Source organism: Ranitomeya variabilis, chromosome 4 (assembly GCF_051348905.1).
Source record: "Ranitomeya variabilis isolate aRanVar5 chromosome 4, aRanVar5.hap1, whole genome shotgun sequence".
Lineage (NCBI taxonomy): Eukaryota > Metazoa > Chordata > Amphibia > Anura > Dendrobatidae > Ranitomeya > Ranitomeya variabilis.
Genome location: NC_135235.1, coordinates 200,489,365 through 200,633,543, shown reverse-complemented (window position 1 = coordinate 200,633,543; position 144,179 = coordinate 200,489,365). Strand labels below are relative to the sequence as shown.

Here is a 144,179-nt window from a genome sequence, read left to right as displayed (position 1 = left end):
CTAATCAAAAAAACCATCCTAAGATTACAAGAACCCATGTGCCAACTCATGGCACATGGGGAGAACCTCAGTCCACTAAAGCTACCAGCTAGCATAGAGACATAATAAGCAAGCTGGACAAAAAAACCAACAACTGAAAATCAGCACTTAGCTTATCCTGAAAGATCTGGGAGCAGGTAGGCAGGAACCAAACAGAGCACATCTGAATACATTGATAGCCGGCAAGGGAATGACAGAAAGGCCAGGTAAAATAGGAAACACCCAGCCTCTGATGGACAGGTGGAAACCAAAGGCCGCAACCCACCAAAGTCACCCAGTACCAGCAGTAACCACCAGAGGGAGCCCACAAACAGAATCCACAACAGTACCCCCCCCTTGAGGAGGGGTCACCGAACCCTCACGAGAACCCCCAGGGCGATCAGGGTGAGCTCTATGGAAGGCGCGGACCAAATCAGTCGCATGAACATCGGAGGCGACCACCCAGGAATTATCCTCCTGACCATAACCCTTCCACTTAACCAAATACTGGAGTTTGCGTCTGGAAACACGAGAATCCAAGATCTTCTCAACAACATACTCCAATTCTCCCTCCACCAGCACCGGAGCAGGAGGCTCAACCGAAGGAACAACGGGCACCTCATACCTCCGCAACAACGACCGATGGAACACATTATGAATAGCAAACGATGCTGGGAGATCCAAACGAAAAGATACAGGGTTAAGAATCTCCGAGATCCTATAAGGACCGATGAACCGAGGCTTGAACTTAGGAGAAGAGACCTTCATAGGGACAAAACGAGAAGACAACCACACCAAATCCCCAACAAGAAGTCGGGGACCCACGCGGCGACGGCGATTAGCAAACTGCTGAGTCTTCTCCTGAGATAACTTCAAATTGTCCACCACCTGGTTCCAAATCTGATGCAGCCTGTCCACCACCACGTCCACTCCAGGACAATCCGAAGACTCCACCTGACCAGAGGAAAAACGAGGATGAAACCCCGAATTACAAAAAAAAGGAGAGACCAACGTGGCAGAACTAGCCCGATTATTAAGAGCAAATTCGGCCAGTGGCAAAAAAGCAACCCAGTCATCTTGATCAGCAGAAACAAAACACCTCAAATAAGTTTCCAAGGTCTGATTAGTTCGCTCCGTCTGGCCATTCGTCTGAGGATGGAATGCAGACGAGAAAGACAAATCAATGCCCATCTTGGCACAAAACGTCCGCCAAAATCTAGACACAAACTGGGATCCCCTGTCAGAAACGATATTCTCCGGAATCCCATGCAAACGAACCACGTTCTGAAAAAATAAAGGGACCAACTCAGAGGAGGAAGGCAACTTAGGCAAGGGCACCAAATGAACCATCTTAGAAAAGCGGTCACACACAACCCAGATAACGGACATTTTCTGTGAAACCGGGAGATCAGAAATAAAATCCATGGAAATGTGCGTCCAAGGCCTCTTCGGGATGGGCAAGGATAACAACAACCCACTGGCCCGAGAACAGCAAGGCTTAGCTCGAGCACACACTTCACAAGACTGCACAAAGGTACGCACATCCCTAGACAAGGAAGGCCACCAAAAAGACCTGGCCACCAAGTCTCTAGTACCAAATATTCCAGGATGACCAGCCAACACAGAAGAATGGACCTCGGAGATGACTCTACTGGTCCAATCATCCGGAACAAACAGTCTTTCTGGTGGACAACGATCCGGTTTATCCACCTGAAACTCCTGCAATGCACGTCGCAAGTCTGGGGATACGGCGGACAATATTACCCCATCCCTAAGGATACCAGTAGGCCCAGAGTCTCCAGGAGAGTCAGGCACAAAACTCCTGGAAAGAGCATCTGCCTTCACATTCTTTGAACCTGGCAGGTATGAAACCACGAAATTGAAACGAGAAAAAAACAACGACCAACGAGCCTGTCTAGGATTCAAACGCCTGGCAGACTCAAGGTAAATGAGATTCTTGTGATCAGTCAAGACCACCACACGATGTTTAGCACCCTCAAGCCAATGACGCCACTCCTCAAATGCCCACTTCATGGCCAAAAGCTCCCGATTACCCACATCATAATTGCGCTCGGCGGGCGAGAATTTTCTAGAGAAGAATGCACATGGCTTCATCACCGAGCCATTAGAACTTCTCTGTGACAAAACCGCCCCCACTCCAATCTCGGAAGCATCAACCTCAACCTGAAAAGGAAGTGAAACATCTGGTTGACACAACACAGGAGCAGAAGAAAACCGGCGCTTAAGTTCCTGAAAGGCCTCCACGGCCGCAGGAGACCAATCAGCAACATCAGCACCCTTTTTAGTCAAATCAGTCAAAGGTTTAACAATACTGGAAAAATTAGCAATGAACCGACGATAAAAATTAGCAAACCCCAAGAACTTCTGAAGGCTCTTAACAGATGTAGGTTGTGTCCAGTCACAAATCGCCTGAACCTTGACGGGATCCATCTCAATAGTAGAAGGAGAAAAAATGTACCCCAAAAAAGAAATCTTCTGGACTCCGAAGAGACACTTTGAGCCCTTCACAAACAGAGAATTGGCCCGCAGAACCTGAAACACCTTCCTGACCTGTAGAACATGAGACTCCCAGTCATCAGAAAACACCAAAATATCATCCAAATACACAATCATAAACTTATCCAGATATTCACGGAAAATATTGTGCATAAAGGACTGAAAGACTGACGGAGCATTGGAGAGTCCAAAAGGCATTACCAAATACTCAAAATGGCCCTCAGGCGTATTAAATGCGGTTTTCCACTCATCACCCTGTTTTATCCGCACCAGATTATACGCACCGCGAAGATCTATCTTAGTGAACCACCTAGCCCCCTTAATGCGAGCAAACAAATCAGTCAATAATGGCAATGGATACTGATACTTGACTGTAATCTTATTCAGAAGGCGATAATCTATACAAGGCCTCAGGGAACCATCTTTTTTTGCCACGAAAAAAAAACCTGCTCCCAGAGGGGACGAAGATGGACGAATGTGTCCCTTTTCCAAGGACTCCTTAATATAATTCCGCATAGCAGTATGCTCTGGCAGTGACAGATTAAATAAACGACCCTTAGGGAACTTACTGCCAGGAATCAATTCTATAGCACAGTCACAATCTCTATGCGGAGGGAGCGAATTGAGCTTAGGCTCCTCAAAAACATCCCTATAGTCAGACAAAAACGCAGGGATCTCAGAAGGAGTAGATGAAGCGATTGAAATCGGAGGTGCATAATCATGAACCCCCTGACATCCCCAGCTTAACACAGACATTGTTTTCCAGTCCAGGACAGGATTATGAGTTTGTAACCATGGCAGACCAAGCACTAGTACATCATGTAAATTATACAGTACAAGGAAGCGAATCACCTCCTGATGAACGGGAGTCATGCGCATGGTCACTTGTGTCCAATACTGCGGTTTATTCATAGCCAATGGTGTAGAGTCAATTCCCTTCAGAGGAATAGGAACTTCCAGAGGTTCCAGACTAAAACCGCAGCGTTTAGCAAATGACCAATCCATAAGACTCAGGGCAGCGCCCGAATCCACATAGGCATCGACGGAAATGGAAGACAGTGAAAAAATCAGAGTCACAGACAAAATGAACTTAGGCTGCAGAGTACCAATGGCAAAAGATTTATCAACCCTTTTTGTGCGTTTAGAGCATGCTGATATAACATGAGCTGAATCACCACAATAAAAACACAATCCATTTTTCCGCCTATAATTTTGCCGTTCACTTCTGGACTGAATTCTATCACATTGCATAGTCTCAGGTGCCTGTTCAAAAGACACCGCCAACTGGTGCACGGGTTTGCGCTCCCGTAAACGCCGATCAATCTGAATGGCCATAGCCATCGACTCATTCAGACCTGTAGGCGTAGGGAACCCCACCATAATATCCTTAATGGCCTCGGAAAGACCATTTCTGAAGTTTGCAGCCAGGGCGCACTCATTCCACTGAGTAAGCACCGACCATTTCCGAAATTTTTGACAATATATTTCCGCTTCATCATACCCCTGAGAGAGGGCTAATAAAGCCTTTTCAGCCTGAATCTCCAGGTTGGGTTCTTCATAGAGCAATCCCAATGCCAGAAAAAACGCATCCACATTGAGCAATGCAGGATCCCCTGGTGCCAATGCAAATGCCCAATTCTGAGGGTCGCCTCGCAGGAAAGATATTACAATCTTGACCTGTTGAGCAGGGTCTCCAGAGGAGCGAGATTTTAAAGAAAGAAACAATTTACAATTGTTCCTGAAATTCAGGAAGGTAGATCTATCTCCAGAAAAGAACTCTGGAATAGGAATTCTAGGTTCAGACATGGGAGTGTGAACAACAAAATCCTGTATGTTTTGAACTTTTGCCGCGAGATTACTCAGGCTGGAAGCCAAACTCTGGACATCCATGTTAAACAGCTAATATCAGAGCCATTCAAGGGTTAAGAGGAGGTAAGAAGCAGCTGGACAGCAATTAAGGGCTAGGCAGCAAAACTCTGAAGGGAAAAAAAATAAAAAATAAATAAATAAATTTCCCTTAAACACTTCTTTTTCTCCTGCTTCAGCCCAAACAATTAACACTTTGTGGGCCGGCTATACTGTCATGAATCCCAATGGCTAGGGATAGCAAGGGACAAGCAAAGTAATACAAAATATCGGACGAGCTCTAGGGTGATGGAACCTGGGCTGACCGCTGCCCTACGCCTGACAAACGCAACTAGAGATAGCCAGGGAGCGTGCCTACGTTGGTTCTAGACGCCACGCACCAGCCTAAGAGCTAACTAGTACTGCAGAGAAAATAAAGACCTCACTTGCCTCCAGAGGAATGAACCCCAAAAGGTATAGTTGCCCCCCACATGTATTGACGGTGAAATGAGAGGAAGGCACACACATAGAGATGATATATATAGGTTCAGCAAATTGAGGCCCGCTGTAAACTAGAAAGCAGAACGATACAAAAGGGGTCTGAGCGGTCAGCAAAAAACCCTAATCAAAAAAACCATCCTGAGATTACAAGAACCCATGTGCCAACTCATGGCACATGGGGAGAACCTCAGTCCACTAGAGCTACCAGCTAGCATAGAGACATAATAAGCAAGCTGGACAAAAAAACCAACAACTGAAAATCAGCACTTAGCTTATCCTGAAAGATCTGGGAGCAGGTAGGCAGGAACCAAACAGAGCACATCTGAATACATTGATAGCCGGCAAGGGAATGACAGAAAGGCCAGGTAAAATAGGAAACACCCAGCCTCTGATGGACAGGTGGAAACCAAAGGCCGCAACCCACCAAAGTCACCCAGTACCAGCAGTAACCACCAGAGGGAGCCCACAAACAGAATCCACAACACCGCTGTCTCTAACATAGTGTCCTCCCTCTATCTGAAACTGAACCTGTCAGAAACTGAACTCCTCGTGTTCTCTCCCTCTACTAACCTACCTTTGCCTGACATTGCCATCTCTGTGTGTGGTTCCACCATTACTCCCAAGCAACATGCCTGCTGCCTTGGGGTCATCCTTGATTCTGAGCTTTCCTTCACTCCTCACATCCGATCATTGGCTCGCTCTTCTTATCTGCATCTCAAAAACATTTCTAGAATTCGCCCTTTTCTTACTTTCGACTTTGCAAAAAGTCTTACTGTTTCACTAATTCATTCTCGTCTGGACTATTGTAACTCTCTCTCAATTGTCCTCCCTCTTACCAAACTCTCCCTGCTCCAATCTGTCCTGAATGCTGCTGCCAGGATTATATTCCTGGCCATCCGTTACACTGATGCCTCTACCCTGTGCCAGTCATTACACTGGTTACCCATCCACTCAAGAATCCAGTACAAAACTATTACCCCCATCCACAAAGCGCTCCATGGCTCAGCACCACCCTACATCTCCTCCCTGGTCTCAGTCTACCACCCTACCTGTGCTCTCTGTTCTGCTAATGACCTGAGGTTAACATCTTTAATAATCAGAACCTCCCACTCCTGTCTCCAAGATTTTTAACGTGCTTTGCCACTTCTTTGGAATGCACCACCCAGGTTAATAAGATTAATCCCCAATCCCCACAGTTTTAAGCGTGCCCTAAAAACGCATTTGTTCAGACTGGTCTACCGCCTCAACGCATTAACCCAACTATCCCTGTGTGGCCCATTAAAAAAAAAACAAAGAACCTTAAACCTTAATCAGGTTCCTCACATCATGTTCTCATATATTTCATGCAGTTAATAGCCTCTGTGTCTGTATGGTTACATACTTAGGCTTTTAACTGGTTCATACAGCTTTACATGAACACCCGATCCTTACACTCTGGCTGGTCCGAACAACGAAAGCAATTGTTACCATCCAGCTCTCGTGTCTCCCCTTTTCCTCATAGTTTGTAAGCTTGCGAGCAGGGCCCTCATTCCTCTTGGTATCTATTTTGAACTGCGATTTTTGTTATGCTGTAATGTCTATTGTCTGTACATTGCTGATTTAATAATTCTCAACCAAAACTTTTAATGGTGGCCATGTTGGATAATTTTTAAGCAATGGGTTTGGACAGTTTAAGATGAGAGATCACATGAGTAGTATGGTTGTTCAGTTGATAGCACTGTCAGTGCTGGGGTCCTACATTGAAAGTCCATCTGCAAGGAGTTTGTATGTTCTTCCTGTGTTTGCTTGGGTTTCCTCCAGGTTCTCCGGTTTCCTCCCACGCTCCAAAAACATACTGATAGGGAATCTAGTGATCCCCAATGGGACAGTGATGATAATGTCTGTAAAGTGCTGTGGAATTAATGGTGCTATGTAAGCAAATAAATTAAATCTCATCCTATGGGAGAAGACTGTTGATTATTTGCTATTTAAGGGCAACATTTCTGGAGTTCTGAATATTGAGCAAAAATCCTAAAGCAAAGTATTTGTCAATTTATTCAAAAATATTTAGAATTGAGAGTCCTGAGTGGTTGATACCTTTTAATGGCTAACTGAAAAGATGGTAACAAATTGCAAGCTGTCGAGACTACATACGTCTCTTCATCAGGCAAAGACTAAAACAAATTCTGAAGAGTTCTCTCACCGCCATACAATAAGAGAAAAAAGAATGGATATACCTGTGGCAATACATTTCTGTCTCCCAAATCATAACATTATGGACATGAAATTACTTGTACTAAAAGGTAACTTCAAATCGCAGAAAGACAGGAAAGTCTGGGAATATAAACTGATGACGACCTTTGATACTCTCACTGCAGGAATGAATGTGTCACATGGATTTATGTCTTTTTACATCAATTAAGGAACTTGCCCATCAGACCATGTGGGGTCATCACAACAGAGACCCTAATCACAGGACAATAAAACAGTCCTTATCTAAGAATTGGCCCAATATTTATGGACGTAACTGTTTATCATCCATGGTAATTCTGCTTCATGTCACCTGGCTTATCCATGGTTTTTCCCCCCTTTTTTTTTTTTCTCTATACTATGTTGTGCATAAATATGTGATTCTTCAGAATTTGTTTTAGTCTTTGCCTGATGAAGAGACGTATGTAGTCTCGAAAGCTTGCAATTTGTTACCATCTTTTCAGTTAGCCATTAAAAGGTATCAACCACTGAGGACTCTCAATTCTAAATATTTTTCTATCTACTGGCTAACACGGTACCAAGATATATTTCTTTCCTGTATCAATTTATTCACTGTTTTATGCAGATCTGTAAATGTTAAAAGTAAAGTTACACTTTATGTAAAATTAGATTAGCAAAGGAGCTGATAAAGCGCTGTATCGGTGGTATCTGGCAGAGAGGGTGTTGAGGAGACAATCCAGATCTGTGTGTTTGGTGGTTTGGGAGTTAGTAGATACTCTGATTACACAAATGATTACTACCTCATAATACAATCATAAGTTACAAAGGGTTTAAAAGATTGATAGCAACAAGAGTAGGTGAAGTGAAGGACTTATTATGGAGAGTCAAGATGGAAAGCTTGAACATGAGACTGCTACTCAACAAAAATACCTCCAACAACCAGGACGCATTTGAGATTGACGGTAACGAACTGGTAGTTGTGAAGGACTTCAATCTACTCAGATCGATGATCACAAAAGATGCAGTGATGACACTGGAAGTCAATAGGAGAATAGCTATGGAAAAATCAACAAGGATGTCACTGGATAAAGTCTTCAAATTGAGGAACATTTCACTGTTGATAACGACGCGGCTCCTACATAGTCAGTGTTTTTTCTGTGGTAACATACGGATGCGAAACCTGGATGATAAAGAAACAATATAGAAGAAGAATCGACATCTTTGAAATGTGGTGCTGGAGAAGGATGTTATCAATACCATGATGGATGGTAAGAAGAACAAACAAAACAATTTTGGAACAAATCAAGCCAGACATGTCACCTGAAGCAAGGATCACCAAGCTACGACTTGCCTTCTTTGGACACATCATACGAAGAGAGCAATCACTGGAGAAGGACATCATGATTGGGAGATTAGAAGAAACAAGGTAAAGAGGAAGACCAGCAACCTGATGGCTTGATTATATCAAGAGAACAGCAGAGAAGATCCTTGTAGACCTATCTAGGCTTGCACAAGATCAATCTTCCACCAGATCGTTCATCCATCAAGTCACCATGGCTCGAGATCTAAACGAAGGCCATTAAAAAAATACGACATATATAAAGAACTAGATGGTAGCCCGATTCTAATGCATCGGGTATTCTAGAATATGTATGTAGTTTATTTATGAAGATTTTAGAATAATACATTGAATACACTGGATTCGGCCGGCCGTGACAAATTAGCAAAGCGTGGTTCAAATCACGCGCCAATTCGCGGCCGGACTGCGCCTGTCGCTGATTGTTCTCGGCCAGCCACGTAGTATATAGCACAGTCACGTAGTATATAACAACCCATGTAGTAAATAGCACAGCCACGTAGTATATTGCACAGCCACATAGTATATAGCACAGCCCACGGAGTATATAATAAAGACAAGGAATACAAAACAAGCAAAATACAGTAAAACCTCTCCTCATGATGACTGGTAATAATATATCTATATATATGAGAGGCAACTGGTGCTTATAGGATGTCAGAGGACACACCAAAAAATTGCTAAACCAAAAACTAACGAAAAAGGAGGTGCAAATATGTCCAAATTTAAATGACAATCTTTATTGAATAAATAGATATTATAACAAGGCAAAAAGAAACAGTGGGTTAGGAACCAGATAGTATGCACAGTACGCATGTAGTCAGACCACAACACCCCGCACCGGCAGACAGGTAAGACACAGTAAAGAGATGTTCACAGCTCACTGGCAGCTCCATCATAGAGATCATTACCCATGTATCATATGTACTACAGGAGCACGCAACAGTGAATGCCCACAAAGGCACAATCTAGGATCATTGTGAAAAGATCTTACCAGCTGTCAGTGCAGGGAGAGCGTCCGCTACAGACCCACCCCGACACGTGTTACGGCGGTATCCTTCCTCAGGGGGCGTGTCAAGTCAGCTAACACAGTGGGTTTAAATAATCCCGGTAATGAATAGCCAATGCACAGGAGGACACCATAATGCGGGCGCCAGACCGGCATCGGAAGGCACGGGCCCATGCGATCAGATCCCGGGCCGCGACCCGGAAGTACAGCGGTAACCTCCTGCGCATGACCGGAAGTATAGTCGCGGCCATGATGAAACAAAGAACGCCGAGATGTAGGTAATGTATTACCTTGGAAGACCGGAAATAGAAGCGCGGCCATATTACAAAGGGGAAACAATGCCCAATTGATGAAACAAATAACAGAATACATGACAACATATATGTGCACCTAAAAAAAGATTGTAAATAGACAGCCCCAAATGTTAACTTAAGTAATAATAATAATAATGAAGAATAGTAACAATAATAATAAATACTTATGTAACAAATGACGCTGCATATAGCATGTATGTATGCATAATTAAAATTACAGCAAATAACTCCCATAGTATATGTCATATCCCACAGTACCACCATAAACACAGTAGAAATAACTATATTTCCCATATAATACAGCATATATAACTCACCCATAATGAATAGATAAAACACATATATGCATATACTTATGTAGATACATACACCTGCATCCCAAAACAAAAAATAACACCATGTATAAATTAATTAATTAATTGGGATACTACAGAAAAGGGGGCAAAGTGGGAAGACTGACATACATCAATAATAAAGAGGTAACAGGGATTAATGCCTATAACAACACATATAATAAATACATCCCTTATAGATATAGGTGCGCATAGAAGATGGTAAACATAAAGGTGTCATAATTCATGAAGGCCGCTACTGCTAGTTGATCCAACGATCTTCAAACACCACACCAAAACTGGATAGCAAATAGATGACAAGACAACAAGCGTAATGATGCTATAAAGAATAAAAAAGAGATAAAAGGTCAATCACAGATATAAAAAGATTAATATACGTAGTATATAGCACAGCCCACGGAGTGTATAACAGCCCACATAGCATATAACACAGCCACGTAGTTTATAACAGCCCACATAGCATATAACACAGCTCATGTAGTATATAGCAGCCCATGCACGCAGTATATAACACAGCCCACGTAGTGTATATCACAGCCCACATAGTGTATAACACAGCCCACGTAGTGTATAACACAGGCCACGTAGTATATTGCACAGCCCACGCAGTATATTGCATAGCCCACATAGTATATTGCACAGCCCACGTAGTATACTGCACAGCCCCCGTAGTATATTGCACAGCCCACGCAGTATATTACACAGCCCACGCAGTATATTGCACATATATCTCACCTAAACCAATTTCTCTACCAGATAAGACCCTATTGCCCTTGGTGTCTCCCCACTTTTTCCTGTGAAGGGGCAGGATTTAATAAATGATCGTTTTAGTACAGGATTGTGGCAGTCCTGAGATTGACCAGGGGAGGGACTTAAGTGTCTCTAAATTGCCGACACCACTGTTGGCAACTGTGACAAAGAGCTGGTTACACACATTCGATAACTAACGATCAAATGCTCGTTTGCCCATCAGCTACCTCTTTCCAAGCCTTCGTGTGTGGGGAGCAGAAGAACTCTCAATTCTTATCTTCCTTGACATCATCAAAAAATTCAGAAACTTCTAAATACATTAGAGTTGGCTGATTCCATCAATATCGACAGGTTCGGCCATCTTTGGTCTAATGTGTATGGAGACTTAAAAGCCTTACTGCGGCTTTTCATTACAGGGACTATTAGTTCTCTATTGGATAGAAAAAAATAGTAAATGGCTCAATAATATAGAACTGATGAGGCTGTAATTTCCCAGAAGCAATGAAATAAAGCTATATGACTGCTGCCTTGTATTCTTCCTCTCCAGAAATAATTTTTATGCCTAATGGTATACTCACACATGGCGTCTTTGCAGCATTTTTTCTGCATATTTGGTGTGTAAAATACGCAACTTTTTACTGTACCAACATATTCAATGAGATTTCTAAAATCTCATGCGCACGCTTGCACTTTTTTATTTCAACATGTATTTTGAACCCTACTGTATTTTTGCCAAAATGCATCAATTTTTTCAGTGTTTCTGTAGCTCTCTTCACCCATTAAAATGAACAGGTGAAAAATAAAAGTAAAAAAAATACATAGAAGTGAGACAAAAATGCACGTATTGAACGCAGTCACCTCTCTGGTTTTTGGTGCAGAAAAAAAACCCACTGTAAAATACATTCACACATCTGTGTCGTAGGCGTATGTGAAGACATTGTTAGGGCCAGGAGACTAGCGGCCGGTCCGAGTATCCAGTACGAACCACAAAATATGGATGTGTCAATCCGGTCAGATGCGGGAAACCTGATCTTGGATAATACATGTTACCCTAATGTCAACACTAGGCTACGGTAAAGTGAATTTGTCATCAGGATTTTGCTATATAATCAGAAAGCAACATAATGTAGGGGCAGAGACCCTGATACCAGCGAAGTGTCACTTACTGGGCTGCATGTTGTCATTTTGATGCTTGAATGCTGAGCTGTATATAACTCCGCCCACGTCACTGATCAACTGCCAATTACTGCTGGGGGCGTGGTTGGACTAGGAGGCATGAGACACCTAGTCCTATAGTGATAATTTCCTGCTGATAAAACACTGATTTTTATTAAAACAACAACACAGCCTTGTAAGCAAGACATCACAGGAATCAGGGTCTCTGCCCCTACATCATGCTTCTCTCAGATTACATGGCAAAAACCTGTTGCCAGAGTCCCTTCAATTCTTTAACACATCCATTTCTGTTTTTACATCAGAACGGTTTTCAATCCGTTAATTTCACTTCCGTCTTTAACGAATGAAGGTGGTGGAACAAACTTTTTTTTTTTCTTCCGACACTCCACTTGGATGAAAAACTGATAGACGTCTTGCATTTTTCATTCATTTTAGACAGATCCGCAAAAAAAAAATGGCTTTCACTGAGTTTGATAGAAGGGACACATGGATCCATTAAAAAAAAAAAAAAGCAATGTGTGGCCAGTTCAGCATAAAAAAAAAAAAGAAAAGGCTCAAGTTCAATGCTGAGGGTCCAGGCCGGGCAGATGTCTGACTGACCGTTGGTGTGGGCGACACATCTGCCTGTTCCAGCTGCCGGTGCCAGCTGTGTCCCTGTGTGATTCTGCATTGTGAACGCTCGGGCCATCTACATAATCACTATATTCACATTAACCTACGGAAAGCTGAGCAGGAGCGGAGGAAAAGGTGGTAAAACCATGTAAATGGGCAACGTGGTGGATTTACACCCGCACAATACTCAGTCTAGGACGTCCAGGATCAGGCTGAGCCGGTCAGACTGGAAGCACCGGTGAGGTCACAGCATGAGGCGAGATGATAACATCTATGGGCGGGGGCACGTATATAATTATCATTTTAGTATCATCACTACTCCTGACGTATCACAATTATGCTTGCTCACATACCTGGGTTTCTACTAAAGTTTCAGGCTTACAGGATCATTTGTCATTAAGTCCATTAACATCGATTTCATATTTTCGTAAACTAAAAATTAAAAAAAAAATCATTAGTAGAAAAATAAATTTCATTGGGTGCCGCATTGTAAAAGGTTTCCAAACTATAAACATCAATAATAAAAAAAGTGGAAAAAAGTTTGTGCAACTTTTTTTTTTTTTTTTACTTTGATACTGGGAGAACTAGGTGTCACCCAACTTTCCCAGTGTCCTCAATTTAAGACTTGGGATATTGGGAGGAGGATGAACATATTTTGTCAGCTATGTAGCAACAGAAACTGAAAGGGAGAAGATACAGATTAGATATTCGAAAAAATGTTTTTGACAGTGAGGGTGATCAATGAGTGAAGCAGGCTGCCACGAGAGGTGGTGAGTTCTCCTTCAATGGAAGTCTCCAAACAGGAAGCCATGGAATGAAACTGAAAGGGAGAAGATACAGATTAGATAGTAGGAATAACTTTTTGACAGTGACTGTGATCAATGAGTGGAACAGGTTGCCATGAGAGGTGGTGAGTTCTCCTTAAATGGAAGTCTTCAAACTGTCTGGGATGGTTTAGTGACTCCTGAATTGAGCAAGGGGTTGGACACGATGACCCTGGAGGTCCCTTCCAACTCTACCATTCTAGGATTCTATGAACATGAACGTGGTATTGGCGTCTAGTATTATATCATAAATTACTGAATTGCCTCATGGGATTTCTTGTAATCCAGAAATAAGGTGCTCCCACCTGGGGAAGGTCACGTTACTCCCACACGCGGTGCAACCTGAGCAGCTGCAAAGGGGTAAGAGGGCCGGTACCACCTCCAGAGCAGGTGGAATTGTGCATTATGATGAGCTCTTGCACAGAGGGTCTTCTGTCTGTGTCATCCCCTGCCCACAGAGCAGAGGTAGCAAATGCATATATTTTCAATGGTGCGAATGTATTAAATCCATGTCCAATACTTCAGGCAGTGAGTCGGGATCTCTCAAGAAGATAAAGGGTATGTGCACACGCTGCGGATTTTGCTGCGAATCCGCAGTGGTTTCCCATGCATTTACAGTACCATGTAAAGCTATGGGAAATGAAATCCACAGTGCACATGCTGCGGAAAAAAACGCGCGGAAACGCAGTTTATTTTCCGCAGCATGTCAATTCTTTGTACGGATTCCGCTGTGGGTTTGCACCTGCTCCAATAGAAATCTGCAGGTGAAAACCCGCAGAGGAAACCGCAAAAGAAACCGCGATAAATCCGCAGTAAAAATCGCAGTGGTTTTTCACTGCGGATTTTGCTAATCCGCTGTGGAAAATTCCACAATGGAATCCGCAGCGTGTGCACATGGCCAAAAGGTTTGGATGTTGTAGTTCGGCATGCCCAATCTTTCTTTCAATTTCTGACATCATCTGTCAGGGTAAAATCAAACAAACACATTATATGACAAAACTGTCCTTGTAAATTTGGGGGAATAGACCACCTTTATTCTCATGTATAGGACGGCTTCAGCTCCCACTTTATTGACCTTAACCCATTGCAATCTCACCCAGGCCCCGGAGCATAAGAGACCCCAAAAGTCCCTTTGGTCTATATCAGTATTCCCCAAGTCCGGTCCTCAAGAGCCACCAACAGGTCATGTTTTCAGGATTTCCTTAGTATTGCACAGGTGATAATTGCATCACCTGGACAGGCAAGCATTCAATGACCTGTGCAATACTAAGGAAATCCTCAAAACATGACCTGTTGGTGGCTCTTGAGGACTGGACTTGGGGAACACTGGTCTATATGATGTCCCATTATGCAGATCTGGGACATCAACAGGAGCTGCCAGCAGCGGATCTTGATGATTTTCCCAAGTGCAGAACATTCCTCAACGACAATAACTTGTTTCCAATTTTTCCTTCTTGGTGTTACAATCTCATTGCTGAGGACTGTATATAAACTTGAACTGCTTCCTCTTTCTCTTTATGGCCCCTGTAACGTCCACACGTTCTGTCAGCGGAGTAACTTAAGGTTCCTTGGCCCCAAAGCAAAAGTTATAAGAGGGGCCCCCTATCTACTATGTGCCACATAACCGTGTCATCTAATGTAATGTGACAGAGAGGTCTCCTCAGATACCAGGGCTTGGATGTGTCCTCCTATAACTATGCCCTAGAACTTAGATTAGAATATTTGTTTTATTATGTCCCTTATCATATAGTAGTAACCTATTCTCTCATTGAGAGGTGTAAATCCTACATCTAGGTGTCATTGATCTGTTGTTGTTGTGTTTTGGCAGCAGACTCTTCTTTCAGTAAAGTTCCTGCCATTTCAGAATGAGAAGGTCATCCATAACAAACTCTATTGCCGGTTATGACATAACCATTGTGTTTACCAATCCAGGCTGTCGTTCCTTTCGTCACACTTTTTATAACCTTGTAACACAAATCCTCTTTTATTGCTCTGTCTCTAAAGATAAAAAAATATATTATTTTCAGACATTAAGCGTCACTTGTCTTGAAGTTTCAGTTGGACATAAAAGTTAGGTAACTTCCAATATTTTTGCTTTTATGTTTGTCTGTTTAAGATCAAGTTTTAAATGTTCCATATCTCCTCCCAATCCGTCACAATCTGCATGGGACTTAAAGAGAATCTGTCAGTAGTTTTTTTCTATGTAATCTGAGAACAACATGATGTAGGGGCTGAGATCCTGATTCCAGCAATGTCTTACTTACTGGCCTGCTTGCTTCGGTATTGATAAAATCCCTGTGTTATCTGCTGCAGACTTACCAGTGCACAGAATGCTGAGCTGTGATAACTCCACTCACACCACTGATTGGCTGCTTTCTGTGCACACTGTGCATAAGCTGCCAATCAGTGGTGGGGGTGCGGTTATACAGGGCACATGAATATGGAGGACTATATGGCAGCAGGTTTACTAGTTCTCTAGTGATAAAATGACTGTTTTATTAGCAGGAAATTATCAAAATTACAGCAAGCAGCCCAGTAAGTAACACATCAATGGAATCGGGGTCTCTGCCCCTACATTATGCTGCTTTCAGATTAGGTAGTAAAAACCTGGTGACAGATTCCCTTTAATTCCCCTTACCCATTAAATAAAAGTTGTCCTTTACTCTTCCACCTACTGGAACAGTTTTACTATTCTCAGTCCATTATAGTTTGGAGGAAACGGGGACAAATTTTGGTGTAAATGGGCGCATCCATATTTAGACACCGTTGCTGCTCACTCGACAATGGGTTCTGGCGATGGCTTAGCTGGAAGGAGCATGGCTAAAAAAGAAACGTGACAAATTGTGCCAAAATTCAGGCAAAAAACAAGTAAACCAAATATTAGCAGGTGCAAATTTACACCAAGGCCTCGAGTCATCAGTTATGGTAAAAAAAAATTTAAGTCAGTTTTTTTTTTTTTTTCTTTCCATTGGATTCATCGAAATGTTGAGTAATATGTGATGAATGCAAAAATGCTTTTTTTTCACTACTAAAGTTTTACTAAGTTTTAAGATGTTGTTGGTTAGTGTTCAAATGTGCAAAAAAAAAAAAAAATTAGATGTGGTACACCAGTTGGGTAAAGGGGTACAGCTGATGGATTAGCTGAAACATCTGGATCATGAAAACCCACATTGTTAAGCACAGGGCTGTAGAGTCGGAGTCATGGAGTCAAGGCCCCGTCTCACATAGCGAGATCGCTAGCGAGATCGCTGCTGAGTCACAAGTTTTGTGACGCAACAGCGACCTCAGTAGCGATCTCGCTATGTGTGACACGTACCAGCGACCAGGCCCCTGCTGCGAGATCGCTGGTCGTGTCAGAATGGCCTGGACCTTTTTTTGGTCGTTGAGGTCCCGCTGACATCGCTGAATCGGTGTGTGTGACACCGATCCAGCGATGTCTTCACTGGTAACCAGGGTAAACATCGGGTTACTAAGCACAGGGCCGCGCTTAGTAACCCGATGTTTACCCTGGTTACCAGCGTAAATGTAAAAAAAAACAAACAGTACATACTCACCATCTGTTGCCCGTCAGGTCCCTTGGCGTCTGCTTCCTGCTCTGACTGAGCCGCCGTAAAGTGAGAGCACAGCAGTGACGTCACCGCTGCGCTCTGCTCTCACTGTACGGCGGCTCAGTCAGAGCGGGAAGCGGACGCCAAGGGACCTGACGGGCAACAGATGGTGAGTATGTACTGTTTGGTTTTTTTTTACATTTACGCTGGTAACCAGGGTAAACATCGGGTTACTAAGCGCGGCCCTGCGCTTAGTAACCCGATGTTTACCCTGGTTACCCGGGTGCTGCAGGGGGACTTCGGCATCATTGAAGACAGTTTCAACGATGCCGAAGTCGTTCCCCTGATCGTTGGTCGCTTGAGAGAGCTGTCTGTGTGACAGCTCCCCAGCGACCACACAGCGACCACACAGCGACGCTGCAGCGATCAGCATCGTTGTCTGTATCGCTGCAGCGTCGCTGTGTGAGACGGGGCCTTCAGAGCCGATTTTGGTGGAGTCAGAGTCAGTGTCCGACTCCACAGCCCTGGTTAAGCAGACCTAAAAGATTAGCAGGACCGAATACTTGACCGTAACTATTGCGCTAAAACCATAATGCCTAAGCAAGAATCAAACTCACACTACAAAAAAAATTGGGTTAACTGTGCAAAAAGATGGATGAATGGATGGACTAAAGTGTCCAAATATGCAAAAATGTGTCATCCAGCCTGAGATGGTTTTACTACTCTACTAGTAGAGTTTGGGCAAATCGATTCACGACAGTGGTCTATGGTTGAAGGATGAGAGCCGTGAGCACCGCCTCTTCCCGATGGCTTCTCTTCTGAGAGTGGAATGATGTCCCATGTGCGTCACACTGCAACGATAACGTTGCACCACCCCAGATAATCAAAGAGAAGAAGCTGTTCTCAGGGCTCCCGACTGGTGGCTACAGATTACTGAAGGGGCCAATAGTCTGGTGGAACGAATTGATTCACACCAACTGGACTCAATAGTCTAGATTGGCACTAATGGACAAGGTTTAGGAAACATACCCGAAAAGGTGCACTGATAGCAAACACAGCACAAATATTCGTTGCTGCCATCTCTATATACTGTATATGTTCATTTCCACTGAGATATCTAATATTGAAAAAACTTCGGAATCTTCTTGACTACAACAAAGGTTAAAGTGGATTTTATGGAAATAAAGATAAATCCAACTTTTGCAATATATATCAATTCTGCTTGCTGAATGGGAACTTATTTTTTCTTAACATTTCCATCCAGAAGCTGAAACCATTCATGACACAGTGCCCCTGTGTGTGTAGATCTGTAAAGTCCCCCATAATCAGCGGCCATGTTAACTTTTGAGGTGCAGACCACAATACATTTTCCACTGAATGTGCATCTGACAACGTGGGTCTTGATAGGGGGCCCACCGAGGACCCAGGCCCACTGAAAAATCGTCCAGTGTCTTGGTGCTCCAGTCTGACCCTTCAGCCATGCCACTGGTTTGAACTGTTATCAGAAATGAATCACCCCCGGAAAAGCAGGAAGCCAGTAGGCAAGGAAGCAGTGTGATACTGAAGACTGAAAATGAGAAATCCATTTTAAGCCCTTCTCCAGTCTGATTACTCTGCGGCTAGGGTGACGCAACCATTTTTCTCTCATCCGAGAAAATTGGTCCGATTATGCTAATCACACTCTGATCAAACTCCATTTTCTCAGAGTTGAAGAAAAAAAAGGTTTTTCCACCTTCTCTATATTGTCAGTCCATGAAAATCGCATGCCACTCGGATATCATCCAAGTGCGGTCTGGTTTTATATTTTCCAAGGACCCATAAAATTAAATGTATGAGTGTGATCCAATTCTCGGAGGCAAATTTTGCATGCAAAAATCGGACATGTCCACAGAGTAATCTAGTGATGAATGCTATCTATCAAATTGACATCTGATTTATTTATTTTTTTACAGATGTCTGGGCCAACCCTAAAAGCATTGTCACCAACCTGCAGCTTTGTGAGTGGAACTAGATCAGGAAGATGTCACAGCATGAATGTAATGAAGACTGTTTCCATTACCTGACGGCAAACTGAGATCTTTCGAATGACAAAGAATTGTAACTCATAGTACAGGTCCTTCTCAAAAAATTAGCATATAGTGTTAAATTTCATTATTTACCATAATGTAATGATTACAATTAAACTTTCATATATTATAGATTCATTATCCACCAACTGAAATTTGTCAGGTCTTTTATTGTTTTAATACTGATGATTTTGGCATACAACTCCTGATAACCAAAAAAACCTGTCTCAATAAATTAGCATATCAAGAAAAGGTTCTCTAAATGACCTATTACCCTAATCTTCTGAATCAACTAATTAACTCTAAACACATGCAAAAGATACCTGAGGCTTTTAAAAACTCCCTGCCTGGTTCATTACTCAAAACCCCCATCATGGGTAAGGCCATGTGCACACGTTGCGGATTTCTTGCAGAAATTTCCTGAAGAAAACCGGAAATTTTCTGCAAGAAATCCGCATTTTTTTTTTTGCGTTTTTTTTCCGTTTTTTTCGCGTTTTTTTAGCATTCTGCAAGCGTAATTAGCTTGCAGAATGCTAAAGTTTTCCAAGCGATCTGTAGCATCGCTTGGAAAACTGACTGACAAGTTGGTCACACTTGTCAAACATACTGTTTGACAAGTGTGACCAACTTTTTACTATAGATGCAGCTTATGCAGCATCTATAGTAAAAGATAGAATGTTTAAAAATAATAAAAAAAATAAAAAAATGCTTATACTCACCCAGACATCTCATAAGCGGCGTCCGTTCGTCTTCCAATAGCTGGTCTGTGCGCACAGGGCCTTCCGTGACGTCACGGTCACGTGAGCGGTCACATGACCGCTCACGACCAATCACAGGACAGTGACGTCATCGGCAAGGTCCTTCGCCGCACATCAGCTACAGGAACCGAACGGCAGCGTGCAGCGGTGAGGTGGGAACACTGCGCGGGACATCGAGGGTGAGTATAGGACTATTTTTTATTTTATTTCTTATTTTTTGACCAGTTATATGGTGCCCAGTCCGTGGAGGAGAGTCTCCTCTCCTCCACCCTGGGTACCAACCGCACATAATCTGCTTACTTCCCGCATGGTGTGCACAGCCCCGTGCGGGAAGTAAGCAGATCAATGGACTCCTAGGTGTGCGGAATCCCTGCAATTCCGCATTTTTAATGAACATGTTGCTTTTTTTTCCGCTATGCGATTTTTTCGCGGAAAAAATCGCAACATTTGCACAAAAAATGCGGAATACCTTGTAAATAATAGGAGGCATATGTTAGCGTTTTTTTTCGCGTTTTTATCACGTTTTTATAGTGAAAAAACGCGAAAAAAACGCTAAAAATCCTGAACGTGTGCACATGGCCTAAGACTAGCGACCTGACAGATGTCAAGAAGGCCATCATTGACACCCTCAAGCAAGAGGGTAAGACCCAGAAAGAAATTTCTCAACAAATAGGCTGTTCCCAGAGTGCTGTATCAAGGCACCTCAATGGTAAGTCTGTTGGAAGGAAACAATGTGGCAGAAAACGCTGTACAACGAGAAGAGGTGACCAGACCCTGAGGAAGATTGTGGAGAAGGACCGATTCCAGACCTTGGGGAACCTGAGGAAGCAGTGGACTGAGTCTGGTGTGGAAACATCCAGAGCCACCGTGCACAGGCGTGTGCAGGAAATGGGCTACAGGTGCCGCATTCCCCAGGTAAAGCCACTTTTGAACCATAAACAGCGGCAGAAGCGCCTGACCTGGGCTGCAGAGAAGCAGCACTGGACTGTTGCTAAGTGGTCCCAAGTACTTTTTTCTGATGAAAGCAAATTTTGCATGTCATTCGGAAATCAAGGTGCCAGAGTCTGGAGGAAGACTGGGGAGAAGGAAATGCCAAAATGCCTGAAGTCCAGTGTCAAGTACCCACAGTCAGTGATGGTGTGGGGTGCCATGTCAGCTGCTGGTGTTGGTCCACTGTGTTTCATCAAGGGCAGGGTCAATGCAGCTAGCTATCAGGAGATTTTGGAGCACTTCATGCTTCCATCGGCTGAAATGCTTTATGGAGATGAAGATTTCATTTTTCAGCACGAGCTGGCACCTGCTCACAGTGCCAAAACCACTGGTAAATGGTTTACTGACCATGGTATTACTGTGCTCAATTGGCCTGCCAACTCTCCTGACCTGAACCCCATGGAGAATCTGTGGGATATTGTGAAGAGAAAGTTGAGAGACGCAAGACCCAACACTCTGGATGAGCTTAAGGCCGCTATTGAAGCATCCTGGGCCTCCATAACATCTCAGCAGTGTCACAGGCTGATTGCCTCCATGCCACGCCGCATTGAAGCAGTCATTTCTGCCAAAGGATTCCCGACCAAGTATTGAGTGCATAACTGAACATTATTATTTGATGTTTTTTTTGTTTGTTAGTAAAAAACACTTTTATTTGATTGGCCGGGTGAAATATGCTAATTTATTGAGACAGGTTTTTTGGGTTATCAGGAGTTGTATGCCAAAATCATCAGTATTAAAACAATAAAAGACCTGACAAATTTCAGTTGGTGGATAATGAATCTATAATATATGAAAGTTTAATTGTAATCATTACATTATGGTAAATAATGAAATTTAACACTATATGCTAATTTTTTGAGAAGGACCTGTATATTCGAAAATAGTACCACTTTTCTCCTATGATTTTGTTTTAGTTTCCCCTACAAATAGGTTTTTTGGTGAAAACAAGTTCACTCCTACCCTTTATGTTGTGATTTTCCTATTTATTTGTGTTGATATTTTGCATTTATTGTGTAACTAGCAAGGGTGCCCATGGGTGATACCCATTACCATACTGGTTGGTAAGGTTACCTCTGTTGTTGAAAAATTGAGAACAACGTAAACTAATGCAACTAAACATGGCTGAAACTCAAAGACAAAAGCTATATTTAATTATGTTTGTTTAATGTGTCCTTAAAAAAATCCACCCACATAGTTGTGTCATCGTCATCTGGATGTAGAAGCAAACAGGTCAGGCCGGCCCATTAATTCCATGGGGAGATGTCCTATTTATGATATGGAGAACCTCTGCCAAGTATGACTTCACATGTCCTACTCACATGTGTTACTAGACGGTATCTGCTCGTTTCAGACACCTCCCGGTACAAGATCAATGAAGGAACTGGAAAGCATGGGGTAATGAGTACAGACAACCAATAATGCAGTGGGGCTCTATATACTACTCTAAAACAAGTGCTCAGACAGATGGTCGTATAAGTCGGACCGAGATCAGAACACAGTGGACGGACTGGCCAGTGGCTCTAGCCACCAAAGCGGGAAAGTTGCATTGAAATACAAGTTGTCATGCTCAGGTCAGGAGAACCACCAGCCAGTCTGTGCATTGGGTTCCGATCTCGGTCCGATGTATAAAGCCGTCTGACTGCGCCCTAACACTGAGTTGTTATAAATATTTAAAAGGGTTGTCCAGAATTAAGAAAACATGACTGCCTTCTTCCAAAAAAATGTACACAGGTGGTACTTTTTTTGGGGAAGTTGGCACCCATGTCCTTGCAGCCGCTTTAAAAAATTACTTGCCCTCTAAAAAAGCATCCAATTTTCGGGACTTGAGGGCTCATTCAGTTTTTCACTATCAATTTTTTCACAAATAGAACTTGCATCCATTATAGTCTACGAGCTCGTTCACATGTTCGTGTCTTTTCAGACTGAGTGGCCTGCACCCCAAAATGCGGCATCATATACCCTTTTGATCCGAATCAATACAAGTCTAAATTGGATGTGTTTGTTGAGTAGGAGAAACTTGAGAATGAGCAAAATAATCTAGAAATGTTCCAAATTTTGGTAAAATTATTTGATGTAGACTTATACCAACCATGAGTTGATATGATATGCCTAATGCATGGTTAATACTTTATGCCACATGGGTCACTTTAATAAATGTGGATCAATTGTAAAGTTTTTCCATCTATGGATCAACCCAAATGGGATGTCATACAGTGATGTCATACAGTCACCCTGAATACTACAAACTGAATATAATTTAGGAATCAGAATGATTGAACACTGGCTGAACCTGGTTGGAACGACCAACCATCCAATGTGTTTGGTGGCCTCTTGCCTTTCCTCTCCACCAGCAGATAATGGAAGAGATAAGGATCAGACCAGTGGATTGTTCTCGGGGAGATAAGAGGTATCTGGCAGCAGTTTACCCCCTTTTTTTACTGAGAACACATGGTGCTTGAGTGATTGAAGATAGACATTAGCTGAACATGCGTTGAGGTTCAGTCCACAGCAATCTAATATGTATAGTCCAACCCTACAGCCTCTTTCAGACCACCATTTTTACGTACCTGTGTTTTTCAAGAATAGAACATAAACCCATTGTAGTCTATGGGGTATGTTCATGTGTCCTTGTTTTGAGAACCAATGGTCTAAAAAAAAAATACCCCAAATGGAAACATCTTCATCTTTGATCCAATTTGTAGATCAAACCAGCCCAAGTGAAAGGATCCATCGAAAAAGTGGACATCACTTGGACACCATCCTCCCAAGTCTCATCCAAGTTCTGTTCACCTTGTACTATTAATACATTGGATATTTTTTACTGTTTTTTTTCATGGTAAAAATGGACATGTGGACCTAAAAAGGATGAAAACAAGAACTGGCACACTGATATAAAATTGTCCATTTTTTTCCTTGTGTATAAAAAAAATCCAGACATCTGAATTGATTGCTCTCCAAAAACTTGAAAATGTGTCAAACCACTTAATAGATTCCATATGTTCTGTACTTCTTGTCTTGGTATTTTACTTTTTTAGACTTTTGGTGTATATATGTAGTAAAAGCTTATTTTATTGGTGTACATGCTCACCCACCATCCCCCATCTCCAAATTTACAAGTAAATGTTGGATCCTGAATCCTAGGGAGATAACTGGGATTGCCTTAGGTCATCAGAAGCTGACATGTGAATAGAGCCAGACGTATTTAACATAACAACATATGGGTTACATTAGTGTCATGAAGCTCTGTGTACGTGGACTGTTATGTAAGTTAGTTACCTTTATAGAAAAAAAGTGTGAAGATATTGCTATAGAGGAGGACTAATGTCCACCAGGGACAAATGTGAATGGCACAATTTGCTGTGACCTAAGTTGGGTATGAACCATTGCTCTGTGAGCATTGTTCCCATATGGATGTTGGTGCTCTATTGCTAGGGGGGCAGCTGCAGCTGCAGTGGGTGCAGTGATGACAGTCGCAACCCCCAAGGGTCAGGTTCACTGACACGGAAGCAGACTCAGGTTCTGTTCAGACTACTTGATTCTGAATCCTCTGGCAGAACTACTACTGACACAGACATGAACTCGGGCTCCGTTCAGACTACTATGTCCAGGATCCTCTGCAGAACGCTAACTGACACAATGGCTCAGACAAGGCTGATTTAGAGATTGGTCTTAGCAGTCTGGATATACGTAGTACACAGATAGGCAAACGTTCAGACACAAGGGTCTTGGATATAGATTTAGGTACCGCCGGAGCAGAGTCAGGGTTCAGGCCTGGCCACAAAAGGGCCAGTGACTACAGGTTCAGGAATGGCCACACAAACATCAGGGACTTAAAGTTCAGGACACTGATGACACAAGGAGCAGAGGACCTCAAAACTCACAAATTCCACTACACACTGACACCGATTCTTCCCTGCTTGCAGCAACAACTTTTCAGCAGAACTGAACCCTTCACTTGCCACAGATACAGTCCACAGTCTTGGCTACAGAGGGAATAATCTCGCCGAGGGTAGCCTTTCCTACTTGCCCAAAGTTTCAGAGTTTTCCAGACTTCCCAGGACAAAGACCTTCGGAATGTTCTACCCAACAACAGCGATACCGCAATCCCTTCTCACGACTGAGTTCTGGCTTCTGCTCAGCCTGCAAAACACGATCGACCTTCATGGATTTTGTAATGGCAGCTCCCTCAACTGGCTGGGGAACCAGTGGTCTTTGGAAGGACAGTACCAGACGTGATGGACTCCTTACAATGCATCACCTGTCTGGGCTACTCCTGCAAGCTGGAAAGGAAAGATGTCACAGAAGATACCAGACTCGGCTCATCAAAGACCTCTTGGAAGGCTACCAGTAGGCCTGCAGGTTCGAGGTGACCGGATTCCCTTTCTCCCATAGGAGGTTGAGCCATGCAAAGGTATTGCCTGCTAGTTAGGACATTACAAATCCCATCTTGACTGATCAGAAGAAATCTGATGACTCAAAACGTCATAGTGCTGTATGCACTGCTCTCAGAACTCAGGGCACTTTTTTGGATCCCCATAGTACCGTAGCTGATCAGACAGGATGGGTTCCACGTCAGAAGCATAAGTTTCAGGTCGAATAGGCACAGCCGTAGGTACTGGGACTTGGACTGCCACAGCTGACGTCAGGGCTTCCAGGTATCTAGTGACTGCAAAAAAAACAAAATTATTTCCTGGCTCTCTCACTGGTAGCTCACCTCCAAGCTCATAGAGGCCTGGGGATCAGCGGAGCCCATGGCTGAAGCAATCTGTCATGCCTGCAGATGACGCATGTGGTTCGTGGACCCACTGTGTCACAGGGCCGGGCTTACCTAGGAAGGTGAGTAGATAAGTGGCTACCTTATGGCTCCTGATGACTGAGACAAGCTTGAACTGCAGGTAGTCGCCAGGTACCTCTCCTAGGCAGTCCCAGGTACTGCAGCTGCTGACCCAAAGGGTCAGGTTCGCTGTCATAGAAATGGACTTGGCCTCTGTCCATACTTCTAGGTTCTGGATCCTCTGGCAGAACAGTTACAGACACGGACTCGAACTCCATTTAGACTACTACGTTCAGGATCCTGTGCAGAATGGTTACTGACACAGTGTCTCAGACAGGGCTGAGTCGGAGACTGGTTTCAGCAGTCCAGATATATGGAGTACCCATATAGGCACACATTCAGATACATGGTTTCGGATATAGATTCAGGTACCACAGGGGCAGCTTCAGGGTTCAGGACTGGCCATATAAGGACCAGGCACTACGAGTTCAGGACTGGCCACACAAGGACCAGGGACTACCAGTTCAGGACCACACAAGGACCAAGGGCTATGGGTTCTCAACTGGCTACTCAAGGACCAGTAACTTCAGGTTCAGGACACGGACCTCACAAGGACCAGGAGACCTCACAGGTCACTAGTTCCACTACACATTAAAGATACAACATTGCTTCGGCACCTCCCTATTAGGGAGGGTTCCTTTTATAGAAGATGCCTCCAAGCTATTGGCTATGGGCATTTTAGTGTGTGTGCATGTTGGCCCTTTTTTTAACATGGCAGTGCATGCACTAGGTGCGCCGCCGGGAACTCAGAGAACCAGGAAACAGGGGGAATGCTGAGGGACACTCTGCGAGGCTGGGGTGGCGAGTATGTCGCCGTCCCTGCATGGATGGATAAGGGTGACGATGCAGGGGCGACGGCAATAACGGTACAGGCAGTCACTCAATGTGCAAGGGAATGATTACACCCTCTCACTGTATATAATGAAGAATAACTGTAACCTTTCCTTTCATCGTCCCGATGGAGAATATAACTTCCTTTTTTCCCTGTAGCCGCTCTTCCAGTAAAGGCAGACAGTAAGGATTTTACTGTCATTTACATGCAAATTAACCCCATATCTAGAGGTAAATAATATTTTTGGACATAACAGGTTGCCTTTTAAAGTTTGCATTGGTGCCCAGGAGCTTCAAGTTACAAATTGGACATGACTGGACTGAGATAAAATTCTGCGTGGGCGCTTGTGTGGGGGCATCAGTTCCAACAATGCAACAACTGCTATGCTCCGGGATTTGGACACAGTTGTGTGAGGTTAAATAGCTATGCGATTCATCATGTCTGGGCATCATTACCCTCTCGTCCCTACTATACGCACATTGTTTGTATCAGTCCTAATCTACATGCACCAATCTCAACAGCAACAATGTGCAAATGTTCCCTTTAAGGCTGAAATCACACATGCAGTTTTTAATGCAGTTATTTGAACCAATGGCGAGACTAAATTCAGAAGCAATAAGAATATTTAGGAAGGACTTAGTCTTCTCTTTCCTGCTTTACCTCTGACTATGACTCAAAAAACTGCACCAGAACCTGCATCTACGATTCCAGTTGAGTTCTGTTGCCCCGACCCCAGAATAAAAAGGTCAGCTTACTGCTCCAATAAGTGATACCTTGCTTATTGACATGGATTCCCTGTCAATTCCCTCACAAAACCAAAGTGAGCAGCAGCAACAAACTCATTTGCCCCTGTCCAAACTACAAGACTACATCAGTCATGAGATTTTCACAGATGGCACTCGTACCTATGATATTCTGTTGGGCTGCGCACATGTCCGATTTTTTTTCTTTGAACCAAGTGGTCCATGGAAAAGAACGGAGACCTGCCCCATTTTGATTTGAGGGTCAGATTAAAATCGTGAATGCAAGTCAATGGGTCAGAGAAAAATCGGACTGCACTCTGATGACATCTGAATGCAGTTTGATTTTCAAGGACTGACCGAATGGAGAAGGCGGAGAAACTTTTTTTAATATCTCCTCATCGGTGCCCAAATACTGTACTGCTACAGATGCCCTCTTCTATCTGTGTTTGCCCTTGCTGAGATAGGTTTCCATGTGAAATAATGTATCAAGAAAAGTAAATATCAGTGGCAGATTAATGTTGGAAAATAAAGTTGTAGTTGTGCAGGTCAACATTATAACAGATAGGGGCACAGGGTGGGACATATTACAGAAAGTGGTACAGGGTGGGGGACATTATAAAAGGAAGGGGCTAGGATGAGGAACATTATTACAGGAAGGGGCTAAGATGGGGACATTATTACAGAAAGGGGCATAGGGTGGGGGACATTATTACAGAAAGGAGTATAGGGTGAGGGACATTATTACAGAAAGGGGTACAGGATGGGGGGCATTATAACAGGAAGGGACTAGGATAAGACACCATTATTACAGGAATGGGCTAAGATGGGGACATTATTACAGGGAAAGGGACACAGAGTGGGGGGACATTATTACAGAAAGGGGCGTAGGGTGGGGGACATTATTACAGAAAGGGGTACAGGATGGGGGCATTATAACAGGAAGGGGCTAGGATAAGACACCATTATTACAGGAATGGGCTAAGATGGGGACATTATTACAGAAAGGGTCACAGGGTGGGGACATTATTACAGAAAGGGGCATAGGGTGGGGGACATTATTACAGTAAGGGGCACAGGGGGGACATATTACAGAAAGGGGGATAGGATGGGGGACATTATTACAGAACGGGGCACAGGGTGGGGGACATTATTACAGAAAGGGGTACAGGGTGGGGGGCATTATAACAGGAAGTGGCTAAGATGAGGAACATTACTACAGGAAGGGCTAAGATGGCGACATTAATACAGAAAGGGGTGTAGAGTGGGGAACATTATTACAGAAAATAATTTCTGTAGTTTGTAGTCCAATAGTCGTGCGGCTCCGTGTGACCAGAACGTTGATTTTAGCTTAAGCTCTCAAACAGAGGATGGAAATGCGTTTCCCTTTGCTTTGTTTACTTTTTTCTATCTCGCCTTAATACTCCCAATATAAAGGTTTCCGAACTGCTGGCCGGATGGTTGAAAAATAAGTAACTTGTGCCTTGTAAAGTTGTAGCACTAGTTCTCAGGGCAGCTGCCGGCAGTGTTACATGAGTCTCGGAGCGGAGGAGGAGGCCTGGGTGACCACCGCCCATCCCTGTGCCAACCCCTCCTCTGAACTGCAACTGACTCATTGAGCTAATTTCATTCCTCTCTTTCATTCCAGAGATTCCTCTGAAAAGCTGTCACCTTTCCAAAATACCAAGCCTGATTCCAACCACCAGCACCAGCACCACCAACAACAACAGCAAGCGGCCAGGCTGGCCAGAGAGCCCTCCTCATCCTCACCTGACCTTCATCAGACACAGAGGAGGGGGCAGAGACAATCCCTCTCAGTGCTGCCCAAAAGGAAAAAAAAAATACAAGTCTTTCCCCTACAAAGTGCTGACCAGGATTGCCTTTCTCTGCCCCCCATTCAGTTCTTTCTCTTGGCTTCCAGATACCCCACAATAGCTGCCTAGTTGCCACCAAGTTCTTCTGTAAAAGCCCCGCACCGTCCCACTGCTGGCAAGGTAAGCAGAAAAAGTTTCCAGATCTGTGTATTTTTCCCTCTCCCTCTTTCCCGGTCTGTCTATCACAGGACTGGGAGCTTGAAATCCTTGTCGTTTTTCGCATGTTTGGCATTTTTTGGGTTCCTTTCTCTCTTCCTGATCACTTTGAGCCTGGATCAAGCTGGAGAGGAGGATAACTGAGAGGCTTTTCTCCTTTTTTTTTTTTTTAGTTTTGTCCTTTCCAAGAACATGGGCGAGTTGGGGGGGTCCATTTGCCTTTTTTTCCTCTACTTTTTAGCTGCTGCTGTGATTTGGATATTGAAGTTGGACAATGGATCTGATGTTACTTAGGTTGTTCTCGGGGCTGTCGCCTGGGATCGGACGAATTGTCAACCCAGGGATATCTATACGACTTACTGGAATATTTGCAAAGTTTAAAAGTAAAGACCCCCCCACCCAATACAAAACTCTTTTCTCATTTTTTCCCTACTTCTATTATACCAAGAGTTCTCTGATCTGTAAGTACAACTTATTGTCAATTGTAGGATACTCTTTAGAACTTCTTTGTTTTAGCGACTGGTCTCTGTAGCCTCCTCCCCACCACCACCAGACTGTAATCTGCTCCGGTTCCCTAGCCATTTATGTCCTGATCCTTTGTTTTTCCATTTTTCTGCTGAGGTAGGCACAAATCCCCAGCACAGTGTAAAGCGTGAAGTTCAATCTTCCTCTACTGCTTTATGTTTAGTTTTCATAATTCCAAAGATTGAAAAAAAGACTCAAGTTCAACCTTTCGCCTCTTTTTTTCGACACTATACATGACTTGACTCTCGACAACCCCTCATTTAACTCCTGAGACCCTATCTTAAATGATACTTTGAATCTAATCTTTTAATGAACCCCTTTTCCATATTTCAAAAACTATAAATACCAAGACCCAAACTTAAATGACACTATGAATCTAATCTCTTTAATGAACCCCTTTTCCATATTTCAAAAACTATTCAAACTTTTTTTTAGAAACGTAATGATTGAAAAATGTGAAAGGGTCCAAAAGTTTAAAGGAATCCTCTTAACTCCCAAAAAATTAATTCTTTATACTCCCGGTTTACAGTTCTTCTGACACAAAGCCTGGCAGTCAATAAGTCACTTATGGATTGACCCTTTGAGTTCCAAGACGTTAAAGGCTCTTTGTCTTGGAGAAAAACTAAGGAAAAGGGGGGGAGGCGTTAAGGTTCGGAGTGGATTTGGATCTTGTATTTGCCATATTGCTGGATTGACGATTGCCCAACTGTTGCTGAGCAGCTTGTAGGAAATGGGAGCCGACATGGAAAACGCTGGAGGAAGAAGGGGGGGAGGTTGGAAAAAAAAAGAGGGAGAAGGACAGATAAGGAGGGAACAGAGCTGCCTTTCAAAGTTTGCTCTCTTTGTTCAGCTGCTTGGGCACTGCAGATCTGCCATGCTGGCTGGATTCCCTTGTTCTGTATTTGTTTTGTAGTATCCAGCCTGTAAATAAAAGCAGGAAACACTTTTACCCTCTTTTTTTACTCTGTGGACAGCAGCAAACAAGTCTTTTATGGTGTAACTGTAGAAGGGGGGTGGGGAGGCGATGAAATCACTGCACAAAGAATAGTGATCACAATCACTGCTACTAGTTTATATCGTTGCTGTCGACAGGCACAAGCTTTACACCATTTCGATTCTCGAAATACATATATATATTTTTTAAATATTTACTTATCGAGGAAACGTTCCATATTTTTAAACATCATTCTGTGAAATTTAGTTCTTGTTCGATTAAATTCTTGATCACGGATTTCCTGTGACCTAAAGGACATTTTCCTCTTCGAAATAACGAAGAAGAAAAGTCCTTTATCTACGTAAGTTAAAATGGGAATAGTTTGGTAACATTTGCACATATTACTGAACAAGGACAAGAACTTGTAGAAAGCTTCCTCAGGTCATAAAAAGTCAGGAAAGTTAAAGAGCAGCAATTTTTTTCGAAATGTTGACGTTTTTAAAAAAACAGCAAAAAACATCAGTTGATTTGATTTGGCTCTTTCTTAGTTTTGTCTGCCAACTAAGTACACACCAGGGGCATTTGTATTACTTTCCCAGGCTCCTGCATGGCAAGTCTAGTCTAACATGTTACCAAAGCCCTTGTTTTCTTTTAAATCTAGCCTAGTAATGCTATGATACGTTTTCAGATCACACTTTAAATACTCTATATCAAATGTTACAGCTCCCAAAACCAGACTATACTAAGAAAATGGATGTAGAGAATTAACAAAAAAGGGAAAATTTAAGAATTTTTATTTACTGATTTTTTTTTACATTTACATTTTTTTTTATTTTACATCATTTTTGGGTCGACAGCCATGAACTTTACGTGTTTGGAAGCTGTCAACAGTTTACGGTTTATACCGCGCGATTCTTGGCTGCACAACGCAAACCGCTACGTGTACGGAAGCCCTAAGGTGTATTTTAAGGATTCGAATGAGTCCTTTAAAGTTTATTATTCTGACTATATGGAAGTGTTACCAATCATTTTTGTCTGCACACATTGTCCAAGAAAAATGGCCAAAATGTTGGCCATCGAGTCAACATGAACACAGGAAAGTCACCGGCTCAAAAAAATGTCTGCTACTTGCGTTGCACGACTTTTTACGAGTTGCTATCTCGCATGTGTATCCTCACATCTGAAGGTCAGCTTCGTATTTATGTTACAGATTCTGCCACAACTACATGTTGGATGTTGCAACATGAAAAATCCTTGCACTGGGATTTTGCTCATCCTTTTTTTAATGAATTGATTTTTTGTGTTACATTATTCACAAGACTTGACAAATTGTAAGTAGGCTAAACATTTTTAGAAAGCTGCTGCCCAACCAAATGCAACCCTCGAAGGCATGTATGTGACCTTTAACTTTTTCTCCGCATATTTTTAAATATCATTTTCAGATGGGTGTCGGACCTGTCAACATGTTATTTGTATCAAGGCAGGATAAAACTATACATATTGGATTTAATTTAGGAAAATATGCCAAGAACCTAATGTCTGTAGGCTGCAAGAAAGCTCACTATTTCTGTTGGGGCAAACATAGCTTGGAATTTTACAAGACCCTAATGTCTGTAGGCTGCAAGAAATCCTACTATTTTTGTTGTGGCAAACATAGCTTGGAATTTGTATACTCAAATGTATTATTTTCCCACATGATTTGGCTGATACTTATCCTGATACTTATTGGTCGCGGACCCAGATCATTTTATATACTTCGTGTGTTTTTGTTTTTTGTATCTTTACTCTGGGAGAAGTGTTACATTCTTTGAAGAACATGTTATGTCACGTTACACAACTCAGAGATCCTATTTAGTGAGCCATGTAAAGGACCGTTGTGCATTTTGGAAAGGTCCAAAAGTTTTTTCCTAGGTCATGATGATATTTAGTCATCCTTGCCCACATCCATGAGGAAAAGCAATTCACTGGTGGTTAAAACTTTCCATGTAATGACTACTATAGTAACTTGTAGCTGGAGTGGGGGATGGTGAGTGAAGGGAACTTTGCATTGTTTATGCGTCAATGGACTGTCAGTGAGCTGTCAACAAATAATCCTCCACATACATTATCCTACCATGGGAAGGTGGGGGGAGATATCCTTGTTTGGTCGGAAGTTTACCAAATGAGATGTATAAATGTGTAAAGTAATGGGGTTCCAACCTTATTTTGTCAGACATTTTTATTACTTGATGCCTCTATCTAATGTCAAAGTGAAAATTGGTTACCGTAGAATTAGAGATGACCACATCTCAAACTCAATTCAAGCCCATCTTTTTTTATAAAACATTTAATATGTAATAAAAAGGTTTAGAAGATTTGATTGGTGGAGGTCTAATGTGATTAGTCCCACACCAATTGCTAAAAAAAAAGCAGGACAGAAAGTGCTCCAGGGAAAAATAAGAGAAGAACCCACCAGACATTAGGCTAAACTCAGCTGAGTCCACCAAAAATAGGTGTGCTCAACCGAGAACATCCAACGGTCTTAATGTTTATGGGGGTCTCCTGACTCTCCCCGACAGATGATGTTGGAAGAGAGAAAGATACAACACCTTGGATTTCCAAAGGCTCATTCCTTTATTTTCCGGGAGATAAACCACCAACAGAGAGGTATTGCCAGCAACTCTCTCATAGAGAACAAAAGTGAGTTTGGCCAAGCCAAGGAGGCCTCGTTACTCATAAGATCCAATAAGGCTGAATTCTGACTTCTTTTCTACTCTGGAAGATAAGCCACTGCAAGAGGAATCTGGCAGTGGTAGAGAACACATAGAGTGCTCATAGAGAACACAGGAGCTCTTGGCAGCGTGAGCTTTATTGGGTATGTGAGAGTCCAGGGAGATAGCTGTTGGCCAAACAATTATTTTGATAATATATAATGTTTATGGTGGCTAAAAGATTGAGCTAATCTTCAGCTATTTCCATCTACCCATTTCAGTGATTGATTACCTGACTCCTCAGATAGCGGCTTATCTCTGGTGGTAACAAAAAGATCATCCATTGGAAATCAGTGCTGATACTTCTCTCCCCCAATGTCATATGTCTGGTAAATGTCAGGAGGTCCCCATATACATTAGACTGTCGTTCAATCCTGCCAATATTGACAGGTGTTTGACGATTTTAGCCTAATCTGTATAGGGGCCTTTACAGTCAGCCATATCTACCCCTTTTCTGATTTTTTATGAGATCCTCTCCAATAATTTGTTGGCCAAGGGCTGTTGTTAGTGTAAACAAAGATCCAAAAGAATGGATGCTTTTCAGAAAAGAAGAATTATACGGATTTATATGACAGCTACCGGTACTTATCTTCTTATATTATGGATGATGACGGGTGTCTGATCAGGTGGCCAAGAACAACCAGAACAAGAAGCTTCCGCAGGAGAGTGACTTACATTATCTTAGCCTAAAGATCACATATTACCATTCAGGATATGACCTCTGCCTGAGAACATCTACAGATTTACTATGATTCTAAATCTTTCTAGGGCCACTAACTACTTTTAAATCCAAGACATTGGTTGCTCTTGATCTGCTTTAGTCACCACCTTCATTGGTCGCCTTCTTCTGTTTGTTTTTGCATTGAACTTGTAGAACTGGTTCCTGTTTTGAAACCTTTAAGCAATTTCTAATGGAAGGAGGGAAATGATCCTTAGGGTCAAATTTTAGACCTTATTCAGATGTAGATGTATCAGTATTTTAAAGCTAAAAGTAGAATTTGATCCTTACCAAGAAATAATGGACATGTGTAGAATTATTTATTTTATTCTGTGTATTCACTTCTAATTTTGTCTCCAAAATCTTATTAGTGCAAAATACTTACCAAATTTTCTAAAGTGATTTTTTGTTGTTGTAGACATATAGGGGTAAAGTGTGGATCATATACTGTATGCTTTTAGAATATATAGTAAATGACTAAATGCCCTTGCTCTGATCCTGTTATTTCTGGATAAGTTATGGTTGTAGTAACTGAAAAAAAAAGTCCTCAAATCTCCCAGGGATCATGGCTCAACCCTACGTAATGTATATTTGTTTTTAAAGGCCTTCGACTCAATCTCGAGCCATGGCATCTTGCTGGATAAACTATCTGTAGGAAGATCGATCTTGTGCAAGACTAGATAGGTCCACCCGAGTCTTCTCTACGGTTATCTTGATAATATTAAGCCATTGGGTTGCTGGTCTTCTTCTTCGCCTTGTTCCTTCTGTTTTTCTAACCATGATGTCCTTCTCCAGTGATTGCTCTCTTGGTATAATGTGCCCAAAGTAGGGAAGTCGTAGCTTTGTGATCCTTGCTTTGAATGACATGTCAGGCTTGATTTTTCCAAGATTGATTTGTTTGTTCTTCTTACCATCCTTGGTATTGATAACATCCTTCTCCTGTGCCACATTTCAAAGGCGTTGATTCTTCTATCTTATTTCTTTATCGTCCAGATTTCGAATCTGTATGTTACCACAGAAAAGAACAAATTATATACAAACTATATCTTTGTTGCCAGTAAAATGTTTCTCGATTTGAAGACCTTGTTCATTTACTTCTTTTTTTTTACTTGACCATAGCTATTTTCTTATTGACTTTCTGTGTCATCGCTGCATCTTGATTGATCAACAATCAGAGTAGATTGAAGCCCTTTACAACTTCCAGTTTGTCGCCATCCATTTGAAATGTGTCTCGGTCATACCTGGCAATAGTCAATATCTTTGTCTACTTTTTGTTGAGTGGCAGTACCATGTTCGAGCTTTCCATCTTGACTCTTGGAAATAAGTCCTTCATTCCATCAATGCTTGCTGCTATCAATGTTTGTATCATCTGTACATTTAAGATTCGTCCACCAATTCTGATTCTTTCTTCTTTTTCGGCAAGTCTAGCCTTCCTGAAAGTAGCTTCTGTATATAACCTGAAGATGTTACAAGGAAACCCAAAATCCACAATTAAATCTAGAATTTTCTTGTTTTTTCTCATTTTGATTGTTGGTGCATTACTTAGGTTTTTTTGTGCTTTCCATACAATGGTATACTAACCCAGCCGATGTAATGATCTGGTTGTAGTTCCACAACTTCTGGATAGTCCCAGGTTGGATAGTCCCAGGTTGGGCACCATTATTCTAAGCTCTTACTCTTAATACATTTCTGACCTTGGCAATAATGGCAGCAGTATGTTCATTGGGGTTGGGGTGTGGGGGCAGTTGTATATTTGTATGTACACTTACGTACGCTGTGCTATGTCCACTCATGTCTACAGAAATCTACATAGTGGCATCCATTCGTGGGTCAGTCTTCATGTACTGGGTGAAAATAAAAGCCCATTATATGGAATGGATATATGTATACAGAAGTGTTCTCGTCGTGATTTTGTTGCATACCCAACTCCAAAATCTGCCCAACTCCCATTAGCATCAATGAGAATTCTGCAACATCTGAAATCATCATCATGAGAAAAAAATGATGTGAATTATTAAAACAGATTCCTGGCCACAAACGGATTAGGCCCATTAAATAGAACTAATCTACTAGCGAATCCTTGACATGTCAACATGTAAGTTCACAGCAAAATAAAGAGGGTCAGCCTAAAGCCCCTCATATACCTTTGATACCATTCAACCTAATAATGGTTGGGCCAAAGGTTTGGCTAGCAGCCATTTCCCCCAGCTCACACATGCACTCTGCCGAGCGCTCTTGAGTTCTCGATTATCGAGAATCTATACAAATATATCAGGAAAGGCATCCAGGTCCTCAATAAACTCTTTTTAAAAAAAAAAAAAAAAAGAAAGAAATTGACCATTACAAAATGCTGTGAAAAAGCATTTCATAATTTCACTGCTTTTACAGAAAAGAATCCATAGTCTCACTGCTCTCACAGTAAAGAATCACAGTGATGATGTCCTTTTCTCTAAACGTAGAGGATTCCTTACATTGTGCATTGTGGTTCTTATAAATGTTCAAGGTTGCACTTTGCAATAAAAGTTATTCTTTATTATAAACCATTGGAAATCCATTAAAAAAAGCTTAGCTATGACAATGACAGGTCTGACTCCTGGTGAGCCTTGCCACGCTGTGAAGTGTGCTCTATTCTATGCAGATGGTGCAAATATGACCCTCTAGAGGGAATAAAAGCCTATTCTTTGAGGGCACTAACCCTATTACACTGTGTTGCCTAAACCTGTGTCCAACACAATGAGGAGGGATTAGCCAGCGTAACCCTTTCAGTGCCAAGGAGAGCAACCTGCGCATTCACCGATTCTGGAGAGATTTCCCGTGTAGCTGACGGATTTACAGCTTCTCAATGTCTCGCCTATTGATACAAAAGTATACGCTCCCTTACATTATTGGCTAATTCTCATGTTTCTTATGCATTAGCGATAGTGATTCATTGGTCTATTACTGGACAGTCTTGGTGTCTCGGAAATGGCCGTGTCTTACCATGGACCACTGAGTTCTGCCCAATTAGGTCCACCAACCCCAACATATACACTCCCATGGTGCACATTGAATTTCCATAGTTCTCCATTCACCCGACAGAAGATAAGAGTGTACCTTTGACCTCTTGGTCCCTTTGGTCCCATATGTCTGTCCATTATGTGATGAACTGAACAGTCTTACTCTTGCCTATGAGGCTGTTGAGTTTGGATCAGTTGACGAGCTGCCAATCTAGACATCATTGTCTATACTTTGACCGTGTTTTACAGAATTCGACCTTACTCCACTCTTTCCATTGAAAGAACATGATCGTTCAGATGTGGAGTTCTAGTAGAACCTGAACCGGTCCCATTATTGTGGCCTTAGTCTAGAATTATTCACCATATTTGTGCAAGGGCCCAATTTTTTTTTGTCTGTGATTTCATTGTTCAAACAACTTCTTAGGTACACATCAGTACAAATGATTTGCATTCTTCACTATCATGGTTACTTTGCACGTAGAAAGAATCCAACAATATAAAACCTTTGAGCGGTTTACTTAGCAGCGCCCTAGGCCTGAGCTTGGCGGCTGGAAACACAGCACAGCCTGGAGCTTCAATCAGCGAGGTACTGGCACTAAGTGCAGTATTAGCATAACACCTTTTTTGGCAGAAGGGCTGCCAACATTTCCCTTTACTATGTAACGCATGTCTTTTAAAGCAACAGACCAGCATTTTATCGGAAACATTTTAGAAATTGAACTCTGATGGTTTGTGTGATGTACTGACTCAGCATCGGTGAAATGAATGGCGATGGGCTGTAATAATGCTCACAAGCTGTGAACACAAGTGGTACACTTTTTGGAAGATAGTCACCAGGCTTGGGGTAACTCTATTCAGACTTCTGAATCCTTACAGTGTGTGCACTGCACCCTGGTTTATGGTGCTGGAAGTTGGCGGAATGCAGGCACGCAGTCACATGCCGACTAGACATGCACTTCCTCATTCAATACAAGTGACTTGAGTGAAGTCGGATACGTCTAGTCGGAATGTGGTCGAATGTATGCAAATCACATTCTTGCAGTCACATGACCGCTCGCTCCCTGCGCCAGCACCGGAGAATCCTGACAGTGTGCACTCTTTAAGATTCACAAGTCTGCAGTTTTTACCCACAAGTCTGGAAATCCATTTTAAAGATATAATGTTTTTTGGTAGCCCGTATGTTTGGTTGGCTATGCGAAACCCAATATCAGTCTCATAGTCTAAAGGTGCATTTAGACCAGTGTTTCTCAACTCTAGTCCTCAAGACCCCACAACAAGTCATGTTTTCAGGATTTCCTTAGTATTGCACAGGTGATAATTTCATCACCTGCTCAAGTATTAGTTCCATCGCCTATGCAATACTAAGGAAATCCTGAAAACATGACCTGTTGTGGGGTCTTGAGGACTGGAGTTGAGAAACACTGATTTAGACTAAAAGACAATCGGCAAACGAGTGTTCATAAGAATACATGTCCCCAAATATTGGTCCATGGAAACTTGATGCTACTTCAGTAGTTTATTCTACATAAAAATCATTATCGGCAGCTTCTAAACCGGTGGATATGCAGCCAATATCACACTACTATATGAGGACAGTTGATCTATTAACGTTTCTTCTGTTCATTGGATTGTGTAAACTGGCCAGTAAACAGACGCCATATGTAGTCGATCGGCTCCGATTTATAGGCAGAAACTGTTCTACCTAACAGCACCATAAAGCCTCTACACACTTTAGATGCCTGTCGGCTAAAAGATGGTTTCGGCGATCGTTTGGCCGGCAGCTATCTCCTCTGTCTCACCTGTAGATCTCTGCCGAGCGCTCCTGTATTCGCCACTGCCAAACATCTCTGGCCTATCTCCAGGAGAGCAAAAGGATCGGCAGTCTGAAATCGAACATGTCGAATCCTGAACTCCCCCGACAATCATCTCTCCGGGCCCTCAAACACATTAAACTATTGTCAAACCCTTCGATAATGGCATGTTTAGCCAACGTGTGTATTGGGGGGGGGTTGAGATAGAAACTTTTTTTTCGACAATCTTGATTTACATAAAAGGTGGACTTTGAGACAATGCCTTTTGTGTAACCTAACATTTTACATTGATACCTTGACTTTTTTTAAATGTTTTTTTTTGTATTACTTCTTAAATAGTTTCACCATCTATAACAATATTAGGTATAACATGACATTTTTACTCAATTTTGATGAGTTTTATGGGGCTGGTGGCTTCGAACAAAAAAAAACAGCATGGTTTTGGTGTGCTCTCTTTATCATGCATTTTCCCATAGACTTAAAAACAAAAACCCACATAAAATGCATGCAAAAATATGTACAAAAGCTAATTAAAAATACATGAAAGCGTTTTTTGCAAGCCGAATAACAAATACTGTGAAGGAGGTCTTCTAATAATACATATCGAGCTACGTGAACTGCACAGCAGCGCCCATTTTTCAGGGATAAGGTCAGGGGTCTTTTCTCTTTTTTTCCCATGCCTGTCGGTGTCTAATTAAAAATGTCATATTCTGCTGTTTCAGCAAATGTCCCGGTGATCTGTTTAATTAAACAAAAACCTTTCTCCCTGGTGACATGTTGTCTGCAACCTGTGTGGGTGGAGAGGGGGTGAGAGCCTAATCTACAGGGTTGTGATAGGCAGGCACTGTAGAGTTGCCTGAGGGAAGACACCATGTCTTCAGGGTAAGACCAAAAACTGGTGATGAAAGTCATGAGATCAAAGGAGTCTCTAGAAGGTAAGCTGTGTTTATAATATTTACTGCACATATTCTTCGTATTTTTTTCCTAAAAAAAATGGAAACAAAACATGATTTTGTGTGCACAATGTCAAGATGGCTCCGGCTTTCTTAGAAATTACAAAATGTGCAATGAGAGGCCAAATGCAAATCGGAGGGTAATTTTCATGATTGATCCTTTAGAAGATATTGAAGCGGGGCTTATACATCCAAAAAGTCCATAGTGGAAGGTATGCGCTTATCAAAATGAGCTTTCTGATTCCTGTAGAGGTAATAATGTTGCTTCTTAGATGGTGGTACTTGTTTACCACAAGGTAAAAAATTGCCCAAATGGGCCAAAGAAAATGGGGCACCATTTTGGAAGTAATTATGGTCTTTGTGTGCTATAACACACTTTTTGAGTAGTCTACAGTTGTGAGAAACTAATTTAAAGGGGATTGGTGTTAATGGGGTTATCCAGCACTATTTTACTACAAGTCTAAGAGCTAACTGTTAGGTAGTCGCTAACTAACTGCCTGTTTTGAGTGGTGAAAATTTCTGCCGCCACAGAGTGGCATAAACCACTCCTGCCGGCAATTCGGCTGCTTCCGTTGCAGTCTGCTCTGTTGATGGGGCGGGACTGCCAACATCATGCTGATTGACTGTGGGAATTCGGCTATCAATCAGCATGACGATAGCAGTCATGCCCCAGAAGGAGACAAGCTTCTCCATTGAGGTGGAGTACTTGAATCACAAGCAGGAATGACAATGTGGAGCAGCTGAATCTCCGGCAGGAGCAGTCGATGACCGATCTGAATGGGCACGAGAGAGAACCGGCAGATGGTTAGCTCTGTTAGTTTTTAGGCCCATAGTAAAAAAAAATAAAAAGGTCCTGGAGAACCCCTCTAAATTAATGCTAAGATGGTCCGCCACAGGTGAATAGCATTGGGTATGCATGGTAAGCAAATTGCATGTGTTTTATTATTTTATATTTTTTATTTACCGTAGATCTCTCTTGCACAACCTTTCTGCCAGCTTTTATAAAAGCTTTTGAAAAAACCTAGAGAATTTCAAGTTTTTTTACATCCCATAGAAAAGCCTATGGTTAAATCACCCCCCCCCCCCCTCAAAAGAAAATGTGTAAAAAAAATAATAACTATACCTACACCCAGATATTGCGTATTTTAAACTTTATAAACAAAGACTCTTAATGTGAACTCCATAGAATGTTTCACTATGTGTGCCTAGAACCAGCCTCTGTATCACTTCCAAACTGAACATGACTTCTGTCTATAAAATGGCCGACTCCGCTGTTATTGTTTTGTTTTGGTCACAGAGCGAAGATTTCAATTTTTTCTTTTTTTTTCAGTTCTACTCTACAATTCCGGCTTTTTTCATGGCTACATTCTTTAAGTGACCTTTTTTTTTTCCGTCTGCAGAGTATATGACATAATGCTGGCTTTCCGTGGCAGAGGATCCTTTCTTGTTTAGGAAATTGGTTACATTCCAAATGTTTAGCATTCCAGAAAAAAAGGCGGAAAATTCAGATGCTGGAACTGAGCTGTTCTTGTACACGCACGGTTTTCATATCCACATTCAGCAACTTTTTCAAGCCATTCATTTTGCTGAGATCATAATGAAGCTAAAACCTTTAAATTTTTTGGCATTCTTTCAAATTTAACAATAATTTTTATATATACATATTTATATCTTCACTATCATACCAGTGATTGCACCAATAATTGGCCATGTAGCAGCTTACCAAAAAGGTTCCATTTTTATTTTACTTTTTTATTTGATCCAAAATTTGTTAAAAATGTATATTTGAATGATTTTCCATTTCCTTGTAGGATTTTATATTCTAGGGGGTCCAATCACCGGGACTGACCAGCTACTGCCAGAATTGGCATCTCGAGTATCCATTCAAATTTATTCAAATCTGTAATTGTCTCTCTGAAAAATCTTTTGTAAGGTTTTTTAATTTGAGCTTTTTCTACAATTTTGGATGTTTTTATTTTGAGCATTTTTAGGTTACCTGTTTTTCCTTACTTTTGTCCAAACTTGTTTTTTTTTTTAGCTCCATTCAACAATGAAGAACCCACTAAGGGTTTCTGAAGCCCAAATGCTGGCAAAACACTCAAAGTTACGACTTGCATCTCAATGTATAGAGTGTTTTCGATAAGCTCGGAGGATGGACGGGTCACTTCTTTTTAGCCACTTGAGGTTGTTGGAAACCTGGAGCAGTTAAAAGATGCCAGAACTTATGAGTGGCTTTTACAAAGAAATGCGTCTCTTTATTTACGGTAGTTGTTACTGCTTTTTCTGGCAGGTTACAGAGTGGATCTGCCCAAAACAAACCTTATGTGCACATACCATTAGTGTGTTTTCAATGGGGAGAGAGGAAATGGCCTTGGCCGGACTTTGAGAGTAGACTATCTTCAACAAGAGCAAAGTATTGGGCATGCATTCTTTTTCTTTTCCCCTGACATCTGTTGTTAGGGTAGAGTCAGTACATCACAATAAAATAGACTCGTACTTGGACTGGCCCGTAGGAGAACAGGTAAATCCCCCGGTGGGCCCCTCACCAACCTATATAAACTTTAGTTGGCACAATTTGATTCTCTATGTACAGAAAATGGTAGCATCTCATCATTCATTTAACAAACTACCAGATGTAAATCTGTGAATGAATGTAAAGTAATATCTACATGTAGCTGTGGGCTCCGAGAGTGAATTTTGGTGCGTCTTTTTAGGACCCAAGTCCGACACTGAGCAGGTTTACATCTAATGTGTATTGGAATCTTTTCCATCTCATGGCATGTCTAGTAATGTTTTTATTGGACTCCTTTCGGCACCGGGTTGTGACTGTCGAGACAACCTCCATCATTCCTTTTTCGTTCCACAATTTTGCCCTCTTGGTTATCGATACAATATTTAGTCGTTCCGCTCCTGATCTCTGTACGAGTCATGTTTGGTCACTTATACAAGAAGACCTCTGGCTCGGAGTTTGCATGCACAGGTAACTTATTTCAGGAAGTGTCGGAGTTGCCTGGCTACTTTTGTACCAACACACGGTCGGTAACATTGTAACTCGACCTATCTCCAGTGCAATGTGACATTGAATTTTTTATTATTTTTTGACCTTTTAATAAACTTTTTATTTTGTTTTCTGGTAAACATCAAAGTTTCCAGACCAACCTTGTAAAACTTCTGGCTTTCTTATCATCCTTCTTCTGTCCCAAGGGGATCCTTCACAAGTCTGATAACATCTCTTTCCATCCCCCATCTATTCACTTACCCCCAGGGGGGTTGAGAAAACTGGGCAAGTCCAGATGTGCAGCAGGGCCTCTCCCAGAAGGTATGGGGTGTTTAAGTTTCTGTCATTCTGTAAGATAACAATCACAGTCTGCCTGGCTGTAGGATGAGTGAGTCTTTGGGTATGTGCACACGTCAGGATTTCTTGCAGAAATTTCCTGAAGAAAACCGGAAATTTTCTGCAAGAAATACGCATTTTTTTTTTTGCATTTTTTCCCGTTTTTTTGCGGTTTTTTTAGCGTTTTGCAAGCGAAATTAGCTTGCAGAATGCTAAAGTTTTCCAAGCGATCTGTAGCATCGCTTGGAAAACTGACTGATAGGTTGGTCACACTTGTCGAACATAGTGTTTGACAAACATAGTGTTTGACAAGTGTAACCAACGTTTTACTATAGATGCTGCCTATGCAGCATCAATAGTAAAAGATAGAATGTTTAAAAAAAATAAAAAAAATAAAAAAAATGGTTATACTCACCTGCAGACAGCCGATCTCCTCAGCGGCGTCCGTTCCTATATATGGTGTGTGTGCAGGATCTTCGATGACGTCGCGGTCACGTGAGCGGTCACGCGACCAATCACAAGACTGCAACGTCATCGCAGGTCCTTCACACACACCATCTATAGGAACGGAAGTGGCAGCATGCACCGCTGAGAGGCGGGAAGACTCCGGGGGCCATCGAAGGTGAGTATATCACTATTTTTTATTTTAATTCTTTTTTTTTACCAATTATATGGTGCCCAGTCCGTGGAGGAGAGTCTCCTCTCCTCCACCCTGGGTACCAACCGCACATGATCTGCTTACTTCCCGCATGGTGGGCATAGCCACATGCGGAAAGTAAGCAGATCAATGCACTCCTAGGTGTGCGGAATCCCCGCAATTCCGCAAATTTAATGAACATGTTGCTTTTTTTTCCGCGATGCGATTTTTTCGCGGAAAAAAATGCAACATTTGCACAAGAAATGCGGAATGCACTGTAAATAATAGGAGGCATATGTAAGCGTTTTTTTCGCATTTTTATCACATTTTTATAGCGAAAAAACGCGAAAAAAAATGCAAAAAATACTGAACGTGTGCACATGGCCTGAAGGTACTGGGTTGCAATGCAATTTTTTTTTTTTTAACACCAATATGTAGGTTTTATCTCTTTATATCGGAATATACAATTCGAAAACATTCATAGATTCATAGAATTGGAAGGGACCTCCTTGGTCATCAGGTCCAACCCCCTGTCCAAAGCAGCATTCATGGCTTGTCGTTAAGCTTTTCCACACTCTTAAGAAGCAATGATTATTATTATAATTTATTTATATAGCACCATTAATTCCATGGTGCTGTACATGAGAACGGGGTTACGTACAGAGTTATAGATATCGTTTACAGTAAACAAATTTACAATGACAGACTGGGATAGAGGGGAGAGGACCCTGTCCTTGCCGACTTACATTCTACGGGATAATGGGGAGGAGACAGGAGGTCTGGGGTGCAGCAGCTCGGGTGGGGTGAGGCGGCAGCTCGGGTGGTTGGTGAGGCGGCAGAATGGTTATTGCAGGCTGTAGGCTCTCCTGAAGAGTTGAGTTTTCAGGTTCCATCTGAAGGATCCGAGGGGTGGTGGATAATCGGATGTGTTGAAGTGTTGAATTCCAGAAGATGGAGAATATTCGGGAGAAATCTTGCAGGCGGTTGTGTAAGGAACAAATAAGTGTAGAGGAGAGTAGGAGTTCTTGGGAGGATCGAAGATTACGTGAGGGAAGATATTGGGAGATAAGTTCATAGATTAGTTCAATGATGCCCATACATTCGGTAATATGCTACCATGTCTTTACATATTTGGGTGAATCAACAGAAAGGTGAATGGTAAACTTTGTGGAAATTTTAAAATTGATAATTTAGGCTGTACCGCAACTTTTCCTTTCGACAGGTGTATATGTGTCTAGGCTGAATGAAGTTAAAGAGGTTGTCCACTACTTTTACATCAATGACCTATCCTCAGGATAGGTCATCAATGTCTGATCGGCCAGGGTCCGACAATCCGTGCCCCTGCCAATCAGCTGTTATCAGTGGCGGTGGCTGCCGGCCGGAAGTACTCACTTACCAAGCTGCTTCGCCTACTTGCAGTGGCCACCGCAGATTGCTACACATCCGCCTCCTATTCATTTGAATACTAGGCGGATGTGCAGGACCAAGTCCCGGCCACTACAAGTAGACGGAGCAGCTCGGTAAGTGAGTACTTTACACAGCTGCCTCCAATAACAGCTGATCATTGGTGTTGCCGGGTGTCGGATCTCTACTGATCAGACATTGATGACCTATCCTAAGGATAGGTCATCAATGTAAACGTAGTGGACAATCTCTTTAAACACTATAATATTATGGCAGGTTTATACGGACAGATTTCTAGCCATAACGGTAGGGACAGATTTAGAGTCTCTTTTCCAAGAGAATTGCAAGAAACACTTTGATCAGTTTCAGCATAGCATGCTCCAATTCTCTGGGATGAGGAGGAGATGGAGAAAATAAGTTCTCCCATCTTTTTGCATTCCATGAAGCTGCGGAAATTGAACCGCATTCAGATGTCATCCGAGTGCAGTCCAATGTTTTTCACGGACTCATTGACTTTGCATGGTTAAGTGCGATCTGAATATTGGATCAAACTCAGGCATGCAGCGATCTTTATTTATTTTTTTCCTTCGAGAGTTTCTGTGCATGGTCCCATAGACGAACATTGGTCCAAATGTGATCCAATCTTTTGTCGGATTGCACACAAACAGCAAATACGCCATCAATTGGCACTCATTTACAGGTCCTTTTACGTGGGACAATGCAATTTGTACGGGGACAAGAGACTATGAATATGATCGTTGGTCCCGTATCGTTTGGATACTGCAGACAGGATATTCCTTGTTTGTCCAGAAGGACATACGTGCTACTTGAGCTGCATTTGTTACGAGCCGGAGGTCACATCCCAATGTAAGTCTATGAGAGTGAGAACGAGGTGTGCCATAGTCTTATACCGAGAACTTGTGACCGTTACATCTGACCTCACAAGAAGGTGGAACGGGACCAGAGCGGCTCCGGGAACAGTAGAAGATGGTAAGTATTTTACTACAGGCAGGGATCAGACATTAGTAATACCACTCTAGGGGGTGACATACAAAAAAAAAATACTAGCGTGGTGCTTTAAAGTTTCAAAAAAGCACTATATTGCCATTGAGACAAGGATTTTCATAGTAACTACACCAGCCTCATAAGGTCTGTGTCCTAAGTGTTTGAAAACAGATCGGGGAAATTAGCATTTCTTGGGCCAAAAAGTGCAGGATTCCCAAATGGGCATTTTTGAGTGGGGATGGGTCGGGTCTGGGCCTGGGGGCAAAACGTAAATGTCCGTAAAGTGGCAAAACTAACATTGGTAACAATGGAATGAACTTTACACCATTATTGCCTCTTTTAGTGTTCAAAGCACTTCTTTTATCAGATTGTTGTGTTCCCATAATGGCCTAGAAGGACAACTACAGTAAATTATGGACTATCAGCAGACTGCAGGACATGTTTATAGCACCCTGCCTTCTGTCCTTACTACAAACTGTCATGGATCTGCAGGAATCTGAACTTTCTCACAACTCTGATTGTATGTTATTGCAACACTTTGAAAGAATGATGTTCTGATGGAAACACTACTCAGATTCGAAAATTGCTGCGGAATATGTTATTGCTAGGGTAGATTCTAGCTTTCCAGCTTCCCGAGGCAAAAATTGAATGTGGCACCCTCCCTTCAGTGCAGTATAAACCTGCGGCGAATAAATCCAATTCCGCCATTTGCTTTTAAAGTATTCATTGTGCAGTAAAAAATACTTGTCACCATGAATTTCCAGGCCAAACTGACTTAATTTTTTTTTATTTTAGGGGTGAAAAAAATTCAAAAGTTAATGGGTCCATATACTTTGTTAATTTTGATAGGCCAAACATTTACAGATGTGGCCTTTCTTTATTTTTAATGGAAGGCAAGGGTGTACTTCAAATAATAAGAGGTGGCATTTGTTCGAACCTATGTTGAAGACAGTCGGGGCCTTCTTTTTTCTTGTTTTGCTATGAAGTAGGGTTGAGCGAAACGGGTCGTTCATTTTCATAAGTCGCCGACTTTTGGCAAAGTCGGCGTCTCATGAAACCCGACCCGATCCCTGTGCGGGGTCGGCCATGCGGTACGCGATCATGGCGCGAAAGTCGCGTTTCGTATGACGCGATTAGCGCCATTTTTTCAGCCAATGAATGAGCGTGGGCAGAGTGATGACATAGGTGTTAGGGGAGTGAACGCCTACCGTCATGTTATCGCTTGTGCGCAGTAGGGATTTGGAATGTGCAATACGAAATTTTCTGTGCTGGGACGGAGGAGGAGGAGGAGGAGGAAAAAAAAAATTCCTTCATTGGGTTTCGTGTTTCGGCCGAAACCCGACTTTTAACGGTGGTCGGCCGATTTCACTCGACTCGACTTTTAAGACAGTCGGGTTTCACAAAACCCGACTCGACCCTAAAAAACTAAAGGTCGCTCAACCCTACTATGAAGTATTGTAGATAACAGTTTCTTCTGTAAATGGACCCAGGATTTATTCTAAGAATTCCAGAATTCCAGATCATGTGCACTGAACACATCTCCTCACATCCTCTCATTGTTCTCCCGCTATGACTGAGTCACTTAGGAAGTGACACGATATCTTTCCAGGCAACACTTCATCCTTTTGGTAACTTGTTGTGTTCTTTACCTCGGTCTGATATATTCTGCTCTATGACAACCTCACTAATGAGAAGAATTTCCTAGACGTAGATGCACATTTCTCTGGGACACCACACCATAGACTTCAGATGCCTTGTTATAGAAAATTGGGCAACTCATGGTCCATAACTTTAGTCCTCAATGGTCTGCTCCCCTAGGCACTAAAGGTCCCTTTGCTTAATCTCTCTAGCCATGATACAATTTTTTTTTTGCAGATTCTTAACTTAAACCCCTTCTCAATCACTATGTCTCCCACTTTCAAAATGATAACACCTATACACACCGCCAGCGCCGATGCCATTCCAGTTATTTTAAGTTAAGGCACCCATATACATTAAAATGATCATTCAGCTGAAAGCTACAGTATCTCTGTGGACTCTTCTATACACTACAATGCTTGGCTCTACTGAGCTTTCCTGTGTTTTCTATGAGAGATACAATGTTTGATTAGTGGCCTATCTTTGCGAAGAACCAAAGGATTGGATATTGGAAATCCACTGTACCGCTTCTTCTCTACCCTGACACCATATGTTGAGAAAGAACCAGGAGACCCCCATACACATTAGATTGTCTTCCAATTCCCCAGACCAATGACTTTAAGCCAACCATACACATTAGATGGCTGTCTGCTAAAAGATCATTCGGCTGACAGCCATCTCGGCCTCTCCCATACACAGGAGCTCTCGTTCGGCAGAGCGCTCCTGTGTTCTCTATGAGAAAGTCACAGACTGACAGATTGTCTGGTGGATTTTCTCAAAGACAACAATATGATCAGTAGCCCAAAATCGGACATGACTTCCGGCTATCATTTTGCCCCCATACACATTAGACTGTTGGCCAAACCCGTCGATATTGGCAGCTTCGGCTGACACAAGTCTAATGTGTATAGCCAGTTAAAAGGTGATTTCTGCTACTGGACAACCCCTTCTTAGCTGCTAGATGCCACAAATAAAATTTAAAAAAAACATACTCCTCTCCCAGACTGGTTTCTACGATGCCAACTCTCTTTACGAACACTCATGGTACTCTGGCCGTAGCGGTCACGTGACATAAGTCAGTGGGCATGGATTAGATGAAACCTGTCAGGAATCATTCAGGACCACTTCATGGGACCACCTGGAAACACAGCGCTGACATTGCTAAAACAATGCCAGTTCAGACGATGTAGGACAACCCCTTCAATGTACTTTTGGACCTTTAAATAGGTATTGATTGGCATGGACACTTAAGCCGACCATACACAATTAGATGGCTGTCTGCCGGACAAAGCTTCAGCTGCCAGCCATCTCTCCCATACACAGCAGTTCTCTTTGGCTGAGCACTCCTGTGGTGTCTATGAGAAAGCCAGAGGAGGAGACATCTCCTCCTCAGTTGTCTGGGGCTCCCATACGCATTACAGAGGGTTCAACCAACATTAGCTTAATGTGTGTGAGGGCCTTAACTGATAGTAACGAGAACATGTCTTCAAGAAATAAAGAAGTCAAACAATAGTGCTGACCAATGATTTGGGGCATATTTCGAGGGTAAGTTCCTTCATTTCAAAAACAAAATGGATCCTCAGCCCAAACCCCGGTAGTATCCATAAATAAGGCAGTAAATTTATGGTGTGAGAATATCCAAAATTTACTTTAGCTGTGAATCTGTATGTCTTTTCAGAACAGGAAACGTCATTGTTTTCCAAAACCAACTCCTGGTGAATAAAATTCAAGCCATGATTCTGTCTCGGCTGGGAGAGAAGCTGAGATTTCTATCTGTAACCACTTCCTGCCTCTGAGAGAGCAAGCGGGGGAAAAAAAAGTTATAGTGGGAAGGTCTGGTGCTGAGCTTCTAGATCTTTCCACAGTCCCACTACCCTTCCTGGTCTGTGATTTGTTCTCCGCTGCCTCTTTGTGTACAAGTTACTATGCTGCCAGAAAATCTGCTTGTCTCACTAGTTAAACATTGTAGTTTACACCACTGAGCCGAGCAATCTGCACCGAGGATAATGCTCGTGTTTATATACCAAAAGATCTGTTATGTAAAGAATTGTGCACTTTTTTTTTTTAATAAAATGATTACCGGTATTTGACTGTTTAACACTTTATATAATTTTTTTAGAACTCTTTTTTAGATTTCGATGATAATCAGTCATCTTTGTATTCATTATATTGTCACTCTTAGAATATAATGAAAATGATCTTTGTGCTCAATCATGGTCTGTCATTCTTTGCTCCTTACATTTTATGTTCTTCCATGAAAAAAAAGAATGTTTGCCCTTCACACCTTTCCAACAGAATTCATGCATAAATTCTCATGTTTCATATTTATAGCGTGAAAGATAAGTGTGTGTGTGTGTATATATATATATACTTCACAAAAGCAGCACTCCATAGTCTTTTGAGACAATGTGTAGGTGTTTATTGGACCCACATCTCCATGTGCAACGTTTCGGCTCAACTGAGCCTTTCTCAAGCCTTGATATTCATACGATCTCGCTGTGTCTGACACGCAGCAGCGATCAGGGACCCTGCTGAGAATCGTACGTCGTAGCAGATCGTTTGGAACTTTATTTCGTCGCTGGATCTCCCGCTGTCATCGCTGGATCGGTGTGTGTGTGACACCAATCCAGCGATGTGTTCGCTTGTAACCAGGGTAAACATCGGGTTACTAAGCGCAGGGCCGCGCTTAGTAACCCGATGTTTACCCTGGTTACCATTGTAAATGTAAAAAAAAAAAAACAGTACATACTCACATTCCGGTGTCACGTCCCTCGCCGTCTGCTTCCCGCACTGACTGTGAGTGCCGGCCGTAAAGTAAAAGCAGATCACAGCGGTGACAGCTCTCCAGCGACCACACAACGACTTACCTTACGGCCAGGTCGTATCGCTGGTCGTGATCGTTGGTAAATCGTTTAGTATAACGGTACCCTTAGGGTACCGTCACAAAGTGCAATTTTGATCGCTACGACGGCACGATTCGTGACGTTCCAGCGATGCATTTACGATATCGCTGTGTCTGACACGCTACTGCGATCCGGATCCCCGCTGAGAATCGTACGTCGTAGCAGATCGTTTGAAACTTTCTTTCGTCGTCTAGTGTCCCGCTGTGGCGGCATGATTGCATTGTGTGACACAGGTTGTATACGATGTGCGCACAGTAACCAACGGCTTCTACATCGCAAATACGTCATGAAATTATCGCTCCAGCGCCGTGTATTGCAACGTGTGACCGCAGTATACGACGCTGGAGTGATACTTATACGACGCTGCAACGTCACGAATCGTGCCGTCGTAGCGATGAAAATGGCACTGTGTGACGGTACCCTAAGGCTAGAAAGGTTCTGCTCAAACACATGAAAGGTCACAATATCTGGTCATGCACCGTGACCTTGTTTGCGCATGTGCTGAAGCACCCAGGACCTGATCAGAGCCGCAAGTCTCTTGTCACTGTGAGAGACCCCGGGAATATCAGTGCTAGTGCCATTGAACAGAAGATGAGGAGCAGAGGGGCCAAAAGGTAAAAGGGTCAAAAGGTAAAAGAGGGATCAAAAGGCAAACAAAAAAATCCTAATTCTCGCCTTATGGCTCACCTCTCCGGCCCCTCTGCTCCTCACCATTGCCCATTCAGTCCTTGTTGATCTTCTGATCCCTGCTACTAGCGCAGAATTCCCCAGGCTTCTAACAGTGACCTGGGACTTCCCTCTCTGGTTAGGCCTGGCCTGTTTCTGCATATGCGCACACAAGGTTCTGGTGTCATGACCTTTCACGAGCTTGCTCAGAACCCAGAAATACCCGCTCAATGTGAGAAGTCCGGGGGATATCAGGGTGAGAAGCGGGCATCAAATTTGTGATGAGGACCATATGAGTGATGGTGACTGGTGAGAACCAGAGGGGTCAGAGAGGTGAGCTGTGATTTGATTATAAGGATTTTTTGTTATTTTTTTACATATTATATTGATTATTCTTTGGGGTCTATAAAGACACAAGAAAATAACAAAGGACATTACATTTGCAGAGAATAACTTTTCCGCAGATCGAATATTTTTTCTTGTTTTACTTATTTTTACATTTTGCTTTGTTCTTCTTTGTCCAAATTTTCCCAATTGGATCACCTACTTCAGTACAATACTATTTTCAACTTTTTAGTACTTAAAGGAGACACCGCTCCAGTATTCTTCTACTACCGGTCTTCTATTTCCAATAAGAATCTTCTTTCTACAAGACAGCACATTGTAATTGAACCATGTGTGTTTGGTGAAGAGAATGGAAGCACAGTGGGGGGGCTATAAATTACCATAAATGTCACATCTTAGCCCCTGATGCTCCCAAGTCCCATGACTGGGGAGAACAATGTTGAGACCATCTTAACTTTGTATATATTTGGCATGGAAACTTTATTGTTTAGAATGTTTGACAGTTCTTTGCACAAAGGAGAGTAGAGACCAGAATGTTTAAATGGGAGAATAAAACAAAGATTTGGCAGGAAAGAGCAGATGAGAAACCAGAGAGCCGGAAACATGAGACAAATAGACATTGAGCCCCTTCCTGCTTTTGGTTTTGTTCATGTTAAATTTGTAAATGTAAATCAAGTATTATGGATCAATATAATAAAAAATATATAGAGAAGAAATATTCATCATTTGTTTCTTGTAGTGTTTTTTTATTATTTTTTTTCTTTCTTTAGTATTATCATATTGGTTATAGATTTTCACTGTATCTCACCGGCAGTCATACCTATACTACGGCTTCTTAGCTGAAGTTGCACAGAGGGCCCAATTTTTTTCATTGGGGCCATAAGGAACCTCCTTATATTTTCTTTCATTTATCAGTTTGCATTAATGTATTTCATAAGATCCTATTTCTTTAAGCAAAATATGCCTCCTTCATGGGTATTCCGACAGGAAAGAAGTTATTACCGATCCACAGGATAGGCAATAACTTCTAGATCAACCGGGGCTTCCAATGATTGCCAGAAAGTGGCACTTTTATTCCTGTTAGAATGCGGCAGCAGTACTCATGCTCAACCGCAGCACCATTCTTCCTCTATACAACTGCCGGAGTGCTGTACAAAGGGAATGAGCATGCGCACTGATGCTTCATTCTAGTAGACATAACGTGCCCCATTTTGGCCATCGTTAACATTCTTAACGGTCAACTCTCACCATCGATCTAGAAGTTGTATCAACATATACATCACTCCGTGTCGATGGGTGCTCGGATAGGATTCCACTCCTTGAAAATAATGTTCCCTCATTATTGACTTGTCTCCATGGGCCTCAAGGACTCTACCTTTGCCATGTGCACAATGCCTAAATGTGTTAAGTCTTTTTGACTGAACATTTTTACAAGTGTTTCCTAATTGTTTGGAATGTTGAATGGAATAGTGAAATTCATATTTTTGTTCCCTCTGCCGAGAATTACTTATATTACTTAAAATATTTCTAGAATTCGCCCTTTTCTTACTTTTGACTCTGCAAAAACTCTTACTGTTTCACTTATTCATTCCCGTCTGGACTATTGTAACTCTCTACTAATCGGCCTCCCTCTTACCAAACTCTCTCCGCTCCAATCTGTCCTGAATGCTGCAGCCAGGATCATATTCCTCACCAACCGTTACACCGATGCCTCTACCTTGTGCCAGTCATTACACTGGCTACCCATCCACTCCAGAATCCAGTACAAAACTACTATCCTCATCCACAAAGCACTCCATGGCTCAGCACCACCCTACATCTCCTCTCTGGTCTCAGTCTACCACCCTACCCGTGCCATCCACTCCGCTAATGACCTCAGGTTAGCATCCTCAATAATCAGAACCTCCCACTCCTGTCTCCAAGACTTTACACGTGCTGCGCCAATTCTTTGGAATGCACTACCCAGGCTAATATGATTAATCCCCAATACCCACAGTTTGAAGCGTGCCCTAAAAACTCATTTGTTCAGATTGGCCTACCGCCTCAACGCATTAACCTAACGATCCCTGTGTGGCCTATCATAAAAAAAACAAAAAAAAAACCCATAATCAGGTTCCTCGTATCATGTTCTCATACACTTTATGCAGTTAATAGCCCTCTGTGTCTGTACTGTTACATACTTAGGCAGTTAACTGGTTCATGCAGCTTTACATGAACACCCGAGCCTTACACTATGGCTGGTCCAAATAACTAAAGCAATTGTTACCATCCACCTCTCGTGTCTCCCCTTTTCCTCATAGGTTGTAATCTTTCGAGCAGGGCCCTCACTCCTCCTGGTATCTATTTTGAACTGTGATTTCTGTTATGCTGTAATGTCTATTGTCTGTACAAGTCCCCTCTATAATTTGTAAAGCGCTGCGGAATATGTTGGCGCTATATAAATAAAATTAATAATAATAATAATAATATTATATGGGAAATACATACTTAGTGGGGGTAACCAAATATCCTTTGCGGATGTGATAATTGGAAAAAAATGTACCAAAAACTGTAAACAAATCTCTATCTCATCTGTGGGAGTTCTTCATGTTTAATGCCAAGATGTGGTAGTATGTGCAGCTCATTGACTGGACACATTCCAATCCAGGTGCATCAGAAGTGGTCCAACAGGATAGAACTGAGTGCCTGCCATACCTTACATGCTGTGATGCAAGCCTTCATCAACCCAATCAAGGAATTAACATGTCCAAGGCCACGTGGAGCCTTGCTGGATTGAAACTCAATTTATGAGTTGTTAATATGTTGACTATGACACAAATCCAGTTGACATCTGAATTTTATACATCTGCTTATTTGTACTTTTTTATGACTTCATGTCAAGTTTATGGGATTTTTTTTCTTCTAATTTTTTTTATTACTCATATTTATTATTTTTTTTATTATATTTTTTCTTTCTAATTAGAATAATACAGGCATAATGGCTGAATGCAGAGTGTTAAACTTTGATTCCCTTTTTACAGATATAAGTGTCCTCCGCTTCGCCCTTGGTGCACTCTATCCACTGTAATCTCTGTCCTGTATCTCCAGATCCTGTGTGGAGCAGCTGCCCTGGGCAAGTCCACCTGTTCTGCAGCTAAGATTGGAGAACAGGAGGTCTGGCGTGTCAGTGCTGTTTGACAGCCTGCCCATGGTGTGGGTGGAAGTGGGGGATGGAAAGCTGGGGGAGACCGAGGTGTGGCAAATACCCTGTACTTGCATTTTGTAATTCTTGTTTTTTTTCTTTTTTATCGTGAAATGTGCATGATGTTTTCAATCATTCACTTTAGGATATAGCTTTCATAGTGATAACATTGTCTTTCAAACCACGTAACTCACTAGGGTAGTTGCACATATATTCATAGGTGTAGCCTGAAGCTCCCCTTCACCAACTATGTGTAATTTAAAGGGGTATTCTAGAGTTTGAAAGTAATGCCCGATCCATTCGGTAATGAACAACTTCCTGATTTATAGGAGTCTAACCAATGGGACCCTGTTATGATAGTGTAGCAACTCACTCTGGAGAATAGGTAGCACAGTAAAAACTGCAACTGACCCTGCCAGTTCCTGTATAGACTAGAGATCATGACCCCACAGTCTCTAGTAATTCCTTTATAAGCTGAGATAGCCCTAACCACAAACTAGACAATGGCAACACGGACCTATGCTCCCGAAAGACTGTCGAACGCTTCATGTTCCTCCTAAAGAATCGGAGGGCAGAGCAGAGTGCAAATTACCTACTGAAGGGAAAGTCTGCTGAAATAGAAAGAGACCCCAGAGTGAGTAAAAGAAAACGCCTGTTACCCTGTAAAAACTGAAGCAAGGATAACATAAACTAAACACCAGGTGGCTCGGGGGACAGAGAGGCCGACCACAAAGCACAGGCTCAAGGGTTTGAATCCAGATGCATGACTATCCCCCACCAATCCCAGGAACATCATGAGTGGGAGTTTAACCACTGGGGTCTCCACCAGTCTAGAGAATCAGGGCTCTGATGAATCCCATGTGAATGGAGATGAGTTCAATCATGTGCGTTGCAGCTCCATTCATTCTTATTATTATTTATCTTACTTGCTTATACAGTGCCTTTAATTTCACATCGCTTTACATACATCATCCTCTCTCTCACCATTGGGACTCACAATCTAAATTCCTGGTCTTTGGAGTGTGGGAGAAAACCAGTACACCCGGAAAAAATCCAATACAAACGCCTTACAGATATTGTCCTTGGTGGGATTTGAACTCAGGACCCAGCACTGCAAAGCAACAGTGCTAACCCCTGAGCCACCATATATACTGCCTTATTATGGGAGTGTCAAAGACCAGCCGAGTACTGTACTTGGGTCTTTCTCCCACAGTCCCATTAAGAATGAAGAGAGCGGAAATTTGCCTTTTTAACCATCACCCCATTTACGCGAGGCTCTTCAGTGCTCTGGTTCTCAGGATGGGTAAGGGCCCCAGTGGTCTGACCCCAGCAATCTGGAATTTATTCACTATCCCATACATAGGAGACAACTCTGAAACTTAAGACCTCCATACACCTGAGACTAATGTTGGCTGAACCCAAATAATGTCAGGGGAGAGAATTAACCGTGTGCTTGTTGGCTTCTTCTGATAAGTTTGGCAGCATCTCTCATAGATAATACCAGAGCACTATGGTGTCACATTGCGACCTACCGCAAGACAGTTGCAAATGATTCCAAATGTGTTCTATTTCATACTGTCCAAATGTTTTTGGTCGTTGACTTTTCTGAGAATTGCCTTTCACATACTGCATATTGCTGTGTAGCTCCAGCCTAAAGGCTGTTATATTGCTGCCGCTGTAACTAATAATAATAACTACTATTTTAAAGGAAAACTTTGGGTAAACCATGTATGAGAAAGTAGCCTTTTGTGTTTCTTCATTCACTTAGTTTCTCGACAAAGCACAATGATTTTGCTCATGGTATTCCTGTAATGTTTCCTTGGCTTGACATGATATATAGATCATTTTACTCACATAATTTAACTATTGCTTGCAAGCAGGGTACATTGACAAGGGAACATGTCTAATTGCAACAAAGAAGAAGAAGTCATGACCTCTATGATGGTTCCCAACCAAATTCTTATGAATCCCTTCAACTTATAATAGGGATTATTGGGGCTTTAGTAGAAAGGTTGACCCACCTATCATCTGTCCATAGCATAGGTGATAAGTTGCTGATGACTGGGGGTCTAATCCCAAGAACGGGGCTCTGGTGTCCCCTATTTAAATGGAGTGATGGTCCTGCATCTCCATACAGTCAGAACACAATGAACAACAACTTATCTCCTATTGTTTTTTTTTTTTATAGTTGTTGAGTTGGTATTATGGATCAATTCCTTTTAAAATGCCAAAATTGTGTCTAAAGTTGCTCATTAAGTCAGTCTTTTATGAAGGTGATCACTAATAAGGTTGTTTTTGGTCTACTTTTCTAAGACTTTTGAACAAAGTTCTCTCATCTCATTTTTCAGCATGTAGAACAATAGGATGATGCATATGTTTGACATGATCTAGAAAATCTTGATAACAGTTGTGTTAGTTATAACATTGTTAATTACTCATCTTGCCTAGGAATTGATATACAATATGGTGGCTCTGGATGTGGTGGAGCAGTACCTCCATGTGTCTGAAGCCTTCTTGTCTACTCTACATAATGCCTGCTTACAGTGAGTTTAGACAATAACATTGCTTTATACTCAAATGAGTAAGAACAAAACCTGGATGTTGTCCTCATTCCTCGAGGTTTGGCTGAAGTTCAGGGCTTTATTTTGGTAAATAAGTGTCTGGTAACCTGCAGGATAGCGGTGTCACAATGATCTAACAGTGTGAGTTACCTGTCCCCTGCAGAATTCCAGATATTTCTTCTGCATACCTCCTCTGAATGCTTTCTCTTTCAGTTAGTTGGGAAAATGGTTGGCTTGTTTCCCACAGTCATGATTACGGCAGCCTGATATTTTGTTCTAGTGTCAACAGTAAAGCTCAAAGACTATTTCTTTATGGCAGTGTTCCCTAACTGTTGCAAAACTACAACTTCCAGCATTTACTAACAGCCGCCCACCCATCTTCATGAGCTGGATAATAGAAATTGAAGATGATCATAAATAAAGGCCCTTATGCACAGAAGACTAACATCATTGGAACCTGCCGATTTATTGAAGGTCTTGGCCTATAGTCTAATGCATACGGGTGCCCCTTGACTTTTCCCCTACAGATGATGTTGGGAAAGATAAGGATCCCACATGTCCAATTTCTGTCTACAGATTCTTCTGTTGTCCAAGAGATAATCTGTCACTAGAAATGTCTGGCAGTGTCTTTTTCATAGAGAACAAAGGAGTTCCTAGAAGAGCAAGTGCTCCTGAGTCAGGGGAGACAGTTTCTGGCTAAATAATTGTCCATCACATAATTCAGTTGATGGCTATCTAAAGTATACGTGGACCTTAAAAGCAATGATCTGGTAGTGCTCTCCAACAGTTATTATTCTGCCAAAAAAGAAGTGTACCAAATTCCAGAATAATGGAAATTAAAATTGACCCGATGACCGTTGTCAGTTCCACATTATTCTACATATCACCTATTGTGGGGTAAAAGTACAAAGATCTTAGAGGAAACTTCTGGTTCTATTTGGTCACCAATAAAACACAACTTTACCATTATTTGTACATAACCACATTGTTTACCTTTGGGTGAAATAGTTGAGCATTTATCCCAAAAAATCCAGATAAACCGTAGGTTTCTTGCAATTTTTGCAATTTACGTCCTTTTACCCTTTGGTGGAGTTCAATAATGTCATGATTTAACCATGGGTTACGAGAAATTTGTAGATGTTTTAGAGCTCAGGCGTAATGATATTGCTTTTTCTTAGGCAGGTTGAAACATGAAGCTAAAAGCTAAATTATGCCTATTGAAAAACTTTTCTTTTTTTTTTATTCACCTCAATTCACATTGATATTTGCCGACCTTGGCCGTTAATCGACCACCGATGATTCCTAACTATTGTCCCATCCAAATGGGCCATTAATTTAATACCCCCCCATCTCTGCCTTGGTATAACTATTCTATATACACCTAGTCTGCCAGTGAAAAAAAAAATTCTATATCAGGTCACCTCCCATGTTTGCTTGCAGATTAGTTTTACTACTACTATTATTTAGATTTTTTTTTCTTCTATGGGTTCTTCAAAGGTTTCCAATGTCACAAATGTTTTCAGTTGTATTCCTCACCTTCACAATGACTTGTGGGAATTTCTGATGATCGTTCCTAGACATCAACCAATGGTTCTTTCGATTTGCATATCACGGCCACAGAAAAAAAAATGGTTTCCAAGGATCTAAAAGTTGATCGGGTGCCCATGATATGAACTTTCATCCCTCTCTTAAATCTGAATGTCAAAACTAAAAAAAATGCTTTCATTGAGGGCCAAGTGGAACAGCAGTCAAACTTCAATAAGTTTTTTTTTTCACGAGTTTTGATATATGAAATGAATTTACTCCTCTCCTTGGTATCAGTAGCACTTATAACAGCTCTTAAAACTGTATGTATGCTCTGTTGGTTGCAGTGCCCTGTCCCTGCCAGCGGCTCCAATGACATGGGCTCAATTCACACCTGCTGCAATCTGGCAGACTGACAGACCCACTCAATGTGGCTGAGGTCAATCTGTCCTTGTATTCCAAGAACTGCCCACCAACAAGAAGAAGGCTGCTTGTCCTGTGGTATTGTGAATGTAGGACATTGGTGTCAATGAAACTTTTTTATTTTTCTATATTATTTCTTTATGGTCTTAATTCTTTCCCTTGTACATGGCTGTAAGAAAATTTACAATGACAAGGGGCAGTGATTCTAAACTTCACCTAAAGAACTAGTCGAGGTCAAGTAGAAAAAGTGACCAATGGGATTACCGCTTCCACTTGTGCTAGACCCATGACCTCTTCTAATATGGTTGTGATAGACCCATGACCTCTTCTAATATGGTTGCTACAGGCCTCACCAGCTCACCTTGCTTGTTCTTGTTTTTTTTGTGTAATTTATGGATATTTTCTTATTTTTTAAGGTGTATTTAATGTTTTTTTCAGTAAAGCTACAATTATTAAAGTTGTTTAAAAGATAAAGGTGTTTTTAAGGTGGCCTTCCATACCATATTAATGTTGTACAAGAACATCACTTTCTATGGGGCAAAATGATTGTGCATGGTGGTGTCCTAATTCTCCCGGGACTGGTGGATTTTACCATGCTTGAATCCTTTTATTCTCGGGGGACATAAGACACCTCTACCAATTCGAAGGACATGCATGTTCATCCAACTGTGCACTTATATGAAGAGGTCAGAGAAAAAAATTGACACACTCCCAACTATGTCAATAATAGAAAATCATGGGGAGGAGAGATGGTGATGACTCAAAATCCAATGGTTAACCACTTTTTCCACTGGCAACCCTGGAGAGAACAGGCAAACAAGCTTTTGGCTGTTTTATAAATCATGAAGGAGGTACATTTCTAGTGTTGTGCTACTGAGAAGAGCAAGATTTAGGCTAAGTTCATATAAATTCAGAATCGGATCTCTTACAAAACGGCCAACAATGGTGCTCAACGAACTCTTCGGTTACTGTTGTGGTCGTATAAGAAAGTTTGTGCGTACATAACCTAGGATAAAAACAAAATGAATTATATCAATATGTGTTCCAGCTCATTTTTTTGGCTCACCCCATCCAATATATGTGCGCTGTCTAATCTTGTTCCTGGTGCAATCCACTCCTTGGTGCACAGATAAGGCTTGTGAAATATGAAGTCGATGACAATGGTTTTTCAATCCAACCCAGCTTATTAAAAACAAAAATTATTTACTGTGACTCCATTAAAGTAGTTGAACAGGCATAGAAAATTTCAGACGCGTTTTGAGTCTAGCTGACTCTAATAAGTAGATGATCTATGATTAAGAGTCAGGTAGACTCAAAACGCGTCGGGTATTTTTAAAATGCCTATGCTACAATTTTAAAGCAAGTAACAATAAACAATTTTTGTTTTTAATGATGTGTTGGACTGAAAATGGTGCAAGATGAACTATTATTTTTTTGCTATCAGATTTTTGACGAAGGTGTGAACCTAGCCTGAGATTTCTGCTTCTCTATGAAGTATATCAACATCCAATATGATGAAATGAGATCTAAGAACAAATCGGTCAGATCCAATAATATACTATTTATTTTTCATGCCAATCCACTTTGCATATGTACAGTGTATCCTATATGAGATGGTGTATGCGTTAAACAGAGGTTGAACTCATCCACTTGGCCAGACGAAATTCTTCACGTGCGCTTAGAATGTCTCACCTGGGTGTTTGCAATATTCTGCTTAGATTTATTTGAGCACTTACGGTAAATGTCAGCACTTATATGAAAGCAATGTAGTCATAAAGGTACTGAAAATCGCTCACCAATTGTATTAACAAGAAGTAAGAAAAATTACATAATCAGATCCTTAATCTGGTCATACACACTAGACTTATGTCGGCCAAACCCTTTGATATAGACCGTTGTATATGGGCACCGGCCAAATGATGGTCGGGAAGATGCCTATCAGTCATCTCTGATTTTGGACTGCCAATCACATTTTTCTTAACGAGACAAGCCACTGACAGATGTGTTAGTTGGCAGCTGTCTCTTAAAGAACACAGGATCACTCGGCCAAATGAGAGGTCCTGTGTTCGGGGGTGAGTCAGCTGAGATCGCTTTCAGCCGAATGATCTTTTGGCCGATAGCTGATGAATATGGCCAGCTTTACTGGTTTAAGCCAAATATTTACTGGTTGGATTTTGTCACCTGTGTGGTCTACTTGCACAATGGTCCTACTGGTTAGTGGCAGAGCTTACCCTATTTGTGGCCTTTTTATTTAAACAATAGGGGGTTTGGTTCACCCAAACACTACAAAATCCTATAATGCATTAGCTTGTCCTCAAAAACAAAGGTACATGCAATATCAATGGATTCTGAACACCTCCATGGAATTGAACAGATGTCTTTACCAACTATAAAACCCTTTCACTGTGCATTGTCCCAGGGACTGTTACTCCACTGCCTGTTTTTAAATAAGCAAATGGGATCCCTGGAAAAATTTCCACTAAACATTTGTTTTTCTAATCTGTAACCATCCATCCCCCTTGCCCTTGTAATGTGACCTATGTTTTGGTTTGTCCATGGTATATATGGTGTCATCCTATTGATTTCTTAGAGAAGAGCTCCTCTAACTTATTTGCAACCTCTTCACGTAAATTTAGTTTTTTGGCAAAACTGGAATCTAATTTCGATCACAACTGTATTTACTATTTTGTAAAATGTAACCTTTATTTGATATTCATCATAAGGTTTGAGAAACTTAAAATAACAATGATAAGGACTTAAATCTATAGTTGTATTATGTAACCATTCACAATAGTAAATTAGCTTTATATGTAGGTGTCTGCAGATTGCCAAATACCATAAATTATTCTTAGGAAAAGACCTGAACTCTGACTATTAAAATATCAGTTCTGCTCCCCCAACATGTTTCGCTAGTGGAACCAGCTTCATCAGGGGAAATCTTGAGAACATGAAATCTTGAGCAAAACTAGCTATTAAATGGAAAAAAGTTAAAGATTTGATCAAGCCATATGGCACTTACTGTTTTGGTGCCACTAGGGCATAATACTTTTTTTTTTTATATAATTGGCACCTGCTTTGAAGTCACATGTGGCTTTTGAACCACTGACTGGGGAAAACTGTCTTCTAGGATTAATTGGCTGATAATCGAGATCAATATTTTGGATTTTGATACTGTTGTTAAAGTGTCATATGTCGATTTTGTCATTGAATGTGAAGTTCAATTTTATTACATGGCTCCACATTTAGCATCTGTTTTTTTATTATTATATACAATCAATTTCTTTTTTGCCAAACTTGGATTTGGATAAAGTTTCCATCTTGGATTAATTCAATATGTTTCCTATTGTTTAAATAAAACATGAACAACAATACATCCACTTGATCAAAACTCAAAACGTCAGAGGACTTTAACAAGGGAGATCCATTTACAATATTTTATCCGGGACTGGTTTCAAACCAGTTAAGCTAAATAAACTCTTTAACTAAAGTTGTCAGACAGCCCAGGCTTCTCATTAAATCCAGGTTAAAAATTAACGTCACATTGGAAGAACTCGGCCAGATTAATCAGTTGTAAATGAACTCGAAGACAGCTTGATGTTGCAACAATTCTTCTATCTATCGCTTCATACTTGTTCGAGAAGTTGTCAGATCTGTAGTAACAGGTGAAAAATGAAATACCTTTGAGAGGTCTAAAGAAATTGGACCCAAGTGTCAAATCTGTTTCTGAGAAATAATGGTATGTCGGTAGTCCATAGTTTTTCCCCACATATGGCCTGATACTCACTATATGACCATATTTTGTCCACTTAGTTGTAAAGATACCCATAGATCTTAGATAGCAAAAGTTCTATTTTTTATTCCGAAGACTGATTATGATATGGAACTTGCTCTCAAAATGTGCATTAAGTGGAGTCACCGTATGTATGTTTTATGGTTATTAGGTCAAATATTAACATACCTATCTTTTTTTTATTTTGCAGCATTTGCTGAGTCGTCTTTCGTAAGGTGAGGCCTGGAGGAGCCTCTCCTTTCCCTCCTATTTCAAACATGGACCCCAACAATGGGTGGAGTGAAGCTGGCAGTCCAGAAAGCACAGGGGATTTGGGAGATTCTATGGAAAAGAGTCTAGACAATGATGCAGAAGGCGTTTGGAGTCCAGACATAGAACAGAGCTTCCAAGAGGCACTGGCAATATACCCGCCATGCGGGAGGCGTAAGATTATCTTATCCGATGAAGGCAAGATGTATGGTGAGTTGGATTGCTTTAGAAACACCCAATTATATAACAATCTTGTATTTAATTACGAAAAATTAACATTTTGCCATTGTTTTTAGTTTTGTATTAAACTTTTAATAATCCTGAAATCATATTTGCATGTTTTGACCACTTTTAAAAGGACTTGAGCTTCGGTTGGTTGTTATTTGACTGGCAGCTTAGGTTGATTCTTCAGGATCTTCCATTACCATACTCATAATGAATTTATCTGACTATCAGATATTCTTTCATCTGATGTGGGCAGTATGAAGCTGGAGCTGGTTGTGTTATTGTGACCATGCATACTTTGAAGTATCATCTCAGATGGCTAGTTTGAGGGCAGTCCCAGGTGGCATGTCCCCACCTCGCTCCCTATGACTGACAGGTCTCTCTTTATACAAAGCCACCAGAGATCAACCTCCAAGCCACCAGAGATCAGCCTCCAAGCCACCAGAGATCATCCTCAGACTAACCATCCGAAAGGTATAGACTCCTATGACTCTTCAAAGTAGACTCTCTGAATTGCCCTGGAGGTGACAAAGCAAGGTCTTGTTGGGGATGGTTTTATGACGTTTGGCTGGTTATAAAGTCTGCTTGTATTTTTTATTTCTCATGCTTTCTTCTGAGAAGGTATTTTTGGAGTTATCTGGTTAGAAAGCTTTTGATTGACTACCATTGATTGATACTAATATGAGGCAACGGCTCTACTCAATTGTGCATTTGTGGCCTCTGAACAAACACTGTATAAGGGAGTATTAAAAAAACATGCACCAAAATTCTGTTTCAATTTGTGGCAAAAACCTGGCATGCATATCTTGCCCCAAATATCTTATATATTTAAGACACTTTTTGTGCCTTACTAGACAGCAGGGTGTCTAGAAAATAAGCATAGCTGAGTCCTCTTTCATAAGGTGGAGCTTAAAAGAGGACATTGTTTAAAAGTCACTAAACTGTACCAAATTGAACCAAAATTTTGATGGACAATATTGTTCTAAAGAAATCCAACTAAAGTTGAAGAACTTAAACAAGTCTAACATGTCTTGCAAGATGTGCCATATTGCCCCATTGGTGCATCTTCTGCCTTCCTGGTTTAGCTTTAAAGTGTCTAAGTTTTTAGACCATAATAATTAATCTACCACTTTCTTCTCAATTTCTTGGGACAACTAACTCATTCAACTATGGAACTCTATGATCATTGTGTTCCTAATCCCATGCAAGACAACACATGGACAGATGTCTCTCAGTATGGTTGGATATTAGAATTTTTGAAATTATGAGACTGTTCTTTGGTGTTTATTCCTGGATAATCAGCTTGGGAAAGAGATATTGTATTACATGCATGGGGAACTGGGGTGGAGGTTGATTTGGTGGAATACATACCCAATACCACAGATGAAAGTAGGCTGGACCCGCCAATTAGCTGTCCATTTGATGTACATGGGGGTGTTACTATTGGAATTTCAAAGACCGATTCTTTTGTTTTTAGAGAAAAGTCACCGCCATATATCTCTGGCAGCTTCTTTCTCTTTTCTTCCTATTGAAAACACATGAAAGCTCAGCCAAGCCGACTGCTTATGTATATGGCAGTTATCTCATGTCTGTGGCGAGATTTAAAGTGGTTGTCCACTACTTGGACAATCCCTTCATAAATATTTTATTTCCAATGCAAAATAAAAATAACAGACACCCTCCTCCCACGCCAGGTCTTTCGGTGCATGCATTGTTATTCCATGTGGTTGCTTCAGCCAATGGGCTGGCACTTATGAGCTTATTTTTCTTGGATGAAGTTTTGACATCTGAAGGAAGAATAAGAATTGCAGCCTCTGATTAGCTGCAGCGCTCACATGGAATAACAATATCACGCGAGTGTCGGGAATGCTGGAATAATTCCAGTGTGGAAAGTATGTGTAATTTTTAAATTACACTTAGCAATACAGAACTTGAATGGCTTGTCTGTGTAGTGAACAACTCCTTTAAGCATTGAATTGCTTTATGTATGGGAGATCTATAACGAATTGTTTGAAGATCCTTAAGACATGTTTTGCCTCTCTTCCTGAAGCGGTGCCCTGATCCTTAAACTAAAAATATATACACACCATCTGACTATCTTATGTGTATAGGGGTTCCTGATTATCTTGGAGGGGGAGAAGGATTGGTCATGTCTAATTTCAACATGTCTAATCCTTTTTTAGGAGACGAGTTGCTGTCAGAGGTACTGTATCTTGCAATGACTTATCCCTTGTCGTCCTTGAAAACACATGCATTCTCATCTAAATACAGTAGGCATGTGTATTGTGAGGGGACGGGAAAAATAGTTGTCAGTGGAGTAAGTATTTCTTTGATCACTTTTATGAAATGTAAAGCCCCCATACACCTTAACTGTGTAACGGCCAAACGATAGCTCAGCAGATCTTTCGACCGGCATCTATCTGCCTAGGCTCTGCCATACGCGGGATGGCTTGCTCTTACACATCTGTCGGTGGTTCATTTTTGGAAGAATAAAAAAAATTGGCAGTCTGAAATCGAACATGCTAGATCCTTAACCCCCTTCCCCCTCCACAGTCTTCTGTAAAGGGCCCCCATAAATATTTGACTGTCAGCCAAACTTGTCAATAACAGCAGGTACAGCAGACATTAGTCTAATGTGTATGGGGTACTTGGGTAATATCATTAATACCATTGTGGTAAATTTGTCTCTTAGAGTGAGCATGAAAGGTGTGAAACGGCTCAAACTTTTAGACAGTTGTGTTCACCCAATTCCAGCTCAAGCTTTTAGAAAGCTGTGCCCAACTCCAGCTCAAACTTTTAGCAAGTTGTCTAGCCAATTCCATCTCAAGCTTCTAGAAAGCTGTGCCCAATTCCAGCTCAAACTTTTAGAAGGTTGCGTCCACCCATTTCCAGCTTAAACTATTAGAAAGTTGTGCCCACCCATTTCCAGATCAAACTTTTGGAAAGGTGTGCCCACCCAATTCTAGCTCAAACTTTTAGAAAGTTGTGTGCACTCAATTCCAGCTCAAACTTTTAGAAGGTTGCGTCCACCCATTTCCAGCTCAAACATTTAGAAAGCTGTGGCCACCCAATTCCAGCTCAAATTTTTAGAAACTTGTGTCCTCCCAATTCCATCTCAAACTTTTGGAAAGGTGTGCCCACCCAATTCCAGCTCAAACTTTTAGAAAGTTGTGTGCATCCAATTCCAGCTCAAACTTTTAGAAAGTTGTGTCCACCCAATTCCAGCTCAAATTTGTAGAAAGTTGTGTCCTCCCAATTCCAGCTCAAACTATTAGAAAGTTGCGTCCACCCAATTCCAGCTCAAAACTATTAGAAAGTTGTGTGTACCCAATTCCAGCTCAAACTTTTAGAAGGTTGCGTCCACCCAATTCCATCTCAAAACTATTAGAAAGGTGCGTCCACCCATTTCCAGATCAAACGTTTAGAAAGTTGTGTCCACCCAATTACAGGTCAAACTATTAGAAAGTTGTCTACCCAACTCCAGATCAAACTTTTAGAAAGTTGTGTCCACCCAATTCCAAGTATCATCAAAGATCAAATTAGAGCCTTATGATTGGAAACCTAGATGAAGTTGTGATTTCTTTGAAAAACATCTAATAAACATCGGAATATGAAGATTAGATTTACAACTTTTTTTTTCTTGATTTTTCTTTGGAGATGTCTAGATGGCAAAGCTGATGAATGTCATATCGAAGTGTCAGATGTATGATATTGTATGCTTTACAGTTGGCGATCTCTGTACTCTTTCTTTATCAGCTTTCTGACAACATTCATTGGTTCATCCTGTATCTTCTGGTTCATTTACAAGATTTGGGCTTTATCTGTGTGTGTGTGAGCATTTGTATGCATTGAATAAACCGCCGTACATGTAGTCCACCCTCCCTGCCACCTGGCATAGGTGTACCCTTGAGTTGGAGCTGCTGTTTATTGGTGTCTGGCTGGGAGAGACCTGGAGTTAGCTTTTGTTGTGTAATACTGTGTGTCTCTCCTCCCTACTCTTCCTCTCCCTGCCTTTCTAGGGGGTCTGTGATTCCAGTAAATCAAGCCTTTGCAAGGTCACATGGAAAGAAGACACCAGCGGGAGGGGAGGGGGAGGGGAGTCAGGCTGGAGGAGAAGAGGGAGGAGGTGGTAGATGAAATCTGATCCAGGTCTCTGCCTGGCAGGACAAGCTCTAGTGTGTTTGGAGGGTTTGGTTGGGGGAGTAGCGCCTACAGACCTAATCTATTACAAGACAGCCCTGTAATGAAGGTTTACTTTGTACAGTTAACTCTTAGATGGCCTGATCCTGAGTATGTTAGGTCTGTTGTGATCCACAACATAAATACCTTGTTTCCTTCATTTTTACGCTGAAAATCCGTAAAATTCCACCACTTGCAAGTAATGTGTGCAACTTTTATCCTAAATATAACAGCTTGCTTGAGAGTGATCATGGCTCTCTTATAAACTTTATCAACCTAAGACGGTGAATGTAAGATATTACATTTAAAGGGGACTTGTCAGCAGATCGAAATTGTCCAGTTTTTGCTCTTATTTTATTCCTGCTGGTCCCATGAGAATTCCATTTCTTGTTGTTCTTTTTGTTTTGTGTTTTTAATCCGCTGTATGGTTCCAGAGATATGAGGCTTTTTATTTAGATAGTTTATATGGTTTTCATTAAGGGGGTGTGGCTCATAGGATCCTATGGGGCGTGTCTTTAGGCTGCTCTGCATAATTACCCTGTGGGACACACCCACTCGGAAAAGATAATCGTTAACACTAAATAAAAAATAAATAAATAAAAAATGCCCAATTTTGATCTGGTGACTCATCCTCTATAAATGGAGGCATCAATAGGGAAATTAATATTTAACAAGAATTCTTAGCAATTTTACTGCACACACTGCTGCTGGGGGTAGAGGGGATTTCTGAAACGGGAAACCCTCCTTAAGACAAGTGTACCTGTGTTTATTTTTTTAAGAGAAAGTTGAGTAAGTCGCAGCCAGGCATCTCTGACAATGACTAATCTACTGTGGGAACAAAAATCTTTTTTTTTTTCTTATATCTGAACTCCTGAAAAAAATATGTTGCTTACACTGGGTCTGATATGGAGCTGCTTCCACTTTTGTACGTAAAGGTACCTTCACACTAAGCGACTTTGCAGCGAGAACGACGATCCGTGATGATGCAGCGTCCTGGATAGCGATCTCGTTGTGTTTGACACACAGCAGCAATCTGGATCCCGCTGTGATATCGCTGGTCGGAGCTAGAAGTCCAGAACTTTATTTCGTCGCTGATCGCCCGCTGTCATCGCTGGATCGGTGTGTGTGACACCGATCCAGCGATGTGTTCACTTGTAACCAGGGTAAATATCGGGTTACTAAGAGCAGGGCCGCGCTTAGTAACCCGATATTTACCCTGGTTACCATTGTAAAAGTAAAAAAAACCACTACATACTCACCTTCTGATGTCTTTCATGTCCCCCGCCGGCGGCTAACCTGCACTGAATGTGTCAGCGCCGGCCGGCCGTAAAGCAGAGCACAGCGGTGACGTCACCGCTGTGCTCTGCTTTACGGCTGGTCGGCGCTGACACATTCAGTGCAGGGAAGCCGCCGGCGGGGGACGTGACAGACATCAGAAGGTGAGTATGTAGTGTTTTTTTTTTACTTTTACAATGGTAACCAGGGTAAATATCGGGTTACTAAGTGCGGCCCTGCGCTTAGTAACCCGATGTTTACCCTGGTTACCCGGGTGCTGCAGGGGGACTTCGGCATCGTTGAAGACAGTTTCAACGATGCCGAAGTCGTTCCCCTGATTGTTGGTCGCTGGAGAGAGCTGTCTGTGTGACAGCTCCCCAGTGACCACACAACGACTTACCAACGATCGCATCGCTGGTCGTGATCGTTGGTAAGTCGTTTAGTGTAACGGTACCTTAAGTTTCCTGTCGGGTGACAACCAATCATAAAAACTAATTTTGCGTTTAGAGATCACATGACAGGAAGTCTATTTATTGAAGAATTGTTCTATTATCCTGATATCTTTACTGATGTATCAATGCAATATAAGGAAACATGTAAAAGGTGTACATTAGAAAAATCCCTGCTTTTTTGTCTACATTTTAAAGGGGACCTTTCACTAGATTTTTTATTTAAACTGAGTCGCACCTCCAGTGGATGTTGCTCTTCTGATTCTGGAATGGTTTTTCTTTTTCTTCTATGTCCCTCCATTCCAAAGTTATGCCCAAAAGAAATACACAGACAAATTGTCCCTTTAAGAACCTGGGAGTGTACCACATAACTTCACTGTAGGCGTGTGCTTTTTATCCTCTGACCCTGGCCAATCAAAACACGGCTATGCCCACAGAGTAGTACTGTGCTATATGCCCAGTTTGATGAAGAGAAAAATTATAGCTTTATTACTAAGGGGCATAACTTTTGAACCAAGGGGCATAAAATGAAAAATACAACTGTTCTAGAATCAATGGGGCAGCAGCAATTGGAGGAGTGACTTGATTTAAATTAAAAGATCCAGTGAATTTTCCCCCTTTTAAATTTACGTGTGATTTTTGGCAAAAAATGTAAGAGTAGTTATGGGTCTGGGTTTTAGAATATTTTTTTTAAACTGCAGATAAACTGAAACTAACTGTTTCAATGGGTGAGTATGATCTAACACTGCCATAACTAACAACTGAGAAATTAACCATTTGCCATCACTTAGTGTGTGTGGGGAAACCTCCTAGTGCCTTTTCACTTCCTGCGTGGAGTCATAAGTTAGGATTAGGACATGTGACAAAGATGGGACCTCTTGTGCATGTCTACAATGATCATTGTTCTACCATAGCCTTCCACAACTGGCTTACGTGCCAGGAATTCCAGTGCCTTCAGCTACATTTGCTCAGATTTGCAGAATTGCTTTGCACTGAGGCACATGTGTCTTCCAGATGGGACAGCTCAGTGAAATTACATATGGAATACAAGAAGATTGATGGCAACAGGGGGAAAAATTGTAAGCAGAGAATGTTGGTCTGGTACATGCTTCGACCTTTTACATTAGTGTACTTGGTTAGAAAAAATTCCCTCCCCCCAAAAAAAATATATAGAAACTATATGAGAAAAGCACATGCATATAGCAATGTTTATGATGATGAGTTAATTGTCATCCTAATGGGACAATTATCGGGCCATGAACCAGAAATCTCAAGAAAAAAAGCTATACCTGGGTATTATTTATTGAGTAAAGTTACGTAGTATGTATAGATTTGGCAATTAAGCCAGTCCTGGTCAGCTCCTCAAAGGTTTTCAAAAGTAGGCAGAAATTAGCCAGTAGGGGATGTGGTTGAGCTCGGCAGACAAATTCATTGAAAGTTATGTCATAAAGGTAATGTATATTATTATTTTACTATTATTATTTATCTATATAGCTCCATTGATTCCATGGTGCTTTACATGAGAAGGGGTTACATACAGAATACAGATATAGTTGACAGTAAACAAACTATCAATGATAGACTGGCACAGAGGGAAGAGGACCCTGCCCTTGTGGGCTCACATTCTACAGGATGATGGGGAAGGAGACAGTAGGTCGGGGGGCTGCAGTAGCTACGATGGTGTTGAGGTAGCAGCGCGGTCTTTGCAGGTTGTAGGCTTTCTTGAAGAGATGGGCTTTCAGGTTCCGTCTAAAAGTTCACAATGTGGTGGATAATCGGATGTGTTGGGGCTCAGAATTCCAGAGGGTGGGTGATTTTCGGGAGAAGTCTTGGAGGCAATTGGGCGAGAAACAAATACAGTAAGTGTGAAGGAGATCTTGTGAGGACCAGTGATTACGAGAGGGAAGATAACGGGAGATTAGTTTGGAGATGTACAGAGGAGAAAGGTTATGGATAACTTTGTAGGTCAGTGTTAGTAGTTTGTACTGGATACGCTGGGGAATTGGGAGCCAATGAAGGGAGTTGCAGAGGGGAGAAGCGGAGGAGTAGCGAAGACAGAGTTGGATTAGTCGGGTAGCAGGGTTAAGGATGGACTGGAGAGGTGCGAGAGTGTTAGAAGGTAGGCCACAGAGGAGGATGTTGCAGTAGTCGAGGCAGGAGATGATGAGGGCATGCTCAAGATGTTACAACAGATGTGTACTCTAGTCTTCGACTGAACTTTCGCATTGCAGCTGTAAGATCATCCAAATTCATTAAGATGAATATGTCACTTAGAGGGAACGGTTCATTGGTTGGATTTTTTTAAGTTTAAACAGAGTACCTCTTCCACTAATTGCTTCTCCACTGATTCTGGAACAGTTTTTCTTTTTTTTTCTGTGTCCCTCTGTTCTAAAGTTAAAGCCCCTCGACAAACTAGATGTATACCACAGAACTTCTCTATGGGCACGGCTGTGTTTTTATTGGTCAGCATCAGAGGAGAAAAAGCAATTGCCTACTGAAAAGTTCCATGGTATACCTACGCTTAGTTGGTTGAAGGGAAAATCTGCACCTTTACAACGGAAGGACACAAAAGGAAAACTGTTCCAGAATCAATGGAACAGCAGCAAATGGAGGATCTTCTCGATTGAAAGAAAAAAATTCCATTGAACGGTCCTCTTTTAGGAATTTGGCGCATATTACTTCATTGCACTCTAGATCAAGACTAGAACTACAAAACGCCACTCTTGATGAATCAGGGGGCTGGATTAGATTAGGTAAAACCTTGTGGGACCAGGTGTTATATTGATAAGATGGGTGAAATACACACATCTGAAGCTGGTTTTTGTAGGATTGGTAATTTTTTGTCAGTATCTGGTGGGAACGGTAAGCAAGTGGAGGAATTTCATAGAGAACTCAAACGGCATCATCTACTTGGACTGTGATTTTTGAAAAGAAGATGCCATCAATTTAGCCAAACATTAATGTCCCCCATTTATATTATCAGTTGGTTATATTATCAGCTGACAATCATATCTGTTTTAGAGACCTCCTGACCATAAGGATCTGGCATGTCCGATTTATGACTGCCGATCCTTTTGCACTTGGAGAGATAGGCCACCGCATGAGGAGTTTGACAGCGACTCAAATAGAGTACACAGGAGTGCTCTGCAGGGTTAGAATTCTTGTAGGGAAAATCGGGAGAGATAGCGATAGAAATATTGTACATGGGGTCGTAACATGGTCCCTACAAGCTTGCAGGTTTATAAACTGCATGTGGTTGAAGACAGAAAATAATCAGGTTGAGACCTTCAGAGTAAATATACCTGGAAAAGGCGAAAGAGTTCTAGCTTCCATGATCCAATGTAGATAAAATCAGGTCAAAAATCTTAATGCGTTTTGGATTACTCGGATCTTTCTTCATAGCATAAAATAAGGGAACTCCGTAGCTTTATCGTACATACACCGTAGACCTTTTACATTCCCGGCAATGTTCCTACAATGATTCTTTTTTCCTGGTTGCCCATTCCTTCAAGTACTTTACTAATGTTCTTGCCTGCCTGTTAAATAAACTCCAGGCCAGTCGCACCCTCACCTCTCTATGCAATTTTATGTTTTGTTTTCATTATCTATATAATCCCCCTTTTTTCTACTTTCCTTCCCTCTCCTCGCTCCCGGTCACATGTCAACAGTGAATATTCCAGACACACCCTGAAGCTGGCAGGTGCTGCCTTCTAACTGTTAAGCCCATGAATGCACAAGTAATGGCCTTTGACCCCCAAAGCAGCTGTCATGCCTTGCTGTAGTTTCCTTTTAACACCAAGACATGCCTATTTCCTTGAATTTCAGCCTTGCTTTTGCGCTACTTTCTCCCCACCCCCATATCCTCCCCTCCCCTCCTCCCAACAACTGTCTCTCCTCTCCCCACTGGGACCGGCAGCACATGAACTTCTTCCATAAACTTTTTTTTTTCTGCTGAGGATGATTCAGCATTCGCTTAAAGTTAAATTCTCTGAAACGGTTATGGTCGTCGTGACATTGACGATTTTTCTCAAAGTATCGTCATGATTTTATTTTTTCAAAGAGCCTCATCAATATAATTTAGACAAATTCTGTAGGTTGACCTGCAATGTAAAATAAAGGTCAGGTTCAAAGCTGTCTCTTCTTAAGGACCCGGGCTTTGCAATGTAGCACTTTACTGTATTGGTATGTCGAGTGTCTTCTGCAATAGGAAGCTTATTCATGGTGACATTTTGGCATAAAGAACATTGGTTGAATCTAGTGACCTACATAAACAAATTTGTTCTGCTCCTCACGATAATTATAGGGGGTTGTTCACCTTAAGCCGCCACCACCCATCCCAATGAAGGTTAGCTGACTGATCTCCATAGGTTACATTATATACTGGTCTCTCCAAGCTGCCATGAGAAATACATCAACCACAAAGTATTTTCCTTGAGTATGTATTAAAGGGGACTATCTGGGATAGTTTTATTTTTTTTACTATGGGCCTAAGAAGTGACAGGCAGGTAGTTCATAGCTATCTGCCTGTTCTTCCTTGTGCTGGCACAGAGCGGTTCTGGACCACTCCTGTCAGAGATTCTGCTCTTTCAACTCAACACAACAGTTCTTCCTCTTCTGGGCTGCTCTGTTGATGGCACGTCACTGCCTACATCATGTTGATTGACAGACGGCTCCCCGCGGTTAGGCAGCGGGGAGCTAGCTGTCAATCAGCAGGATGTTGATAGTCACAGTCCAACAACAGAGTAGTATAGAAGAAGCTGCTCTGTCAACGTGACATCAGCAGAAGCCACTGAATCACTGGCAGGAGTGATCCATCACCTCTCTGAAGATCGGTGCCAGGCACAACAGGCAGGTAGGTAGTAATTACCTTCCTGTAAGTTCTTAGGCACATAGTAAAAAAAAAAAAAATAGTCTTGACTTCTCAAAGACTTTTTCATTGGTTGGGCTACTTGAGTAATTTTTTTTCAATTCTTTCAAATCGCAATGGTGTCAATTATCCAGTGTATCTCAATGGTGGTTAGTTTGGATCCACCCTTCTATCTTCCTAGTTACTTCACAGGGTTGAGTCAATTTAATGTGCTTTACGTGATAAATGGGAAGATCAGATAATTAAATAATAATTAACTTTGGGCCTATGCGTATTCGGCGGATTGACTATTCTCTCGGGGGACATTAGAATTAGCTATAATAAATGTCCAAAACTGATTTTCAGGGAAGATGAATCGCTGCCAGAAGTGAGAGATAACAAGATACAGATAGAAATCCACAAAACATTGTTGGGCAGACAGATATCTCTCAAGACTACCCCACAGGGCTGTGGAGTCAGAATCTGAGTCGGAGCCCAATTTGGTGGAGTCGGTGTCATGGAAATTGAGGAGGCGGAGTCTGAGGTTTGGCTTACTGACTCCACAGCTCTGCTACCCCATACACATGAGCGTTCGTCATGCTTCCATTGGAAGGAAAGAGAAAAGCGCTGCCAGACACCCATAGTAGCAGATTCTTTCCTGAAAACTAGTGTATGAGCCATTGAAATTTATACTGCCAGATCCTTCTCTTCTCTGATATCATCTATAGGGTAAGAGTTGGGAGGTAATTATACACATCCGATGGTTGGCTGATCCTGTCGAAATTGTTGGGTATAATATATGAGAGTCCTTATCACCCTATTTAGAACCCATGCATACTTAGCCGAAACAAGCATACACTTGATGAAGCATGTTGTGCGAAACATATTATATATAATTTTATTTGTATATAGAATCGGAGAGTTAATTGTTGTCCAAACTGGTTTTCACCTGGCAGATATTGAAGGATTTTGGCCACTTTATCATTGGCTTTTCCTACCATGGTATGACCATCAGATTCGGTGGAGTTTTTTTTTTCTTAAACTCCTTTTTGGTTTTCAGCGTTATTACACAAACAAAAAGCTTTTTATTTGTTTCTTACAACTATTTTTGTCATTTTTTTTGAAAATGTGTTTAATATATTTTTTTGTATGTTTCAAGTCCTAAAGAGATCACAATTGGAAAAAAACTTTAAAAATGTCCCGTCCTAAACACCAAATGCCACAAAAACACCCTTTATGTAGTACATTTCAAAGTAATAACCGGCCACAATGTTTTTGCTTCTTGTTCAGTGTCTGGCATGGCAACTGAAATAAGGCTTAGATTGCAATACCACATGCAACCTGTGGAACGTAGAGGCGCTGTTTGGCGAACAGACCCTTTTCTTTAAGAAAAACTATGCAAATCAAGACGTCTTTCTTCCACCCTCGTCCTTTGTTCTTCTTTTGTTAGGGATTGTAATTAGAGTTGCAAATGTGGGACGAGTTAAAAGAACATTGTGCACTAATATACAGGGAGATATGAGTCATGTGCTTGGTTGTTTTAATACTTCTCGGGAGGAAACAGGTTACCTGGTCAGACCTGATGTGTGCGTGCGTGTGAAAACACGCCCGGATAACTGTAATACTGCAAGTTCAACTGTGCCTCTCCGCATGGATTATTTATAAGTTATAATGTGCTTAACAGGAAAGGAAAAAAAAAATTGCTCAGTGGCCCAACCGGATAAACTCTCTCTTTTGCCTGCCTGTAAAAATACTGAGCAGGTGTCTTTGCTTGCCAGTGCCACCTGTCTCCATTTTGATGGACATTACACATCCAGCCTTGGGAAGCCCTATACTGACATTTGCTTCAGGCACAGTAAACCTATTGAAAGATAAAGAAGGCAGTCTCTTCTCCAAAACCTGTTCTGCACCATGATTAACAACAGCTAGACTCCACGGTCTATTAACTGCTTTCTCAAGACTTAACCCCTTGCAAGTCTGAACTTGAAAAGTTGACTAAACATTTAAACTTTTTCAAAAACTTTTTTCACAGAGCAACAGCTACCCAAATTTAGTTTTTGAATTTGTTTTTAAGTATTTACAAATATTTTCCAGTCTCCTTTTTGTAATTCCTCGTTAGGGCCTGTGCACACATTGCAGATTTATCTCGTGTTTTTTTTTGTCAATTTTATCTACACGGATTTCACAAAACCTGATGAAATTCTTAGTACCAGTAAAGTGGAGATTCCTTAAGTCTCGTGCTTATTTTATCCTTGCAGATTAAAAATCTGCAGCATGGTAATTCTTTCAGCGTTTTTGCTCCAGATTTCACCCACAATAATGAGCGGGGAAAAATTAAAAAAATGCATGTAAAAAAAATGAGCCAATTTTATGCCAAGACATGCAGAAATGGTACAGAAATTACTCAACGTGTGCACATACCCTTATTCCAGCTATTAATTGCATTTATTAAGTGTGTTATTTTGTTAAATGGTAAATGGTTATATATATATAAATGTATACTATATTATAAGATGTACTTTTGTTTCCCCCAATTTGGAAGGAAAATTGGAGTGCGTCTTATAGTCCAAATGTATCTTACAAGGCAGGGGACTGCGGACCTCACAGGAGGTGGGGTCACTGCTGCAGGAAGCCGGTAGTGACAGGAATGGGGCAATGCTGAGGGCCCTGGGCTGGGAAGAGGGAGTGACTCAATGTTGGCCTTCAATAAAATGTGCAAGCTGAGACCCCGCTCTGCACATAGCTCTCCCGGTGGTGGGTTTTAGGAAAATGGCCACCGAATGCGGCACACGTGCAGGCTTTGAACTCGGTTCAATGATAATCAACTGGTGTGGGTGTCTGACTTTTCTCTAATTGGTCCAAAAGCCTTTCTCAGTCAATACTATCCACTTTCAACATTATCAGGATTGATGGTCAATATTGAAATTTAGGATCGCTACTTCGAGTAGAGTTCTAGCCCTCTTACTCTCTGAAGAGGCAATTTGGATATCCTATTCTGGCTAATTCTTGGCAAATAACGTGACTCACGTTAATTTCCGAAATCGTCTTTTTTGGTTCTGAAACGAAGAATCTCCATGTACTATAAGTAATAACGTAAGACCCAACCTGAGATGAAGCAGCCCCCAACTCTACTTTGGGCTTTATAGTATGTATTTGTCAATGACCAACAAGGTAATTGAGTCTAATTTCATTGAAGAATAAGGCAGAGGAGGTCCAAAACTTTACCACAGTAATAAGATGACAATGGAACTACAAAGATGTCTTGAGTCTCCCATCCATTACGGTTTTGCTGACTGGGCAATTTGAGTCAGAAATAAGTGGTGGAAATCCCTACAAGTGGCAGGATAATCATTGGGTTTGCGTCCAACAGTGACTCATATCTTGGGTGGGTTCATAAGTCAGTCCTATTGGGTTCTCGGTAGCTGTTTTTGTCTTCAAGCTCAGAGTCTTTGTAGACTTTCTTGGGACTTGGCTTAGTGTTGTTTCGCGTCTTGCCATTTCTATATTTGGTCACTAATGTGCTGTGACTTGTTTCATTCAGGGGGATGTGTTTTCCCCACTGCTGTGCTACAGCATGACATAGGGTGGGGGCGTGAAGCAGATGTGTTCGGAGTTGACCAAATGGTGGCTTTACATGGCCATGGGCAGCTGTGACAACATTGGCTCTAAACTTTTCAACCTGTTGCATGCACAAATCTTAAAACTAAGCACAATAAGCCCTTGTTATCTCACTAATCTGTCCTTGTATGTATTCTATCGGCTACCGTTAAGTCTGCAGTTACAATGTGTTATGGTTCTCCCGTCAGTCGAGTAAACCAGATTTAACCCCAGGAAGAAAGTGAAAAGAAGTTTTTGGTCTCAAACCAAGGATTTCTGAATAAATCACCGATTACTTTTGTAATCTGCAGCTGAATGCTCAGTGACCTACTTTATAATTATAATTTTACTCTGTCCGCCCGTATGCCCTCGTGAAAGTAGTCATTTATTTAGAGATCAGAAAAAGGTCACTTTTGTTTTCCATAAACAGCTCCAGTTCTGATGAGAAGCCATGTCCGATATTGAGGTGTTTGAGTACTAATTTTATTTAATACAAATCTGAGCCCATGGACAGAAGTAGCGTGTTGTCTGGGGGAAAAAAAAGCTAATCCCCTTTTCTGATTTCATGCAACCCCTTCAATATTTTTCATTAACTTACAGAAATTTTTCAATCGAGTGTACTAAATAGTGCCATCTGCTCCTCGATGCAATATTTGTACTAAGCTCTGTTACATGTTACGTATAGTACCGCTATCTCATTAAGGGGTCATTGGGTGCTTATGTGTCCCTTGGAGAATTTATAAAAATGTGGATTATAATTTTCCTTATTAGAAAAAGAAAAGTCCAACTAAGTCACCAGCAGGTGCACGGATCACACAGTCTGTGTGCAAGAATCAAGAAGAAAGAAAAGTAAGGCTCCAGTGATCCAATAAAAATAGAAAAGACGTTCTCGGGTAATCCACGGATAAGAAGCAAGACACAAGTACAAAATGCAACGCGTTTCAGATCCGTTATGATCCTCCTTCATGGCATGGCATGGCATGTAATTTTCCTTATAATTGCAATGCTCGGTGTAGTTAAAAGAAAACTTAAGTTGCCTATACATCCTAAGGCCCCCATGCACATTAATTAAAAATACTGTAGAAGCCACCAATTTTGGTAGGACTGGCTGACCTTCTGATGATTTTTTGGACCTCTCGACTCTCGACCATAGAGAATATTATTGGAACTTCAATGTACGATCCTTTTGTTTTCAGGGGAGATGAGATACTGTCAGAGAAGTCTGCCAGCAGTTGTCTCCTTTCTCGATGAAAGCTGTGTGTATAGGTTGTTTAGAGAGATGGATGTTAGCTGACAGTTATCTCAGGTGTATGGCCAGCTTAAGATAGTTGGGGACCAAGTTGGGAACAAAGGATTGGACATGTTAGGCATGTTAGAATTCAGCATAGCCTGGACACTTCCATACACATTAGATGGCCTATATATCCTGGCATGTTGTGTTACCTTTCATCCAGTCTTGGACTGGAGTGGCCAGGGCCCATTGTCCAGCTACATCCAAATATTACATTATCCTCTTTCACCAATTTACCTCTGCTTCTATAAAATAATAAGTTAGGTAGCTTGTTGAATGAATGAGATGCTGTTTTTGTTTGTACATAGTGAATCAATTGTACTGCTCATGTTGGGAAATCAGAGGCTGATTTCTGCACTGAGGCCCACCAGGGGATTCACCTGTTACCTCATGTGCCAGTCCGAGTTTGCTTTCATCCAACAGGTATTGGACACTATAGGCCCTGATACACATTAGACCAACATCAACTGAACTCGCCGATGTCGGCTCACAGTCTAATGCATATGGGTGCCCCAAATAAATTATTGTCTGGGGAGCTAAGAATTTGGCATCATCAGTTTTTGACTGCCGATCACTATGAAATAAGGTGCTGCCAGAGATGTCTGGCATCTACTTACTCATAGAGAACATAGGAGAACTGTGCTCCTGTGTATGGGGAAGTGGGGGAAGATAACCATCGGTCGAACTATTGACCGAACCATCATTTAACCAGTGACTATCAAGTGTATGGGGGCTTCTCCCTAAAGTGAATCTCATCTATTTTATCTTATTTTATGAAATAAATTGTTCCATGTAAGGCCTATTTCTTGCTTCCATCAGGGGTAAATGTGAAGAGTATTTAGTGACATGTACCATTTAATTATATTTTTTTATGTTTCATTGCACCTATTTATACATCTAGTCCATGTACCAAGAGGTTTTCAGTTGCAGATACTATGTGTGTTCAGAAAACAAACTGTGGATAGAAGTGAGAAGGAGAATGTAAATTTAATGCCCAACTATGGAATCTCTCAGATGAATTCTGCTTTTCCACTACAGCATAATGTGTAGGAAAGGATCAATTAAAATGTCCAAAAGGTTGTAGTAAGTGATCTCCTATTTATAAGATACAGGCTTTCTTACTGATTGCAGTGGTTGGACCTCTAGTCTTCTCAAGAATGGGGTTCTACAAAGTCATGTCTGCCATACACATTAGATGCCGATTGTTCAGCCGACATTCATCGCAGCCAACACTCCCATACACAAGTGTTCTCTATAAGAAAGACATGTTTGCCATCCACTTATTTCAGGGAGAACAATTTGATCAGTCCGAAATCAGACATTCATGATCAACATTTCCCCCGACCATCAGTTGGCCGGTGCTCCCAAACACATTAGACCGTTGCCCGAACCTGTCGATAACAACATCTGGTTTGTTGACATTAGTCTAAATTGTTTGGGGACCTTAAAATCTTCACCTCCGTTCCCTATGGGACTGCTGGAGTTAGCAGAGAGCTGTATTTGTATGTGAGCCCATTAATTTGTATTAATGTTGCGCAGGTCAGATTATAGGCAAGATGTAGGATGAAAAAATAACTTGGCTGTGTTTTTTTCTGACCATCAACCACCTATTTCGACTCTTGGGTGTACAAACGGTTTCACCTTCATTTATCCAACAAGAACATTCATGGTCTAATTCATATCCATTGAGTAGATATGTAATCTACTGTTGAGCTTCATCGACAATCGCTATTTCTATATACTCATTTTTACCGGTTTGGAACCGAGCACTGTAGGTTATTTCTTTACCATCTTGTACAATTGCTTGCTGTCAGAGCTCACATCATATTACTTTCAGCAAGACACCCCAGGTGCAGCCACCTCCACCCAGATAGCCTACAGCCATGAGCATGATGTCTCCTCCCAGCCACCTAACAAAAGATAATGAAGACCCAGGAACCCTTATCCCCCCCCCCCCAAGGCTCAGGAGGAAGGTGTTTTCAAAACAAGCCACCTCTGACCCAACAATTGAATGTATCCAAAGAGCAGTTTAGTGGTGGCTGCATTAACTTAACAAATGGAGAAAAAAAGGTTCCTACAGAGAGAAATACTCTTCAGCTGTTTAGCAATCACTCAACCATTTCTTTCAAAGATCTGGTTTCCCACTTAATATTTCTCTCCCATGAAAAAAAGAGAAATAATGACAAGGCTGTCCTGCTTCAACCAAAATAAAATACAAGTAAAAGAAAAATTGTAAATAAAAAAAGACAAAATCTAAAATAAAAATATAACAGCAAATTATAAAAAATACAAATAGAAGTAAAATTACTTGAAAATAATCCAACCATCATACCAACCACATTGTGTCCTCCATATCTTGCACTGATTTATTATGTTTAGCACCATCTTATTTCCCAGTGATCTGCAGACATCTTCACTGTCCCCATTGGGGTTCACAATCTAGATTCCCTATCAATATGTCTTTGGAGTGAGGGAGAATACCGGAGAAGCCGGAAGAAACTCACGGGAACATGGGGAGAACATACAAACTCCTGGAGATGTTGTCCTTGGTGGGATTTTAATCCAAGGCGCCAATGCTGTAATTCTACAGTGCTGACCACTGAGCCATCGTGCTGATGAGCGTCAGTATGTCCAGAACAGCCATTTAAAGGGAACCTGTCACCCCCAAAATCGATGGTGAGGTAAGCTCACTGGCATCAGGGGCTTATCTACAACATTACGTAATGCTGTAGATAAGCCCCCGATGTTACCTGAAAGAGGAGAAAAAGAGGTTATATTATACTCACCCAGGGTCGGTCCCACTCCGATGGGCGTCTCAGGTCCGGTACAGCGTCTCCCATCTTCATTCCATGACGTCCTCTTCTGGTCTTCACTCCGTGGCTCCGGCGCAGGCGTACTTTGTCTGCCCTGTTGAGGGCAGAGCAAAGTACTGCAGTGCGCAGGCACCGGGAAAGGTCAGAGAGGCCCAGCACCTGCACACTGCAGTACTTTGCTCTGCCCTCAACAGGGCAGACAAAGTACGCCTGCGCCGGAGCCGTGGCATGAAGACCAGAAGAGGACATCATGGAAAGAAGATTGGAGGTGCTGGAGCGGACCTGAGACACCCATCGGACCGGACCGCAGCGGGACCGCCCCTGGGTGAGTATAATATAACCTCTTTTTCTCCTCTTTCAGGTAACATCGGGGGCTTATCTACAGCATTACAGAATGCTGCAGATAAGCCCCTGATGTCGGTGAGCTTACCTCACCATCGATTTTGGGGGTGACAGGTTCCCTTTAAAATAAATGATATTTGTGCTAAATTTTTGGTTTTGGATGCATAGCTTGCCACAAAACAGTGGCTGACCTTGAAGCTCGTGGACCCCAATGCAAAAGCTCCAACAGAACCTCAAATTATCATAGGTCTGCAACAATGATAGGCATTTTATATGGATCAAAGGGACATTTTGGGCCCCCCTCAGGCTTCAGGGTCCAAGAATAATTGCTACCCCTTCACCTATTACATGACATTGGTATTGTCGAGACCCTGGGTATACCGGGTGAGCGCCTCTCACCACATGACCCACCCCTTGATCACCTCTCTTTTCCTCCGTTACCCCTCCACACTCCCATTCACACAAAAAACACGTGACAAGAATTATCTTTGGAATAATTTGGCCACAGCAGCCTTTTATTTAACACATAAAATAAATAACAACAATGTAAATATTACTCTTGTACTAGGAGGAGTCCTTGAAGCTACAAAGGATCTGGCGAATATCCAAAAACATAACCGTGAACATAACCATAAACACATAGTTACTCCCAGCCGTTACCACTCTGGCTCGGGAGCACCAATAAACCCAAAGGTTTAACTGTTCACCAAAACTTCACGGGGATTCGGCCACCCCGGCCGAAAGTCCCCACCACAATTCACCAGATCCAACACCTGTTAAACTCCGAAAACAGGGGACCCATATACCGATGGATCCCCAGAACCAATTTACACCAACTCCAAGGACTCCCCCCAGCCGCCTCAGCCGCAATGACCCGTCAAAGCAAAACATTAAAGACCCTGTCAAACTGTACCCCCATATTGCAAATAGAAACAAAGGGCGGGAGGGCGGGATGCTCCGGGGGTTTGAAGAGCGGGAACTGACAGGCCCCACCCCTAACTACCCCATATAACCCCCCATCCTTAGTTCCTCCTCCCAATTACCCTAAATACCCACCTCCAACCCCTTGTCATGCTGGCCTCCGCTCAGGCCTTGGTTGAGGGGGTTGGGCGGCCCTGCTCCAGCCATTACTTGACATTGGTATTGTCGAGACCCTGGGTATACCGGGTGAGCGCCTCTCACCACATGACCCACCCCTTGATCACCTCTCTTTTCCTCCGTTACCCCTCCACACTCCCATTCACACAAAAAACACGTGACAAGAATTATCTTTGGAATAATTTGGCCACAGCAGCCTTTTATTTAACACATAAAATAAATAACAACAATGTAAATATTACTCTTGTACTAGGAGGAGTCCTTGAAGCTACAAAGGATCTGGCGAATATCCAAAAACATAACCGTGAACATAACCATAAACACATAGTTACTCCCAGCCGTTACCACTCTGGCTCGGGAGCACCAATAAACCCAAAGGTTTAACTGTTCACCAAAACTTCACGGGGATTCGGCCACCCCGGCCGAAAGTCCCCACCACAATTCACCAGATCCAACACCTGTTAAACTCCGAAAACAGGGGACCCATATACCGATGGATCCCCAGAACCAATTTACACCAACTCCAAGGACTCCCCCCAGCCGCCACCACGAGGGCCGATGACCACCTCAAAGGCCCGAGACCCCCCCAGACCGAAAAGCCATGGCCCTTTCAATCCCTTCTTGCAGGCCCAAAGCCCACAGATCACTACCCACCGCATTTAAATGCACACCGTCCCCCAACCAAAAACTCCCTTCAGCCTTCTCTAATTCAAAATGGCGCACCGCCACGCCCCCGTTCCGTGACACAAACGCTGACACAGCCCTGTTCACCTTCACCCTGGCCTTGTTAATTTTAACACAAGATCGCATATTCCGCCAACGAGAACGTGGCACAATTTCCGACCAAACAACAGTAAGGCCAGGATACAACACCCACAACCGCAACAAATCCTGCTTGATGTCCCTCACCAATTCCCTGAAAGGTCGTACTCCAAGGTCGTTTCCCCCGGCGTGCAACACCAAAATATCCGGTGCCCTGTCCAAACTCACGCTGTTGTGCACTTCTTTCAAAACTCCGTTCCAGAGCATACCCCGGAAACCCAACCACCGGACCACAGCCACCGCTCGCTCGAAACCCAGTTGTCTCCCCTCTCTCCGTACGTCCACACGCAAGGCTCCCCAGTGAACGAACGAGTGACCAAAGATCCACACCAATACCGGCGGAGACCCTGAAACAACAAAAAACAACACTAAACAAAACAGAAAGGCAAGCAAATACCCCTAAACCACGAGGCATAACTATTCTGCGGTCACCCACTGAGGCCTAACATAACTACGATACCGAATGGACCGCCACCGTCCAATTCGACGAATGTCCTCACTACCCAAACCACCCAAAGCGGCCTCAGTTGCCGCCCCGATACGAAAAGAGTGAGGAGCAAAGCATGAACTGTCCAGCCCCAACAATCGCACCGCCTTCCTGAAAATCACCGTAAATTGATATCTGGACAGAAACGTACCATCCGCATGACACAATAAAGCACCTTCCCCCATCGGCCGCAGCCTACAAAAATTAGCTAAACAACTCACTGGACACATAACCGAACTCGCAACCTTCCCCAATACCACTTGCTGACCCCGACCTTCCTGATCCGTTTTAGACCTTCGCAACCAAAATTCCACCCTCCCAGGAGACAATAACACATCCTTCGCTAGAATGCCCCCCGATACATGTTTACTGGGAGACACCAGCTCCCCAAGTCTAAGCGCCCCGAAAAATGCCAACGAAAATGCCAACCTGAAAAGACTGCATTCAAACTCCGACGAACACACCGAAGGCAAAATCTCCCCCAATCGCTCCAACAGGGCAAACGAAACCGGGCGCCTAGAGTCCACCTGACCTTGCCGCCTCCGAAAACCTTTTACCGCCTGCCTGACCAAAAAGACCTTGGACAGATCTCGTTGCCCCCTTAATTTAAAACCAAAGGCTAGCGCCGCCAAAGTACGTGACACCTTAGCCGCAGACCAACCTTCAGATGCCCAAACACTTAGCCAAGATAATAATGCCCCCACCTGATCCTCTGTGCTCGCCTCAAAGTGCCTTGCTGCCAAAAAACCCTCCCAAGACGACCACACTGTCTGATAGGCATCCCACGTTCTAGGCGCGAGCGACGACCTAATCAAACCTTCTGCGTCTCGAACACCACCTGCCAAAGCTCCGCAGGGCATCTCAAGCCGACGACTTCTGCCTCCGGGACCAACAAACGGAAACGGTCGAACTGCGAACGAGAAAGAGAATCAGCAATAGAATTGTGAGAACCTGGCACATGGGATGCTGTCACATGCGCATTCAACGCTAAGCATGACAAAACCAACTGCCTCAGCACGCGCACCACAGGCGGCGATGACGCTGAAAGCCCGTTGATAGCGCAAACGACCCCCATGTTATCACAATTAAAGCGCACACGCCTGTCACGGAAATCTTTTTGCCATAAATGGACCGCCACAAGGATGGGAAAAATCTCCAACAACGCGATATTCCTAACCAAGCCGGCAGCAATCCAAGCCTCAGGCCATTGTTCCGCACACCACTGCCCGCGAAAATACGCTCCAAAACCAATCCCCCCTGCGGCGTCCGTAAACAACTCCAGCGTGTCGCTATCCATCACCTCATCCATGATCAATGAGCGCCCATTATAGTCCTTCAAAAACTTGTTCCAGACTACCAAATCCTCCCTCACCTCTGCAGACAATCTGATGAAATGATGAGGGGCACGAACTCCAGCCGTCGCATTAGCTAACCTTCTGGAAAAAACTCTCCCCATGGGCAAAACCCGACATGCAAAATTAAGTTTCCCCAATAATGACTGCACCTCCCGCAAAGATAACTTCTTTAAACGACAGGCCCTGGCCACGTCAGCCCGAAGACCTTCCACCTTCTCCATCGGCAAACGAAACTCCCACCGCACCGTGTCGATCACAATGCCCAAAAAAGAAAGACACGTGTCCGGACCCTCAGTCTTTCCCGGTGCCAGCGGGACACCGAACAAATCAGCCACCCACTGAACTGCGCTCAACAACCTCCGGCAACAATCGGACCCTGCTGGGCCGACGCACAAAAAATCGTCCAGGTAGTGGATGATAGAATCACAGCCGGACACATCACGGACCACCCACTCCAAAAATGAACTAAACGATTCGAATAAGGCGCATGACAAGGAACAACCCATTGGTAAACACCTGTCCACAAAAAACCCCCCATTCCAAAAACAACCTAACAATCTAACACTGGAGGGGTGAACTGGCAACAAACGAAAAGCTGATTCAATGTCCGTTTTTGCCAACAGCGCCCCTTTTCCACACCTGCGCACCCACGCCACCGCTTCATCAAAAGATACGTATACCACCGAGCAAAGCTCTGGTGCTATACCATCGTTAACGGACAACCCCCGCGGGTAGGACAAATGATGAATCAGACGAAATTTACCCGGCTCTTTCTTAGGCACCACCCCCAGTGGTGACACCACTAAATCAGGCAAAGGTGGCGCCTCAAACGGGCCCGCCATACGCCCCAACAACACTTCCTTCCCTAACTTTTCAGTGACCACCGCACCGTGCAACAAAGCAGAACGTAAATTCTTAACCCCTTGTGGTACCACAAAATTAGGTGCCGGTATCACAAAGCCATCCCTAAAACCTGAAAATATTAATTCGGCCTTCACCCTATCCGGGTATCTACTTAGATAAGGGGCCATCTTTTCCAAACTCACTGGAGTCGCCCCCTTGGGTATTACCAGCCCCTGACTTAGGCTTGCCTTTTTTAAAACATTTTGCGGCCCCATGGGAAGAGCCGCTACAATGGGAGCAGAGGTGCTTAAATTTGCAGTTGGACCCAAACCTGCACTGCCCCTCATTGAACTGCCAGCATAGTCCCGGCTTACGCTCTCCCGAATTACCCGACTGTGTCCCGGAACCTGACCCACCGGCCTGACCCGAGGATCCGGATCCCCCATGAAAGGAATGCCCGAATTTGTACTGCGCCATGACCCGCAGCCACAAACCGATATCCTTCTGATCCCACCTTATAGCAGGCCGGATAGCTTTCCGCTGCCGAAATTGCTCATCGTACCTGAGCCATGCCTGCCCCCCGTAAACCCGATAAGCCTCACCAATGGCATCCATATAACAAAACAACCCAGCGCCGTTCTCCGGAGCTTTTTCGGCAATCACGCTGGCGAAGATCGCAAACGCCTGCAGCCAGTTCGAAAACGTCTGCGGAATCAGCCGCCACCTCCGCTTTTCCTCATCATCTTTCTTGCTTTCTTCCTTTTTCCCCTTATCCAAATGAAACTTCTCAAGCGGAAGCAACGAAAAAATCTCAACGTATTCATCCTTACCAATTTTCTCTTTCACTTCCTTTTTAAGATGGGCCCCCAAAGGACCCTCAAAACATACATAGACTTCCCCGTGAGCCCTATCATCCAGATGCACCCTGCATTCCTTCTCCTTTTCTGTCTGCACCGACACGGAAACCGGAGACGCCTGCACCTGTGCTGTCGCCACCACACCAACTGTGGGCCCGCAAGGGGCTACCCAAGCAGCTAACTGCCTCTGCTCCAATAAACCCCTATCCAACCTAGTCAATAAAGCCTGAACGCTTTCTAACACCTCCTGCACCCCAACGCCCCCTGCAACAGCAGCCCCATGCACTACATCTGCACCAGCCATACTACCCCGCGTACCACCAACAACCGGTACGGACACATTTGAAATACTTGGACTAGACACAGACATATACTCACCAGGCTGCGAGGAGGCTGTGACTCCTCCAGCCGGAATGCCGGTCTCCTGACGTCCCTGCTGCCCGCACTCCTGCCTCGGCGGAACTTGCTGTGATCGTTGCACCTCGTACGAAGGACCCGGTGCCGCCGCTGACGAATAGGATGTCCCTCCGCTTCTGGACGACACGCTCGCTGGTCCTGGTGCTCCTGCCGAGTCCCACTGTGTGACACACGCACGATCAGGCAGCGCTGCTGCGCCCCCGCTGTTGTCCGGTTGTGCAGGATAGCTCCCTGCTCCCGACGACCGGACCGGCACCTGGCTGGGCCGCCCATCACCGTCCGCCCCCACGCTGGCTCCACCGCTGCTCACTTGAAGAGGGACAGGCCGTGCGACAGGAGCATCGCCGCTGCGGCCCCCCGCACTGCTAAGCCTCCCTCGCTGCCTGGCGCGCGCTGGCTCCGTCCCCCTTCTCGCACGAGACTGAGGCCCAGCAGCCGCCGATGAGGCCTGCCCGGCGATAGGATTCCTCCCAGGCCGGGGCCTGCTGGCAACGGTACTCACCGGCGCCCGGCCTGGAGGGTCCCTGGAGGGGCTCCTGCGCCTGCGGGAGGCCCGGGGAGCCATATCTGGGGACAATCTTTCAGGAGGCCTGCATCTCCGCGCACGCCGCTCCGGCGGGGACGCCGCTGCAGCCACCGTGCTCCCGCCGAGGATTCCTGCCACCTGCGCCTCCAGCCAGCCATCAGGGTGTACAGCAGCCGCTGCCCTGAGGCTCTCCAAGACCCGGTCCAACGCCGACATGGTGAGAGATATGCTCCGGGGGTTTGAAGAGCGGGAACTGACAGGCCCCACCCCTAACTACCCCATATAACCCCCCATCCTTAGTTCCTCCTCCCAATTACCCTAAATACCCACCTCCAACCCCTTGTCATGCTGGCCTCCGCTCAGGCCTTGGTTGAGGGGGTTGGGCGGCCCTGCTCCAGCCATTACTGTTACGCCTCCGACAGTAAAATCTCTTTGTGACGACCACCAAAAAGTGCATCTGAATGCAGTCTTCTACAGGGGTTGTCTACTCAAGAAAAGTGGCCAGCACATATAATATATGGTGGAACAGCAATTCTGGTCTGGATAAAGGGTCTTTTCAAATAGGTGGTCTTCTGGAGAGGCTGCATACTATTTTATATGCTTCTGTGCAAGCATAAAAATGAGCATAAACTAGTTTTCCAATTCTTTTGTTGATGGAAGTTTCATAGTTTTTAAGGCTGAAGGTAGACTTAAGCCCATTGAATTCAGCTGCCAGAGGAAGACAAAAACCCTGTGGATCAGACACTAATAGATCCATATTAGGGGAAAAATTCCTTCCCAACTCCACATATAGCAAACAGACTAGTTCCCTGGATCAAAGTCCCAACACAGAATCTATCTGGTGCTCAGAACCTGTAATATTATATTTATCCAGGCCCTTCCTGTACTTTTGTAGTGAGTTAACCATTACAACATCTCGTGGCAGAGAGTTCCATAATCTCACTGCTCCTACGGTAAAGAATCTGCATCTGTGATTATGATGAAACCTTGCCTCTGGATATAGAGGATGCCCCCTTGCTTTGACATTCAAGATATTGTTTGGGTCTTCTCAAGTTCAACTCCACGCATCTTAGTTGACATGTTTTGCATGTTCAGTAGCGGGGTTCATAAGTCTAAAGCTTGGGAATACTTGATTGGTAACCGGGCCGGTGCCTGAGAATAGACCAAGTTTGTTGAAGGCTCATGTCCCTGAATCTTTCAGGGCTTTCTTGGGAGTTTCTTGGGCTCCTGATATACTGCATCCTTGTGGTCTTTTTGCGAGGCATGCTACTTTTTTATCAGCTCTTGGGCTTTAAATAATAAAAAAAAAAACACAAGTTTCATTGTTCGTTATTAAAATGTTTAATTTATATAATATTTTTGCATTGTCTTTTTTGTTATAGTATGTTCTACATTTCAGTTTTAATTTGTATAATGGCTTAATACTAATAATTAATATTTTTTTTCACTATGTACCCCCTCCTTTTTTTTGCAGGTCGAAACGAATTAATAGCCAGATACATAAAACTTCGAACGGGAAAGACGCGGACAAGAAAGCAGGTGAGGAACAAAGGGTTAAAGAGTGCAATTCATATGCTTGGCTATAAGTGTTATGGTTGCCTCATTTAAAAGAGGTTTTGGATATTGTTTATAGGGGTTGTCCTAATGAGACAACACATATGCTGTATTAGGACATTATAAAGCTTTGTCCATCCTAATAAAGATTGGAAGGCTCTTGCACTGCCAGTCCTGGCTATTCCATGCAAAATCAACACTTTGTAAGAAGAACATGGCCAACAAAATCCCTCCCTGGTAACGTCTGTGCTTTGGCTGGGGCTTTGGAGGCCGAACCTATGGAGATAACTCTTTATGCTCACCTTATGGGGATTTGATAGTCACAACTTCTATTTTAGCTTGCGAGAGCAGAAGGCCGCTGCCGATCCATCAAGGTAGATAAAATGTAGACAAATGGAAAGATGGATCTCAAATCGGGCTGCCAAGATCCCACCAGAAGGAACAGCGAAGGGTATTTGGAAGCGACTTTCATTTGTCAACACATTTCAAAGCATACAACACTTCTTCATCAGGACAAGCCACTATATTAAGCTAATGGCTTGAAAGCTAAAATACTGTATAATGGTTTGTCCTGATGAAGTGCTGTATACTTCGAAACACGTTGACAAATAAAATCCGATTTCATATACCGTTGGGTGTTCCTTCATCATTTGGTGGAAGCTTGGCAGCCCGATTTTAGATCCATCTTTCCATTTGTCTACATGAAAAATGGTCAAGTCACTTCTTTTAACCGCTTGGCGTCAGAAGGGTTAAAACACTGAACAAATGAATAGCGAGTTGTTTTTACATAAAAATGAATATGTTCATTCTTTTGAGGGTTTAGTTAACGCTTTTTCAGGTCCACCTGACAAAGATATAATGAGCACAGGGAACAGGGAGAGATGGTTGTTGGCGAAACTATTCTTTGGCCGACAGCTTCTTAGTAAGTATGACCAGCTTTAGGGTCCTTTTATCCTCTCTAGAATTCTTTTACTTACAAAAGATTGACCATATGAATAGCGAAATTGTTTCACATAGAACTTTACATGTTCATTCTTTTGAACATTTAGTTATTGCTTTTTCAGGAGCGGGATCCACCTGAAAAAAGCATACCCATAGAATTATGTTTTTTATATTAGTAATGCCCTACACACATGAGAAAAAAAGTTGGCTGAACAAACCAATTTTGGTGGGATTGGTTGACAATCTAATGTGTATGGGGGTGACTCCCAACGCTCATCTGTTGGGGGAGTAGAAGGATCTGGCTAGTTAAATTTCAGGGGCTGATTCTTTACTTAGACAGGGAGATAAGCTACTTCCAGACAACTCTGGCGCCAGGATTGGTCAGACAAGTCGGCAGATAGGACTGTAAGATAAGCGATCATTGGGGCCGACATCTGTAATACGTATGACCAGCTTTAGGGTCCTTTTTCTGCAGGCAGAAACATTTCCCAAGAGGTGCAACAATCAATGATAATAGAAGTCCATCATGACTCATTTACTTTTATTTTCAGGCAGTAATGACTGGAGGAAAACTCATTAGGGTGCAGTGAGACGGTCCTATAAATCGGACCGAGAGCGGACTGGCCAACGGCTCTTCCCACCCGAGCGTGAGAGCTTCATGTATTTCTATGCAGCTATCACTCTTGGTTCATGAGAGCCACTGGCCAGTCCTCGCACTGTGGTCAAATCTCGGGCCGATTTATATAGCTGCCTGTAAATTTTTCCATTTTTCATACATTTTTATTTATTGTCGCCAACAAATCCCTTGCATATAGGTCAAGCAATTATTTTTACGTTCGCATGAAAGCTGCCTTCAACGACAAGCGAGTGTTTTTTCCATTTTTCATTTTAGCACTGGGAATGTTCACATTGGGTAATGGTCACTCTGATGATCATTGCTTTGGGCTAAAGGTCCTTTAGGCCAACTTGATGGACACGAACTTACCGGGACCTTTTACATTATGCCTCATTTTTCCTAATAGATTACAGTCAGCACTCTAGTGTTGAGTGATGATGACACACTCTTGAAATCCATCTGTCGACATGTCTGTCATTGGTGTGATGGTAGGTCATTCTGCTTTGTAGGAAGTTCTTCTTATTCATGGGTCTGAGTCATCGCAGGTGCTCATCAGTGAGTAATGTATATCATCACTCATGTCACGCCAAGTGTTTCACTTCAACCTTATGGCAGAACGTAAAGTGCCCCAAATTGATTAAAAGGGGGGAAACGTCGGATCACTATTCATTTCAATGCTTTGGAAGAGTATTGCGATATTTGACCACCGTCTTTATAATGAATGGACTGAATTGTCGATAGAAAGTCAAGTGCAAACCAGATCTTCAGATACCAAAGTAATGTTCTGCAATGATATCCAGCCATATGACAAAACTAAAATTAAACACAGTGCACTTATCCGACAACCAGCATATGTGTTATCCACAATCAACCTAATCATTTAAAGCGACCACTACTATTTATTCTACTACTGCTCTTACGGCGCCACCTACAGGTCACTGGTGGATATGCACACATCTGCTATAAATGACAAGTCATATCATTTGCACATACATTTTATTCACTTTTTTTATTGTTTTACAGCCATATCATAATTTATTTTTTTTTAGGTGTCAAGTCACATACAAGTCCTAGCACGGAGAAAGTCGCGAGAGATCCAGTCCAAGCTCAAGGTAAGTAAAGGCACCTGCTCCTCATATCTGCTGGCTTTATCATCTCTTCTTCCGCCTGCTTCATGGCACCAAGGCTGGCTCCCTGACTTGCCTGCTTTATATAGACATGTGTAAGTCGGCTTATGCTCTCGAGAGGCCACGTGCATGTTTGCTATCGCCATTTGGCAGGAATGGATCAAGAAGGCCCTTTACAGGAGTTGCATATGCATTGGATTTTAGTCATTCCTTCAAGAAGTAGGAACGTAAGGAATAATCATATACTTACAGATAGTTGAAAAAAATCTGTTGGGCGAATTGAATTTTTCTTTAGGAAGACCACGACCAACCACATCATCACTTAGATAATTCCAAAATATTAATGTAAAACAGTCAATTACTTTTTGCGTAACATTTTTGTGATCTTTCCCAGTCCGACGGGATTTAAATTGAGCTTCTGCCAATCTAGCAGTTTTTACATAGAATAGTTACCTATAATATTCTTGTCTGTGAAAGCTCCTGGACTTATCTAAGAAGGCTTTAGGTCAAGTTCATTATCAGTGATGCTTAAGGTGGTGGGTGGGTAATCCTTCAGAGGAAGAAATTATCAAAAACTACATGTTGATTTTATATAATCTTGGATGTGTAGCATCACATGGAGAAACCAATGGTTTTATGCAGTCTCATAATTAGAGTCCAATGGACCCCGATGCAAAATTTGGACCTGGACCCTCCACCTGGATGTTTGTCAGATATATGAGCCCTTGTAGAGTTCCAGATCCCGTGAAGACATATGTGTTTGCCCTCTCATGTAACAATGTCCCCATTCTGTAATAATGTCCCCTGTCATAATGTCCCCCATCCTGTGCCCCCTTCCCTAATGTTCCCCATTCTGGACCCTTCCTTTTATAAAGTTCTCCATTCTGGCCCCTTCCTGTAATAATATCTACCTTCCTAGTCCCCTTCCGGTAGCATATGTCCCTCATCCTGATATAATATACCCTATCCTGTGCTTCTTCCGGTAATAATGTCCCTCTCCTGCAGCTCTTCTCCATCAAATATAAAAGTATAAACCATTCTACTCACCGTTCCCCACTCCCACAATGTGCGGCATCCTCTTACATGGCCAGCACAGAAGCAGGTGACTTCAGGGTGCAAGTAACAAGCAACACGACATCACTGCCATGGGCCACCAGTGACCTGCATCCTGACATCAGAAGCCAGCCGAAATTGCTTCTGGGATCAGTGTGCCCCACTCTCTGTGACCACGATCGTTATGGTAATGACCTGCATTGATGTCTTTATATCATACATGGTTTTTAATTTTTCCTACCTTAGAAAGACAAAACTGATTCACCCTTTTGAACATTCTGATTTTCAGCCTTTAATTCTATCTCAGAGTAGAAAAGTTCTTCTGAAGCCCCATACCCGTTAGACTAATTTTGGGTGCACCCGATGATGGGAGCATGGGCCAACTGACTATGGAGGAAATTGACGATGGCGCAAGTCCGATCTCAGACTAAAAATCGCTTTGTTCTCCCGGGGTTAAACCATAGGCATTGGATGTTTGTCTATAGCTTTCTCATAGAAAGCACAAGAGCAATTGGCCAAACAAGTGCTGCTGTGTATGGGAGAGACAGTTGAGATGGCTGTTGGCCAAACGATCGGACAAAGCATTGTAGGGCCGCCCGCTATCTACTGTGTATGGGGGGGTGCTTTATTGTTACAAAGATAAAAAACTAAATTTAAAAGTTATGAGGTTTAAAAACAAGTCCTTGGTGATAATCCTTAAGAGTCTCTTTATGTGTTTAATCTATGCTTAAAAGTTAGTGAATAAGGCTCATTCTTGGGAAGTGTGAAGATATTCGGTATACATATATTATTGGCTTGATCTTAGTTGGACTAGACCCACATCTGCTAAGAGGCTCAGTTAGGTGAATCAATGACAGATTCCATAAAAAAAATGTTGAAAAAAATGCAGACTGCGCTATTTTTTTGTCAATGAAATGATAGTAAGAAACTCATTCTTGGGAAGTTTGAAGATATTCAGTAACCTCATTGGGTTGATCGAAGTTAGGATAGACTCATCCCTGCTTGGAGGCTCCATCAGGAGGCTAAGTCGCAAATTCCATCTAAAAAGCTGAAAAAGTAACTGAACCCTATTTTTTTTCTAATAAAATGACGGGTACTATGATGGAGACTTGACAGAATCCACTATAAGTCAATGAATCTGTTGGGTACTGTTGGTGTCCTTCACGAATCCGGCACTTCACTTATTATTTTTGTTCTATTCTTGGAATTGAAAAGATTGAAGCACTAACGCAACATGTGAACCCAAACTTCATTACCATGCCATGTGCCATGAGGCCGAAGAGTGACTAACAGTGTTCCTCTTTATCAATGCTCCTACTTTGAGTGTGAAGCTCTCTCCACAGTACGGTCAGTGCCCAGAGACATGACCATGTTGGAAAAGCTTGTGTTTGACGTAGAGCACACCATTGGCTAATTTTGAAAAAAAGACAAAACATGCTTGGTTAGTGTTGATATGATATAGTGGGTTTGGGGTGATAAAAAAGTTATTGTGAACATTTAGCACTGAGATTATCATGAGAGCAGCAAATTATCTTCTCGACACGAGAGGTCCAGGAAATACCCTGTAGTAGGGGCTTTTCTCAGCATCGATATTCACTTTATTTTGTCCTGCTGTAAAATGTCTGTGCTATGTTACGGGCTCTGATCTGAGACCCTGGTCTTGCTTTGCTTGGCATTATCCTTACTTGATCATGTGGCATCGGCGAGCATCACTCCTCTGTTAGTTAACGGCTGATTTGCATCACCCTCATGCATTAACGTTGACTTGCCTGTTTGTGTCCAACATTGTGATCCATCCATAACATTTACTCCATCTGCATCCCCATTTCCACTAGTGACGTAAATAAACCTATTTTCTTCCATCTCTAACCACCACGTAGCTGCCTGTTGTCTCCCTCCATGATCATGCGTTCTCAACAATTGTAACCATCCAGTTGTTCATTGAATCACTTGTATTATTGTTTGATTCACCTTTCCTCCCTCTTCCTATTGTTTTTCCTTTTTTCTGTATATATCCCTTTCCCTTTGTCCACCCTGCCCTTCTTCATTCCAACCAATGCCATCCCAACCAATGTCCCCTCATCCCTCCTTGTGGATTGCAACTTTCCTGTTCTCCGCTCTGGATGACAATCTCTTTGTGTCCAGGCTATGAACATGGTAAGTTGGTGTTTTATAATAATAATCTCTTAATCTTCCCTTTTATTTGGTCAATGTGAAAAAAGTTGTATACTTCATGTGTATTGGGAAAAAGTGCAAGACTTGAGTTTTTGTTTAAGCTTTTGAGTAAATCCCCAGTTTTTGCATTTTTATCAAATACTAAGGATCCATTTGGATTTTTTCTACCATGCCAAACACTCAGTGTTAGGACGAAGGACAAAATGTCTTCTGCTTATCACTTCTTTACACTGTGATTCGTGTTCTTGAATGGGTAGACTTGTAAGTTGAGTAATGAACTCTTTCGAGAGTTTGATCACACACAACATTTACCACCTATCCACACTTAACTGTATAATGGTTGGGGTTCCCACTGGTGTCACCCCAACATTTACTAGAAAAGGGTCTCAAGACCCATTCTAGAGGAGATAAAATTGAATTGTGGTCACATTTGCACAATACCACTCCCTTCAAAGCTATAGAACTAAAGGAGATACACTGTGTGTTAGTTCCTCCAACATTAGTTAGAGTAGTGGGAGCCTACCTGCCATCAAACATTTGTCACTTATTCAATAAATCCAAAGTTTTCATAAGTCTGCCCCTTTAAAAAGAACATGTCACCAGAAAATGACCTATTGTCCAAATTGGACTTTTGTGATAAATGTATATATATATATATATATATATATATATATATATATATATATATATATATATATATATATATATATATATATTTTTTTTTTTTAAATTTGGGGATTTTTTTCCATATCACAATGTATAAAATGACCTATTGTCCAAATTGGACTTTTGTGATACATGTGTATATAATATATATATATTTTAAATTTTTTTATTTTTTTCCATATCACAATGTGTAATACAATAAAAATGAGAAATATATATACATTTTTACACTAAACAATAGATATGTTGAGGTATCAAGACCTACAGTGGACCATCTGTGGTTATGAAGACATCTATCGGTAGCCTCACTAGATGTATGTCAGGGCCATTTCCTGGTGAAACTTTTCCGTCATAGAAAATGGACTTTGGCACAACTTAACTTTCAAGTTCTTGATGTCAGAAGACATGAAAGTGAAAAACTTGATATTGTTACATGATACAGATTAGACTAAAGCCGGACCCGCCAATACCTGTAGAATTGGCCACAGTCTAATATGTATCGGGGTCAGAACTGAGATAAGGCCGTGTCAAAGCAGTCTGACAACGGCTCTACCATAGAAAACACAAGAGCCAAGTCTTCCTGTATATGGGGGAACTCATCCAGCGAAGAACCATTAGAGAGTCGGGCAGATGGTGCCACCATACTAGTTCTTCTACATCGACTATTGTTAGCTGAATGCTACATTTTTGTATGCCACCATAGCTTGTCTTGGAAGCCTGCCCTTTTATAATTATTGGCCTTGATCTCCTATAATTGACCCTTTTATGCTTTCTATGTTTGGATGATGGCGGTGTTATAGAAAGTTGCATGTTTTACATATTCATACCTTCTGGTTTATCTCTTGTTGCGCTTGTGTGTTCCATGCTTTCCACTGTGGATGCAAAATGAATGTATTTTTTGCATCGATGTGAAAGAAAAATAAGTAAATTTCTAGAACTTTGATCATTTTACCCTTGGCTGATCTCATAGGCAGCAAAATATATTGTTTTATGAGATGGTGTTTTTATTTTATACCTTCTGCTCTTCCTCCTTGTCAACTTGAAAAATATTAGTCCTCCGAGCTTCTGCCTGAAGGAAACATCCTACTGATTGACGTTAAGTAATTAATATAAGAAAACCAGTGGAATGAAATAAGTTGTAAGAAACCAGAAGCACATATTTCATAAAACACACATTTTTTTCACTAAATCATGTGATCAAGGGTAAAAAAAAAATGCAGAAAGTTTGCTAAAAGTCACCATAGAAAAGTTTGCTAAAAATTAATTGCTTATTGATAAGAATTCTCTACAGACAATATGAAGTTTTTCTAAATATTTTGTGGCATAAATTCCTAATATCCCATTAGGAATTATGAGTTAATCAAGGGGACATTCCTTATATGAAAGGTCTAAAAAACGTCTCTGGCATTCTGGACTAGCTAGCACCTTCATGTAGTCATTTTAAAAGTCACCATGCAATGCTTGTCTTCTCCTGTGGGGGCACTGTGGGGAAATTGAACACTTTTTCCGTAGATCCCTTACAAATCACTGTTGATCAGCTTATTGTTATAGCACTATTTTTTTTTTTCATGTTCTTTCAAATAAGAATTTTTGAACAAAATATGGGAAAAACATAATTTCTAGACCGGAAACTTGTGGTTGAATTAATATTCTGGAACAGGAAGTCAGAGCATTTTTTAATAAACCACTTAAAAGGAATTTGGTTAATTTAGACATTACCATCCCGACAATGTAGATACTATACAATGTAGCAATATAACACAGCATTTTTTTTTTAAAGGATTTTTTAAATTAATTTAATTTCTTATATTATAATTTTTTGTGTTCTGCTACAAAGCAGTACATCTGAGCAAGATGAGCTGCAGTGTAATGCGTGAAGGATAAATTTAGGCTCCAGCTTCTTCAAAAACTATAAATTTAATTTGTTTCTTTGGAAAATACATTGGTTTTCTCAAAAAAATGAATGTAAAGTATTTTTTATTGATCTCTACTGGATATGTAGAGTTTGTTGTCGTGTAGTTTATCTTTTCTTTGTGCTCACGTTGCAGGATCAGGTAGCAAAAGATAAAGCTCTGCAGAGTATGGCAGCGATGTCTTCGGCACAACTTATATCTGCGACAGCCATTCAGAATAAACTGGGGGTGCCCAGTATATCACAGACCTCATTCCCCCCCAATGCAGGGGTAAGTGTTCAATTCTAGTTATTGAGATTTTGCTCCTGTTACTGGAAGTTTCCTTGATTCAACAAACCATATGACATTAAAAGTTGGAGAGTTGAGACCGACTTGCTTCAAGGGCATCTGGGTGACGTTATTAACCTTCAGATATTGGGTTAATCTGTAGGTTAATAGTGTTATAAAGGTGCATGGCTCCCGTACTAAAAGTGCGGCACCTGGGAGAAAATATATATTTTTTTCTCCCAGGAGCCGCCAGCTGTCAGTCATGCAGGTGCGCCGGCGAGGCTTCAGTCATTGCTCACAGCACTGAGAGTGGCATCTTTAAGAACATTCCAGTACGTTAACTGACAGCCCACTGTACAGTGCAACTGTACAGAGTGGCTATCAGTCAGTGCTGTGAGTGGTGACTGAAGCCTCGACGGCACACCTGCATGACTGAAAGCCAGCGGCTCCTGGAAAGAATACAGTTAATTTTCTCCTGGGTGTTGCACTTTTAATAATGTGTCCATGAAACTTCATAATGCTATGTTATAATTCATAACCTTCAGATTAACCCTATAGATAGAACCTGTCACTAGCCATAAAAAAATGGATCTATCTATCTATCTATCTATCTATCTATCTATCTATCTATTTATATCTCTCCCTCTCTCTCTCTCTCTCTCTCTCTCTCTCTCTCTCTCTCTCTCTCTCTCTATATATATATATATATATATATATATATATATATATATACACACACACACACATTGCATGGTGTAAATTTGCTGTTCTCCTGAATCTGGCATTGGTTCTCTTCCGTTCAGGCCCCTCTCCGTTCCTGAGATAAGATCCCTCCTTCTCTATATGTACATCCTGTTTCATTAGTCAAGGGGGCATGGTCTTAAAAACTGTTTTGTGGGTGTATTTATGGAGATCATGTCCAGTTTGATAAAAAGAGAACATAATATATGCAGGGTGGAGGGGGTCATAACTCAAACATGAAAAGTTTAGGGAAAAAAAATCCCTGATTCAGGGGAAAAGCACAATTGACACCAGGTTAAAAAATTCCATAATTGTAAAGGGAATTTTCAATTTTGTGAACCAATTATGTTTTCTAATATACTCTGCCACATTCTGTTCCCTGACCTCAGGGCTGTGGCTGAGGAGATGGGGATATTTACTAAATTAGGAAATCAAAGCTATGAGTAATTCCTCAACTTAGTTTTCGCACGTTGAACCTATTGGTTGGACAACTACTCCATATTCTCGGTAGACCGAGAAGCCATCAAGCCACGGTCTTGGAAATTTTCTTTTGGTGACTGTACACTTCAGTGTAAAACCTGGCTTTGACTAGATTATCATTTACCCTCTAAGGCTATGTTACAGATTTTTTAGTCAAAATTTAAGGTAGAGGTTTAGCTAAAAGTCAGAAATTCCTAAGCCTGAAATCACTGGAGGACACAGACAGAAGAGGGCCTTTGTGTAAGAACAATATATGGGCCATTTTGTAGTCCAATAGCTCACCATAATGCACCATCCCACCCCTGTGTGACTGCACAGGTTGCACCAATGATATGTCCACCCCTGCGTGAAATGTAGCTCTTCCTATAGTCAGCCAATATCCGCTATATGGGTTAAATGATATTTAATTATTTATCACTTGGGGGCCCCACAGCTGGGACCCCTACTATTACTAGGAAAGGTGTCCCGATGCCTCTTTTTTCCATTATTGAGGTTTGAATGGAAAGGACCAGCATTTGGGTGCATGACAATTGCCGCATTATTTGGTGTCTATGGGATTAACAAGATACCCAAGTATAGTGGCGGGCCTTCTCTGTTAGTCCTATAGATCTAACTATGAGACTATGCTGCCCTCTTCAATCCCTCAGTGAGGAGGAACTAGGGATTGGGACTAACCCTTTTCTTAATGCATCCACTCAATTCACGCTTTCCCTGTGTCCATTTCCACAAACGTACCCCAATCATCTGATAAGTATTTAACCTATTCGTATTCATTCAAAACTTATGAAGGACAAGTAGACAGAGCTGCTTTAGACTTCTGTTTCTGTATAGGGCAAATAGTAAATGGCCTCCAAGGGAGGACCAGTCCATCTGGTTACCATGGAATTCTCCCACCGGTAGATCCAGACTCTGACACAATAAGACAATTCCATGTGGAGCTGATTTTGGAGCTCACCACTAGTCTCTATGGTTTTCTTCTTGTGGACTTAGTCGCAAATAACTTATTTCACTTCATTTATGATGATATGTTCTATGTCTACAATTATAACCACAGAGAGTCCCAAGGAATTATTTCCTCTAGAAAAGCTTAGTCTGAAACTAATTATAACTAATGGAAGGTCAAAGATGAGTGGAGAAGTGTAAGGATGAACTTAAATCTTGGAGTAGTGCAAGGGTAAACTTAATCCTTGCAAGAATAAATTGGGAAGTGCAAAGAGCAAAGATGAGAAAGTATAAGGCCGAATGGGGACATGGAAGGATGAGTGGGAACGTTCAAGGATGAGTGGGAACGTTCAAGGATGAGTGGGAACGTTCAAGGATGAGTGGGAACGTTCAAGGATGAGTGGGAACGTTCAAGGATGAGTGGGAACGTTCAAGGATGAGTGGGAACGTTCAAGGATGAGTGGGAACATTCAAGGAATGCGTGGGGAAGACTAATAATGAGTTGGGAAGTGCCAGAATGAGTGGGGACATGCAAGGATGAGTAGGAAGTGTAAGGATGAGTGGAGAAGTGCATAGATGAGTGGGAACGTTCAAGGATGTGTGGTGAAGTGCAAGGATGAGTAGGAAGTGTAAGGATGAGTGGGGAAGTGCAAGGATGAGTAGGAAGTGTAAGGATGAGTGGGGAAGTGCAAGAATGAGTGGGAACATTCTAGGATGCGTGGGGAAGAGTAAGAATGAGTTGAGAAGTGCAAGGGTGAGTGGGAACATTCTAGGATGCATGGGGAAGAGTAAGAATGAGTTGGGAAGTGCAAGGATGAGTGGGGAAGTGCAAGGATGAGTAGGAAGTGTAAGGATGAGTGGGAACGTTCAAGTAATGCATGGGTAAGAGTAAAAATGAGTTGGGAAGTGCAAGGATGAGTAGGAAGTGTAAGGATGCGTGGGGAACTGCAAGGATGAGTAGGAAGTATAAGGATGAGTTGAGAAGTGCAAGGATGAGTAGGAAGTGTAAGGATGAGTAGGAAGTGTAAGGATGAGTGGTCACATGCAAGGATGAGTGGGAAGTGTAAGGATGAGTGGTGAAGTGTACAGTTGGTTTAAACCTTGGAAGTGCAGGGATGAACTTAATCCTTGGAGAAGTATAAGGCTGAATGGGGACATGGAAAGATGAGTGTCGATGTGCATGGATGAGTGGGGAAGAGTTTGGATGAGCTGGAAAGTGCAAGGATGAGTTGGGAAGCGCAAGAATGAATGGGGATGTGCAAGGATCAGTGAGGACATGTAAGGACTAACTTATGGTAATTTTTGATTAAGTGCAACGATGAGTGGGAAAGTGCAAGGATGAGTGGCAATGTGCATGCAGGAACTTAATATTTGGGGACGTGCAAGGAGGAAATGCATTCATGGGGATGTGAAAGGACGAACCTAATGCCTAGTGCAGTCAGGAGAGGATCCGTCCTGTGATGATGATCTCACAGTTGTTCTACAACATTATAATTCTATTTACAATATTTATATTTTCCAGTCTCCAGACTTTTTCCAGTTCTGGCCTGGAGGAGGTGGCCAGCCGAGGCCAACACAGGAGTAAGTGTTCCTCCTTTCTGAATGTATCTGAATCTTTGTTTCTTTACCTTGTCTCAATCAAACTTATTGTTGGCACATACCAAGGACAAGTCAAGTTGCCAACCGATCTGTAGACTTTCCCTTTGCAATCCTCCCCACCACCATCCTGTTTCTGCGTTTTGGAAGTAATGTGTCCTTGGAGCTTTTTTATGACCACATCTAGTAACTTTTATAGCATTTTTTTATAACTGATCACCAGATGTTACTATTAACTTGCCGGCCGTAAGCGGTCGTCTAACGAGTCTTTATCAGTTTATAATCTCATGTTCACACTCTTTTTCTTTGTTTCACGTGAACTGCTTCATGGAGAAAGGAGTCAAAGGTGAATTGGTTTCCACCTTCTTCATACACTCATGTTTATTTCATCATTTTTTATTATTTTCTTTAGCGTTAAGCCGTTTTCCCAGCCTCCATATTCCCTGCAGCCTGCTGCCCCCCCTCCTCCTGTACCAGGTACCATTCAGTTTTGTAAGCTTTTTTTTTATATGTTATGTGTATTACTTTGTTTAATGTTATGGTTTTATGATATATAATTTTGTTTTGGTTTTCTTTTTTTTTTTAATCTTTCTTTCCCTTTTGTGCATCTTACACCCAGATTGGTGCATGGCAATTTTTTGATTGCTCGATGTTTGGCCATCATCATAATCTCAAGTCATATATGCAATATGAAAGGATAAGTGCAGGACTCCGGGTAGCTTTGGTTTTATCCACTCGTGCATACTTTACTTAAGTGGTTTTTTTTAGATATTTACATACTGTATATATTAATCAAATAAGTTTAATAAGTTTGTAAAAGCCCCTGCTAATAAGTTTAATAGCATAGAGTCCTGCACTTATCCCTTGATATCGGTGCTTCCAAAGTGTTAGCGGTAGTTGAGACAAATTAAGATTTGGGTTTTATTTAATTGTTGTGCTAAAAACAATTTCAGTTGTCAACATATAATTTCTAAAAAAAAATACTAGCAAAAAAACTTTGTTTTCTAATATCATACAACCACTTAAAGAAGCCCTCCTTCTCCTCCCATTAATTTTGTTAATCCTTTTAATATATTGCAATCATCATATTATACAGCACTGTGTACTTAAAATTGCTCATTTTACCTTTCTACCCAGCAAATTCTTCTCTTTTCCATTACTTGATTAAAAACTGACTAGCTGACTCATACTAAGCTTTATGTAGAAACAAGAAGTCTCTTTTTTTCGTGCACGAGGCATCATTGAAACTACAATTCTACATCACTGCAAAGTCCCTGGCAGGGGAGAAGAATGGAACAGCTGGGTCAGGAGTTGAATAGGAGGTGGGGCTGGGCTGCCAGGGACTTTGCAGTGATGTAGAATTGTAGCTCTAATGATGACTCATGCTTGGAAATGAGACTTCCTGTTTCTACATAGAGCTTAGAAAGATTCAGCTAGTCATGTTGTCATACACCTAATGGAAAAGAGAAGAATTAATTGGGTAGAAAGGCAAAATGAGCAATTGTAAGTACACAGTGCTATATAATATGATGACTGCAATATTAAAGAGGATACAAACTTTGATGAGAGGAGGAGAAGGGCTTCTTTAAAGAACTTGGCCAGTTGATCAAAACAGTTTTGCAAATGGCTCAGAATAGGTTAAAAAAGTAATAGTTTTCATCTCAACGATCCTCTGCGCCTCCTGTCACATTGCTGATTGTTTCCTTTGCTGGTCTCTACTTCATTGTCCCATCTCTATACATTAGAAATGCCCACTTTGCCCAACCACTGACCCCAACTGAGAAAGTCCTCAACCAGTAATTGGTCCAATGATATCTGTGTGTGAGATGAGACAAGTAAGTAGAAACAGGAGCAGTGGGGCATCAGTAAGATGAATATTGCTGCCTCCCATCAGTGTATTTTGCTATGTTATATTGCATAACTTTGCAATGTTTGTCTGAAGTCTGGACCAGGAACCCAAATTACCGTATATTTGATTTTAAGTTCAGCTATATTTTTAATTATCATCAATTCCTCATCTCCCTATTTTATGTTAAAAATCAATAGATTAAAAGGTCAAGCTGTACAGTATTTCATCACTACTGGCTTTTTGTCCCACCTATCAGATGAGCTCTAGATTCAGATGATTTCTTTTACAGTTAAAATTTAAAGGGAATCTCTCATTAAGATCAACTTCCCCCTAAAACACATGTATGGGAATGTATGTATTTTAAAATTAAATCCATCAACCCTTTTATATCTTCTATCTGTTGCTGCATTTCCAAGTACTTAGTGTTTTCATGCATATGCAAATGAGACACTAAGTGCTCTTGTTGTGACAAACAGACCGCGTAATGGCTTCTATCTCCTGAGGTTGTTTCCAACCCAGCCTCTTTAGCTTGATCAATAGCTCACTGTCTGTGTAACGTCAAGCGCTTGAAAAGGAAATTGGACAGTGAGTTAACAATCATGCTAAAGAGGCTTGTGCTAGTTGGGGAAATAACTTGGGGAGGTAGAGGGCAAGGTCAGGAAAACAACCTTGGGAGGTAGAGGGCAAGGTCGGGGCAACCTTGTAAGGCAGAGGCCAATGAAAACACAAATTACTTGGGAATGCAGCAACAGATAAGAGATATAAAGGTGTCAATTGATTTACATTTTAAAGACCTGTATGTCTATACGTACGGGTTTTGGGGGTTATCTTGACAGATTTCCTTAATAATCATGCTATGCATATCTGTCACCAGACTATTGTACCTGGTAGGTCAAGTGGTGATATCTTTTTAAGAGCATCGTTGGCTTGGAATAGTATAGATATCAGCCCAACTGGTTATGTTGTAGATTCAAGTACATTTCTAGGTGTATAGTTTGGGTTCCAAGTTTTTGTTTTAACTCCTTTTTGCTCATCTATAGGTTACAATGTAAGTCCCTCCAGCCTCTCCCCAACAGGGCCCGCATGGCAGGGCCGCTCTATCGGGACACCGAAACTGCGCCTTGTTGAATTTATGGCTTTTATGGAACAACAAGGGGAACCTGATGCGGTAAGTATAAGACAGAGGGAGAAATTATTGTGGATATAACCTTAAAAAATAGGTTCGCATTTACAACACAACACAGCCGAACGTCATTGCAGTCAATGGGGGTAGAAATTACCAAACATGTTCGGAACCGATCATCCAACATAAATTCGACACAAATAGGGTACCAATATGGCACTATTATGGCAAATTCAGATTCTGACTTATTCTCTCAACTCTAGTGAAGACACAAACCTAAATGAAAGAAGACACCTCTTTAAATTTGTCAAATTATTACCACTCTGAAATATAAGTTTGCGTTATTTTCTTCTGTTCCACACTATCAATGGGTTCATTTGGACATGGACCATGCCAATTTTTTCCAACACTCTCCAAATGTCAGTAGTTGCTAATTTTACCCTAGAATTGTTGCTTGTCATCACTTTTTAGCGGCACAGTAGGCTCCCAACACCCGGCATACACGGCTTATGAAAAGTTGTTGATTTTGTGTGTATCGGGTAGCGATGGAACTTCTACTAACTTCACTTTGTATCCTTGAATTCTCCGAACAGTATAACAAACATCTGTACGTACATATCAGCCAGTCGAACCCATCCTATAGTGATGCTTTACTGGAGTCGGTGGATGTACGTCAAATCTATGACAAGTTTCCGGAGAAGAAAGGAGGACTTAAAGAACTTTATGAGAAGGGTCCACCAAATGCATTCTTTTTGGTGAAGTTCTGGGTAAGATTGGCAAATTAATCCATAACAAATTTTTTTTTTTTGCCCTTGAGATGTTTTACACTTTGAATTTAGTCAAAAATTTTATGTAACAAATACTTGTATTTCAATTCAAAAAAACAAGTTGTGATGGACTTCATTACTGATTTTCTTATGTTGGTTGATTAAAAATAGAAGTTGTGTAGGTCAACAAAGACCGATAAAAACCGGAAGCCTTGTGAAATGTATAGATTTTTTTGGCATCTTGGTTGACATGTTAGACAACAGTTGTTTTGTGCCTTAGTTGTGCTGCACACCATTAATGCATTTAGCATATTTTAGGACTTTATTTATCCAGGCCACAATTTGTAGAAAAGTATATTTTTTGATACCAAAGTGTTTACAATGCTTACAAGGAACCTGTCACCTTGGAAAACACCATTTACATGCAGATATAGGGGTTAATCTGTAGGTTAGTAGTGTTACAATGCTTACCTAACGCCTAACTGAAAGTGTGGGTACTGGGAGAAATGAACTTCTTTCCTCCATGGAGCCGCCGGCTTTCAGTCATAGGGCAAGTGCATGGAGCGGCCACAATGACAACTCACAGAAGCTCTCATATTTGTTCAGAGTGGACTCTCAATCAAGTAATGGATGGGTGATTTTTCTAATTACGTATAATCAAGTAACAAAGTCTCGCAGAAGTAGCCCTATTGTCCCCAAAATCGCCTGACTTTCTAGCACAGTTGGTCCCAAACGTCCAGTTTGTGGGATCCCAGCAGGCAGAGCAGTATCCCACAATCCTCTGCAGCTGCCCTTACGGTGAAAGAGTAAAATCTTGCTCTTTCCACTAATCTAGTGCCACTGTGTACTTAAAATGTTGCCAAACATCTCAAGGTAACCTCTCTAATAATGCTGTCATTCAGTAACCGCTTAAGAAAGTACATAGCGGCACATGAACTCACTCTCTTACTGTTAGAGCAGCCTTGGAGGTTTGTGGGTTCCTACTCTAGATTCACCAACCCAGATGTTTGGTCCTGACTTTGCTAGAACAGGGTCCCCAACCTGTGCCTCGGGAGCCACATGTTGCTTGCAGGACCATGATGTGTGACTCACGGCTATCTGGCAGTTGGGGACAGTAGCACCAGGTCTAGCAAACCGCTATGAAGAGGTCTCCAGATGGTGACTTTTGTGCTTAGCCATGCACAGAAGAGCAAATCTGGATACGCATATACTAGTAGAAGCCAAGAGGAGGATATATATCATAAGCTGGAGATACGATGATACCGCCAGTTAAAGGGGTACTTGAATCTGGATGAAATACTGTAGTGTGGTGAGTGTGCTTGATGTGACAATGCTGATGAATGTAAAATGGGAACCCCTAAATGTAAGGGTACCGTCACACAGTGCCATTTTCATCGCTACGACGGCACGATCCGTGACGTCGCAGCGTCGTATGATTATCGCTCCAGCGTCGTAGACTGCGGTCACACTTTGCAATCACGGCGCTGGAGCGATGCCGAAGTCCCCGGGTAACCAGGGTAAACATCGGGTTACTAAGCGCAGGGCCGCGCTTAGTAACCCGATGTTTACCCTGGTTACCAGCGTAAACGTAAAAAAACCAAACAGTACATACTTACATTCCGGTGTCTGTCCCCCGGCGTTCTGCTTCTCTGCACTGTGTAAGCACCATAGCCGGAAAGCAGAGCGGTGACGTCAGATGTCACCGCTGCGCTCGCTTTCCGGCCGGCAGGCGCTCACAGTGCAGAGAAGCTGAGACGCCGGAGGACAGACACCGGAATGTGAGTATGTACTGTTTGTTTTTTTTACATTTACGCTGGTAACCAGGGTAAACATCGGGTTACTAAGCGCGGCCCTGCGCTTAGTTACCCGATGTTTACCCTGGTTACAAGCGAACACATCGCTGGATCGGTGTCACACACAACGATCCAGCGATGTCAGCGGGTGATCAAGCGACGAAAGAAAGTTCCAAACGATCTGCTACGACGTACGATTCTCAGCAGGATCCCTGATCGCTGCTGCGTGTCAGACACTGCGATATCGTATGGATATCGCTAGAACGTCACGAATCGTACCGTCGTAGCGATGAAAATGGCACTGTGTGACAGTACCCTAAGTATACTATCTACAAAGGAATGGGTGACACATGGTGCTTCCTGTGGAGAAAGGGTGATGGGGAAGCTCTGAGTGTCACTACGGTGGGGTGTAGGGGCAATGAATGCAGCTCGCAACAATCTCCCAGAGCTCAATGTGGCTCTCCAGGTAAGAAACTTTGGGAACCCCTGGGCTAGAAAGCCGGGACCTTTTGGAGGACATTAGGGCTGCTTCTGCTATATCTACCAATCTAGGAGGATCCCAAGATTGGTGAGTGGTAGTCTAGTTGGATTTTTCAAGATTTTGCACATTTGCTATAGTAAGTTTGCCCTAATGTTACTGTATCTTGTGTTGACTATTAATTTGTTTTTGGGCAGGCTGACCTCAATACTAGCCTTCAAGATGAGCCAGGTGTCTTCTACGGTGTCAGTAGCCAGTATGAAAGTCCAGAGAACATGACCATCACCTGCTCCTCAAAAGTATGCTCCTTTGGGAAACAAGTAGTGGAGAAAGTAGAGGTGAGTATTGGTGGTACTTGTACTTCGTCTGTGTCTGGAGCACACATATTTGTAGCATCTTTAGCCAGTAACGTTGAGGAGGAACCTTGCCCCCATACTACAAAGAAGAAGTGTATTAAAGCAGAATGAATGTTGTAGCATCCCCATGAAGAGCGCAACTTTCACAGTCAATGAGATCGTTGAAAATGCCTGTTCCCCTTGGACAGAGTTACTATCTGTTTTAAGAATATCTATCATCTTGTATCATTTGGGGTGTGTTTGTTCTCTTTGGTCTACAGACAGAATATGCCCGGTTTGAAAATGGACGTTTCCTTTATCGCATCCATCGTTCGCCAATGTGTGAATATCTTATCAACTTCATCCACAAATTGAAGCAGCTTCCTGAAAAGTACATGATGAATAGTGTACTAGAAAACTTCACTATACTACAGGTAAAATGTGGAACAGCATGGGGGGCTTCTTCTTACAGGGGGTTGTCCAGGCTTGGGGCACAAGTCTGCAGTCACTCTGTGTGCGTTATAGAGATTCTCCAGTGCCACCACCCAGAGCGAGAGGTCATGTGAACACAAGTATGCAATTTGCATTCTTCTGGCCACATTCCAACTAGACGTGTCCGATGTTACACAATACACTAGAGCGAGGCTGCGCACGTCTAGTTGACACATGACCATCACATGTATGCAAATTACTCCTGGCACCAAAGAATTCTGACAGTGGGCACACTGCGCAATGTGAGGATTCAGAAGTCTGCAGACTTGCACCCCGAACTTGGACAACCTTTTTGAAGTATTTTTGGGGGACTTTTCTTTGAATAGGCTATCAATATTAGATGTAAGTTTTACTTCAGTTGATCAACGGGAATAAATAACTCCTTGTTCACCAGGCACGGATCCATAATTTCATAGTGACTGTGCCTAGTCCTGCAGTTCTCTGCACCTAAGCCCCTTTCAAGTAAATGGGATTATATTGCAAATATAGGGAGATGTGCATGTAAACAATGAAGGGAATGTGGTTCCTTTAATAGACATCTGTCAGCAGGTTTTTGTCAGCATTGAGTCACTTACTAGGCTGTTTTTTTCGGTTTCAATAAAATTAGTGTTTTATCAGCAGGAGATTATCATTACAGGACAAGGTGTCTCGTGCCTCCTAGTCCAACCACACCCCCAGCATTGATTGGCAGCTTTCTGTCAATGCACAGTGTACACAGAAAGCAGCCAATCAGGGGTGTGGGCGGGGTAATACAGGGCTTAGCAGTCTGACCACTGTAGATTTGCAGCAGAGAAAACAATGATTATATCATGCAGACCAGCAAGTAACACATTACTGGAAACCGGGTCTCAGCCTCTACATCATGCTGCACTCAGATTGCATAAAAAAACCTGTTTACAGATTCCTTTAAAAAGTAACTAAACTTGTTTTCAGCTTAATTATTGATCAGCCTACAGCTAATAAATGTACGAAGTGTTACAATAGGTGTGCATGATGTGACTTTTTTCAGTGGTTTGCGAATTTGTTAAAATTACTGTATTATTCTGATTATAACTTGTTTTTTCATTTCATTTTTTTTACAATTTATTTGTCTTGTAAGTTAAAGTCATGGGAAATTATCGTTTGTAAGCTATGTTTCTTTGTATTATACTCTCTCATTACCTTATTTTGTGTCCTTTTACCTTTAACATCATGCTGAAAGTGTAACAAGGTGGCATGGGGTGGAAGTCATGACCGAGTCTCTTAAAGCAACAGTCCAGAAGCACCCCAACCCCTTGCACATAAAATGATAGTTCTGGTCCCAGCCCCAGGTGACAGTGGGTTACCTTAGTTCTGCGATTGTTCTCCGTGATGGGACGGCGTCCTCCGGATGAACCACACTTCACACTGTATAAGGCCCAACAGTGGCAACTTGTATTTAAATAATGTAGATGTAGAAAGAAACAAGAGACATAGAATTCCTGCTCTGTCCCTAGTCACAGCCACGGCTGCAGCAATTAAAGTCCACAAGCCAGTTTCTGGACTCTTATAGTCCTCGGCGGGGCAATACTCAGTCCTACGTCCACTTCACTGCCCGAGGGTCCGGGGCAGCAGTTTCTGACCCTCTCCTGGGGTATAACACGCTCCCAACAGGGGAGCACATCCTGCCACAGCCAAGCCTGGCCGGGCTCTGACTGCAGGCAGGGACTTCCTGTCTGCTTGCAGGCTGCTGACCCAGCCCATTAACTTAACCCTTTACTAACCATAAGCTACAGACATCATACAGTAATACACAATACATGGGATAAAATAACATCACAGCAATACAACATCAAGACTTGGCAAACACAGCACATGATAGTGCATATTAACGCATAACCCATCCGGCCGGGCGCCGCATGGGGGTACACATACAGGAAAGGAGAGAGGGAGCAGCTGAGGGTCTACGCCACCTCCTTACAAAAGTTCTGACTTAACTACCTAGTTCATGCTGTCCTAGTAGCTGATTTGAACTGCAGCTGTCCCAAAAAAATGTCTCTGTTCCTCTCCCCCATGATCATCCACTATTTAGAAGCACTCCACCTGTCTGAGTGTGGGGGAGGGGAGCTGAGAAGCTCACACAGGAGTATTGACCTGCAGTTCAAATCAGCTACTGAGACAGCATGAACTAGGCAGATAAGGCTACGTTCACATTTGCGTTGTGCGCCGCTGCGTCGGCGACGCAACGCACAACGCAAACAAAACCGCAACAAAACGCACGCTAAAACGCTGCGTTTTGCGACGCATGCGTCCTTTTTTGCCGAAAGTTGGACGCAAAAAAAATGCAACTTGTTGCTTTCTCTGCGCCCAACGCTTGCGGCCATGCGTCGCAAAATGCAGCACAACGCATGTCCATGCGCCCCCATGTTAAATATAGGGGCGCATGACGCATGCGGCGACGCTGCGGCGCCGAACGCTAATGTGAACGTAGACTAAGTCAGCACTTTCAGCCTGGTGTTCAAAATAGAAGGAAGCAAAATAAGGTGATGGAATATATTACAAAGATTCATAACTTTACAAAGACTTATCAATAATAATAATAAAAAAAATATTTAATTAGCTGATCTGTGAAAATGTCAAGAATCCTGACTACCACTGACCTGGGATCCTCTTGATCGAAAGGATAGGTCATCAATATCAAAGCACAAGAAAACTGCATAGATTAAAGATTTTTAATGAATGAAGGAAACCATCAAACTATTTATTTAATTGATTATTTGAAAATGATCTTTCAAAATTGGATAACCTTTCACAAATTAATGGTTAAAGTCGATAATTTGTTGGGGTTAAATTGCGGTCCCTTTGTCTTGAAAATCCCCCCTTTTTGAAAAAAAAATCTAGAATCCATAAATATAACTAATCTAATTTTAAATATGTAAATAACAAATGAAAGGGATATTCCCATCTCCAAGATCCTATCCCAATATGTAGTAGGTATAATATTAATAGAAAATGCCTCCAATTAGAAATGTAGTATAGTTTTTCTGATAAGCTATGTCGCTTACTCCATGTGCAGGGCATTGCAATAGCTTATGTATTCATAGTTATGATGACCACTAACCAGCAACTAATTAACTGTCTTTATATGAGTGGTCACAACCATGGATACCTAAACTACTGCAATACCCTGCACATGGGGTAAGTGACATAGCTAATCAGAACAACTATACTACATTTCTAATTGGAAGTATTTGTTGTTATTATTATTATTATTATCGTACCTATTACATATAGGGATAGGATCTTGGAGATGGGAATACCCTTATATGTGACGTCTCCTCGTCAAATAATTTTATTTTGCCTTTTTTGTCATATTTAGGTGGTTACAAATCGGGACACCCAAGAATTACTTCTCTGCATAGCCTATGTTTTTGAAGTGTCCACCAGTGAACATGGCGCTCAGCATCACATCTACAGGCTGGTCAAAGACTGAGACGTAAAGAACCCTTCCCCACGACTCAGCCATGTAGGACTTGGCTGTTATCGGCAATTTTGATGGCATCTCGTATTCTCCTCAAACTTTCTGGGAAAGGAGACTTTAAAAAAAAAAAAAATGAAAATGGGTATGGGACCCTTAAGTGGATGCATGGACATAAGGGGGAAGGGCCACAAAACCACAAAGACCTCACCCTTACAGAAACCTTCTGTGTTATGTTTTGAGCCAAAAGGAATATATATAAATATCTATATATATAAATATAAATATATGTTTGTGTGTGAAACCGTTTCCAAACTGGGGAAACCATGTAGAAAACCGCAGCTGTCATAAGGTGTTTTTTTTTTCGTTTAATTTTTAATGTTATTTTTATTTTTTACATTGTGTTGTTGCCAAGTGCATCAGTTCACGGTACGGCACCGGTTTAAGAGTAAGGTGTGGAAGACTGAGTGGGAAAGGAGTCTCGTATAAAACCTCCTCCTCTCACGTTCTTTTTTTTATTTTTTTAATCCAGCTTCTTTGACCCCACTGAAATGTAACTCCTGCACTTTCTGTGGTTGAAACTTTGTAGCTATAGCCACCATTTTATTTTTGTTTTTTTTTAGCCCACTAATTTTTTTTTTTAATAGTAGGCTTGCACAGTATTTTAATCTGGTTCACGTCTCAACCATGTGTTGTGTGGCCAGCTACGAAGAATAAAATGACGTATTTAACTTATCAGGGAGTACCAGAAAGCAAATTCTACTGTGTCGGAGGTTTGGTGCCACCATCGAGTCCTAAGGGAGTGCGCCTTAAATCTCCATCATGGACTTGTATCGTTATACGGAAGTCAAGAAGGTCGTATGTAATGTGACTTAATAACTCGGAAAGCAGTTCTACTTGCCAAGAACCTGTATATTTTTCAAGATGTGATTATGTTTTGCCGATCAGGCCCCCGGCGATGTCGCGTTGAGTAGAATTAAAAGACCAATCCTAGTTCTGCTTTTATTTTCATGTATGTGTAAAATACCTACCATGGGGGATTCCCTTGAATTTCATCATGGCATGTCAACCCGAAGATAAAGAAAAAAAAATGGAGTGACTTGCCTGCCAAATTACCGAAGATGTTGTGTAACGACCAGTTGAACTATTGTAAAGAAATGTATAGTGACTCTCACACTGGTGTCACAAACTCAGTGCCTAAAACAAAAATGATAAAAGATACGTATATATATTTTTTGTATTAAAAAGTCAACTTTTTTTCCCCTAAGCGGATTTATCTGTGCCATGAAAATGCCAAAATGTACTTTACCGGCAACCTACATCCGAAGAAGACCGGAGTGTCTGGTGGATCAGTGTTTTGATGGATGGATCTCGAATTTTACATTTTTAGTTGGAATTTTATGGATTTGGAATGATGACTAGATTGGTATTTCTAGGATTTCCTAGTGATAAAATGGTGGATGTGGAGATCTGAGTGCTTGATACCTCCCTATATTAAGAAATGAAAAAATGGGGCATTTTTGGCGGTCCAAAAGACTGGGTTTTTTTGGGAGCTTAAGAGACCTCAAAATCATCCTAACTGAATGTGCTCATGTATGCCACTACTGCATGGACTTAATTATTTTCAGAAAGTAGAAAAAAAAAAGATGTGAACAGCCCTAGGTCTTCAAGTATTTCGCTATTGGGAGTATGCCGAAAGGCAATGTGAAGACCCCATGCAGCAAATTGGTCAAACCAAAGATATACCTACTACGCGTATCTACTGATCATCTGCTCAGTTCTTGTTTTTTTTAACATTTCGCGGGCACTATTTTTATGTTCTTAGCAGTGAGTGAGGTTTGGTTAAAAGCAAAACCTAAGTTTGGATTGACGAGTGCAAACTTACATGTGTTGACATGTGCACTTTGCAACCATTGTATACGGTTACGGCATGGAGTTTATTTTCGATTCTTCTGAAATAGGTCATGGTGTTTCCTTAAAAAAAAAATAAAAAAAATCCCATATTTATTGAGGTTAAACCAAGCGGGACGTTTACAGGAAGGAATGTATGTGACTTGTAAGAAAGTTAACAAGGAATCGTGTAGGTGGAAACCAAAACTTATGTGTCCTCCAAACATCTTTTTATCCTTTACTGCCCTTAAAAATTGAAGTCCAACATCTAAATCCATTGTGGCATCCACTATTATATTCTGTAATCACAATATATAATTTGTATGAAATGTATATTGCCTCTAAATTTAAGATATTTGTACTGATAAAATGATATCTGAATTGTGCTCTGTTGTGTAATCCAAGTTCTCTGAAAACCTTGGGGGACTTCGTGTTGGGGTTTTTAGTAATTCTTCAATGGAGCTCCCTAATTTTTGGCAACATGATGTTTCGAGTGCCGATAAAACAAGCTTCTTCTGTTGGATCATAACCTACCTCAAGTATCTTAAAGGGAATCTGTCAGCAGAATTTTGCTATGTAAACTACGAGTAAACTACTAATAAAATTATGTAGGTGTAAAGATCCTGATTCCAGAGATGTATCACGTACTGGGCTGCTTAGTGTAGTTTTGACACAATGGCTGTTTTCTCTACTGTAGATGTAGCAGTTGTAAGAATATTGAGTGTATAACCCCGCCCACACCACTGATTGGTAGCTTCCTTTGTACACTCTAAGCAAGCAGCCAATCAGTACTAGGGGCTGGGTTACACATTAGCTAGACTGGCCTGCACGTGACACCCAGTCCTGGCAGTGATAATCACTGATTGTATTGAAATTACAGCAAGTGATACATCACCGGAACCGGAGTTTCTGACCATACATTGTGCTACTCTCAGAATAAATAGCAAAAAGTTTGTTGACAGATTCCATTTAAGTTTTGACTAGTTCTGGAAAAACTTACATGCATATTTGTAAGCTTATTCACCAAAATATCAAAATACATGGTTATCGCTGTTACTGGTTTTCCTTAGTGTGTAATGTATGGTCGTTGATCCGGTTGGCTTGGTGAAACTTTGTGCACCGCATTGACGAAGCCTTCAGTGGGTTGTTTCAATTCCATGAATTTTACATTCATAATAGAAATTTGAGGGAACAAAGTTTTAAGCATAGTTCTACCACCATAGTGGAACTGTAAAAATCACTGAAGGTTCCGTATAGGTGTAACCCTATTAACTGATGTAAATTCATGAGTGGTAACAGGAAGAAGGTATTTCATGACCCCATTTGCCATGATTCTTATTTTTTTTTTTCATTGGCATACATATGAATTTAAAAAAATAAGTCATCCTTCATTTTCTCTAACTTTTAAGGAAAAAAACCATTGTACACAGGAGAAAAGAACATGGTGGACTCTAACGTATGCCTATGTTTGTATTGTGAACAAAACTTTCTTAGTATATAAAATTATTTTACAAAACATGGTTGATGTTCCTCATTTTCCACCATCTGTATGTTACCGTTATGTGTTTAAATGGGTTGTCCGGCCTTGGGGTACAAGTCTGCAATTACTCTATGTGACTGCAGACTAGTGAATCCTCGCAGTGCGCACTCTGCACTGTAAGGATTCTCTGGTTCTTGGGGCATGACTGCAAATATGTGATTTGCATACATTTGGTCTCGTGCCGACTAGACGTGCGTGGCCTCACTCAATACAAGTGTATTGAGAGAGGACAGACAGGTCTAGTTGGAATGTGGTCTGAAGTATGCAAATCATATACTTGCGGTCACATGATCGCTTGCTCACATTGATGGCACCGTGCGCGCAATGTGAAGATTCACAAGTATGCAGTCACAACGAGTGACTGTAGACTTGTAGCCTAAGGCTGGACAACCTGCGACCACTTCAGATGGGAACCAGTGGTGTAACAATCTTGATCGCAGAGGGTGCGACAGCAACCCAGCTCGTGCAGGACGGGGGCATGTTGATTTCAATGCCTATTTCAATTGGATGTGCGTCTGAGGATGCACATCCAGCTGAATTGTATTGCATGGCGGAGACCCGCCGGGTCCTATGCTGTAATTTTTAAAGTATGAAGATTGGAAAAAAAAAAAAGGTTGGATTTATAGAAAGACGCAGCAGGTGAGTCTTTCCTCTATATTCTTCCTGCTGTGTAATGTTTTCATGCTGCTCCCGCATCTATTATTATTATTATTATTTATTTATATAGCACCATTAATTCCATGGTGCTGTACATCAGAAGGGGTTACATCAAAATACAAATATCACTTACAGTAAACAAAACTAACAACGACAAACTGGTACAGAGGGAAGAGGACCCTGCCCTTGCGGGCTTACATTCTACAGGATTATGGGGAAGGAGACAGTAGGTCGAGGGTTGCAGTAGCTCCAATAGTGTTGAGGTGGCCGTGTGGTCTTTACAGGCTGTAAGCTTCTTTGAAGAGATGGGTTTTCAGGTTTCTTTTGAAGGATCCAAAAGTAGTGGATAACCGGATGTGTTGGGGCACTGAATTCCAGAGGATGGGTGATATTCGGGAGAAGTCTTGGATGCGATTGGGTGAGGAGCGAATAAGCATGGAGGAGAGGAGGAGGTCTTGGGAGGACCGGAGATTACGTGAGGGAAGATATTGAGAGATTAGTGTGGAAATATACGGAGGAGAAAGATTGTGGATGGCTTTGTAGGTCAGTGTTAGTAATTTAAACTGGATACGCTGAGAAATTGGGAGCCAGTGAAGGGATTTGCAAAGAGGGGAAGCAGGAGTGTAGCGAGGAGAGAGATTAATTAGTCGGGCAGCAGAGTTAAGGATGGACTGGAGGGGTGCGAGAGTGTTAGAAGGTAGGCCACAGAGGAGGATGTTGCAGTAGTCGAGGTGGGAGATGACTAGGGCATGCACGAGCATTTTGGTAGAGTGTGGGTTGAGGAAAGGACGGATTCTGGAAATATTTTTGAGCTGGAGGCGACAGGAGGTGGCGAGAGCTTGGATGTGCGGTTTGAAGGACAGGGCAGAGTCAAGGGTTACTCCGAGGCAGCGGATCTATCTGTGCGCTTCAAAGAAAGAGGAGCAGGAATCCCTCATGTCTGTGTGTGCTGTGCATAGGAGACATCATAGCAGCTGGTCTCCACCTATTAGGTTAGATACAAATGAAAATTAGGGATTTTTTAGCCCGAAAAATCCATGCATAAAAAATGCTTCTAAAAAGTGATTTAGTTTTTGGTGCATTTTTTCTATATAGTTTTTAATTTTAGCATCAAGTATAACAATATGGTGGGGTTTCAGGACTATTTTCACAGCAAAGATCTTTCCAAAACCTGCACCTGCGACGTACATTCGGAAATCACACCAAGGAACTTACATGGCGCATTTCTTTACATGCTTGGAAAAAAAAAACGACGTCCTATAGGGACTTTATTCTCATTTGAAGCTTGTTGGAAGCAGATTTAAAGCATTTTTTGTATGGATTAAAGGGACTCTGTCACCTGAATTTGGAGGGAACAATTTTCAGCCATAGGGGCGGGGTTTTCGGGTGTTTGATTCACCCTTTCCTTACCCGCTGGCGGCATGCTGGCTGCAATATTGGATTGAAGTTCATTCTCTGTCCTCCATAGTACACGCCTGCGTAAGGCAAGATTGTATACGGACTTGCAGCTTGAGAAGTTGCACTACCTCTTAGAGACTTGGTTCTCTCTGGGGGTTAGATAGGAAGTTAGAGAGAAGCTGACTGGGGAATCGAACAGGCAACATCCTGTGGCAGGGGGTGTTGCGGGGAGAGACTCAGGGGGGTCCTTGTCAGGAGTGGGATCCTGGCAGAGACCTAGCGAACTAGAGAGAACGTGAAGGGACCGCGCCTGCACTTCCTTGCGGCGGTGCCCGGAGAAAGGATAAGAAGCGAGGTGTATTGAGGAGGGTGAGAAACGAGATCGACGCAACAAGGAGAAACGCCAGTAGGAGTCGTGCTGTAAGACCGAGGCAACATCCTACTGAGGCGCGCAGCCAGTGGCCGGAAACGCCGAGGAAGTATAGAGCTCCAGGCCTAACTTCAAACCTACGGCAGGACAGTCAGTTATAGGCGGGCTGTCTCACACAAATCACCTAAGAAGACATAGGGGGCAACATTTGGAGAGGGGCGACTCTAGGGTCCCGGAAGAACTCCGAGCCTACCCGTCATACGGGTGCATTCTAGCCATATAATCCGGGGGACGAAGCAGAACATCTTAATCGAGTTGTGAGGGAACTTCAGAAACAGACACAACAGTTGTGGGGACTATCCCGTAAGCATCGCAGGGGAGGACTGCAACACACAAGCGCTAGAAGGTAGGCATAGATTTCCACCTGCAAAGGGAGCTCTGGAGGTGCCATCGGACCAGCCGGACTCTCACCGCCCGGTTAACCGTATTCCAGACTGAGGATCCTGAGCCCTCAGTAAAGAGGTAAAGAGACTGCAACCTGGTGTCCTCGTTAATTACTGCGACCGGCACCGCACCACATCATCACCACCACCCACACATTGAACTGTTATTCCTTTATTGGATCCCCCTTAACAGGGTCACAGGCCGGGGTCTAGCCACCGTGACATCGCCAGAGCAGAAGGGAGACCCGGTACTTAGGACTCGGTGGCCCTGTGGTAAGGGGGGTGCTCCACTAGCGCTTGGAGTGGCGGGCACGTAACAGCAAGTATTCGCATATATGCTGTTCCACCGCACTGGCCAGAGGAGTATCTAGGTTTTATGGCACCCCGGGCAAGAACTCAGTTTTGCACTCCCCCATCCCCCCAGCACATATGCGATTTGCACACTTAGTCATGTACCCATGAGCTGCTCTCCCTAATGCTCTCAATGTTCAGTGAAAAACAGGGAGAAGCAGGAAGAGAAGCTCGTTGTCACAGGACCAGAAGTATGAAAGTCACATATGAATGAAGTGTCCATGTGATGTCTACTGGAACCTGCAGAGCTGAATCCTGACCTCTCAGGACAAGCATGTAATTTGTATACTTCTGGCCACATTCCGACTAGAGCTGCCTGGCCTCGCTCAGTTCATTTTCATTGACTGAGGTCACATGTCTAGTCGGCACAAGACCGCATGTATGTAAATCGCCAGCACGAGAGAATCCTGACAGTGTGCAGTGTGCGCTGTGAGAATTCAGAAGTCTGCAGTCACAAAGAATGACTGCAGCCTCATTACAAAACTGGCCTGGGTATCCCCTTTAATGCTCCTAACATAAACAAAAACATGAGAATTAGTATCAGAAATAACATTTACATCCAGGTACCTTATAGATGACGTTATCTCTGGAGTCGTTCTCCTTCTTTTCTTCATCTTGTCCAGACCCCATGATGAGTTCTGTCATCCACAGCTCATCTCTGCAGACTTGCATCTTCACTGCTCTTTTGCAGAAAATCTCCACATGATGCCCTTAAAGATAGAAGTGTCATTAAAATGCTCCTAAATAAAAAATTGCCCCTCACTATATTGTCTGCACAAAATATGACCCCCACACTGTCCCTCTTTTGGTACATGCTCTTTACCCTGACCTCTCCTTTCCATACCGGCCCCCTCTTAACACTGTCCTCTCATACTGTGTCCCCCTATAGGGCCCAGTTTTTATACTGTACTCTCTTATCACACACCCCCTCCTTGGTATACTGTCAGCTCCTGACTGCGCCCTTACACTGTCCCTCCATGCTATGCCTCTACTACTCAGTTTCTATTCTGTGCCCACTCACTTTTCTCCCCCATACGGTCTCTTCACACTATTCCCCTCCCTCCTCATACTGTCTCCTCTCACATCCTCCCTGTTCATCATACTGTCTCCTCATATATTTACCCCCTCACTTTCTATACTGCCTGCTCACCTGACTCCCCATACTGTGTCTGCACACATCCCATCACCCTCACTCCCCGCAGTCTGTCCACATTCATTTTTCACATCGCTACTCATACTGTGTCCACATACATTCCCCTGTTCGCTCCCCATACTGTCTGCACCCGTCCCCCATACTGTTTCCTCATATATGCCCCCATTCCCCAGTACTGTTTCCTCGTACTGTTTCCTCGTACATGTCCCCCATTCCCCTGTACTGTTTCCTCGTACATGCCCCCTATCTACCCCTTTGCTTTCATTTTATGTCCTCGAATCTCCCCCACACATTAAATCCCCCATCCCCACTACAAATCTCCTCACACACAATAAATAACCCCATATCCACTCCAAATCTGCCACCACACATTAAAACCTTCATCATCATTCCAAATCACCCCCCACACATTAAATCCACCTTCCTCACTGAAAATCTCCCCACACACACACATTAAATCCCCCATCCCCACTCCAATTCTCCACACACAATAAATCCCCTCCATCCCCACTCCAACTCTCCCCCCACACAATAAATCCCCCCATCCCCACTCCTCCCCACACACAATAAATCTCCCCATCCCCACTCCAATTCTCCACACACAATAAATCTCCTCCATCCCCACTCCAATTCTCCCTACACACAATAAATCCCCCCATCCTCACTCCAATTTTCCCCACACACACTAAATCCCCACATCCCCACTCCAATTCTCCCCCCACACAATAAATCCCCACTCCAATTCTCCCAACACACAATAAATTCCCACTCCAATTCTCCCAACACACAATAAATCTCCAAATCCCCACACACAATAAATCCCCCATCCCCACTCCAATTCTCCCCACACACAATAAATCCCCACTCCAATTCTCCCCACACACAATAAAACCCCACATCCCCACTCCAGTTCTCCCCACACACAATAAATCCCCACATCCCCACTCCAATTCTCCCCCACACAATAAACCCCCACATCCCCACATCCCCACTCCAATTCTCCCCACACACAATAAATCCCCACTCCAATTTTCCCCACACACAATAAATCCCCACATCCCCACTCCAATTCTCCCCCCACACAATAAGTCCCCACATCCCCACTCCAATTCTCCCCACACACAATAAATCCCCACTCCAATTCTCCCCACACACAATAAATCCCTACTCCAATTCTCCCCACACAATAAATCTCCACATCCCCACTCCAATTCTCCCCACACAATAAATCCACCATCCCCACTCCAATTCTCCTTATACACAATAAATCCCCACTCTAATTCTCCCTACACACAATAAATCCCTACTCCAATTCTCCCCACACAATAAATCTCCACATCCCCACTCCAATTCTCCCCCACACAATAAATCCCCACATCCCCACTCCAATTCTCCCCACACACAATAAATCCCCACTCCAATTTTCCCCACACACAATAAATCCCCACATCCCCACTCCAATTCTCCCCCCACACAATAAATCCCCATATCCCCACTCCAATTCTCCCCACACACAATAAATCCCCACATCCCCACTCCAATTCTCCCCACACACAATAAATCCCTACTCCAATTCTCCCCACACAATAAATCTCCACATCCCCACTCCAATTCTCCCCACACAATAAATCCCCCATTCACACTCCAATTCTCCCTATACACAATAAATTCCCACTCTAATTCTCCCCACACACAATAAATCTCCCCACAGCACACTTAATCTTTGGTGTCTTCAGCTCCACTGGAGCACTTACCACCCATCTCTGTTTCTGCAGGGCCGGCGAGTGACGTCAGCAGCATGATCACATGACCTGATCACTCTGACCCGGCAGTCAGAGCTTCAATTGTACTCTCATCTGTAAGAAGCGAGTACAATTGATCCCAGGGAGCTGGCACACTGCAGCTTCTCTGTGCGGGTGTCAGCTTCACAGGCAGCACCCAGAACAGCTGACTCCCAGTCCGGGGTGCGGCAGAATGCAGCCACTGGAGAGACACTGCAGATGGCCACATTAGGCGTCCCGACTGTGCCCCCCTGCCAGCTGCGTCCGGGGCACATGCCCCGGCTGCCCCCCTCTAGATGCGCCTCTGGTGCTGGCACCAGAGAATCCTCAAAGCCCGTAGCTTGCACACTGTGAAGATTACATACAGTGACTGCAATCTTGTATCCTAAGGCCGGACAACTGTAACACCCCGGGGTCCATGTTGTTACAGTGGCATTGCTTTCCTCACGGGGAGAGTGATGTAATGCTTGGAAGCAAGAGAAGATCTCTTCTATCAGGTAATGTCAAAGCACACAACATGTTCATACTCCAGGCCAGAAGGGGGAGCTCTAAACCCGGTTAAAGGGGAACTTCCTTATTTATACATTCTGGTTTGTAGGGAAAGTCAGTGAGTAGGAAGAGAGAGAGAAGGCCAGACAGAAGACTGGAGCAGTCTAAGGCTGAGAGGAGAGATGGGGAAGGCCAGAGAGGAGCTTGTCACGGAACTTCAGCTGAGGCGGAGCTGGTACGAAAGGAGAATAACTGAGCAGACGTGGGAGTTTGCAGCTCCTGGCAGAAAGAGGAAAGAAGAGAGATGTGTGAGGGGCCATGCAGCCAGAGGTGCTGCAGCTCTAGGACAGAGAAACTGAGAAGGAAGAACAGCGTGTCGTGAGCGTGCAGGAGAGCGAAGCACAGGAGAGTGACACGATGGGAGGACATCAGCGTTTGGGCTACCTCCCTGGCAGAGCGCAGACACCGGTAGCTGGAAGACCGAGGTTGTAAGGAACTCCAAGACTTACAGCAGAAACCGGCAGGACAACTGGACTACACATCACCTGTCTGCCCTAGTACCCAGGAGGCACAGTGGGTGCATAGAGCCCGGGTCGTGGTAGAGACCCTGTAAAAAGGCTCGAGCCACCTATCATACGGGTTAGTGTCTCACCTTTATGGAGGACAGAGAGAACTGTGAGGATCTTGATAGAAGCCACAGGCAGCAAGGGACTACACCAAAGCGCTGGTAGGAAGGCTTTCATCTCCACCTGGTAAAGGGGACTCTGAACTTGCTTCCAAGCTGGCCGGACCCTGCCTGTACCTGTGATCTGGTGCCCTGGACTGCGGTCGCCTGAAGCCTTCAGTAAACCAGGTAAAGAGACTGCAAATCTGTGTCCTCCATTTCTTATTGCACCACTCACCGTCTCCATCTACACACCGGGAGCCCTGGGGACCCAACTTCACCTGTGGGAAGTTATACCATCTTAGCTGCCATACCATTACCCCAGAGGACCCCTTTAAATAGCGTCGGTCACCACTGACCGAATACCACATGTGGCGTCACAAACAAACTTTATTCCCCAAACCTCTTTAAGGACATTCCCTTTAACATGGGCATCCAGGGCCACAGACCGGGTCGCCGCCACCGTGACATCCCTTTTAAGCCGACTGGACCCGGTACCGAGTACCCCACGGCCCTGGCGGGCGACTCACAACCACTTTAAGAAGCGGAATCCTCCCCGAAAGTTCACATAAAAAAACTCAGTGTGAACATACTTTTCATATTATATTGATAGCTCAGAAATGCAGTGGATTTTTCTTTTTCTTTTTTTACTTGCATTTTCTACCAGGTTTCTATTTTTCTCCTCTGTGTCATCGTTCCTGTTTATCCTTACCATGGAGTCCACTGACCTAGAATGAAGACCATGAAGTCCATAGTAATGACGGAAAAATAGAGCTCCAAATGGCATGTGCACACAATGTCTTCTTTCCGGTAGGGGAGCTGCCGAGTTTTTTGAGCCACAGCTGCTCCCGGAGTTCGTCAGGCATTGTTTTTCTGTAATTTATACCCTTAATTAGTGAGGCCACCTGAAAAATGAACATGTTACTTCTTTTCACTGCTTCATAGGCCTCGAACCCTGAAGAGGTTGAAAGAAGTGACATAAGTTGGAACATGTGCACAGCAATGTTGTTTTGACATTGCTGTGAACCATGTTCTTTTTTTTGTGGCTTTTCCATGTGGGTTCCAGAAAGAATCAAATGGAGAATATTCACTTTTTTTCTTATTTAAATAGACAGAAAGCCGTAGCGGTACATTTTGGCCCCCCACTATGGGTTGTGTATATTTCACAGCATTCATGAGCCTCAGACTAATCAGACCTTAGGGTGGTAACTCAATATTTCATGCAAACTTGCACTAATAAGTGCTTCATACAAAGCGTTTGTGATTTTTCTTGGCAGACGTGAGTGGCTCTTACCTAGTAGCGGGGTGGAGATTACACACAGCTGCTAATCTCCCCAGACACAACAGGGCCACATACTGGAGCAAACAGCAAACGCTCCAATTACTGGATAATCCTGCAAAGTGTCACACACTGGAGGTGATGAGAACAGGATAATGGGCCATAACTGAGCACAAAGGTGGAGGGAAAAACCTACTGCCCCAGATTGTGGAAATGCTTCATTTACTCTAATCCAGCATTGAGCGCCAGATATTAACCCCTGCAGGGCAACAGCATTCACAAGTCTGACTGTACACACACACACACACACACACATATATATATATATATATATATATATATATATATATACATATATATATATATATATATATATATATATATATATATTACACACGTATACAGTATATTACACACATTATATATATATATACGTGTATAATGCATATTATATATGTTACACACATATACAGAATACTACACACATTATATATGTGTATAATGTATATTATATATGTTATACAGTATACTACACACATTACATATATATGTGTGTGTGTGTGTGTGCAATATATATGTATGTAATATATATGTAAGATTTCTATTCACTCGGTTGTGTTTGAGGTAGGCACGGGAAGAGGTTCAAGTAATACTGTCCAGGCTGGTTTATTAAGACTCCAATGCCTCAAACATAGGAAATAAACGGCCTTTCAATACAGGAAAACACACAAAGTAGACAATCCAAATAATGGCACTTTGGTATAGGTCTGGAATACTTGTGTTGTATGACATCCAGTACGCAAAGGGAGTCTGGAGACATCATACAGGAGGCCTTCTCACCTCTACAATCTGTGCACTAATGATACAGCTGGACTTCCTTATATCCACCACACCTCCCACGTGGGGATATGTGAGCAGCCAGTCCCACCCATCTCTGACTGCTCGCAAACCTGGCCCTTGCCACACCCTATTAAAAGTTTCAGCACTATACATGCTAGAACTAACTTCTGGGCTTATATCACTGAGGATAGCCACCTCTGTGATACATATCTCCCTTTAATGATGTGTTCAGGGGACATTTTACAATACATATATATATATATATATATATATATATATATAATATCTTACGATAAAAGATTGTTACCTTCAAGTGCCCCAGTTTCTGTAACTATTTGATGTTGTGCAGCTTTTTACCTGTAGATGGCATTAGAGATACATATATATACATATATATATATATATATATATATATATATATATATATATATATATATAATATATATTTTAAACAAACTGAGCTGGCCATAAAATGTTTTCTGAAAGGAAACAACCCCTTTAAATCCTTCAGGACCTATGACGTATAGGCACAACATAGGTCGTATCCCAACATTTGATGCGGGCTCCGGCTCTGAGTCTGCATCTTTTTTTGCACATAACTGCTAATTTGATGAACTGTCATGTGCCCCTAACAGCGGCGGGTGGAATTGTGATCCACCCGCGGCTCTAAACATGTTAAATGCTGCTGTCAATGTCTGACAGTGGCATTTAACACGATCGCGTTGGAAGTGCGTCATAAATCCGGTGTATCGGCTCCCCTGTCAAATGAGTGGACATGACAAACAAGGGTCTACAGAAGACCCCAGTGCCTGTCATTGCAGATCTCCTATGAACGCAGGCCACAGGTTGAAGTAGTAAAAGCGATCGGATGATTGCAGCTTCAAGTCTCCTAAGGAGACTATTGAAATAAGTAAAACGTAGGAAAAAAATGTTTTTAAAAATATTTAAAAAATTTAAAAAAATATCAAAGTTCAGATCACCCCCCTTTTGCCCCATTCAAAATAAAATAATAAAAAAAGACTCATGTTTTAGATATGAAAAAAAATGGTAAAACCTGACACACAGATCGAACACTGATGAAAATTGGACCATTTTTTTTGTGTATGTGAAAAATCACTGACGTCTAAATGAGGCTTAACCGGAGGTGGGGCAGGGGTGTAACACTATATACTACAGGGGCATGTTCACAATTAAGAGAAAAAAATGTTCACAATTAGAAAGAAAGATTTTGAGCAGAACGCATTTCCACTCGAATTAATTCACTCTTCGTTAATAAATTAGGATCTCAGCACATGGAGGGCTGTGCGGCCTCCAAAGAAATGCCACCCCGCACCATAACTGATTCACTGCCAAACCGGTCATGCTGAAGGATGTTGCAGGCAGCAGATAGCTCTCCACGGCGTCTCCAGACTCTCACATCAGTCACATGTGCTTAGTGTGATCCTGCTCTCAACCATGAAGAGCACAGGGCGCTACTGTCGAATCTGCCAATCTTGGTGTTCTCTGGAAAATGCCAATCACCATTCATAGGTTTTTGACAACTATGAGAGACAATTACCTTTCACAACTGGTTCAGGACCCAACAAGGAGGGGGGCACTGCTAGACCTAATATTAACCAACAGGCCAGACCGCATATCAAATATAAGGGTTGGGGGTCACTTGGGGAATAGTGATCACAAAATAATAAGTTTTCATGTAACCTTTAATAAGATGGGTAGTAGGGGGGTGACAAGGACACTAAACTTCAGGAGGGCAAATTTCCAACGGATGAGAGAGGATCTTGGTGCAATTAACTGGGACGATATCCTGAGACACAAAAATACACAAAGAAAATGGGAGACGTTTATTAGCATCCTGGATAGGACCTGTGCACAGTATATACCGTATGGGAATAAACATACTAGAAATAGGAGGAAACCAATATAGCTAAATAGAGCTGTAAGGGGCGCAATAAGGGACAAAAAGAAAGCATTTAGAGAATTAAAGGAAGTAGGTAGTGAGGAGGCATTAAATAAATACAGAAAATTAAATAAATTCTGTAAAAAGCAAATCAAGGCAGCAAAGATTGAGACAGAGAGACTCATTGCCAGAGAGAGTAAAAATAATCCCAAAATATTCTTTAACTATATAAATAGTAAGAAACTAAAAAATGACAGTGTTGGCCCCCTTAAAAATAGTCTGGGGGAAATGGTGGATGAGGATGAGGAAAAAGCCAATATGCTAAATGACTTTTTTTCATCAGTATTTACAAAAGAAAATCCCATGGCATACAAAATGACTAGTGATAAAAATTCCCCATTAAATGTCACCTGCTTAACCCAGCAGGAAGTACAGCGGCGTCTAAAAATCACTAAAATTGACAAATCTCCGGGCCCGGATGGGATACACCCCCGAGTACTGCAGGAACTAAGTACAGTCATTGATAGACCATTATTTTTAATCTTTAAAGACTCCATAATAACAGGGTCTGTACCACAGGACTGGCGTATAGCAAATGTGGTGCCAATATTCAAAAAAGGGGCAAAAACTGAACTCGGTAATTATAGGCCAGTAAGCTTAACCTCTACTGTGGGTAAAATCCTGGAGGGCATTCTAAGGGATACTATACTGGAGTATCTGAAGAGGAATAACCTCATGACCCAGTATCAGCACGGGTTTTCTAGGGACCGTTCATGTCAGACTAATTTGATCAGCTTCTATGAAGAGGTAAGTTCCGGTCTGGACCAAGGGAACCCAGCGTTCATAGTGTATATGGACTTTTCAAAAGCTTTTGATACGGTGCCACACAAAAGGTTGATACATAAAATGAGAATATTGGGGATAGGGGAAAATATGTGTAAGTGGGTTGAGAGCTGGCTCACGGATAGGAAACAAAGGGTGGTTATTAATGGAGCACACTCGGACTGGGTTGCGGTTAGCAGTGTGGTACCACAGGGGTCAGTATTGGGCCCTCTTCTTTTTAACATATTTATTAATGACCTTGTAGGGGGCATTCAGAGTAGAATTTCAATATTTGCAGATGACACTAAACTCTGCAGGGTAATCAATACAGGGGAGGACAATTTTATATTACAGGATGATTTATGTAAACTAGAAGCTTGGGCTGATAAATGGCAAATGAGCTTTAATGGGGATAAATATAAGGTCATGCACTTGGGTAGAAGTAATAAGATGTATAACGATGTGCTTAATTCTAAAACTCTGGGCAAAACCGTCAATGAAAAAGACCTGGGTATATGGGTGGATGACAAACTCATATTCAGTGGCTAGTGTCAGGCAGCTGCTACAAAGGCAAATAAAATAATGGGATGTATTAAAAGAGGCATAGATGCTCATGAGGAGAACATAGTTTTACCTCTATACAAGTCACTAGTTCGACTACACTTAGAATACTGTGCACAGTTCTGGTCTCCGGTGTATAAGAAAGACATAGCTGAACTAGAGCGGGTGCAGAGAAGAGCGACCAAGGTTATTAGAGGACTGGGGGGTCTGCAATACCAAGATAGGTTATTACACTTGGGGCTATTTAGTTTGGAAAAACGAAGACTAAGGGGTGATCTTATTTTAATGTATAAATATATGAGGGGACAGTACAAAGACCTTTCTGATGATCTTTTTAATCATAGACCTGAGACAGGGACAAGGGGGCATCCTCTACGTCTGGAGGAAAGAAGGTTTAAGCATAATAACAGACGCGGATTCTTTACTGTAAGAGCAGTGAGACTATGGAACTCTCTGCCGTATGATGTTGTAATGAGTGATTCATTAATTAAATTTAAGAGGGGACTGGATACCTTTCTGGAAAAGTATAATGTTACAGGGTATATACACTAGATTCCTTGATAAGGCGTTGATCCAGGGAACTAGCCTGATTGCCGTATGTGGAGTCGGGAAGGAATTTTTTTCCCCATGGTGGAGTTACTCTTTGCCACATGGTTTTTTTTTGCCTTCCTCTGGATCAACATGTTAGGGCATGTTAGGTTAGGCTATGGGTTGAACTAGATGGACTTACAGTCTTCCTTCAACCTTAATAACTATGTAACTATGTAACTATGTGTTGGGCGGCTGTAAGCACAACACCCCCTTGTGGATGTCGGAACCTCATACCACTCTCATGGAGTCTGTTTCTGACAGTATGAGCAGACACATGCGCATTTGTGGCCTGCTGGAGGTCATTTTGCAGGGCTCTGGCACTGCTCCTGGTCCTCCTTGCACAAAGGAGGAGGTAGCGGTCCTGCTGCTGGGTTGTTGCTCTCCTACGGCCCCCTCCACCTCTCCTGGTGTACTGGCCTATCTCCTGGTATCTGCTCCATGCTCTGGACACTACGCTGACAGACACAGCTACCCTTCTTGCCACAGCTCGCATTGATGTGCCATCCTGGATGATGCAAATTTTGTTTGGCTGGGGGCACACAGACCTATAACATACCACTAACTTCCTGAAATCTAAACTTTGCCTGTCACTGGACTCCCAGCTGTCATTAAAGAGTAAAAATGAGGAGCTGAAAGCAGAGCGGGTTCCTCATTGATCATGGTGTCACCACTGAGGTGAAATCCTAAATATGCTTTCTTGGAAAAATTATTGGAAAAAGAAAAGAAAAAAATAAAAGTAGCAACGTGGTTACAGAAGGAATTACTCCCTAGGTCTACTATTAATTTTTTATTAAAAAGCTATTCCATAAGATAGGGGATAAGTTCTTGATTGCTGGGGGTCGAACTAGTGGGACCCTTAGTGATCACGAGATCGGGGATCCTGAATGAAACTCCACCTCTATTCATTGTCTATAGGATTGCTAGAGAAAGCCACCCATTGCACTCTGCTTTTTGCATCAGTCCCATTGACAATGAACAGAGCAGATGTAGAGCAAGTGCACCTGTTTTAAAGATGTTTTTTTTTTTGTTTGCTTCGCACCAGATTTCTCTCGTTTGCTGGTGTAGCCCCATTTTTTGGAATCCAAAAGTTTGTGCACTATTAATTTTTTGCAACCTGTTAAAAGATTTTGCGCAAATGAACTCTAGTGCCGGTAGGGTTGTTTTGTACACCAGACACTTTGTTGAGAGGTGGGTGTAATCTTTTAATGGAACATGCGACTTTTTGTTCCAAAAAGGCTCGGAAAAAAGTAATCATCAAACATAGCAAGCATTTTTTATTTGGCACAAAATTTATGAACTCTCACGTGACAATTTGACCCCCAAAAAGACATTATATACTGAAACCCCACTTAAAATAAATAAAGAAAAAAAAGTCTTAAAATGTTTCACACTCATGCAGGAGCATAAATCTTGTGCAACTTTACACACTTCATGTTTGGTTTTCTTTGGGACCACTCTAAGACAAAAAACAAAAATTGTGTCTACAATAAAAAAATAAGTGTGCTCTTTTATTGCAAATTCCCATAGCTGTACAGTGTTTTCTACACGCAAAAAGTATCTAAAACAGTAATTGTGGCATATGGCATGTTCACATGAATTCTGGCTCAACTTGATGCTCATTTCTGACATATTTTGGTTGGTAAATCTGCCCCTTTACACTTCACATGAAACACAACTCATGTTTGAAAGTGTTACTACCTCTAGAACTGACATTATGGGGTAAAGAAACCTATAGCTTGTGCTATGGTGACATCTAGTGGTGAGTTTGCAGTATGCAGATAATAGCTTTTTTTATTTTGTATATTACTAACATATTTTTATTAGTGTTATTGTTTTCATTTTTATACTTTATATACTTTACTTTATACCTGAAAATCCAAAAATACCCTATATGGTTCACTTAATATATACATACACATGTCTATGTGCAGTGTGTGTGCAGTGTGTATATGCAGTGTGTGTGTATATACACGTGTATGTATGTGAACTGAGTGTGTATACACATATGTATGTGCAGTGTGTATATACACGAGTATGTGCAGTGTGTGTAGATACATGTGTATATGCAGGGTGTGTATATATATATACATGGGTATGTGCAGTGTGTATATATGTGTATATGCAGTGTGTGTGTATATATGCGTATGTGCAGTGTATGTATACATGTGTATGTGCAGTGTGTATATATACATGTGTATGTGCAGTGTGTATATATACATGTGTATGTGCAGTGTGTGTTTGTGCAGTGTGTATACATGTGTGTCTGCAGTGTGTATATACAAGTTTACATGCATTGTGTGTATACATGTGTATGTTTATACATCTGTATGTGTAGTGTGTATATACATGTGTATGTTCAATGTGTGTATGTGCAGTGTGTGTATATATATCTGTATATCCAGTGCATGTGTATAAACATGTGTATGTGCAGTGTGTATATATACATGTGTATATGCAGTGTGTGTGTATATACATGTGTATGTGCAGTGTGTGTATATACATGTGCATGTTCAATGTGTGTATGTGCAGTGTGTATATATGTGTATATCCAGTGCGTATGTATATGCATGTGTATGTGCAGTGTGTACATACATGTGTTTGTGCAGTGTGTATATGCATGTGTATGTGCAGTGTGTATATACATGTGTATGTGCAGTGTCTATATTTACATATGTATGTGAAGTGTGTGTATACCTGTGTATGTATATACATGTGTATGTGCAGTGTGTGTATGTGCAGTGTGTATATATACATCTGTATGTGCAGACATGTGTATGTGCAGTGTGTGTGTATGCAAGGGTACGTGCATTGAGTGTATACATGAATATGTTTATACATGTGTACCGGCAGTGTGCAGATACATGTGAATGTGCAGTGTGTGTATATACATGTGTATATGCAGTGTGTATATATATATATATATATATGTAATTGCAGTGTGTGTACATACACATGTGTATGTGCAGTGTGTTTTACACACGTATGTGAACTTAGTGTGTATACACATGTGTACGTGCAGTGTGTGTGTAGTGTGTTTATATACATGTGTAAGTGCAGTGTGTGTGTGTGTATATATATATATATATATATATATATACACTCACTGGCCACTTTATTAGGTACACCATGCTAGTAACGGGTTGGACCCCTTTTGCCTTCAGAACTGCCTCAATTCTTCGTGGCATAGATTCAACAAGGTGCTGGAAGCATTCCTCAGAGATTTTGGTCCATATTGACATGATGGCATCACACAGTTGCCGCAGATTTGTCGGCTGCACATCCCTGATGCGAATCTCCCGTTCCACCATATCCCAAAGATTTCATGTTGTTTACGCCAAATTCTGACCCTACCATCCGAATGTCGCAGCAGAAATCGAGACTCATCAGACCAAGCAACGTTTTTCCAATCTTCTACTGTCGAATTTCGATGAGCTTGTGCAAATTGTAGCCTCAGTTTCCTGTTCTTAGCTGAAAGGAGTGGTACCCGGTGTGGTCTTCTGCTGCTGTAGCCCATCTGCCTCAAAGTTCGACGCACTGTGCGTTCAGAGATGCTCTTAGGCCTACCTTGGTTGTAACGGGTGGCGATTTGAGTCACTGTTGCCTTTCTATCAGCTCGAACCAGTCTGCCCATTCTCCTCTGACCTCTGGCATCAACAAGGCATTTCCGCCCACAGAACTGCCGCTCACTGGATTTTTTTTCTTTTTCGGACCATTCTCTGTAAACCCTAGAGATGGTTGTGCGTGAAAATCCCAGTAGATCAGCAGTTTCTGAAATACTCAGACCAGCCCTTCTGGCACCAACAACCATGCCACGTTCAAAGGCACTCAAATCACCTTTCTTCCCCATACTGATGCTCGGTTTGAACTGCAGGAGATTGTCTTGACCATGTCTACATGCCTAAATGCACTGAGTTGCCGCCATGTGATTGGCTGATTAGAAATTAAGTGTGGACAGGTGTACCTAATAAAGTGGCCAGTGAGTGTATATATATATATATACATACATAAGTATTGCGTTTAGTTGGATCATCATTTATTTTTCAACAGGACAATGACCCCGAACACACCTCCAGGCTGTGTAAGGGCTATTTGACCAAGAAGGAGAGTGATGGGGTGCTATGCCAGATGACCTGGCCTCCACAGTCACCAGACCTGAACCCAATCGAGATGGTTTGGGGTGAGCTGGACCGCAGAGTGAAGGCAAAAGGGCCAACAAGTGCTAAACATCTCTGGGAACTCCTTCAAGATTGTTGGAAGACCATTCCCGGTGACTACCTCTTGAAGCTCATCGAGAGAATGCCAAGAGTGTGCAACGCAGTCATCAAAGCAAAAGGTGGCTACTTTGAGGTACCTAGAATATAAGACATATTTTCAGTTTTTTCACACTTTTTTGTTAAGTATATAATTCCACATGTGTTAATTCATAGTTTGATGCCTTCAGTGTGAATTTACAATTTTCATAGTATGAAAATACAGAAAAATCTTTAAATGAGAAGGTGTGTCCAAACTTTTGGTCTGTACTGTATGTGCAGTGTGTGTTACACGTGTATGTGAACTGAGTGTGTATACACATGTGTATGTGCAGTGTGTGTATATATATATGTGTATGTGCTGTGTGTGCATACATGTGTATATACGTATATAAGTGTGTATTTATACATCTGTATGTGCAGTGCATGTATACATGTGTATGTGCAGTGTGTGTATGTGCAGTGTGTGTATATACATGTGTATGTGCAGTGTATGTTCCCACCTGCTCCCCAACCTCACTAACATTCTCATTCCAGCCCTAACCCATCTCTTCAGCCTATTGCTATCTTCTGGTACCTTCCCCTCTGCCTTCAAACATGCCAACATCACACCCATCCTAAAAAAAACTAACCTTGACCCAACTGCTATGCCCAGCTATCTCCCCATATCACTGCCCCCTTTTGCTTCAAAACTCCTTGAGCAGCATGTCCATGCTCAATTTCCTCCCACCTCTCATCTAACTCTCTCCTTGAGGGTATGTGCACACGTCCGGATTTCTTGCAGAAATTTCCTGAAGAAAACCGGAAATTTTCTGCAAGAAATCCGCATTTTTTTTTTGCGTTTTTTTCCGTTTTTTTCGCGTTTTTTTTAGCATTCTGCAAGCGTAATTAGATTGCAGAATGCTAAAGTTTTCCAAGCGATCTGTAGCATCGCTTGGAAAACTGACTGACAGGTTGGTCACACTTGTCAAACATAGCGTTTGACAAGTGTGACCAACTTTTTACTATAGATGCTGCCTATGCAGCATCTATAGTAAAAGATAGAATGTTTAAAAATAATAAAAAAAATAAAAAAAATGCTTATACTCACCCGCAGACAGCTGATCTCCTCACCGGCGTCCGTTCCGTATAGATGGTGTGTGCGCGCAGGACCTTCCATGACGTCGCGGTCACGTGAGCGGTCACATGACCGGTCTCGACCAATCACAAGACGGCGACGTCATCGGCAGGTCCTTCACCGCACACCAGCTACAGGAACCGAAGCGACAGCGTGCAGTGGAGAGGCGGGAAGACATCGAAGGTGAGTATAGGACTATTTTTTATTTTAATTCTTTTTTTTTTGACCAATTATATGGTGCCCAGTCCGTGGAGGAGAGTCTCCTCCACCCTGGGTACCAACCGCACATAATCTGCTTACTTCCCGCATGGTGTGCACAGCCCCGTGCGGGAAGTAAGCAGATCAATGGACTCCTAGGTGTGCGGAATCCCCTGCAATTCCGCATTTTAATGAACATGTTGCTTTTTTTTCCGCGATGCGATTTTTTCGCGGAAAAAAAGGCTACATTTGCACAAAAAATGCGGAATACACTGAAAATAATGGGAGGCATATGTAAGCGTTTTTTTCGCATTTTTATCACGTTTTTATAGCGAAAAAACACGAAAAAACGCGAAAAATACTGAACGTGTGCACATGGCCTGACAGCCTACAATCTGGCTTCCGCCCCCACCAATCGACCAAAACTGCCCTGACCGAAACTGCTAATGACTTACTCATAGCCAAAGCTAACAGACAGTTCTCCATCCTCCTCCTTCTCGACCTCTCCTCTGCCTTCGACACAGTCGACCGCTGCCTACTGCTACAGATTCTTTCTTCCCTTTGCTTCTAAGACCTTGCCCTGTCCTGGATTGCCTCATACCTTTCTGACCGCACATTTAGCGTTTCCCACTCCCACACTACCTCCTCATCCCGCCTTCTCTGTTGTTGTCTCTCAAGGCTCTGTCCTAAGACTCCTACTTTTTTCCATCTATACCCTTGGCCTAGGACAACTCATAAAGTCCCATGGCTTCCAGTACCACCTGTATGCGGACAACACTCATATCTACCTCTCTGGCCCAGATGTCACCTCTCTGCTGTCCAGAATCCCGGAGTGTCTATCATCCATATCTTCCTTCTTCACCTCTCGCTTCCTAACACTCAATGTAGACAAAACCGAACTCATTATCTTTCCCCCATCTCGCGTATCCCTCCTACCTGATCTATCTATTATGGTAAACGGCATCACGCTCTCTCCCGCACTTGAAATCCACTGCCTCGGGGTAATTCTCAACTCTACCCTGTCCTTCAAACCGTACATCCAAACTCTTGCCACCTCCTGTCGCCTCCAACTCAAAAATACTCAAGAATCCTGCCTTTCCTCAGCCCACAATTTACTAAAACTCTTGTGCATGCGCTCATCATCTCCCGCCTTGGTTACTGCAACACCCTCTTCTGTGGCCTCCCCGCTAACTCCCTTGCACCACTCCAGTCTGTCCTCAATTCTGCTGCCCGGCTAATCCACCTCTCTCCTCGCTACTCCCCTGCTTCTCCCCTCTGCAAATCCCTCCACTGGCTCCCAATTCCCCAACGAATCCAGTTCAAACTACTAACACTGATCTACAAAGCAATCCACAACCTCTCCCCTCCCTTTATCTCTGAACTAATCTCCCAATATCTTCCCTCACGCAATCTTCTATCCTCCCAAGACCTCCTACTCTCCTCCACACTTATTTGTTCCTCACAGAACCGCCTCCAAGATTTCTCTCGAATATCCAATAACTCCCATCCTCTGGAATTCCACGCCTCAACACGTTCGACTATCCACCACCCTCGGATCCTTCAAACGGAACCTGAAAACCCATCTCTTCAGGAAAGCCTACAGCCTGCAATAACCATTCTGCTGCCTCACCACCACCAGAGCTGCCACCTCACCACGACCAGAGCTGTCGTCTCACCAACACCAGAGCTGCGGCACCCCCGACCTTCTGTCTCTTCCCCATTATCCCTTAGAATGTAAGTCCACAAGGACAGGGTCCTCTCCCCTCTGTACCAGTCTGTCATTGTAAATTTGTTTACTATAAACAATATCTATAACCCTGTACGTAACCCCTTTTCTCATGTACAGCACCATGGAATTAATGGTGCTATATAAATAAATAATAATAATACATGTGTATGTGAACTGAGTGTGTATGTACAGTGCATGTATATACATGTGTATGCACAGTGTGTGTATATACATGTGTATGTGCAGTGTGTGTATATACAGGTGTATATGCAGTATGTATATATGTGTTTGTGCAGTGTGTGTATGCAGCGCCCCAGAGTTCTGGTCGTTGCAGTAATGTCGTTCTTCCACCAGGGGGAGTGATGTTATGTCTGAAGGCAATAAAGGAGATCTTCTCACCAGGTAAACACAATGCATGCAACATGTTCACACTCCAGACCAGAAGGGGGAGCTCTAAGCCTGTTGAAGGTGAACTCCCCTATATAACATCCTGATCTGGAGGGAAAAGGGGTTCAGAGTTCAGTTCCTGTCAGGAAGGCAGGGGGAGAGAAGCTCTGCTGGCATGAAGTGCTGCAACTCCTGGGAAAAAACACTAAAAAGTGAGCCTATTGCAGAGAGTGTGCAGGAAAGCAGAGCACAGGAGAGGGATATCAGAGGGAGATCAGCCAGGAGCAAGCTGCTCCTTTCTGAGGTGCAGAAGCCGGTAGCCAGGAACACCGAGGGAGCAACAGTCTCCAAGCCTTGCTCCAGAGACCGGCAGGACAGTCAATTCCACGTTGGCTGCCCGATCATATATCCAGGGGACACGGTGGCAACTTGTGGGGGCTAGGGCGTCTCTAGGATCCCTGTAAAAAGCCTCAGGCCACCAGTCACACGGGTTTGTCCTATCCATACCATCTGGGGGACAGAGAGGAAGACATAACATCTAGAACATCTACAACAGTTGTGAGGACCTTTCCGAGAAGCTCAGCAGGGAGGTACTACAACACACAGGTGCTAGAGAAAGGCTACTGATTTCCACCTGGATAAGGGGACTCTGGATTTGCCTTCGGACCGGCCGGACTCTGCCTTACCCTGTGGTCTGTACCCTGGACTGTGGATGCTGAAGCCTTCAGTAAAAAGAAAAGAGACTGCAACCTTGTGTCCTCGTTATTCACTGCGCCTGCATAATTTACCATCACTACCTACACATCTGGGAAGCCCTGGGGATACACTTCACCTGTGGGAGGGTATACCATCAAGCTGCCATTACATCACCCCAGCGGACCCCTAAGCAGCGTCGGTCACCCTGGCCGAATACCACAGGTGGCATCACAAACATTTCCCCTTTAAAGACCTTTCCCTATCTATCAAACAGACGTTCCCCTAGGGCCACGGGCTGGGTCAGCCACCATGACATCCCCTGAACTGAAGGACCCGGTGCCGAGTACCCCATTGCCCTACTCTGGGGGCAATCCATGTGTATGAAGTGTGTATATATGTGTATATATGTGTATGTGCAGTGTGCGCGTATACATGTGTATGTAAACTGAGTGTGTATATACATGTGCATGTGCAGTGCGTATATACATGTACATGTTCAGTGTGTATATATACATGTGTACGTGCAGTGTGTGTATATACATGTGTATGTGAACTGAGTGTGTATGTGCAGTGCATATATACATGTGCATGTGCAGTGTATATATATATATGTGTATGTGCAGTGTGTGTGTACATGTGTATGTACAGTGTGTGTATGTGCAGTGTGTGTGTGTGTGTGTGTGTGTGTGCATGTGTATGCATATATATATGTATGTGCATGCATATATATATGTATGTGCAGTGTGTGTATGCATGTGTGTATATATATATATATATATATATATATATATATATTACACATATGATAGCATGAGTAATAGATCTGAATGATTCTGTAAATATATAAGATATATGTAAGGAGAAGAACTTACTCTTCTTGAGCCACAAAAATCCCGATTTTATGCAAGGTGCTCGTTAAGAGATGCAATAGTCCCGAGTAGAGTTGAGCGACTTTTACTTTTTTGGGATCGAGTCGGGTGTCAAAAGTCAGGTCGGGTGAAATCGGCCGATTATTGCGAAAAGTCGGGGACCGACTGAAACACGAAACCCAATGCAAGACAATGGGGAATCAAAGTCGGCAGTGAGTGGAGGACAGGAAAACACCTACAGTGCCCATTTTAATGCCAAAAACATCAATTCTTATTACTTAAGCTTGTCAATCTTAATTTACTTCATAATAATAGTTAGGCATTGAAAACTGGGGGTCATTTGGCTAAAGTTGTGGGGGGGTAGGGCTGGCTCAAGATTTTCGTGGGCCCAGGAAACACGGAATATGTCACGGCGGTGGAGCAGGGAGAGGTAAGTATTTCAACTTTGCAAGTGCTGTGATCCTGAGCAAGCAGGGGGGGCCCACTCTTTGGCACTGGCACAGGGCCCCTCATAGTACGGCGCTGTGTTTGATGGCGGGTGGCGCCTCCCACTGGCAGAGACACTTTTGCGTACTATGAGGGGCCCTGTGCCAGTGACGTCACCAACGAGTATGCCCCCCCACCTGATGAAGGAACCTGCGCTTTCATCTGCACCTTCCTCTTTGTCTCCGTGTAAGGTGGTATAGTATGCGGGAAAGGGAACCTGACTTTCAGCAGGGTCAGATTCTGGCTGTGTAGAGTGCAAGGGGAATGTAGTGATCTGAGTCAATGGAACAGCATAATAATCTAGCTGTGGCTGTTCATCAGTGCACTCCATGTCTGAGTCATCTTGTAATGGGCAGTTAACAATTTCCCTTTCTAACCCAGGCACGGTATGTGTAAAGAGCTCCATGGAGTAACCTGTAGTGTCGCCTGACGCATCCTTCACTTTTGGTTTGGGTGAAGGACACAAGGAAACGTCTTGTTCCTGACCGGGAGCATCCACTGACGACTCGCTGCTTTTATATTTGGAACTTTCTGAAGAGGAGGCGAAAGAGCTAGAGGCTGAGTCAGCAAGGAAAGCCAAAACTTTTTCCTGCTGCTCCGGCTTTAAAAGCGGTTTTCCTACTCCCAGATAAGGGAGCCTTCGAGGCCTTGTGTAGCCAGACGATGACGCTGGCTCAACACCTCCAGCCTCAGGTGCTATTGTGCTTTTGCCACTACCACCAGATGCACCACCACCACCACCACCATCAGTACCAGCTGGCAACGACCGCCCACGGGCTCTTCCACCAGACTTCCTCATTTTTTGGAAAATCAAACCAAAATAACAACCGTTATATGGTACTGTAAAACAAGGTAGAAGGTGTATATAAACTTGTTGAGAATTTGAATCTCCTTTTTTTTGGGAGACTGAACCAAAACTCAGGCCCTGTGCATAAAACAACACAATGTAAGTGGCAGAAAGTGGCTGGCTGATATACGACAAACTAAGGCTACGTTCACATTTGCGGTCCGCGCCGCAGCGGCGCCGCATGCGTCATGCGCCCCTATATTTAACATGGGGGCGCATGGACATGCGGTGTACTTGCGTTTTGCACCGCATGCGTCACTGCGGCGCATGCGTCCGGGCGCAGAGGACGCAGCAAGTTGCATTTTTGCTGCGTCCAAAATCAATAGAAAAAAGGACGCATGCGGCGCAAAACGCAGCGTTGTGCATGCGTTTTGCTGCGTTTTTGTTTGCGTTGTGCGTTGCGGCGCCGACGCTGCGGCGCACAACGCAAATATGAACGTAGCCTAACAGGACTGAAGTATATCCACTTTGTGAGAATGTGAATCTCACTTTTTTTTTTTGGAGACTGAACCCAAACTCAGGCCCAGTGTATAAAACAACACAATGTAAGTGGCAGAAAGTGGCTGAAAAAAGACAAGGACTGTAGTACAATTTCAATCTCCCTACAATGATCTCAGGACAAGTATGGCAGCAATAAAAAGGACTGCTGCACACAAAAGTGTGGACAAATAAACAAGGTAACTGTGCAGAAAGGAGCAACAGGATTTTTGCTTTTAAAAAAGCAGTTGGTTTGCACAGCAGCGTGCAAACAGCAATGCAGCTATCAGGGAGCCTTATAAGGCAGCCTAATAAGCTACAGAGCTGATGCACAAAGATATAGCCTCCACTGTCCCTGCAAAAAAAGGTGGTGTTGGACAGTGGAAATCGCTACAGCACAAGCAGTTTGGGGGTTAATCTTCCCTCCCTAACTATATCCCTTCTTCTGATGAAGCTGTAGCAACCTCTCCCTATGCTAAGATCGGCAGAAGTAAGATGGCGGTCGGCATGCACGCCAATCACTGTCATGCCCTTCTCTAAGATGGTGGGGACCGAGACCTATGTCATCACGCTGCCCACACTCTGCGTCCTCCTTCATTGGCTGAAAAATGGCGCTGAATGCATTGTTGTGAACTCTGTTTTCGGGCTCCCTCTTGTGGTCACTGGTGGTATGGTGTGACTTTTGCTTTGGGCTCCCCCTGGTGGCTTTGTTTGTTATCCTGCTGGTCTCTGGCTATCAGCTGGTTCGTTATCCTCTGGGAGGTTCCTATATAGCTCTGTTTTACTTCCACTTGTTGCCGGCTGTCGATGTAATCAGTACTACTCAGATTCCTTCTGACTACCTTGCTCCCAGTCCATCCAGGACAAGCTAAGTTTTGTTTGCTCATTTTTTGATCAGCAGTGTTTATCATGTTTTCTTGCCCAGCTTGCTAAAATGTGATTCCCTCGCTTGCTGGATGCTCTAGTGGACTGAGTTTCTCCCCACACACCATTAGTTGGTGCGTGGGTTCTTGAAATCTCAGGATGAATATTTTGTAAGGGTTTTTTATTGATCGCATAGACCCCTGCTCTATTTTCTGCTCTCTAGTACTAGTGGGCCTCTTTTGCTGAATCTGATTTCATCCCTACGTATGTGCCTTCTTCTTACTTCACCGTTAATATTTGTTGGGGGCTTCTACAGGTCCTTCTCAAAAAATTAGCATATTGTTAAATTTCATTATTTACCATAATGTAATGATTACAATTAAACTTTCATATATTATAGATTCATTATCCACCAACTGAAATTTGTCAGGTCTTTTATTGTTTTAATACTGATGATTTTGGCATACAACTCCTGATAACCCAAAAAACCTGTCTCAATAAATTAGCATATCAAGAAAAGGTTCTCTAAACGACCTATTACCCTAATCTTATGAATCAACTAATTAACTCTAAACACATGCAAAAGATACCTGAGGCTTTTAAAAACTCCCTGCCTGGTTCATTACTCAAAACCCCCATCATGGGTAAGACTAGCGACCTGACAGATGTCAAGAAGGCCATCATTGACACCCTCAAGCAAGAGGGTAAGACCCAGAAAGAAATTTCTCAACAAATAGGCTGTTCCCAGAGTGCTGTATCAAGGCACCTCAATGGTAAGTCTGTTGGAAGGAAACAATGTGGCAGAAAACGCTGTACAACGAGAAGAGGTGACCGGACCCTGAGGAAGATTGTGGAGAAGGACCGATTCCAGACCTTGGGGAACCTGAGGAAGCAGTGGACTGAGTCTGGTGTGGAAACATCCAGAGCCACCGTGCACAGGCGTGTGCAGGAAATGGGCTACAGGTGCCGCATTCCCCAGGTAAAGCCACTTTTGAACCATAAACAGCGGCAGAAGCGCCTGACCTGGGCTACAGAGAAGCAGCACTGGACTGTTGCTAAGTGGTCCCAAGTACTTTTTTCTGATGAAAGCAAATTTTGCATGTCATTCGGAAATCAAGGTGCCAGAGTCTGGAGGAAGACTGGGGAGAAGGAAATGCCAAAATGCCTGAAGTCCAGTGTCAAGTACCCACAGTCAGTGATGGTGTGGGGTGCCATGTCAGCTGCTGGTGTTGGTCCACTGTGTTTCATCAAGGGCAGGGTCAATGCAGCTAGCTATCAGGAGATTTTGGAGCACTTCATGCTTCCATCGGCTGAAATGCTTTATGGAGATGAAGATTTCATTTTTCAGCACGACCTGGCACCTGCTCACAGTGCCAAAACCACTGGTAAATGGTTTACTGACCATGGTATTACTGTGCTCAATTGGCCTGCCAACTCTCCTGACCTGAACCCCATAGAGAATCTGTGGGATATTGTGAAGAGAAAGTTGAGAGACGCAAGACCCAACACTCTGGATGAGCTTAAGGCCGCTATTGAAGCATCCTGGGCCTCCATAACATCTCAGCAGTGTCACAGGCTGATTGCCTCCATGCCACGCCGCATTGAAGCAGTCATTTCTGCCAAAGGATTCCCGACCAAGTATTGAGTGCATAACTGAACATTATTATTTGATGGTTTTTTTGTTTGTTATTAAAAAACACTTTTATTTGATTGGCCGGGTGAAATATGCTAATTTATTGAGACAGGTTTTTTGGGTTATCAGGAGTTGTATGCCAAAATCATCAGTATTAAAACAATAAAAGACCTGACAAATTTCAGTTGGTGGATAATGAATCTATAATATATGAAAGTTTAATTGTAATCATTACATTATGGTAAATAATGAAATTTAACACTATATGCTAATTTTTTGAGAAGGACCTGTATATCTTTGGGGATTATTTCTCTGGAGGCAAGCGAGGTCTTTCTTTCTCTTTAGGGGTAGCTAGTTCCTCAGGCTGGCTCGAGACGTCTAGGAATTTTTTAGGCACGTTCACCGGCTACCTCTAGTTGTTTTGGATAGGTTCAGATTTGCGATCAGTCCAGTTACCATCTCCCTAGAGCTTGTCCTTAGTTTATTCACTTGCTGGTCTATTCGTGATCCTCAGCCACT

The 144,179-nt window shown here is 42.5% G+C and overlaps 1 protein-coding gene across 3 annotated transcripts; it reads left to right on the top strand.

Moving 5' to 3' along the window:
• The first annotated feature begins 28,848 nt into the window (after positions 1–28,848).
• TEAD2 (TEA domain transcription factor 2) lies at positions 28,849–113,529 on the top strand. 3 transcript variants are annotated; one of them, XM_077259639.1, is made up of 12 exons: positions 28,849–29,228; positions 63,553–63,821; positions 90,508–90,572; positions 93,195–93,257; positions 99,215–99,349; positions 103,032–103,090; positions 103,518–103,582; positions 105,995–106,122; positions 106,671–106,844; positions 109,313–109,453; positions 109,732–109,884; positions 113,280–113,529. In XM_077259639.1, the coding sequence occupies exons 2-12, from the start codon at positions 63,620–63,622 to the stop codon at positions 113,391–113,393; spliced, it is 1,299 nt and encodes a 432-aa protein (XP_077115754.1). In that variant the 5' UTR covers positions 28,849–29,228; positions 63,553–63,619; the 3' UTR covers positions 113,394–113,529. The 3 variants fall into 3 exon arrangements, with proteins under 3 accessions (XP_077115754.1, XP_077115751.1, XP_077115753.1); XM_077259636.1 differs by having other exon boundaries at positions 29,090–29,228; positions 103,518–103,597; XM_077259638.1 differs by lacking the exon at positions 28,849–29,228 and adding an exon at positions 29,596–29,725 and having other exon boundaries at positions 103,518–103,597.
• The last annotated feature ends 30,650 nt before the right edge of the window (positions 113,530–144,179 follow it).

What these genes read in the sequence shown, in the direction of transcription:
- TEAD2 (XM_077259636.1), top strand. Translation starts at nt 63,620, where the DNA reads ATGGACCCCAACAATGGGTGGAGTGAAGCTGGCAGTCCAGAAAGCACA. An exon ending in AGATCCAGTCCAAGCTCAAG is followed by an intron (nt 93,258 to 99,214) that starts GTAAGTAAAGGC and finishes CTCACGTTGCAG; the next exon opens with GATCAGGTAGCAAAAGATAA. An exon ending in AAAACTTCACTATACTACAG is followed by an intron (nt 109,885 to 113,279) that starts GTAAAATGTGGA and finishes TGTCATATTTAG; the next exon opens with GTGGTTACAAATCGGGACAC.